The sequence below is a fragment of the Silene latifolia genome, chromosome X (genome assembly GCF_048544455.1).
Source record: "Silene latifolia isolate original U9 population chromosome X, ASM4854445v1, whole genome shotgun sequence".
NCBI classification, from domain to species: Eukaryota; Viridiplantae; Streptophyta; class Magnoliopsida; order Caryophyllales; family Caryophyllaceae; genus Silene; species Silene latifolia.
Window position 1 is genome coordinate 260,887,771 of NC_133537.1, and position 144,179 is coordinate 261,031,949.

The following is a 144,179-nucleotide window of genomic DNA, read 5'->3' on the forward strand; positions in this document are numbered from 1 at the left end:
AGGTGTCAAAAATGTGTAGATCCTAACTGAATTGGGGTATGGGGGTCCAAAATGACGGCGTGACGCCTTAGGACTTAACTTGAATTTGAAAAGACCTAAAGTGTAAAGGAAGACGGGTTCATGACTCGACAGAGTTCCGACTAGGACATAGTCGGTTTGAACTTTGACTCCAACTTAGCCCAATTGAATTTACATGTTCAATTTACACGGTTGGAAAATATTTTGGTTTAAAATATTTTTTTTTTGGACTTTTTTACTTTTTTTTCTTTTGGTTTTTGTTTTTTTTTTTTTTGAAATGTGTTTGAGGCCCGAAGTTTGACTTGACATTTGAACAGAGTTTCGGCTTATTTTGCGCTATTTCAGGCCATTTTCGAAAAGGATTTACATTCTTAAAAGGTTTTTATTTTGATTTTACAAAATTAGTTATGGTTTCGTTTAAAAGAAAATGGTGATCACATATGATACAAGCATTTATACAGGCATTATAACGGTATGCTGAGTGCATTTAGAAGGGTTTTGGCTTAAAAGGGTGGGTTGCCATACCGAGCAATCAAACCCGGGTCTATGGAGAGGTCTGTGCCAAACATGAGTAAGGTCGGTTCCTAGTCCATTTCCTCGAATAGTGAAAGCCCTTGATACAAACATGAGTAAGCATCATGGTATGGTTGACGTCAATCACTATCCATCCTTAGGCCCAGATAAGAATTTGGATCGTCCAGACGGAACGATTGGTCGAATGGGTTGGGTTGGGCCTAGGAAGACCGAATAAAACGATCTAAGAAGATCGAGTAATGAAAACCGACAATTGTCTCATATAAACTATTCCCTAACCTTGTTCAAGTTTCACCCTTGGCAACACGTAAGTGTATTACTCCCCAGCGGAGCCGCCAAACTGTGGACACGAGGGGCCCATGGGGCGCTTGGGAAATAAGCGTTTGCATTTGTGGAGTCGCCACCAATTTATTGTGGGAAATTGAAAACCGTTCGAATACTTCGCGTCATGTCAAGACACAAAGTAGTGACATAGACACTAAGAACTCGCTACCCTTAGCATTCTATGTCTAGAATGACTATCGTGGATGACAATCAAAACGGATGTTCACAGAGATTTGGAGTAAGGGGTGAGGGTACGTATTAGGAAGTCCTTTCAATGAACACCTAATCCCGCCCGCCTCGATAGCGGCCTCTACTAATGATTAGGGAAGTTATTCATACTTGATATATTATCGATTATATGCATGCAATGCAACAAACAATAGATTAATCCTAGCATGTGAATTAAACTAAGTCGGTTAACACGTATTTTAGCAATCAAATGAGTCGAATTAGGAAGTTAGATTAATTACATGTGAATACCATACAATTAAATCATACAAGATAATAATAAATATTACAAAGAAATAAATTACAATGGATATTTGAATTTGCATCATAGTCATGCCCAAAAGAGTATTAGAAATAAAATAAAATAAAAGAATAAATGAAATAAGGAAAATTGAAAAAATAGGGAAATTTAGTAAATAAGGAAAATTGGAAAATAAGGAAATTTGGAAAATAGGAAATTTGGAAAATAAGGAAAATAAAAATAGAGAAATAAAATAGAGAATATGGAAAATATGAATTATATGGAAAATATGTCGAACTATGGTGATAATAAGAATAATAGTTAATTAAAATCCTAATTAGAAACCCTACGTCAAAACGAGAAGAGTTCAGAGGCAGAAGCCAACTTAGAACAAAGCAAAGATCGCCGCATCCTCTGGAAGAGGCGCAGCACTTCCTGCGTCTGTTCTCCAGTTGGATTCTGACTGTGAAAGTCAAACTCGTGGGTTGTTTATGTTCGTTAGTAATTTTAAGGCCGATTACTGATATTAGACTCGAGTTGAAGTGATTAATAGATTACATACATGCTAATATTGTTATAAAACGATGAAAACGAATTAAAACGATTTATTAAAGGTTAGATATTATTTACAATGTCGGAAACGATTTTATATGCGAACTCGAAGTTAATGGTGGAAACAAAAGATTACGAATTGGTAAAGAAAACAGATTTAAAACATGTATCGAAGACGAATTCAAGAGACTTTATATGAATGAATCGAGCCTCTTAAATCCGAGTTTGAATAAGATGACGAAAATCCGCAAATATTGATTATAAGGGATTTACGTTGAATTAAACATTATAATTTGAAAAGGACTGATTAGAACACGATTACATACTGAAAATAACAAGAGAAACAAAAGAACAAGAAAATAGAAAAAGTTGCAGAAGATCGAGGAAGAAGAAGAAGAGCAGAAGCAGCGGCAGCCTCAGGAAGAGGCGCAGCTGCTGCTACGTTTCTTCTCGACGTCAAATCTCAACTGATTTGTAAATACGAATTTAAAAGAATGGTTTTTTAAGATGGTTTTGAGCGTGCTTATGACATAAACTCGTACATTAATTAATTACAATAAAATAAAAACAGAATTAAGATGGGATTTTACACCCTCAGACTTACATGTTAGCGTCGCGAGATTTAACTAAATCGGTTTTTAGTGGTAACTCGACTCGATCTATGCAAATATGAAAGTGCCCTTGAAAAAGGAATTAAAAAGACAAAATGATTAATTGATTGATTAATTATGGTGTAGTGGTCAAATTGGTCGGTCATGCAAACGTGACTGGTACTCATAATGATCTGAGCTTACGTGGTCGATTGGTCAAGCACGTAGACGTCAAAAGCTCTGAGCTTTTTATACCTTTTTATGTTGTGTCGGTAAGTTTGTTGTGGTTGAGTCGGGTTGAGTTTGGGTTAGTAACATGTTTTATGTTGAGTTTTGTTTGGTTGTTGAGTCGGGAGTGTTGTAGTGTGTGTCTTTGTTTTGTTGTGGTTTGAACTTCGGGGACGAAGTTCTTTTTAAGGAGGGAAGACTGTAATACTACGGTTTTATGAATCTCTGGGTACTCTATCGAGTGGGCCTTACTCTGTCGAGTAAGGGTGTGTTGCGTTTTAAAATAGTTTCTGACCTGTTGGGTACTCGATCGAGTAACCTGGATACTCGATCGAGTAGGAGGCACTCGATCGAGTATGTCAGATACTCGATCGAGTAACCGGTTTACGGGGGGATGATTTGTCGGGTTTTGTTAATAATGCGATTTAATATATAATTACTCCCGTCACTTTCTTTAAACACTTTTACAAACCTAATTACTTTCAAAAGAGAAAACAATCTACGTTCTTCGCATCAATCGCATTGTTGGCAAATCCCGGAGCTTGGAAGGTCGGAATTCGTGTTTCTTTATACCTTTGTAATCCTTGCATCGAGGGTAAGATCTACATACTGTTTTTATAGTATTTCGTTAAAGTTAGTTAAACCCTAATTTGGGGATTTGGGGGTTTTGTTGTGTTTCTTGATGGGTAGTAATTGTATGATTGTATGTTAGGAGGAGGATTCGTAGAAGAAGCCTTTTGATATCAACTGTTGAGATCGTCTGACTGTGTTGCTTTCCAGGTAGGGTTTCCCTACTCAGTATTAGTCCCATAATGTGTTGTTGGTGTTTTGTGATTGTTGAATATTATCTTACTCGTATTGTGACGATTGTTGGATTTGGTTGTTGATAGTAGTTGTGATTGATTATATCTGTCTGTGTTCTTCGGGGCGCGTCCCTGGCTGAGTGGAGTCACTTGCGGGAGTGGCTTCACGCCCATTATTCGCCTTCTGTGGAACCCGCCACAGAAGGGATGTGCACATTAAGGAATTTGGGTTTATCGCTCGACGGAGATGAGCGGGGATTTGGTGGATACGGTGCGGTCCCCACTGGCGGCGTGGAGTGACTGTTGCGATGGGCATGTAAGGTGGCTACACACTTTAGTGTGTAGTCGTGATTGTGGAGTTGGGAATGGAGTTCGCAGGATATCCGTGATGATTGAGTGTTTGTTTGTTTTCTGCGTTGTTGGATTATATAAATTGTGTGATTAATCGACCCCGTGTATTGTTTTAAAAACTGTGGTGATCCATTCGGGGATGGTGAGCAGTTGTTGAGCAGGTATGAGTCGAGTTACATGGGATAGCTGGGATGTGCTACCGTCAGATGATAGAGTCTTCCGCTGTAGCATGATTAGTTTATTAAACATTTCATTTAGTTTAGTAGACAGTTTGTTTTGAGAACATGTAACCGTATTTTGGTATTTGGTTTTGGATTGTATTTTATTCACTAAAGTTATACTATTTAAATGTTGTTTTGTTATTGTCTTATGATTATCATTGCCTCGGGCAACCGAGATGGTAGCATCTTTATACCTGAGTGGTCCTGGTAAGGCACTTGGAGTATGGGGGTGTTCAGTGGCGAATCTAGGATTTATGGAATGGGGGTGTTTAATGAAATTGGAAAATGAAGTTTATGCCACATTGGTAAAATCCTTATAGTGACTTACTACTAAACAATATACATAAACAAGTACCCAATCACTCAACATAACATAAGGAAATTAAAAATTCTGACTTTTCAGACCTTCAACATAATAAGCTTTAGTAGATCAGTAATTACTATGTGAGACGATATGACATTGTAAGGCGATTTATGTGTAAAAAAAATTACTGAAGTGATAGTAATAAATTAATGAAATTTTATAGAAAAGGATCGTCTCATGGTATAAAACGTCTTATTCTAGAATTTGGGTTAGTGTATAGTTGTTAAATACTCCGACACTCCCAGTGATATGTTTACACTTACTTTACACAAAATAAAGAAAGTGTAAATATATTACCGGGATAGAGGAAATAGTTTGTTATAAATACATAATATGAATCGAAATTGTAAGTATATCATATAAATTGAATATCAAAATCGATAATCGAATATTTACAAAGTTATCCGTTGACTAATGGACCAACAACATGTTCCTTATCCGGTTAAGAGCATAGACCGATAACAACAAGGAACAAATAGAATTAAAAAAGAAAAGAAAAAAAAGCACGAACATAAGAGACCTCTTCATCTTCTTTCCTAACTCCAGTCACCCGATTGCTCAGGAAATTACATCGATTGCTCGGAAAATCTAGCACTCATTCCATTCCATCACCGATCTAATCAATAGTAGTCCTTCTCATATCATTTCTCTATTATTCTACCAATCTAATCTACCAATCTAATCCGAATTGAATAGGATGTTGAAATACTACATGCCTTGATGAAGACATTTTGTCTAACGGCTGTTGCTCGCCGGAGATGATAAATTAGAAATTTGGGGAAGATGTAATAATGAAATAGGATTAAACTGGTTAAACAAGGAGGAAGCTGGAGAGATGGGGTTTGCAATTTGCTCCTCTGTTGTTAGTATGGATACTGGGTAACGATTTTAATTTTTTTTTTTCCAAATTAATGGGGGTGAGGGTTCACCCCCATCACCCCCTGTAGATCCGCCCATGGGGGTGTTACAAAATGGTATCAGAGAGACGATCTTGAAACCTGTAACCAATTAATCTAATGAACATAGGGAGTCAATTAAAATGAACCCGGGGTAAAGGTTGTAGGAGCTAATGCAAAGACTTGGGAGATGTTCTAAAGTCGCGAACTCACCCTACAATTTTGAACCGGTCACATGGGGGGTATATGTCAAGGTCGTATGTGATGTTTGTTAGCTTGTATGTGAATGTGACGATGTACGTTTTGAATTGTTGGATGTTGGGAGCAGAAGATTGATGTGGTGATTGAAAAGTTAGTGAAGTATATAAATATGTTGTTTGAATAAGAAGCATGTTGGATGTTTATTATGTGGCATTTGATAACATGAAATAGTTGTTTTGTTGATCATATGAAGAATTGCGTAGAATTGCATGTTTAGCTATAATAGAATGTTGAGTTTATAAAGTTGTACAGTATGTTGGGGTATGGGAGATAACATGCGGGTAGTATATACGAGTCAGCATGACTCGATCGAGTAGGGGGTACTCGATCGAGTAAGTGAGGTACTCGGTCGAGTGGGTCTGACTCGATCGAGTGGGTATTTGACGTTTTTACAACCAGAATTGTGTTTTTGGGTACTCGATCGAGTATATAGGGCACTCAATCGAGTAGGGGGTCACTCGATCGAGTGGATGTGCTACTCGATCGAGTATGTTAGAGATCAGAAGGTCTATTTTGGGTCTGATGTCGGGGCACTCGATCGAGTATAGTGGGCACTCGATCGAGTAGCCTCTAATCGATCGAGTAGGTTTAGGCACTCGATCGAGTGTGTTCTGGGCAGTCTGCTTTCGTGTTTTGAGGTTTTAGTGCGTATGTTTATATCTACCCTTTCTTATATAGTTTCAAGATGCCGCCCAAGAGAAACGCTTTGTATGCGAGAGCTGAGAGCATGAACATCGACGGTGTAGTTAAGATGTTGGAGCATCAAGATGCTCTTGCGGAGGCCCTAAAGAGAGTGGGAAAGGACAAGGAGGTTGATCACTCTAAGATCAGCCTTTATATAGCGAGGTTTAACCCAAAAGAGTACAAGGGGACCGGGGAACCAAACCTTCTTGACAACTGGCATCGTGAGATGGAGAACATACTTTGGACCGGTACACTTGTCCCGATGAGATGAGAGTAGAACAAGCTGCGTTCTACTTGAGGGAAGCAGCTGGTGAGTGGTGGGACAAGGTGAAGGTGAGTGCTAGGGAGATGTATACGAAGCAGGGCTTACCTGCTATACCTTGGGAGGAGTTTCGGAGGGCTATGAGGAAAGAGTTTGTACCTGAGCATGTGAGGAGTAAACTGAGGGAGGAGTTTGATGGGTTTAGGATGACATCTGATATGTCAGTGGCTGAGTACTACAAGCAGTTTAATGAGAAGTCTAGGTATGTTGAGGATATGGGTTTGAGTGAGGAGAACCTAGCGCTGAGGTTTGAGAGAGGGTTGACCCCTTAGATCATGGATAAGCTACCCGTGGGAATCCTTACTGATGTTAAGGAAGCTTATGAGAGGGCTGCGAGAGCTGAGAAGTTGGTGGAGATGGCTCAGGAGAGGGCAGTTGAGAAAAGAAAGGCTGAAAGTGAAGGTGGTGGCCAATATAGTCACAAGAGAGGCAACCACAACCAGGCTAGAGCATTTTCTTCTGGGTCAGGGTTCAGTGCTGGGGCTTCCTTTGGGCGTGGCCGTATGAGTGGTGGTGGTAGTTGGGGAATGACATGTTATGGCTGTGGCGGTGTAGGCCACAAGAGACATGAGTGCACGAGTGTACCTGGAGCTTTTTAGAGATCAGCTCAGGGGAGCTAGTCTCAGGGGCCGGCACAGAGTTATGCGAGCAATAGACCGTCTGGGTCATGGTCTAACCGGGGAAGTCAGAGCTATCAGGGTGGAGGTAACCGCAATGGCGGTAATTCCTATCAGAAACCAGCTACGAACAACAACAACAATCAGGGGTCGGGTGCTAAGCCGACCACATCAGCCAGTACGGTCCAGGGAGGTGGACAGAAGACCAGTGGAAAGTTGTTCATGATGGACAAGAAAAAGTGAGGATGATGCACATGTTATCACTGGTACTTTTCTTGTTAACGGTATTCATACCTTTGTTTTGTTTGATTCGGGGGCGTCTCAGTCGTTTGTATCTTCGAGTCATGTTAAACGGTTGGGTTTGAGGGTATATGAGTCTGTAAGTGAGAAAGTTTTTATACCTTCGGGTGAGTCTGTATCATGTGGGAGGCTGTATAGGGATGTATCTATGATAGTTGGGCAAGTTGATCTACCTGTAGACTTGGAGTTTCCTTTTGACGGTTTTGAGATGATAGTCGGGATGGATTGGTTGGGAAAGTATAACGCTAAGATAGACTGTCATCAAAAGAAAGTGTCTTTGAGAGGTCCTAAGGGAGTTAGTGTGTCTTATCGTGGGTTTGTGGTCAAACCCAAAGTTAAGTTGATTGCAGCTGTGACCTTGAAGTCTTATCTGAGGAAGGGATGCCCTTTGATCTTGTGCCATGTGAGAGATGACCGGATAGAGAGTCCGAAAGTTGATGGGATACGGTGGTGGGTGAGTTTGCGAGATGTCTTTCGAGAGGAGGAGATTCAGGGTTGCCACCGAAGAGGGAGATAGATTTCACGGTTGAGTTGAAACCGGGGACGGGGCCAATTCTAAGGCACCGTACCGGATGGGTCCTAAGGAGATGGAAGAGCTAGGGAAGCAGTTAGATGATCTAATAGAGAAGGGATACATTAGACCTAGTGTATCGCCGTGGGGAGCACCAGTTCTTTTTGTGAAGAAGAAAGATGGGAGTTTGAGGTTGTGCATAGACTACAGGGAGCTGAACCGAGTGACGGTGAAGAACAAGTATCCTTTGCCAAGGATAGATGACCTGTTTGATCAGTTGAGTGGTGCATCAGTCTTTTCCAAGATTGATTTGAGGTCGGGGTACCATCAGGTGAAGATTAGAGAGGTGGACATACCAAAGACAGCTTTCACGTCGAGGTATGGCCATTATGAGTATGTGGTGATGCCGTTTGGGTTATCTAATGCACCGGCTGTTGGAATATGTGTCCTCCGACAATAATGCGATCACAACTGTCGATCATGATAATCACATGTTTAAGTCTCATTTTAAAGAATACAATTGGGAAGTAATATTTTACTGTCAACTGGTCCACACATATCGGTAATGATTGGCTGACTAGAGTTTGACATTTACCGTCGATGCGGACGGTGGTGATCGATTGATCCCCTTAGGTCATACCTAAAGGGTAACACTCTTAATTGATCATTTAATTGATCGTATTATGATACGGGTTAATTAAAATTACTTAAAATTGACGGACGATTTTGGAAGTAATATTTACGTATCTCATTATAATCTGATTAAATAAGATACGGTCTAAGTGATCGAATTGTTTTATTACTTAGATGAAATTATTGTTTAAGGAAATAATTGCATTTGAATGAATAATTTATTATAAAAACAAGATGTTGTGATTTATAATTGGTAAAATATTTTGGTACAAGTAATTATGAATTACTAAGTCAATTCTGTATATGACGTGTTTTTATTAATGCGTTGATTTTTAATATGTTAAAAATACATAACAATTTTACATGACATGTGACATGTGACAAATTGACAAATTGACAAAGATAAAATGGAGTCCATTTTATCTAATATAACCGAAATATTGGGGAGTATTGGGGAAAATATTATGTTGATTATGTGAGTGGTAAACATAATCATTTCTTCCTAAACCTAGCCATGCAGACCTAGTGGTTATTGTGAAGAGTACCTTGCTCATGCATTGGGCATCAATACTCCACCCCCCCCCCCCCCCTACCCGGTTTTGGTGAAGGAAAACCATGGGTTTTTCTTCTATTTTTACCTAATATACACTACTAATAACATTAATGGATTCATTCATTAGTGGATTCATTCATTCTACATATCATCTAAAATAAGAGTTTTAGTGAGATAAAAATCTTCCTCTTTCTCCTCTTCTCTTAGCCGAAAATTAAGAGAACAGAATAATATTTTGGTCAATTTTATTTAAATTAATATTGTTCTAGTAATAATAATATTAATTTTATTAAGTAGTTACCTTGGGTATTATTCCTTGGGAGGGATTCTCTACTTGAATCTTTGTTCATCCATTTTAGGAAGCTCAAGAACAAGTGAGTAGGAGAACTCACTTGTGCCCAAATAATCCGAAATCTTCAATGTAAGATGATGATTTCTTTCTTATCCTTTTATTGTTTGCATGCATAAGATCATCTTTTAATTTTATGACTAAATTAAAATTAAAACATATATGAATATGTTATGTAATGAGATATAGATTTCTAACAAGTGGTATCAGAGCCTTGGTTGTTTGCATGCAAATCGGTTATAGTTTTTCCGGGTTATACGATTAACATATAAAACTATAAATTTGTGTTATTATGATATATCACGAAATAAATTATGCATGTTAAATTTTCTGGTCCTAAAATGTATTTAGGATATTTTGGTTAATTTATGGATTTTTATTGTTCATCTTATACAATAATGGCATTAAAAATGTGATTTTATGATTAAAATGTCATTTTCGGACTACAATTAGTTAAACTTCGAATTTTCAAGTGGTTTTTGGATATGTTTTCACATATATTATTTTTAGATGACCTGTAAATTTTCAAAAATTTTCGAGTTCTTATGCTCGAAATATGGATTTTTCATGATAAAAATCAAATTTAAATGAAAAATAGGTTAATATGAGAAATATTTCGAACCTGGTCATATAATTTTAGTATGTTGTCACATGCAATTTTACAAGATGTGTGCAAAATAATAGGCTATATTGAAGTCTTTATGCATGATTTATGAATTTTTGATGAAAAATAGCATAAATAGTGACTTAATTAGTGAATAATTGCTAACACATACTTCATGACTAAAGAAAAACGTCACATGTTGCATTTTATTATCTTTTTCAGATCTAAAATTGAAAAGTTGATAAATATATTTTTTCTCATGTTTTTATGATTATATTTGATAAATCCGATAAACCGCAACATTGTTTTTCCCAATAAAATTCAAAATTTTTAACCTAATTTTTTGAACATTATGAGTGTCATGGTATTTTTTCAGAATGTTCATGAGTTTAAATTTTGAATTTTGAATTTATTTGAAATTTTTGTGATTTATTTGAAGTTTATAGCATTTTATTGTAATTTTGGGTCCATTAATGAACAATTTTAAGAAATATGTTAATTATAGTCAAATATGTTAGTGGAGACTAATTTTGAGTCCTAAGTTGGTTAGGGTAATTAACTTATGCATAAATATGATTTTATGTAATTTATTGTGATTTTAAAAGGTTGAATCACGCAAATCCGTAAAAACCGTTTAATATACGATATTGGCTCCTTAAAGGCGATTTAGTATAAAATTGGGCATGTTCATACATATTATAATGCTGCATTTTATTTATAATTGTCATAATTTTATTTTATGTAATTTTGAATTATGTAATTTTTTACTTAGTATGGCCTTAGTTTTTAATTGGTATTACCCGAAATGTATGAGAATATCGATTTGGTTGTAATTTATTGTGATCTCGATCACCGTTTTTTAATTTAATAGATTTATTTTATTTTAATTACAAATGTATAATAGGAAATTATGTAATTTGTTATGTAATTTATTTATTTCGGAGTTCCTTGAACACGGTGTCACTCAAGAAGGCGATACATAAAGACGGTGTTACCTCGAGATGCGTGCAAAACCGAAGTTCAAGGGACCGATGGAGTTGGTTTCCGAATCTGTAATAGTTAATTAGATTTTCTATTTTAGGAAGGCCATACTAGGATTTAATTTATGCTTTGCATTTTATTTATATGTTGCATGCATCACTAAATCGTCATAACAAAAACATTCATTGTCATTCTAATCGAGTTTATCGACCGTGTCAATTAAAATTATCGTAGTTCACCGCTTTAGTTCACTTAAAACGTGATAGATAATAAATTGACATGACCTCTCGCTAAAATAATCAATTGAGACATAGCCTTACCAAATAGTAGAAACCATGGAAACCTATTTCGCGAGGGAGTGCACTCGGCCACCCCGGGGTACAAACCTTGTTACGTAGGGGAAGTGGGTGATAAATGTCTATCCACCGAATTCATGTTGATGAGGGTTTCATCGGCTACCCCGTGCCCAAGTTAATGTGAATTTGGATCATGGACACATTTATTCGAAATTTAGATTGACCTCAACGGAAGTATTCGTGACCGTAGTCGCATGTGTTCCGGGCTATAGATAAACATTAGAGTAATTTTATCGACCAAGAGTTCTAAAAGTAGAATCGATTAAAAAGTTAATCCACCAAGTTATATTGATAAGGGTTTCATCGGCTACCCCGTGCCTAAGTTGATATGAATTTGGGTCTTGGAATCATTTATCTAGTTGGGTAGAGGTCACTAGATAAATGTAATAAAACTTGTTTAAATTAAAAATTTTACGAGTATTATTATTATGAAAACGACATATGTTTTATTCCTTCTATTTTGTTTTGTAGACCGCTTCTATTTCTCATAACAAATGGTCACTCCAAACCCAAACGCCACACCTCTCACTAATACTTCATGGCTCCGATCCTTCATGGATCGTTGTAAACTTGAAAAGAATGGGTCAAATTTCTCCGATTGGGATGCCCAACTCAAATTAGCCGCCCAAGGTGACGACAAGCTTCGTTACCTCACCGAGGCCTCTTCACCCGAACCTAATGCTAGGTCGAGTGCCGCTACTAGGGAAGCATATGAGGCTTACCACAAGGAGTCCGCCGCAATGAAAAATGTGTTGATCTTTGCGATGGAGGCGGATCTCCAAAGGAGATCCTTTAAGATGGGCACCGCTAATGAAATCTATTCCAAGCTTGTGACAATGTTTTCACAAACTCCGCGGATCGTCCAATATGAGGCGGCCGCGGCATTCTTTGATCTCGACTTCAAAGAGGGCCAAAAGGTTAGCCCTCACGTGCTCAAATTGATAGAGCTAGTCGAGACCTTGAAGATTCAAAAGGTTAAAATCCCCAAAGAACTCATTGTAGATAGGATTCTACACTCCTTATCCAAAGTCAAAGCGTATGTTCAATTCCGGGTGAATTTTATCATGCAAGACAAGGACGTGTCTCTTGAAGAGTTGCACAAGTTACTTGTGCAAGCCAAAAGAGACATGGGGTTAAATGTTGACCCACCTAAGGATGTGCTTAACATTAGCACCAAAAGCAAGGGAAAAAAAAGCAAGCTTGAGAAACCATCGAGAAGCTAGGAGTAGCTTCCATGAAGCTTGGCTTTTATTGTCTTATTTTAATTTATGTTTCGGATTTTAGAACCTTTTGATTTCCGTGTTCAACATGGAAATTTATTTTGGATAATGATTGTATTTTGGATAATGGTGGCTTGGTTTGCAACCCAAGTCACCCGTTTTATCGTATTTTATCCTTGTTCTAAAATTCGTCTTTATCCGCTTGCTCATAGAAACATATGATCATTCACTTAAAGTGATCTAATAGACAACTATAATGATGGGATTCATTATATGTCCACAAGCTTAAGGCTTGTGTATGATCAATTATAAAGTGATGATTGATTTGATGAACTCTCCTAAAGGAATGTCAATCACCAAGTACACTTATCAAATTTAAAACAATTAGTCAACCTATGAGATAGTCCTCCTTCTACTTCAAAATAATTATTTGTGTCTCATAAGCTATCTTTGAATCTCTAGTGTATTCATTCTAAAGATAGAGTGGGAGAAAATGAAGACACAACGAACACCAAGCAAAATTTGTGTACTTGTGTAAATGAGATCTACACAAGAAAGAATGATTTGTATACCTATACAGATAGTGTACTTGAATAGATGAGATCTATGGTCTCGAATAGATGATATCTACATGAAAAAAGAGACCAAGTGAAGTAATCAAAAGAATATGTTCTCAAGATAACTACACGAGTAGACCAAAAGAAGGTTTTGGAATAAGAATGACTAATGTAAAGTCTCAACAAGAGTTTTGACTAGTTTATGAACAACATTTGACCAATAGTTTCAATATTGATATTTACTTAAGAGCCTAAATGAATCAAAGTTGCAAAGATTGATATGCCGATATCCACAAGAGCTAAGATTAAAAGTTAACCACGCTAATGTCATTACTTAACCTCATTATGAAAATGAAATGGTTAAACCTCCTTCCGAAAAGGGTATTTTGAAGGACGTGTATTAGATATAATTCACATTTGAATAATGACATTGCTACGCATCATCACAATATGAATGAGTTAGAGATTAGAATCTCTTTCCATAAGGTTAAGATGAAACCTCTTCAAAATAGGTATTTTGAAAGGATATGATGGGAACATATATGGTTTTATCTTAATAACTTAGCAAAGCAATATATATTTCAATTCTTAAAATGTTTCGATTGAGTAGTCAATTGTGAAACATGTGTAATTAAGTGGGAGTTGGAAATTATCATGTGAAGACATGGAATTTAGTGGGAGCAATCATCTTGTAAAATTTATAACTCACTACTCATTGAGAATGACGAGCTAATACTTTCCTTCACAAAGAAGTATTTGAGTTTTCAATTCTGGATGAAAATGGACTATGATGAATCCAATTACATCATGAGATGTTGGATAAGTATTGAGATATACACATCGAATCAACGAGAAACGTAGGTTATTCATGTAAATGAAAATGGAATTGCCATTAGCAGTCATGGTCGTTCATTGAACCTAAGAATGGTTGATCACATGATTATTAGTTACTAATGTTTCCGCCATTAGAATAATCATGCACATGTCCAATAATCAATCATATGCATAAGATCATGATGAATCATTGGCAAGCCATAGAAGAATCGTCATGAATTCTCGAGGAGAATCCGATGAGCGATTTCAGTGTTGGACAGAACACTCTGTTATGTGTCAGAGGTTGCACATATTAAAGTTCGAACAACGCGTAAGGATTTATGAAAATCCTAAGTCTTTCAAGCTAAAAGGAGAAATAAGAAGTTTGGAAAAGTACTTAGTTGAAGCAAGAAGTTACTCAAAACTAATATTTTCTAATATGCTAAGACTTGTGAGAAGTGCTAGGCTAATCATCTTGACAATTGTTGCAAGACTCTGCAAAACATTTACCTAGTGCATTGTGAGTGGGTGGAGTACTTGATCAGTGCAAGTTATATCATTCACCACAAACTCATTGGTTATGTGATAATCGACAAGGAAGTTCTTTCAAGACAAAGAACCCAAACCGAGGTTGGGAACCTATATGTGTACTTGGTGAGGTTCATGCTATGAGAGATAACATGAATGTAAAGGAAAATGCGATTAAAAGAAGTTTGAACACATGGACACATGGTATGTTAAACTTCCATCGCAATCGTCTGGTGTTTACACACTTACGATATGCATCACAAGGTTGTAATATGGTATTGACTACCCGAATGTGATGTCGACATTCGTCATTTGAGTTATTATTAACTCACCTTATACTTTGTTACATCCAAACGGGTTGTAGAGACAATTGAACCCTGTTAAAGTGAACACGGATTAGCATTGTATTCGCCCATAGTTACTTACATGAGGTGACGTCTCGAAGTGACTAGAGTGTGATGCGATTGATGGCAAGTTCAAGTGTCATGGAGTCATATGAGAATGACTAGTCGATCACATAGGCAGACTGTTAGGAACACTTTGTCGGGCCTTATGACCGCTTATAGAGTTCTGGCAAATTTATATAGCCTAGTCATGGCGAGAGCTACTATAGTATTCTAATGAGTCGATTCTTTTGACTAAAGACTATTCGCCTAAGATGGCACAGTTTCAGATTAACTTTGATTTGTGTTACTACGACCTTCGTAAATGAGGTCAAATGGGCATATTTTGGGTTATGATGGTTGTGGCTAGTCGAAGGGAATGAGTGCGATATGAATTGTCCACCCCTAGTCAGGGTTATAACAATATCTCAGGGCCACTCGAGGAGCAATGAACTGGAAATGCGTGGCCACGCTCGGAAGATATCTATGGTAGATAAATCCGGTCAATCAGTTATTCTCCAGATAGTGGAAACCACTCTCGATATGATCACTTGCAAGTACGACCTGAAAGACACCTTGCATTGAGTGGGAGATAGTAATAGGACAAGAGAATTGGTGACGCACACTTGTCGAGGACAAGTGAGAGATTGTTGGAATATGTGTCCTCCGACAATAATGCGATCACAACTGTCGATCATGATGATCACATGTTTAAGTCTCATTTTAAAGAATACAATTGGGAAGTAATATTTTACTGTCAACTGGTCCACACATATCGGTAATGATTGGCTGACTAGAGTTTGACATTACTGTCGTGCGACGGTGGTGATCAGTTGATCCCCTTAGGTCATACCTAAAAGGTAACACTCTTAATTGATCATTTAATTGATCGTATGATGATACGGGTTAATTAAAATTACTTAAAATTGACGGACGATTTTGGAAGTAATATTTACGTATCTCATTATAATCTGATTAAATAAGATACGGTCTAAGTGATCGAATTGTTTTATTACTTAGATGAAATTATTGTTTAAGAATACAATTGCATTTGAATGAATAATTTATTATAAACACAAGATGTTGTGATTTATAATTGGTAAAATATTTTGGTACAAGTAATTATGAATTACTAAGTCAATTTTGTATATGACGTGTTTTTATTAATGCGTTGATTTTTAATATGTTAAAAATACATAACAATTTTACATGACATGTGACATGTGACAAATTGACAAATTGACAAAGATAAAATGGAGTCCGTTTTATCTAATATAACCGAAATAATGGGGAGTATTGGGGAAAATATTATGTTGATTATGTGAGTGGTAAACATAATCATTTCTTCCTAAACCTAGCCATGCAAACCTAGTGGTTATTGTGAAGAGCACCTTGCTCATGCATTGGGCATCAATACTCCCCCCCCCCCCCCCTCTACCCGGTTTTGGTGAAGGAAAACCATGGGTTTTTCTTCTATTTTTACCTAATATACACTACTAATAACATTAGTGGATTCATTCATTCTACATATCATCTAAAATAAGAGTTTTAGTGAGATAAAAATCTTCCTCTTTCTCCTCTTCTCTTAGCCGAAAATTAAGAGAACAAAATAATATTTTGGTCAATTTTATTTAAATTAATATTGTTCTAGTAATAATAATATTAATTTTATTAAGTAGTTACCTTGGGTATTATTCCTTGGGAGGGATTCTCTACTTGAATCCTTGTTCATACATTTTCGGAAGCTCAAGAACAAGTGAGTAGGAGAACTCACTTGTGCCCAAATAATCCGAAATCTTCAATGTAAGATGATGATTTCTTTCTTATCCTTTTATTGTTTGCATGCATAAGATTATCTTTTAATTTTATGACTAAATTAAAATTAAAACATATATGAATATGTTATGTAATGAGATATAGATTTCTAACACCGGCTGTGTTTATGGATTTGATGAACAGAATCTTTAGACAGTTTCTGGACAAGTTTGTAGTGGTGTTTATCGATGACATCTTAGTCTAATCCAAGACTAAGGAGGAGCATGAGGAGCATCTGAGAATTGTGTTGCAGACTTTAAGGGAGCATGAGTTATATGCTAAGCTGTCTAAGTGTGAGTTCTGGTTAGAGAAAGTTACTTTTCTGGGGCATGTGATCTCTAAGGATGGGGTAGCTGTGGATCCGGCAAAGATTGAGGCAGTGACAAAGTGGGAAGCACCAAAGAACGTTGCTGAGATCAGGAGTTTCTTGGGTTTAGCTGGATACTACAGACGGTTCGTGAAAGATTTCTCCAAGATTGCTAGACCTATGACAGCTTTGATGAGGAAAGAGAATTGGTTTCGTTGGGATGAGAGTTGTGAAACGGCGTTCCAAATATTAAAGGAGCGTTTGACCACAGCTCCTATCTTAGCATTGCCTGAAGGGATCGCGAACCTTGAGGTGTATACATATGCCTCAAAGAACGGGTTGGGATGTGTGTTGATGCAGAACGGTAAAGTGGTTGCCTATGCTTCTAGGCAATTGAAGCCTTATGAGGAGAACTATCCTACGCAAGATATGGAGTTGGGTGCAGTGGTGTTTGCTCTCAAGATTTGGGGACATTACCTTTATAGGGCGACCTGTAAGGTATTTTCGGATCACAAGAGTCTCAAGTACATCTTCACTCAAAAGGAGTTGAACATGAGACAGAGGAGGTGGATGGAGCTGATTGGCGATTATGACATGAATATTATCTACCATGAAGGGAAAGCCAATGTTGTTGCAGATGCTTTGAGTAGGAAGAGTGTACATTCTTTGTGTACAGCTCTATCTTTGATGAGTTTGAGAGATGAGGTGGGGAGGTTTGGGATACATATGATGCAGAGAGGGGATTCCATGGGAGATTTGACAGTGCAGCCTGATCTTTATGATGATATTCGAGGTAAACAGGCTTTGGATCCTAAGATGGTTGGGTGGAGAGTTGGAGTAGAGAAAGGGACAGTGTCTCGGTTCTCTATTCATACAGATGGTAGTTTGAGATTTGATGGGAGGTGGTGTGTCCATAATGATGAGGAGCTGAAAAAGACAATCATGTTAGAGGCACATTGTACACCGTATTCAGTACATCCAGGTGGTGACAAGCTGTACAAGGATTTAAAGAACACGTTCTGGTGGCCTGGGATGAAGAAAGAAACAGCTGAGTTTGTGACCCGTTGTTTGACATGCCAGAGAGTTAAAGGGGAACAGCGACGACCACAAGGTAAGATTCAGTTTTTAGAGGTACCTGAATGGAAGTAGGAATCCATTTCTATGGATTTTATCGTGGGTTTGCCAAAGAGTCAACAGGGTAACAACATAATATGGGTAATAGTGGATCGACTGACCAAGTCAGCTCACTTTGTGCCAATGAAAGATACATGGACTAAGGCACAATTAGCTATGGCTTATCGGAAGAATGTGCTAAAGTTACATGGAGTCCCTAAGGACATAGTATCTGACATAGAGGCGAGATTTATCTCAAGGTTTTGGAAAGAGTTGCAGGAATCTTTGGGAACAACTTTGAAGATGAGTACAGCATTTCATCCTGCGACAGACGGTCAGACTGAGAGAACGATCAAGACTCTTGAGGATATATTGCGAGCTTGTGTGATGGACTTTGGTGGTAGCTGGGAACAGAGGTTGGATTTGATAGAGTTTTCTTACAACAACAGCTATCACACTAGTATTGGTATGGCACTGTTTGAGGCCTTATATGGGAGGAGATGTAGAAGTCCGATTTGTTGGGACGACAGTACTGAGGCATTGGTTCTAGGACCAGAGATGGTGCATGAGATGGTTGAGCAGATTAAGATGATCAGGGAACGGATGAGAGCAGCTCAGGATAGGCAAAAGAGTTATGCAGATCTACATCGCCGGGATATAGAGTTTCAGGTTGGGGATAAGGTTCTTCTGAAAGTGTCTCCTATGCGTGGGGTTATGAGATTTGGGAAGAAAGGAAAGCTTAGTCAGAAGTTCATAGGGCCTTATGAGATCTTAGAGCGGGTTGGAGAGGTTGCATATCGTCTGGCTTTACCAGCTGCGTTAGAGAGAGTGCATAATATGTTTCATGTATCTCAACTGCGGAAGTATGTGAGTGATCCGTCACATGTGTTAGAGGCAGAGAGCTTAGAGCTAGATGAGTCTTTGTCATATCTTGAGGTGCCTAAGCAGATTCTTGACCGGATGGTTAGGAAGACTAGGAGTGGTGAGACAGTTTTGCTTAAGATCCTTTGGTCTAACCACGAGTCTGAGGAAGCTACATGGGAGGCAGAGGAGGCTATGAGAGAGCGTTACCCTTTCCTTTTTGATCAGGTATGTATGGTTACGGGGATGTAACCTTGTTTCTTTTAGGGGGGTAGGAGATGATCGCGAAGAGTTTTTAAGAGCTTTTTATACCTTTTTATGTTGTGTCGGTATGTTTGTTGTGGTTGAGTCGGGTTGAGTTTGGGTTAGTAACATGTTTTATGTTGAGTTTTGTTTGGTTGTTGAGTCGGGAGTGTTGTAGTGTGTGTCTTTGTCTTGTTGTGGTTTGAACTTCGGGGACGAAGTTCTTTTTAAGGAGGGAAGACTATAATACTACGGTTTTATGAGTCTCTGGGTACTCTATCGAGTGGGCCTTACTCTGTCGAGTAAGGGTGTGTTGCGTTTTAAAATAGTTTCTGACCTGTTGGGTACTCGATCGAGTAACCTGGATACTCGATCGAGTAGGAGGCACTCGAACGAGTATGTCAGCTACTCGATCGAGTAGCCGGTTTACGGGGGGATGATTTGTCGGGTTTTGTTAATAATGCGATTTAATATATAATTACTCCCGTCACTTTCTTTAAACACTTTTACAAACCTAATCACTTTCAAAAGAGAAAACAATCTACGTTCTTCGCATCAATCGCATTGTTGGCAAATCCCGGAGCTTGGAAGGTCGGAATTCTTGTTTCTTTATACCTTTGTAATCCTTGCATCGAGGGTAAGATCTACATACTGTTTTTATAGTATTTCGTTAAAGTTAGTTAAACCCTAATTTGGGGATTTGGGGGTTTTGTTGTGTTTCTTGATGGGTAGTAATTGTATGATTGTATGTTAGGAGGAGGATTCGTAGAAGAAGCCTTTTGATATCAGCTGTTGAGATCGTCTGACTGTGTTGCTTTCCAGGTAGGGTTTCCCTACTCAATATTAGTCCCATAATGTGTTGTTGGTGTTTTGTGATTGTTGAATATTATCTTACTCGTATTGTGACGATTGTTGGATTTGGTTGTTGATAGTAGTTGTGATTGATTGTATCTGTCTGTGTTCTTCGGGGCGCGTCCCTGGCTGAGTGGAGTCACTTGCGGGAGTGGTTTCACGCCCATTATTCGCCTTCTGTGGAACCCGCCACAAAAGGGATGTGCACATTAAGGAATTTGGATTTATCGCTCGACGGAGATGAGCGGGGATTTGGTGGGTACGGCTGCGGTCCCCCACTGGCGGCGTGGAGTGACCTGTTGCGATGGGCACTCGCGGTGGCTACACACTTTAGTGTGTAGTCAGTATTGTGGAGTTGGGAATGGAGTTTGGAGGATATCTGTGATGATTGAGCTGTTTGTTTACTGTGTTGTTGGATTATATAAATTGTGTGATTAGTACTGACCCCGTGTATTGTTTTAAAAACTGTGGTGATCCATTCGGGGATGGTGAGCAGTTGTTGAGTAGGTATGAGTCGAGTTACATGGGATAGCTGGGATGTGCCGCCGTCAGATGATAGAGTCTTCCGCTGTAGCATGATTAGTTTATTAAACATTTCATTTAGTTGAGTAGACAGTTGGTTTTGAGAACATGTAACCGTATTTTGGTATTTGGTTTTGGATTGTATTTTATTCACTAAAGTTATACTATTTAAATGTTGTTTCGTTATTGTCTTATGATTATCATTGCCTCGGGCAACCGAGATGGTAGCATCTTTATAACTGAGTGGTCCTGGTAAGGCACTTGGAGTATGGGGGTGTTGCAAATATCGTGAGGTGGGTGTCTCTAAGCCTAAGCAACGATTCATCAACTCCTATGTTCAATTTAAGCATTTTCATAATTTGCATGTGTGACCCGACTTCCCTAGATTCCTTTTATCATATAGTTTACATCTTAATATTTGTTAATCATCAAACCAACCAACAAACCAATTCAAACGTAATCGACCTTGATAAAATTCACCTCATAACAACTAATTTATAACTACCGTCTCTCTGTGGATTCGACCCCTATGTACTACATTAATTTGTGTCTGGGGTATTTATTTTTGCATAGGTGTGCGATAGCCTATCACCGTCTCCTCCCGGGACTGCGCCAGCTCGCACTCCAGGTCACGCTCTCTCTACGAAAAATGGAGAAATGTCTCATTTCAATAAAATGAAGTAACATTTCGTTGCAACAACATTCGAAATGTCAAAAAATAAATAAGGAGGGGAAATGGAGGTTCATGCTTGTCGTCTCGGGCCACCTACGAGTGCCTCGATGGTCGTAGCTCGCAGCCGGTTGGCCATCCTCCACAGCTCTACGTTCCTGGACGGTGTCACCTGCATTCAAATACAAAGAAGGTTCAAAAAGGAGGAAATACATTCCTATGCAATAAAAATAATAAAGACAGGCAAAGCTGGGGGCTTACCCTCCTCATGATCCAGCAAAAAACATTCCTAAAGAGCTTTATTTCCTAGCCTTTATCTTGTACTTTCACTAGAATATTCCTTAAAGAATCATAGTGCATACTTGGTGGGATTCCGACTCCCCCCGCGGTTGTTCCCACATTGGGTTTTCTTTCGTCACTAATCTCGTGTCTATATTTTTTACTTCATCTTCGTCGTTATTTACATCTTACCGTCACTTAGTTTTCATTTTTCACCATAAATCACATATACATTAACTCGTGTTTCAAGGCTAAATAGAGTAGATCGCTTTGACCCACCATAAAAGATTTAATAATATTTGATCAATTTTTGGCTAAAACAATGCCCCATACACCTTTAAAATAATAAATTTAATAGCTTAATTAAATTAAGCGCTAACACCTATATAGGAAAACTGTATTCCCACGGCAAGAACGACATCTTTTTTAGTTCATCATCAAAAGAGAATATGGACTCAGTATCAGCATCATCATTATTAGCAGCACAAGCGTGAGCCGACATTCTAATATGCTGTCTTAGGGGCTAATTTTGATATGTAAGGGTAATAAGATGAACACCTAGACCTAATAAAGATGTAATACTCCGTATTACTACCTTCGCCCCAATCATTTGTTTGCTTTTGATTAAAATACTCCCACAAAGGATATAAAAAACAAACAAATGATTGAACAGAAGTAGTTAAACGCTGAGAAGAAGGATGATGTACGATACCTTTTGAATTGGTTGTATTAATGAAATTCTTGCCGTTCCAAAAAAACAATAATACGTAGTATCATCCAAAATGTTTAATATAATCCCCTCTATACTAAATGAATAGGTGAAACTCTCATTTTTCCCGCCTAAACCATATTTTCTAAAATGAAGCTTAGTATTTTTAGCATATATTATAGGTATGGTAAGTGATTAATGACACAATCTTCTAAATTTAATATTTTCCATATTTTACATTCTGCATAAATTTAACTCCATTCTATACGATAAAAAAACGGTATACTTTTTTTTTTTAAATAATTGTACATGAAAATTCATTGACTTTTGATAAGATGCACAAAAAAATGTTAATAGTAAAAAGAATTCTAAAAATAACATCATTAATTTCTCGGTAATTTTTTTTTTTTATTAAAATACTCATTTCGTAACTTTTTACCATTTTAATTTTTATTGCTCAAATCAAAATATAGTGATGAGAAACATAAAAATTAATTGAACTGTCAACTTAAAATCCATAAATAATATGGAGTACACTAAAAAATAAAATTTTATAAATACCGTTCATATATTGTACGGGATCTAAACTAGTTCAATAATGTACAAAATACACGTCCATTTCTGGGCTAATGTACGTCAAGGCATGTTCAGGACCACCATGACCTTTCACTAGACACAATTTATCCGACTGCGACTTACATTCTATGCCAATACTAACCCTCAATGTAAAAGCTTTAGCTCTCGGTGTCCCATAAAATGGTGGGCTGAACTTAACTTGCCTCATCTCCTGAAGATCATCAATCTCTTCTATATCCAAGAAAACAAACTCAGTATTATCGTCACCGAATGTCAATTTTAACCATAATACATGATCACTAGTAACATTATACAAAGTCATTTCTAAAGGTACACCAACAGGCAACCCGGGGATAAATCTCAAAGGAGTAACCGAGTCGGACCCAATTATGACCAGCTCTGCCTTGACCTGCTTGATTCTCTGACTAAGGGTGAAGTCCCTGAGAACAAATGAATCGCGTAATTTCTTCAGAGTAGAGGAGTCAGAAAAAGAATTATCATCTTTAAAGGAGTCTGATATTTGATTCAAGAAGTCGGAGAAGACTGTTGATTTGGTAGTTCTTAGGTCCTCTAGGAGAGTGATTGTGGTACTTAATTTGAGTAAGATTGTGCAGTGCATATGGAAGCTTGAAAGTACCATGACATAGCTGAGAAGTATCAATTCCAATATGTAAAGCTCATCTTCTTTCTCCAATCCAATGAATCTGAATTTGAAACCAAGGAGTGACCCCTCGAGTTTAGCAAATAGGATGTCCAATTGCCCGATTTGATAAAAGTTGCACTTTCTGGAAGTGACAAAGTTCTCCCATATTTTGGTGATAAGCTTCACTATATGTATATACTGAAGTACAAAGGCTACTGCACCCGTGAATTCATTCGGTTCAAAGCTTATAGTTCTCAGGGATCCCTTGCAGCACCTGGAAATATAAATGAAGCAAAGTTACATAAAGTTGAAAAAATTTCCACCAAGTGGCCTAAGTTCAAGTTATTAACCACACTTTGATCCCCTCGGGTTTCACGAATTCAATTCTGGTGACCTGAGGTTGGACCTATTTTACGCTTTGATGCCCAAAAGTTTGCTTACCATTCACCAAATTGCATCTTAAATAGCAAATATTCTTTCTTAAGCTTAATTTGTATGCTTTTACAAAATTATATGAAACTCACCTTAATATCCACTTTAGTGTTTGCTTTTTCCCACTTTATGCTTAAAGCATCACTAGGTTAGATGGAATTTGACTATGTTATCCCACAGGCTACCAGAACAAGGAAATTGTCAAACCTCAGGCCCTCAAGCAAAATGAAGTTATCCTAAATCTCAAGCACCGAAATGAAAGTTGAAATCTTTCTTTAAAAGTTTGATACAAAAAAATTAAAACAGAAGGCAACGGAAGTTTTGTTTGGAAAAGATGCTTGTATAGGAAAAAGGTGTCACTGTGGTGGTACTATGGTAGTATGCCAGCATTGCCACAAGCTCAAAAACAATTGACTCCACGGATACCAAGTAGACGAGATGATCTAGAAGACGAACAATGACCACGCAAGTTACTGGTCACCTTATGATGGAACAGTAACAACCATGAATTAATTTGCATCGTAGAGCAACAGAGGAAAGAAAAAAAAAACGAGGAATCCCAAAAACTTGATTAGGCTGGTCATATTATATGTTGATGGTTTGAGTCTTTAAGAGGCTATAACATTCTTATGAAAAAATTAAACATGAAAGGATGAGTTTGAAAATAAAACCCGATAAAATTTTCAGCCTCGTTTCTTTTTTAAACCTCATAAAAAAACTTAAAACCTCCGGTTCCTCAACAATAAAAACAACATCAAAGCTATAATCCCAAACTGATTTGGGGTTTGGTACATCATCATTACCTAAGTACCTCAATGGGTCGGATGTACGCAGCCTTACCCTTGTGTTAGCAACACAAAGAGGCTGTTTCTGAATGACCCGGATAAAAATTGTGTCAATAACTACATCGAAGGACCGCTACTTCACAAGAGAAAGAAGCGCAGCCACTTGAGTGGACCACTTTTATTTATTCCATCATAATCCCAAACTGATTTGGGGTTTGGTAAAAAGAAAAAAAATCTTAAAACCTCCGGGGTCAATGGTAACCCTATAATGAGACGATCCACGAGAAACCCTATCCATAACCTAATAATTAGAATACAAAATACAAATGACTAAAAAAAAATGAAACTGACTCAAAGAGCATTCACAATTGTTGAAGATACAAAACTTTAGTGAAAGTGAAGACGTGTGTGTTAAGTGATGATCTCTTATATGACATTTTTCCTTCCCACATATATCTCTCAGCTTCTACCTTGTTTGAGTATAAAACATTTCTCAGCTTCTATCTTGATTGAGTACAACACAAACATGCATTTCGATAATTCTGACCATTTCTTTTAGTGATAAGCTAACAATATGTTAGAACTCGCATGCACAAGATGCTTTGAAAAAAGCATTCATCTCGTAGGAGACCATTCATATTAATATAATGTGTGCTAAACCCATTAAACTCAGAAACTACCAATATACCCACTAACTCGCAAAAGATGACGAAAAAGAAATAACTACCCCGTATATGAGTTTGATAATCTTATCAAGAGAAAATCTCATTAGAATTTGTGTTAATATATAAGGCGCAAAATGGCAACAACAGAGACAACTGTAAACCCTTAAACAAACAATTTTGTCACCTTAATGCCCTCAAAACTTCACTTGTGCATCCGGATTTTACCAGTCCCCAAAGACTTGTGACAGATGCAGAAATAAAATTTACAGCATCCAAGATGAGCACAGGTGTTTGAAGCTGATCTTTAGAAGCTGAACCTACGACTGGTTGGCATACAGGTTCAGACTGTGCCTCAGAACACAAATCACCTGTATGTCACAAGAACTGTTAACATGAAAACATGTAGAATCTAACTACACAATGGTCATCATGCAAGTCAAAAAGACAGTTATACCACAGTGAGATAAGTATTGCAAAAGGGAATCGGCATCAATAATATCAGCAAAAGCATGAGAGATCCGTCCAAAGAATGCAGCTGCATAAGAAAATATGTTTTGTGGAATTCGACAACGGAAATTTTCATGTTTAAGGGAAGCGGAGACGGCCAAAACTATCAATCCAGCTACTCTATGATTATTACAACCAAATTTCCCATCACCACAAGGCTCAACCTGAAAAGGAAAACAAGCCTAGTAAGAGCAATTTTGGTTTAAAATAATTATCAACGGAATTTTACAGAACATGTTTGTCACATAACAGCATCTTAAAGATAATTAAACTAATTGCAAGATCACCTGAAAAATCTGGAAACACGAAAGACATATAAGATGGCAAATGTGTAACAACAACAACAACATCAGAGCCTTAATCCCAAAATGATTTGGGGTCGGCTGACATGAATCATCCTTTAGAACCATCCATGGGTGAACGCACACCTCAAAATGCGAAAAAAATAGCAAAGGAAAAGTGAAAAACAAAAGGGGAGTGAAACATAATACAAAAGTCAAGGTAAACTTATAGGTTTTAAAATCGAAGTCCGGATTTCTTTTATAAGAACTTAAAATTTAAATCGAGAATAAAGATTAAAACGATTTTGAAAACCGAAGTAAAATTTAAGGGTCCGGAATACCTTAAAAGTGAACCAGGTAAAATATATAAGAAAGTTGCTGGTAAAAAGGGTGTAATAAATCGGAGAAGAACAAATACTTTTTTTTAAAATTAAATAAAAACACTAAATATGTCAAATAAGATGGCAAATGTGTAAACAGCGACAAATATGTGCCGGTGCATAATTGCTTCGTCTATACAGCTATCATCATGTGTTAATGGATTACCTGTAAAGTGGCCCCACATGAAAATACATTCTGGAAGCTTACAAATAAAAAAAATACAGAATAGGTTTACTATTTAGTTAGAAACTGGAAATATCTTCCACGATATTCAGAAGAGACGAGGCAGAATGGAGCTAGTTGATAAAAGAGCTTAACTAGAGGCAACTACAGCTAATTAAGAAAGTCCAGGGGGGAAAGGCATCAATACCAACATTGAGTTAGGAGTTATTTGACAGACAAGGCATCTATGACAAGTTATCTCCATTTGGCAAAATAAGAACTTAATAACTTTTACAAAAAGCTTAACCATGTTCCCTAACACATAACGGATAAAGTACACATCATGGATAATCAATTACCACGCAACTATTATGAGTCAAATCACCAACAGATTACGAACTGATAATCATACAAGATACTCATAGCAAATAAATGTTTCATAATAAAACGAATTAATATAATTAACAAAGCATGTACAAAGTAAAATTTACCAGATTTTATCTAAGTATACTAGCTTAGGGGGTGTTTGATGTAAAATAACCACGAGTTGTAAAACTACTCGACTTTTTATGTTAGTTTTAATTTAAAGAAATACGCAACAGAATTAATTGTTTTTGGTGTTTTTTTGTATGAAATATGCACGAAAAATAAAGGATATGAATTAGTTGCGACAATCTCGCAAGACCCCTCAACTAAAACTAGGATATGACGTGAACAACTCTCCTCCCTCGCAAGGAACTCGAAACTGAACACGAATGTCACTCAACCTCACAAGGATGAATGTGTATTATCTCACCCTCGCAAGAACGAAATAATAAATCTAATAACTCGCAAGCAATTAGAACACACAAAGTATAAAACTTGAATTAACTCTCAAACTTCAATTAATAAAACTGAATACAAAGCCCTCTATTTATAGTAGAGTAGGACGACTAAGAGGACTCCTAAAACTGCCTAAAAACAACTTTCCTAAACTCGACCCTTAGAGAATTGGCAAAATTGCCTTATCACAACTTGCTAAAATTAGGAAAGAAACAATAAGAAAATAAACAACACTACCTTAAACTTATTAGGCAAAATAAAATAAGAAAACTAATAATATGACTCGATTTAGGGAAGTAAACTTGAGTGAGTACGTCACCCGCGTAGAAGTTGGACAGCTCAACTTAAAACAATCATATCTCCTTCGTTACTTCACCAAATAAGGCGTATGACCATTCGTTGGAAAGCTAACATCATGTAGTTTCATCTCCAACACACATCACACCAAAAATAGCCATATTTTCGGAGATATTGAGCTTTTAAATCAAGTGAACGAATCTGAATGACAAGAGTGACTTGAACTTTCGTTTTGAACTTATGCTCATGTCCCTCATGTATCAGTGTTTGTTCGTGAAGGAGTAAGGGAATGGAAACAACAAATGGGAAATAAGGAATAAACCTTCATTCCTTCGCGTGTTTTTGGTATTGAATAGGTAAGACAATGACAAAATATTTCTCTAACCCACTAACCACCCCAACTCCACTGCCACTACCATGAAACCACCCCCACCGCTATCACCGTTAGTGACAGTGACGGCACCCCCTCCGTCCCATTCGTCGGCGTTTCCTTCCCCATCACACTCACTCCAGCCAGAATTTACATCCCTACCTACTGAACCGCTCACACAACCCTAGATATCCCTTCCCCACCCCAATAAACCACCTAATGTGGTTTTTAGGCTTGAGTTTGGGAAACTCTTGGGGGCATGGGGGAATCAGTCTAAGGGAATGGGTGGTATAACTAATCTGAAAAAGGGGTAAAGCGTATGGAAATAGGTATCAAACAAACATCAACAAAGAGAATGGTAATGGTCCATTTCCTTTCCCTTTCTTGAATACCTCTTATCAAACACCCCCTTAGTCTTTGTGGTTTCGCACCCAATGCAATAACACCACCTCTAGAACACAGATCATTTTTTGCACACTTTCAAAAATCCAACAATATGTTTGAATGAATTAGGGCTGCGAAAGCTTAGGTTCAAACCGGTAAAATAGACCGGATAAGATCCAAACCCAGACCAAATTCATTTAGGTCCGGTCCTCGGTCCTCATCTTTTGTAGTTTCAGTCTTCGGACCAAGTTGTCAATTGAGTTCAAACTGAATGGACCGAATTTGCTCTTATATTAGACTAATCCTTATAACTTTTACCAGACAATTGAGTAAGTTAGCTTCCAAAGACATTATAAGCTTAATATGTGTTACTCAAACACACCGACAAGTGTCGGTGTGCAACAGCCGTCGAAATATCGGACACGTAATTCCTGAAATTTTAGGATATGTGAACACGGTAAACAGAGTGTCTTGACCTACAAAGTGGACACGACACGACTGTGAGAAGCATGTCAAAACTCAAATGTCAAAATAAAATTGGTGAGGGGCATTAGAGTCCACTACCCATCATTACCCCACTTGCCATTCTCTCGTCAATGTGGACCTAGAATTAAACATAGAAATATGCCACATCATTAAAAGGGTGAGGCGGTTAGATAAAGCTCATAAACCAAAGGCCACTTATTAAAACAACTATACCAAAGCATAAGACAACGCAAACCCTAACGATGAGACACTCGCTTGCCACCTCACTCACTGCACTTGTCCACCACGCCGCCTTGCAATGTTTGTAAGCCTCGAACAAACCATCGCCGCAATCTAAAGGTAAGATTTCATCGCTATTTCGTGCCTAATTGTCAAAGCCGTGTCAATGTTATAATCGTTGGGGTGCGTGTCAACTGTCACGACACCTTACCGTGCAAACGTAACACAACTTAATATTAAAGGTTATCTAATTTAAACAATGGTAGATCATTCATTGGAGAGAAATTGATCATTGGTGGAGAGGTAAGAGGTTGTAGAACGAGTCCCTATTGGAGAGAAATTGATCATTGGTGGCGACCTCAATGGGCATGTGGGTACTAGTCGAGTTGGCTTCGAGAGCATTCATGGGGGTTTTGGGTTCGGGGAGAGAAATAAAGCAGGAAGTAACATATTAGACTTTGCTTTGGCATATGACTTGGGTATAATGAACACTTGGTACGAGAAAAGGCATTCCCATTTGGTGACTTATATGTGTGGAGGAAAGAGTACACCGATTGCAAGGTCATACCTGGGGAAAGTGCCGCGACACAACATAGACTAGTGGTGCTTGATTTTCGGGGTAAGAGAGACTTGAGGAAGAGAAAGATAATCGGTAAGGCACGAATCAGGTGGTGGAAGCTATAAGGGGAAAACCAACAAGCGTTTTTGGATAAGGTCGGAAGTAGCGATATTTGGTCGGATTGTAAGGAGAAAGATATTGATGCAACGTGGGATAAATTGGAGCATGTTGTAAAGGATTTGGCGAGGGAGGTGTTAGGGGAATCTAAAGGGAATAGACCATGAAGTAAGGACACATCTTGGTGGAACGAAGAGGTGAGACAAGCGATAAAGACAACGTGAATGCTATAAGGTTTTGGGGAAATGCATGAGTGATGAGAACTTTGAAAAGTACAAGGAGGCAAGACGAGCCCAAGAAGTGTATGACATCTTGGACACGAGAGAAGGAGAGAAAGATATCTATAAACCGGTTCGCATAAGAGACCGAAAAACGAGGGATATTGGGAGAGTTAGGTGTGTGAAAGATATGGACGACAAGGTTCTGGTTCAGGATAACGAAATAAAGGCTAGATGAAGTTCTTACTTGATACTTAGACCGAAAGATGAGGGATATTGGGAGAGTTAGGTGTGTGAAAGATATGGACGACAAGGTTCTCGTTCAGGATAACGAAATAAAGGCTAGATGGAGTTCTTACTTTGATACTTTATTCAATGGACATCAGGAGCAAGGTTTTGGGGATGTAGAAGTAACACCAAGCATGGTTAATCGGGAATTTGTGCGTAGAATACAAAAGAGTGAAGTTAGAAAGGTGTTAAGGAAGATGGGGTCAAAGAAAGAAGGGAGACCGGATGGTATACCCATAGAAGTTTGGAGGTGCTTCGGGGAGAAAGGAATCGAATGGGTAACCATGCTTTTCAACAAGATTTGGAAGAGCAACAAGATGCCATCAGCTTGGAGGAGAAGTACTCTTGTCCTTTTGTACAAGAACAAAGGTGATGTTCAAGAGTGTTCCAATTATCGGGAAATTAAACTTATGAGTCATACGATGAAGTTATGGGAGCGGATAATCGAGCAAAGGCTTAGGAGATGTGTAGACATCTCGGATAACCAATTTGGATTTATGCCCGGGAGATCGGCTATGGATGCGATTTTTATCATGAGACAGTTGATGGAACACCATCGGGACAAGAAGGACTTGTATATGGTTTTTATTGACTTGGAAAAGGCATATGATAGGGTACCAAGAGAAGTGCTTTGGTGGGCTTTAGCGAGAAAGGGTGTGTCTCGAAAATATATTGACCTCATAGACCTCATAAAGGACATGTATGAGGGGGCTAGTGCAAGTGTTCGCACTAATGTTGGGAGAACGGAAGAATTTCCCATTACCGTCGGGGTGCATCAAAGTTCCGCACTTAATCCTTTTCTCTTTACTATAGTTATGGATGAGTTGACAAGGGATATTCAGGACGACATCCCTTGGTGTATGATGTTTGCCGATGATATTGTGCTGATTGATGAGACGAAAGAGGGGGTGGAGAGAAAATTGGAATTGTGGAGGCATACTTTAGAGACTCGTGGGTTTAGGCTAAGCAGGAGTAAGACCGAGTATTTGAGGTGTCAGTTCACTAAAGTGAAGTGGCAGGTCGAGATCGAGAGAGGCGGGGAGTATTATTTTCGATGGGGATGTTCAGGGGTCAGATTTCTTCAGATACCTAGGATCTATTATTCAAAAGAATGGGGAGTTAGACGGAGATGTGGCTCATAGAAAAGAGTGCTTCAGGGTTTTTATGCGATAAAGAAATGCCCCAAAGATTAAAGGGAAAATTTTATCGCAAGGCAATTAGACCTGCCTTACTTTACGGTTCCGAGTGTTCCGAGTGTTGGGCCGTGAAACATTGTCACATTCAAAAGATGAGTGTGGCGGAGATGCGTATGTTAGAGGTGGATGTTCAGACATACAATGAAAGATCGATTAAGGAATGAGGTGATTATGGAAAAGGTAAAAGTGGCGACAATAGAGGACAAGATGATGGAAAATCGACTAAGATGGTTTGGCCATGTGAGAAGGAGAGCTATGGACGCACCAGTTAGGAGGCTGAAGGCTTGGAGGGCAGAAAAGGTCCCTAGAGGTAGAGGGAGACGGAGACAGACATGGTTGAGAGTGATCGAGCACGATATGAGATTTCTGGAGCTTGAGGAGAGTATGGTGACGAAGAGGGCACAATGGAGGGAAATGATACACGTGGATTTTTAGTATTTGATGTTTTTTTACATATTCAGTGTTTTTATTTAATTTTAAAAAAAAAAACTAGTTTTGTTACCAGTGAAAATCACGGGTTATCTCTAGGAAAATTAAAAATTTAGATAATTGATTTTTCTTGTGAATATCAAATGAAATCGGAATTTATTTCATCTACGTATTCTTATTCTTTAATTTTGATCATTATCTAATAAAAATTCATAAATTTTAGAATTTGATTATGTACGAATTAGAAAACTTTAAAACCAAATTGAAATATTGAAGCTGTTAATTGTATAAAAAGTGAATTTACATGTAGAGTGGGCATGGCATCAAGAATTAACCGCTAACCATACGACTTCACCACAAGATCTTCCTTTCGTACCGCCTACAAAACAAAAGTACAACAAAAAATAATACACAAATTAGTAATTCGTCATTCCAAATTCAAGTTAAAGAAAATACTGCAAATTTTAAACACCCCAAATGATTGTTTTGGAGGAAAACAAATGAGGCGATCTTAAATAGAAGAGCCTAAATAATGCTAATTTGGAAGTTAAATGATGTACACTAAAATTAGTGTTCACAAACTTAAATGACATAAATATTAATTAGAAAAAAAAAAAAAAAAAAAAAAAAAAAAAAAAAAAAAAAGCATTCAAAAGGTTGTATATAATAGGTTGTTTTATATAATCTTTATTGTGGTAGGAATTATTGCAAAATTAGTATGAGAGTTAAATGGAGTAACGGTTAGGCTAAGGCAGGGAATTAGAAAAGAGTTGTGAGAAAATTCGACGATGTCATACCTTTACTTTTAAGAATATTACTCCCTCTGACACGACACGAAAACACGACACGAACCCGACACGAAATTAACGGGTTTGGGTTGAGGCTTAATGACCCATTTATGTAAGTGGGTCGACACGAACACGACACGATATTTAATTGGGTTGGGTTTGGGTTGAGCTCTCTAAACACGAACCCGACACGAAAGATCTGCTTACTAAATTAATCCTAATTTTTCTTGAAATTTCATCGCATAAATATACTTAAACTTTCCAAATATGGACAAGACACGAAAACACGATCCGAACCCGACATGAAATTAATGGGTTAGGGTTGAGGCTTAATGATCCATTTATGTAAGTGGGTCGACACGAACACGACACGAAATTTAATTGGGTCGGGTTTGGGTTGGAGGGTCTGTGACCCATTCACATGTGACACGAACACGAACCCGACACGACCCGATCTGTTTGCCAGGTCTACCTCTGTCACGGTCATTTGTGTCCTTTTCTATTTTAAGGTGTCTCAGTCAATTGTTGTCTTTTCTATTTTAAGAAAGAACTTGATGAGCAATTTGATCATTCACACTCAATTTGTTCCACTTGTCATCTAGTAATTCGCCCCTCCTCTTTCCTTGGTCTTTGTGCCAAAACCAAAGGACAACAATTGACCGGGACGGAGGGAGTATTAAACTTCACAATTTTTTTTTTAATTAAAAGGGTTTGTATAACGATCTTAAATAAATATATGTAGGTGTAAATTTTAAGTGGTACAGTTTCAGGAAAGTTAAGTTTAACTTTTTACCAAAAAAAAAAAAAATAATACAATATTTTCAACCAATATTTCATCATATGAAACTAAATTAAAAAAAAATTATGAAAAACTTTAATCAATTCATTAACATGTTTTATTACAAAACATTCAATTAAAATGTTAATTTTATAAGTTAATGTTACGTTGTCAAATGTCATTAATCAAGTAAGCAATATAAATTAAAATTAATTAAAACATGTAGAATAAAATTAAATGGTATAATTAGCCTTTTAACTATATAGTATAGATGTCTGCGTGGAGAATAGTTGGATAGGCGTGTGTCAATCTTAACCAAGGTGGCAATGTGAATGTCTACGTGACTTTGTCTAGTTGACATTTTTTAGGATGGCTTTTAATAGTATTTTATAGATTATTTGTTCTTCTCTCCTTTATTACACCTTTTTTACCAACCATTTTCTTATATATTTTATTTGGTTTACTTTTAAGGCATTCCGGATCCTTAATTCTATTTCGGTTTTCAAAATCGTTTTAACTTTTCTCTCGATTTAAATTTTAAGTTTTTATAAAAGAAATCTGGAATTCGATTTTAAAACTTGTAAGTTTACCTTGACTTTGTATTACATTTTCGATCTCCCTTTTGTTTTTCATTTTTCCCTTCTCTATTCGCATTTTGAGGTGTGCGTTCACCGTGGGACGGTTCTAAAGGATGATTCATGTCAACCGACCCCAAATCATTTTGGGATTAATGCTCGAATGTTGTTGTTGTTGTTGTAGATCATTCATTATATTTGATTAAGTGAAATATAAATTTAATTATTGTGTACATAATAGAGGGAAATCATGGTTTTCTGTCCAAGACAGTCACATTTTGGATTCGGTCTGGTCCGAAACCAAAATCTGTAGGTCCGTTCTTCGGTCCACCAATTTTAAATTTTCGGTCTTTGATCCGCTCTTGGAATGATGTTCACCTCACTTATTTTAGTTTATAAAATCTTATGGCCTTACCCTATCGAGGCTATCGTTACATAGCTTTTACTAGGCAGCACAAGAATAGGTTACCAATCTGATTTAAAAACAAACAAAAACAAGTACACGCACTTGTGCACACACATAAATTGAGGACAGAGAAAGAAGAATTAACCTCATGGTCGAAATTGTCAACAATTCCAACTGAATGATCTCCATTATTCTGACCCACACCAAACAAGGCGCGGAAAATATTGGCTTCACTCTGAAATTGCACATACAATGATTGGCAGAATCAGAGCATGGACGACAATGAGAAGCAAGACAGATGAAGGACTTTGAATATTATCTGGAATGAGATGTATAAATCATGATTTTGGTGGAAAATAAGTCACTCTCAAAGCTAATTGACAGAGAACACATCTATGTTACTCCGACACTTCATGTAACTGCCGTGTCGCATGTCAGACACGCGTTGATGTCCGACACGACACGACACCTCGACACTTCAAGTTCGACCACAAAATAGGAAAATTCACACAGAATAGCCATGTCCGACACTCCGACACGTGTCAGACACGCACCGTGTCGGAGAGTTGGAGCAACACGGGAACACATAGTAAAGTGCTTGAGTATATGGAACAACCTTTGGATACATGTCCAAACATTCTAAGAGGCTTTCAACAGTCATTTTAGATGGCTTCAGCGACGGCAACTTCACAGACCCAATTATACGTATTGCTTCGGATCTTATGTGCAGACAGTTATCCACCAGAGTACCAAGTAACTGCAATAGGAGAAAATGAAAATTATTTTGGCTCTTTCCCTCACAGGCTGTCGCCAAAGAAAATAGAAATATGAAATCACATCATAAGTGGAATATCAAAAACTCCCTCCATTCATTTGGATTCACTATGCGATCCTATATTATACATTCAAATTAATTCACTACATCTCTATTTTGGGTATGAATAACACACAAACACTCCCATGTAAGTGTGACCGCCTTTCTTTTCTCGCATATTTTTCATCTAAAATTTAGGTCCAATAGCAGATGTAGTGAATCCAAGTGAATGAAGCAAGCAGCTGATATGTCATAGTAATGGCTCAAGCACCAACGAGGTGATCTCTGCAAGCTTGAGGAAATATTTGGCCTCCTGAAACGCAAGTTTCAAGCTGCTCACTTGCATGTGACTTTCAGGCAAATATTCACAAGGGAAATAGTCCTGTTTGCCTCCATGACATCCCATGTTCCCAAGCATCAGAACCTTTCAAAACAATAAAATTTAGAATCACAGATATTACTTTATTGTCTAGCCTAAAGTCCTAAACCAATACTTCCCTCATCAGGTTATTCAACACACATGAACAGAGTCTGCAATTGAATTACATCAACAATAGCTTCTTGAAACAGATAAAATGCCGCTAGGACAAAACATATCAGGCTATCAAATTCAAAAACATAGCTTCATATATACTCATAGTACTTAGGACATACCATTTCAATGTGTTCCTCTTGCATCTTTAGACATCCGGAAACTGCCATATGGTGCAGTGTCTTTAAGGCCTCTAACCTGACAATAATTGAGTCGTCATTCAGAACATAGCTTACTATATTAAAAACTTCCCCAGCAAATTGACCAGAGACGACAGGGATCATGCGTAAGGTGACACAGGCAGCTTGTTGTACCTTCAAGGTAGTAAAATAAAGGGTTAACTTACCTTCAAGAGCAAGAATATCGGCAATTTTTTGTCAATAAACATTGTACTAGAATGGTCATAAACACGACAATTACTTCCAGATAAATATGCTATAGTGACCTTGGGTTTCTAATAGTTTCAAGGGGACCACGATTCTATATGCCATGGCACTGGAGTAGAAGATCAAGTTCTAAATAGTTAGCTACACGAGTTCTTTCCCTGTTGCAACTTCAATTTCACTGAAAATTTCACATTTTCCTTTTAGTGAAACTAAGGCCTGAGAAGGACATACATAACAATTGAATGACCAAAAACTAACGGAGTACGTAAATAAAAGCAGGAATGTCTTTCTACTAGCTAGTCCATTACCATTCTAGCTGTAAAATCTAAAACTAAATAAGTAAACAAGGTAATTTAGTGTGTGATTTTACCTCATTGAATTCATCTTCAAGGCCGTGAATGAAAGCACCAGCAGCATTGGCAACATGGATTTTACATTGCCTTGCACTGCACGGAGCTAGGTTTTGCTTATCCTTCACCTTTACTAGGACTTTTTTGGACGGGGCTTGCAACAAAATATCTTCCGAAACACATGTAAATTTTCCCAGGGCAGTAAACGCTTCCACTCGGACTTTGACATTCATGTCTCTTACTGTAGAGCAGATCTGAAAGGGTAAACAAATGCATTAGCAAATTCATATAAAAAAGAAAGCTGAAAAAATAATACTAGAGAAATATAGTAGCAAAATGATCATGAAGACTACAAGCATAGTCACAACTTTTGGTGTAATATACAAGTAAAGCTCAAGTTGAGATGATATATTCTTTTGTATTCCCACTCAATCAATCCCAAAGCAAAAAGCTGGATGATAAGTTACGTATCATAATCAGAATTAAAGAGCATGTAATCCTTGCCACAACACACATTCATAAAACAGTCATGTATAAAGTATCTACTATCCAGGACGATTACCTGCAGAAACACAAAATCAAACCAGTCTCTCTGATGTCCCTCTTGTTTCAATGTAGCAATCATTCGTCCCCATTCACCAGCCTGAAATTATAAAACACTTTTAACTACCCAGTTATATACAAGATAATCAACCTATAACTAACCCTTTTCCCCCAGGTGGGATTAATCAGTCAGTATACGAAACAGCTTTAATTTCTTTTGCAGATCACCTTGTCACGTAAAATTGATTGGCGCTGCAAATGTGCGAATAAAATTATAAGTCGCAAACCGAGTTTCAAAATCACCCGTTGGCACCGGCACCTATTCCAGCAATTAAACCACAAATAATTTAATTTTTGATACCAGAAACGATGCATCAACTTTAGCAATATTAAACCGATTACTCCTACTGTCAACGAATATCTGTTGTTTAGAAAGAAGAAATTTTAATGCAAGGAAATGATAAAAGCAATGAATGAAGATAAAAGTAAGAAGAAAACAAAAAAGAGAGGCTCACGCAGCGAACAGCAGCTTGACGAACATAATCCTGAGGATCAGAGAGGAGGTGAACAGCACGAAAATAGCACAAGTCAACAACATCAGAGTCCTGAATGACAATGGCAGGCTGGCAAAGACGGAGCAAGGCCATAAGTGCAGCTTCCCTGACATTGGGATAAGGATCCTTGGTAAAGCCTAGAAACACAGTGAGCAATAAATTAGGCTGAATGTTGAAGCTGGCTGCATTGTGAAGGAACCAAACCCGAACGGAGATACAAGGGCGGAAAGAAAGGGAGATAAGGAGGGTGTGGTCAACAGAATGAAAATCAAAGGCAGGAATTGATAGAAGGAGGGAAAGAGTAGCGGCGGTGAGGCGTGGGGAGGATGAAGAAAGGAGAGTGGTGAAGGGGAGGGAGTATGAGATATGAGGGCGGGTGAGGGAGAGTTGGGAAAGGAGAGATATAATGTGGAGGTGAGTTTGGTGGTGGAAAGAGCCGGAGAGTATGACGGTTAGGGTTTGGATTAGGACGGTGATAGTGGAGTCGGAGGTTGTGGAATTTGTAATAAGTGACCTGATAGATGATAGGGTTTGGAGAGAAAGAGCAATACTAGTGGTGGTGGTGTTTAACCTTTTCTCAATATCCCGCCATAGCCATTGCTCCATTTCTATTCAAGCTTCTGCCATTCAAATTGCATAAATAAATTGATTAAAACAACAAGAATACGAAGTATTAACTAACAGATTAATACTAACAAAATTCCTCTTTACTATTAATGTGTGTCTACTTCCAATGACGAAAGGAATTAGTTTGTACAAAGCAAATTCTAAATTGCCAATTGCCAAATCCAGACACGAGAAATTAAAAATGAAAAGCAACATACAGGCAATGAGTAAATGGGTTCACAAAGATTGGTAGGCGGGGGGAGTGAAGGTCTTGGGTCGACGGCACCCTTAGGAGATTTTTTGCGGCACCGCGGAGGGGGAGGGCCGGTGGGCACTGGGATTGTTGGGGTGGTAGGGGCGGGTGTTTGGTATTTTTCTTTCTTAATTTCTATTATTAAATACTAGTTGAAAGGCCAACTTTTTTTATTAGGTTCAAGATGAAGTTGATTAACACATCTTCTTATGCTATGATGTTATTTGTGTTTCGCATTTGACTACAATTAGTATAATAAAACTTACAATTCATTGTAAGTATCCTCCAACTCAAGAGAGAGAAAGAAAAATCCCCAAATCAAAACCCTAAAAACCCCGACTCAAACCGCCGCAACTCCTCCGCCCACCGTCCCTCTTGAGCCTCACCCTATCGCCGGAGATGGGGCCGTTTTCAATGCTCTATCTCCGGCGATCTCTCATCCTCCTCTAATTAAACTCGGCTACCCGTTCTCTTACACCCGATTCCATTTCGCTGCTCTCCAATGTCCTCTTCGTGGCTCGATCGTTTTTCGACATTCGATCGTGGTTCTTGTTTTTCGCGAGGATGATGCATTATCGTCAATGCAATTTCTTTTGTTTTTGTCAAGAAGTTGTCAAGGTTTTCGGCCTAATCAAGACGCTATGAATGTTGTTCTCAAAGCTTCTTCTTCTTTTATCCCTTGTGTTTCTCACACCGGTTTTGTTGTCTCTTTTAGTTCCTTTGATCTGTTTTAATTTTTCAATCTGTTTTGGTGTGGTTGAAGCTTAGCTATGTTTGTTACCTTCCTTTCAGAGGTGCTTTTCCACGAGTTTGTTCTTCCTAGCACTGGGATTTCTGCTTCTTCTTTACTGGGTTTGTTGTGTTGCTTTGTCTGTGACTTTGTTTTGCCATATTTCGTTTTCGTAGTCGGAAGTCGATGTTTGGTTTCGATGGTGGAATTTTTCTTTTCTCGACGGGTTCTTGTCCGTAGTTGGCGTTAAAGGTTTCTTTGGGCGGCTTTGTGGTTTGTTTGGGTGTGGGTTTCTGTTTTTGGTAGTTTGGTTTTTATTAGAGGAGTGGGAGTTGGGTGGGTTTGGGATGGGTTTAACGGTGGTGATGGTTCGGGTCAGGTGCGGTGGTTTTCCGAAAACACTTGTCCGGTTTATTTCTTGACGTTTTCTTGTCTGGTTTTTGTTTTAAGTTTTTCCTGGTTTTCTAATTTTAAAATAATCTACTCTTAGTAGAAGAGTATTTGTTTTTTAATCACCTCTTAAAGGTGTTCTATCTCAGCTTTCCGAATTTGGGATGTCTTGTGAAAAGCTATGGCTGCCATTTCTATTAATGCAATTTTCCTAAAACACTTTATTATTGCACATGGAAATGGTGAGTTCAAGGAGGATGACTGGTTACCTTTTAGTTCTTTCTTACCGATGGAAGGAACCCATTTAATTAAGGCTATTTTTCTTAAGGAGAGGGGTAACGACTTCTTTAAGCAAAATTTGTTTGACTCTACGGTAGAACGCTATGAAATGGCATGTCGTTTTTTTATGTTTGGTTTTGGAATCAATGGTGGACTATGACGTTGAATCTGTCTTGCAATTAGCAATCTCTCTAAATTTGAATCTAGCGGCTTGCGCTAATAAGCTCCATGAGTATGAGGCAGCCATAACCTTCAGCTCTTTGGTTTTATCGTCCTTCCCTAAGAACGCTAAAGCTCTTTTTCGTAGAGCTATAGCTTGTATGAAGACTAATATGCTCTTGGAAGCACAAACAGATCTAGAAACTACCCAAATGCTTGAACATAAGAATAAAGATATCCTAAGAGAACTAAATGTGGTCAAGAATCTACGGGTTATTAATCATAACGGTAAAAAAAGAAGTAATGATGACCCGTTGCCATGTGAGATGGCTAGAGAAAATAAAAGGGTTATCCCGGATTTTGCTAATCTTGGGATATCCACGGGTCTTCATGTGGCTCTTGTGTTACTCCTTTTTCTGACTCTGTTCTCAAGGATACCAGCATTTCTGTTGATGGCATTCCAATAAATACCAAGGAAAACTCTTCTCATACTATTGATTTGGAACAGAACTACAAAGACTCTCAAATGGGTGATAATGAGCTTTTTCTTAACAACCGGGTTCTTGAGTTCTCAAGAAAGGGTGCAGGAAAATCACGACTAAGGATCTCCGGACAAGATTATCAAAAAATTCTTCAAGGTAGTAAGGTGAGCTATTACCACAAAAGAGACTTGTCCATTATGACAGTTCGGATCCTTAATATTGAGACCACCAATGAGGGAGAAATTACAAGAGATCATTATAAGAGAAAGAAGAGGAGGAGACGTTCGACGAGGGTGGTGGATGAAGACAGGTTTTCTACTTCGGGCAGATCAAAAGTCATGGAATTAATTCGTGGAGTCCTCTCTAGGTGGCGTAAGCTCGAGGCTGTTCTCCTTTTGTGACAACTTATCTTCTTCTGGTATTCACATCTCCAAAGGAGACCCTACAGTTGTTGCTTCTAATACCAGCTTACCTCTCTCTTTGGTGAATGACATGGACAACATCTCTAATTGCCCTCAAGATCATAAGGATTCAAATGAACATGAGTTGTTTCTTTTTTCAGCTCGCCCTAAAGAGTGTAGGAGTTCTTCGGTTGGTAAACTGTCACGTGCCTCGACTACACGTAGGCTCTACAGGTACCCTTCAAATCGGCAAGTGAGTGAGAAAAGAAGAATTAATAACTTCAAGAAGAAGCATAGCCAAGGGAATGAATCTCCGAGACACAATGTAATGTACCTACTTCCTGTGTAAGTAGGTCTTTCTCCGGTAAATGTCTACGTCCTCGCGGCGTAAGTGTGTCTTGTTGTAGGTACTCCCCTGAAGCTCAATTGACAAAGAAGAGAAGAGAAGTTTCTGCTCAATTGCCAAGTTCGGATCGTCCTCTCAAGAAGTCTTTTCCTTTTGCTAACCTCATCCTTAGTTTGTTTTCCTTTGCAGATAATGTAAGAATAAAGTCCGATTCGGAGAATCGGATAGGCACTCTGTAAGGAAACTTTCTGTATTGTTGCCAAAAAAAAAGATGTTATTTGTGTTTCTTGATTTATTTTTTAATAATGTGAAAAAAAAAGCAAAGAAAATATTGGGGGTTGTAAAAGATCGTCCACGTTTTATAACGAATCGTCGAAGTTTTTAGAAAAAATACCAAGACAACCCTTGCACTCTCTCTCTCTATACTCTATTCTCTCCCAAATTCTCCCAAATAACAAATTAAAAAAAATACAACATTTTGTTAATCGAATTCAATGGCAAACAACGAATCATCGGCAAATTAACTAATTAATAATTTTTCAAACGAATCGTCGACGCTTTTCATGAGAATGCCTTATTAATAATCGTCATCTACATTAACGAAATCAAAACGTTAGATAAAACCCATAAATTTAATACAAAAATAAAAATAAGAATTACCCATTTAAATACAAAATTAACGGTGAAAATGAAATTAAAAAGCCCGAACCATTGACAGACGTTAAAATTCAAAGTCCGACCATGGGTCAGATGTTGAATTTCAACGTCCGTGGCCATATCAGACATTGAAACCCAACGTCATGTCCTTGACCAGACGATGAATTTCAATACTTGACGTTAAGATTCAACATCCAATATATGACAATTGACAATGTTGTTTAGTTTGTATTCGTCAAGCACACTAACAATATAGCTATTGAATGTACTTTGATATTCAATTACAATTGACGATGTTTTGTTTGTATTCATAGGGTACTTAGATATTCAATTGCAATTCGTCAATCATATTTCATAAGTAATGAATGTCTGCGATTTTTAATCAGATCCGTTCTCATAAGGTAATTCCGTGGCAGCGAGGCGGTGGTAGTTAGTGGTGCAGAGGCGGTGTGGTAGCAGTACCGTGGTAGCAGTGGGGCCAATGGTGGCAGTAGCGGCGGCGGTGGTTGGGTCGTGGACTCGTGGGGATTTAAATGGATGTTAGTGAATAAAGTGTAAGAGGGAAAAAGAGAAGAGTAAGAGAGATGTATGTCAAGGGTAAGTTGCATCTTTTTTATGAAAAACATCGACGATTCGTTATAAAACGTCGACGACGTTTCGCAACTGGGAAAATATTCAAACGTAATTGCTATTTTCTACACATTATTTTACTAAATCCTACACAAATTTCTCTATTCTTCCGATTTTGTCTCTCTCATTTTACACCTTGAAAAAGAAATTGAACCTAACTCCCTCTACCCCGACAACTCGTCCTCGACCTCAAACCCCATGCCCAACCAGCGATGAGCACCGTTGAATGGCCTCCGATGATGGGTCATCTTCTAATTCAGATGCACTTTTTCCGACTGCTTGCTTATCGTACTCTCCGACCTAACAACATCACTTTTCCCGACTGCTTGCTTCCGTTGAAATGGCGGCCAGGCTTGGACGACGGCGTAGTTTCCTGTGTTGTCTTCGGTTACTATTTGTTTTTTGTGTTTAATTGCTTGTTCTTTGAAGTTGTACGTACGTAATTGGGGTTTGATTTGGGTAATTAGGGTTAGGAAAAATTTGGGGATTGTGATGATGATGAAGATGAGCAGAAAGATTCAAAGGGTTTTGGGGTTAGTAGGGGAATAAATTAGTGGTAGTCGTCGTTGGTCGGTGTCGGCTAGACCACGGTGGGTTGGGGTATGGAGGGGTTGTCAGGGTAAGGAGCTAGATTTCGATTTGTTTTTTGGGGTGTGAAATAAGAGGGGCAAAATCGGTAAAATATGTATATTTGTGTAGGATTTAGTAAAATGATGTGTAGGAAATAGCACGTCCCTATTCAACATGGATGCAATCGAAACGTATTATTGAAAATGGATTCATATGGTATTAGTTTGATCTGAATTTTATGGGTAAGGTAAAAAGTTGTCGTACTCAATCACTTTGGATGAATTGTTAATAAATACTTCCTCCATTCGACTCCACTCTACCACTTTCAATTTTGTACACTATTCACAAATAAACATTCAATTTTAATTTTCTTTCAATACATAAATGAAAATATATTCATGTGGGATCTTGTTTGATTCGTCTTTACGAGTACATTAAAAATATCTAACTTTTATAATTTTTGCAAATACATAGCTAACGATATTTACCACATATTGGCTGCTAATGAGAGATGTTCCTCATTACCAAAAAGATATTTATCGCGTAAAATACACGTGACAAACGTGATAAAGTAAAGTGTTAGGGTGGCGTTGAATGAAGGAAGTATATAAATTAGAGTAACCAAGTTGACGAGTCATCCTACAACATGTCGATTTTATAAAAAAGATAAAAAAGTAATATGAGAAGCCTGCGTACAACGCATGCGGCGGTAAATGACTGAATTTTGTTCACAGTTCGATAAAACTATTGAAAGACGTTATATACTGTAAACGCATGCTTTATTCAAACACTCTTAGTAATATACGGAGTACAAATTGCACGCTTTGTACTTTTTAATTATACATATGCTTTTATTAAGCAACGCTTTTTAGTAAAGTACACTAAACGGTAAATTTGTCGCTCGAAGTAACTACTGCCTCGACTGTTTCATAGGCCATCTGGCGTTTCAGCTTGATTGTATTTTTGCTCTAACATATGATAATTATGTTTAACATATTGTAGATCATAGAAATTGAAATCAAGAACATCAATTTCATACATATCGCAAATAAATCTCATTGCTTTTCGAGTGCAATTTTTCTCTGACAGACCAATAGGCCAATAAATTTAGCACATTTAGGAGGATTTCCGATTTCATGTATCTAAACATAAGCTTTTATCTCGTCATGTGTGACAGCGTGTATTCCATATTCTGCAGGTGCTACTTTGGTCTGATTCAAAATAGCATTCAACACGGTTTTAAGATTAACTTCAACACAAACTCGAGATGTATCTATGAAAAAAAAGCAGACACATATGAAAAAAAATTAAAATATAATATTATAGATATACCCATCATGTACAGGTTGATTGTAATAAGTATTCGATGTGTGTGTGTGTGTATATATATATATATATATATATATATATATATAGAGTCAGGTTCAAATGAGTCCACAAATTTGGTTGAGTCCATAAGTCCTATTCTTAGCCAATCATTTTCTGACTGTAACTTTACTACTTGATAAGTGTAACTTTAGTCATTTATTACTTTATGAGGATATTTTTTACATTTTAAAGTCATTGTGTATATAAAATTTTGAATTTAGAAATTTGATTTATGTAATTTTAACAAAAGAATATGTAATTTTATTGTTTTACGAATGTAATTTTAGTCATTTAAATTGTAACTTTAGTTGTAGGGTGGTTTTATATATAAATTTGAATTTATATACTTTTATGAGGGTAACTTTACCCCTTTAAAGTGTAACTTTAGCCGCTGAAGGTGTAACTTTAGTTGTATGATGTTTCTAAGAAAAAATTTGAATTTATAATTTTTATGAGTGTAACTTTACCCCTTTTTAGTATAACTTAAGTCGTTGAAGGCGTAACTTTAATTCTATGATGTTTCTTAAGTAAATTTATATTTTTAATTTTTATGGGTGTAACTTTACCTTCTTTTTTAAGTGTAATTCTAGTTGTTGGAGTCGTAATTTTAGTCGTTAGAATCATAATTTTAGTCGTATGGTGGTTTATATATGTAAAAATTTGAATTAATATACATTAATATTGTAACTTTAGTCCTTTCAATTGTAACTTTTGTTTTTCAAGAATGTAACTTTAGCCATGAGTTGTTAGTTTAGCCAACAAAGCTGTAATTTTATTGTCCTACTAATGTAACTATAATCCTTGAATTTGTAACTTTAGTACTTAAATTTGTAACTTTAGTCCCAAAAATGTAAATTTATACTACTAACTTTCTTTCTCAACCACCACCAACATCATCCTATCACCTCCTGCCACAACCACCTCATCACCACCACCACCTCCAAACCGCAACAACCAACAACAACCCAAGCCACTTTTTATTTCAGATCTGAAAAAAAAAAAAAAAAAAAAAAAAAAAAAGATTGACGCGGCAGACCCACCACGCACCACAACTGCCACCACCCCCTTCTCCTTCCCCCACGCGGCAAAAAAAAAAAAAAAAAAAAAAAAAAAAAAAAAAATCGAAAAACCAACCACGACCCTAAACCCTAAAACCCACCACGACACAACCAACAATCACAACCGCCAAAAACCCACCACGACCCTAAACCCTAAAACCCACCACGACACAACCAACAATCACAACCGCCACCACCACCCCCTTCTCCTTCCCCCACGCGGCAAAAAAAAAAAAGAAAAAAAAAATCGAAAAACCCACCACGACCCTAAACCCTAAAACCCACCATCAACAACCAACAACCAATAACATTTATTTTTTTCAGATCTGAAAAAAAAAAAGAGAAAGGAGAAGGAGATGGGGCGGTGTGAGTGAACGAGAGAGAAAGAGAAAGGCGAGGTGGTGGTGGTGGTGTCGTGAAGGGCGGAGAAGAGGAAGGGAGTGACGTGGTGGGTGGCACGACGGACCGGTGGCGGCGTGGGACTGGTGGTGACGGTTGGTGTGGAGTCAGTTTTTTTTTTTTTTTTTTTTGGTCAGGATGAAGAGAGAGAGTGAGAGGAGTGATGTGAATGAAAGAGTGAGAAGTGATTAGGGTTTGTGTTCCTTTTATATCTAGCCCATTCATTTTGTTTTAATCTTGGCCCTTCATTTTGTTTGATCGATGGCTTGGATGAGGACTCGAGGACTCAACCAAAGAGTAGGACTTACATGATCCTATCTCTATATATAATATATATAGAGATAGGATCATGTAAGTCCTACTCTTTTGGTTGAGTCCTTGAGTCCTCATCCAAGCCATTGGATCAAACAAAATGAAGGGCCAAGATTAAAACAAAATGAATGGGCTAGATATAAAAGGAACAAAAACAATGTTCTACACACGATATACTTTGTTTTGAACAAAAACAATGTTCTACACACGATATTTAAACAAAAAACAAAGAAGAAAAAACCTACTGTTTATGATTATCAAAACAAAGTATATGAAAACAATGAGTATAGGTGGAGATTCAAAAGCAACAAAGTATATGAAAATTGGATTAAATTCAACGAATTTAAACCCCTTTTTTGTAGATCTGGAAAGAGAGGAGGAAGAAGAAAGGATGGTGCGTGGTGGTGTAGGTGGAGATTCGGTGGTGAAGTGAGACGGCGGTGGTGGAGATCGGAAGGTTAGGTCGTGAGTGAGGTCGTGGTGTGTGGTGCGGCGGTGAGGTCGTGAGTGAGGTGTTGGTGGTGGCGTGCGCGGCAGGCGGCTACACGGAGGGCGAAAGTGGCATTGGTGACGGTGGTTTGGTGCGGAGGTCGGATGGTGGACGGTAGTAGGAATGACGGTGGTTGTTGTGGTGGGTGATAAAGAGGAGAGGAAGGAAGGTGGTGGCCGGGTTGGGTGGTGGTCAGCCGGAGGTGTGGAAGAGGGAGTGGGTATTTTTTTGGGTATTTTTTTGTTGATTTGGTTTTTTTTTGTTTTGTGAGAATGAGAGGGAAATGAGAGAGAATGAGTGAATGAGAGAGAAGTGAGAGGGTGAATTATGAGGAAGTGAGAAGGGAGAATTAGAAGGAGGATGGAGTTATACAAATTAGGATGGAGTTGTACATGAATTAGGAAGGGAGATTAGGGAGGGAGATTTATGGCCATCCATTGAGATGTAATCTCATCCCTCCATCCCTTCCATCCAAAGGCCCTTATAAGGACTTAGGGACTCAATGGATGTAAGGGCCTTATAAGAACTGCTCTCTCTCTCTCTCTCTCTATATATATATATATATATATATATAGAGTCAGGTTCAAATGAGTCCACAAATTTGGTTGAGTCCATAAGTCCTATTCTTAGCCAATCATTTTTTCGATCAGTAACTTTACTACTTGATAAGTGTAACTTTAGTCATTTATTACTTTATGAGGATATTTTTTACATTTTAAAGTCATTGTGTATATAAAATTTTGAATTTAGAAATTTGATTTATGTAATTTTAACAAAAGAATATGTAATTTTATTGTTTTACGAATGTAATTTTAGTCATTTAAATTGTAACTTTAGTTGTAGGGTGGTTTTATATATAAATTTGAATTTATATACTTTTATGAGGGTAACTTTACCCCTTTAAAGTGTAACTTTAGTCATTTGAAGGTGTAACTTTAGTTGTATGATGTTTCTAAGAAAAATTTGAATTTATAATTTTTATGAGTGTAACTTTACCCCTTTTTAGTATAACTTAAGTCGTTGAAGGCGTAACTTTAATTCTATGATGTTTCTTAAGTAAATTTATATTTTTAATTTTTATGGGTGTAACTTTACCTACTTTTTTAAGTGTAATTCTAGTTGTTGGAGTCGTAATTTTAGTCGTTAGAATCATAATTTTAGTCGTATGGTGGTTTATATATGTAAAAATTTGAATTAATATACATTAATATTGTAACTTTAGTCCTTTCAATTGTAACTTTTGTTTTTCAAGAATGTAACTTTAGCCATGAGTTGTTAGTTTAGCCAACAAAGCTGTAATTTTATTGACCTACTAATGTAACTATAATCCTTGAATTTGTAACTTTAGTACTTAAATTTGTAACTTTAGTCCCAAAAATGTAAATTTATACTACTAACTTTCTTTCTCAACCACCACCAACATCATCCTATCACCTCCTGCCACAACCACCTCATCACCACCACCACCTCCAAACCGCAACAACCAACAACAACCCAAGCCACTTTTTATTTCAGATCTGAAAAAAAAAAAAAAAAAAAAAAAAGATTGACGCGGCAGACCCACCACGCACCACAACTGCCACCACCCCCTTCTCCTTCCCCCACGCGGCAAAAAAAAAAAAAAAAAAAATCGAAAAACCAACCACGACCCTAAACCCTAAAACCCACCACGACACAACCAACAATCACAACCGCCAAAAACCCACCACGACCCTAAACCCTAAAACCCACCACGACACAACCAACAATCACAACCGCCACCACCACCCCCTTCTCCTTCCCCCACGCGGCAAAAAAAAAAAAGAAAAAAAAAATCGAAAAACCCACCACGACCCTAAACCCTAAAACCCACCATCAACAACCAACAACCAATAACATTTATTTTTTTCAGATCTGAAAAAAAAAAAAAAAAAGGAGAAGGAGATGGGGCGGTGCCGTGAACGAGAGAGAAAGAGAAAGGCGAGGTGACTGGTGGTGGTGTCGTGAAGGGCGGAGAAGAGGAAGGGGAGTGACGTGGTGGCAAAGCACGGATGGTGGCGGCGTGGGACCGGTGGTGACGGTTGGTGTGGAGTTTTTTTTTTTTTTTTTTTTTTTTTTTTTGGTCAGGATGAAGAGAGAGAGTGAGAGGAGTGATGTGAATGAAAGAGTGAGAAGTGATTAGGGTTTGTGTTCCTTTTATATCTAGCCCATTCATTTTGTTTTAATCTTGGCCCTTCATTTTGTTTGATCCAATGGCTTGGATGAGGACTCAAGGACTCAACCAAAAGAGTAGGACTTACATGATCCTATCTCTATATATATATATATATATATATATATAGAGAGAGAGAGAGAGAGAGAGAGCAGTTCTTATAAGGCCCTTACATCCATTGAGTCCCTAAGTCCTTATAAGGGCCTTTGGATGGAAGGGATGGAGGGATGAGATTACATCTCAATGGATGGCCATAAATCTCCCTCCCTAATCTCCCTTCCTAATTCATGTACAACTCCATCCTAATTTGTATAACTCCATCCTCCTTCTAATTCTCCCTTCTCACTTCCTCATAATTCACCCTCTCACTTCTCTCTCATTCACTCATTCTCTCTCATTTCCCTCTCATTCTCACAAAACAAAAAAAAACCAAATCAACAAAAAAATACCCAAAAAAATACCCACTCCCTCTTCCACACCTCCGGCTGACCACCACCCAACCCGGCCACCACCTTCCTTCCTCTCCTCTTTATCACCCACCACAACAACCACCGTCATTCCTACTACCGTCCACCATCCGACCTCCGCACCAAACCACCGTCACCAATGCCACTTTCGCCCTCCGTGTAGCCGCCTGCCGCGCACGCCACCACCAACACCTCACTCACGACCTCACCGCCGCACCACACACCACGACCTCACTCACGACCTAACCTTCCGATCTCCACCACCGCCGTCTCACTTCACCACCGAATCTCCACCTACACCACCACGCACCATCCTTTCTTCTTCCTCCTCTCTTTCCAGATCTACAAAAAAGGGGTTTAAATTCGTTGAATTTAATCCAATTTTCATATACTTTGTTGCTTTTGAATCTCCACCTATACTCATTGTTTTCATATACTTTGTTTTGATAATCATAAACAGTAGGTTTTTTCTTCTTTGTTTTTTGTTTAAATATCGTGTGTAGAACATTGTTTTTGTTCAAAACAAAGTATATCGTGTGTAGAACATTGTTTTTGTTCTTTGTTTTGTTTTTGTTTTTTGTTTTGGTTTTTTGTTTTTATTTTTTATTTTTTATTTGGTTGTTATTGTTATTTGATTTTTTGGACTAAAGTTATACATCTTGTCCATTAAAGTTATACACTGCGTGCATTAGAGTTATACACACGATATTTAAATTTGGTTTTGTTATTTGGTTTTTTTTTAGATTTTAGATTTGGTTTTTTGTGATTGTTATTTGGTTTTTTGTTTTGTTATTGTTATTATTGTTATTTGGTTTTTATTATTGTTATTCAAGTTTTTTTATTTGTTTGATTTTATGATTTGTGTTATGTTTTGATTTGATTTTTTTTATTGTTTGATTTTTTTACTATTTACGACTAAAGTTATACATTTTATGACTAAAGTTATACATTTTATGACTGAAGTTATACTCTTATGGAATAAAGTTATACAATTTTGGACTAAAATTACACAAATTTGGACTGAAGTTATACAAATAAGGACTAAAGTTATACAAATAAGGACTAAAGTTATACAATTTTGGACTAAAGTTATACAAATTTGGACTACAATTATACAAAAAATGATTGAAGTTATACAAATAAGGACAAAAGTTATTCAAATAAGGACTAAAGTTATACAAAAATGGACTGAAGTTATACAAAAAAGGACTGAAGTTATACAAAAAAGGACTGAAGTTATACAAAAATAGACCAAAGTTATACAAAAAAGGACTAAAGTTATACAAAAATGAACCAAAGTTATACAAAAATGAACCAAAGTTATACAAAAAAATGGACTAAAGTTATACAAAAATGAACCAAAGTTATACAAAAAATGGACCAAAGTTATACAAAAATTGGACTAAAGTTATACAAAAAATGGACCAAAGTTATACAAAAAAGGACCAGAGTTATACAAAAATGGACCAGAGTTATACAAAAATGCACCAGAGTTATACAAAAATGCACCAGAGTTATACAAAAATGCACCAAAGTTATACAAAAATGAACCAAAGTTATACAAAAAAAGACCAAAGTTATACAAAAAAAGACTAAAGTTATACAAAAAATTGGACTAAAGTTATACAAAAAATGAACCAAAGTTATACAAAAATGAACCAAAGTTATACAAAAATGAACCAAAGTTATATAAAAATGAACCAAAGTTATACAAAAATCGACCAGAGTTATACAAAAATGCACCAAAGTTATACAAAAAATGGGCTAAAGTTATACAAAAATGAACCAAAGTTATACAAATATGGACTAACTTTAGTCCATTTTTGTATAACTTTGGTTCATTTTTGTATAACTTTGGTTCATTTTTGTATAACTTTAGTCCATTTTTTGTATAACTTTGGTCCATTTTTTGTATAACTCTGGTCGATTTTTGTATAACTCTGGTCGATTTTTTGTATAACTTTGGTTCATTTTTATATAACTTTGGTTCATTTTTGTATAACTTTGGTTCATTTTTGTATAACTTTGGTTCATTTTTTGTATAACTTTAGTCCAATTTTTTGTATAACTTTAGTCTTTTTTTGTATAACTTTGGTCTTTTTTTGTATAACTTTGGTGCATTTTTGTATAACTCTGGTGCATTTTTGTATAACTCTGGTGCATTTTTGTATAACTCTGGTCCATTTTTGTATAACTTTGGTCCATTTTTTGTATAACTTTAGTCCAGTTTTTTGTATAACTTTAGTCCAATTTTTGTATAACTTTAGTCTTTTTTTGTATAACTTTGGTCTATTTTTGTATAACTTTGGTTCATTTTTGTATAACTTTAGTCCATTATTGTCTTAGATGAAAAAAAAAGTATCTCACAAAAAAAAACGAGATTTAAAACACGAAATCTTAAAAAAAACGTATACCAAAAAGAGATTTAAGAAAATGAATAATAAATGAGAACTAACAAAATAAAAGACAACTAAAATAAAATAAAAGACAAAAAAAATAATGAATGGAAAAAACAACTCAAAACATACAAATTAACACAAAAAAAAAAACGTGTTGGAAAAAAAAAAAAAAAAAAAAAAAAAAAAAAACGCAACGGCGGTGGGGTGGCGGCGGCGGGGGTGGTGGGTGGTTAGTTGGTGTCGGGTGGGGTGGTGGTGGGTGGTGGTGAATGAGGAAGAGAGGAATGAATGATTTATTTGAGTTTTTTGATTTATTTGGATTTTTTGGGTTTTTTATTTATTTGGATTTTTGGGTTTTTTTTTTAGAGTTTGAGAGAAGAGAGAAATGAAATGTGTAAGATGAAAGAGAAATGGATGAGTGGAAAACAAATATATAGTAAATTAGTGATTAATTAGAGTGGATTAGTGAAGGAGGAGAGAGATGGTGAGATTAGCTTATAAACACACTTTTTTGGGGTTGATCTCATCCCTCCATCTCCCTCCATCCAATGGCTCATAATAGAACTTATGAACTCAATATATCTTTTGGCCTTAGTTGATCTCTTCTCTATATATATATATATATATATATATATATATATATATATATATATATATAGAGGCAAGTTCTAATGAGTCCATCTAAAATGGTGAGTCCACTAAGTCCTAATCTTAGCCATTGATCTTCTAGGATTAAAGGTTGAGATTTTAAAATTTTAAGATGAAAACTTTAATGTTTTATAAATGTAACTTTAATTTATGAGTGTAACTTCAATTCTTTATAATTATAACTTTAACATTTAAGGTCATTTTATAAATAAAAATTTAAATTTATGTTATAAAATTTTATTTTAAATATATAAAATTGATTTTTAAATGTAATTTTAGTGTTTTACGAGTGAAACTTTAATGCGAAAAATTGAAACTTTAATTTTTTTAGGCAATTTTTAATAAAAAAATTTTAATTTTTTTAATTTTACTCATTTTTTAAATGTAACTTTAATGTTTTACGAGTAAAACTTTAATACTAAAAATTAAAACTTTAATTTTTTTGACAATTTTTAATATAAAAATTTAAATTTATTTAATTTTACATATTTATAAATATAACTTTAATGTTTTACGAGTAAAACTTTAATCAAAAAAATTGAAACTTTAATTTTTTTTAGGTGAATTTATTTAATTTTAACGATTTATAAATTTTATGTAAATATTATAATTTTATAACTTTAATGTTTTACGAGTAAAACTTTAATCCAAAAAATTGAAACTTTAATTTTTTAGGTGAATTTATTTAATTTACCATTTTATAAATTTTATGTAAATATTGTAATTTTATAAATATAACTTTAATATTTTACGATTGTAACTTTAGTCATATTTTTTAAAACTTTATGTTTTTTAGGATTGAAATTATGTAATTTAAGTCTTTTAGTCCATATAAGCATAACCACCACCAACCACCGTGGTAACCACCACCAACCACCGTGACGTCCCCACGCCACCACGCACCAATCTGAAAAAAAAGAAGCCGCACACCACCACATCACCACCATCACCACAACTAACCCACCGATCACCCTACCTTTACTACCACCACCAACCACCATATAGATCTGAAAAAAAAAAAAAAAAAAAAAAAAAAAAAGAGAAAGAGACAGGCGGCAGCCTCACCAACAACCACCAGACCCACCACCAACACTCGACATAGATCTGAAAAAAAGAGAGAAGGGAGATAGGAGGCACAACCTAACAACCACCACGACACACATCAAAAAAAAAAAAAAAAAAAAGGCGGCAACAACCACGCCGAAAACACCAAAAAAAAAAAAAAAAAAAAAAAAAAACTACCACCACCGAGTCACGCCCACTACCGACAAAACCACCACAAGAAAACAACCACCACTACCCCCTAACTACCACCGTGACAACAACCAACAAAAAAAAAAAAAAGAGAAGAGGAGGCAGCGGCAGCAGGTGAGGCAGGCGCGGAGGGGATGTCGTGGTGGGCCGGTGATGCGAGAAAAGGGCGTGGAGGCAGTGAGGTAGTGTTGGCTTAGTGTTGGCGTGGTGGCGGTGGAGGAACGGCCGAACGGAGGTCTTTGTGGCATGTGGGAGGTAGAGAGAGAAAGGGAGGAAGAAAGATAAGTGGGAGATGTAAAATGAATAGAATTAGGGTTTGTTGTGTTTTATATAGGTCATTTATTTTCAGAATTAATCTTAGCCATTGATTTTGTTATAATCTAATGGCTAAGATTAGGACTCATGGACTCACCTAAGGAAGGTGGACTCATTTGAACCTAATTCTATATATATATATATATATATATATATATATATATATAGAAATTGAATCATCTGAGCCACCCTCCTTAAGGTAAGGCGGCTGAACCCTTTCTAAACCATTGGATCTTATTATTACAGATGCACCAGATGTTAACACGTTTCCCCTCTATATACTCCCCAACTAACGCTTCACCCTCATTTACTCGTTCATTTTTTTTCGCTTGTTTTCTTTGTCTTCAAACTTTTCTTCAGCTCACTCATCTTTTCCGCCATTACTACCGAGCTTTCAACGAGCTTCAAACCGCCATTACTACTGCGCTTCCGACCGCCATTATCCTCCTCAGTTTAGGTACTTTCGATTCAATAGTATTCATTTCAATTCATCCTTAATTTCATTCCGTTTCTGTGATTCATCTTCTTTCGCCATTATCAGTGTACTAGCGAGATTTCTGTGATTCATCTTCTACCTATTTACTTCGCTAATTTCAAGCTCAACTATTTCCATTACTTATTAATGGCGGTTGGATGCAGGTTTTATAGGAGCGCATAAAATCAATTGCAGACGATTTCTCCTCTTTTTCGCCAGGTCCTTCCCCTTGCTTACCTTAATTTTTTTAAAATTAAATAAAAACACTAAATATGTCAAATAAAATGGCAAATGTGTAAACAGCGACAAATATGTGCCGGTGCATAATTGCTTCGTCTATACAGCTATCATCATGTGTTAATGGATTACCTGTAAAGTGGCCCCACATGAAAATACATTCGAAGCTTACAAATAAAAAAAAAATACGAGAATAGGTTTACTATTTAGTTAGAAACTGGAAATATCTTCCACGATATTCGGAAGAGACGAGCGAGAATGGAGCTAGTTGATAAAAGAGCTTAACTAGAGGCAACTACTGACTAATTAAGAAAGTCCAGGGGGAAAGGCATCAATACCAACATTGAGTTAGGAGTTATTTGACAGACAAGGCATCTATGACAAGTTATCTCCATTTGGCAAAATAAGAACTTCATAACTTTTACAAAAAGCTTAACCATGTTCCCTAACACATAACGGATAAAGTACACATCATGGATAATCAATTACCACGCAACTATTATGAGTCAAATCACCAATGATTACGAATCGATAATCATACAAGATACTCATAGCAAATAAATGTTTCATAATAAAACGAATTAATATAATTAACAAAGCATGTACAAAGTAAAATTTACCAGATTTTATCTAAGTATACTAGCTTAGGGGGTGTTTGATGTAAAATAACCACGAGTTGTAAAACTACTCGACTTTTTATGTTAGTTTTAATTTAAAGAAATACGCAACAGAATTAATTGTTTTTGGTGTTTTTTTGTATGAAATATGCACGAAAAATAAAGGATATGAATTAGTTGCGACAATCTCGTAAGACCCCTCAACTAAAACTAGGATATGACGTGAACAACTCTCCTCCCTCGCAAGGAACTCGAAACTGAACACGAATGTCACGCAACCTCACAAGGATGAATGTGTATTATCTCACCCTCGCAAGAACGAAATAATAAATCTAATAACTCGCAAGCAATTAGAACACACAAAGTATAAAACTTGAATTAACTCTCAAACTTCAATTAATAAAACTGAATACAAAGCCCTCTATTTATAGTAGAGTAGGACGACTAAGAGGACTCCTAAAACTGCCTAAAAACAACTTTCCTAAACTCGACCCTTAGAGAATTGGCAAAATTGCCTTATCACAACTTGCTAAAATTAGGAAAGAAACAATAAGAAAATAAACACTACCTTAAACTTATTAGGCAAAATAAAATAAGAAAACTAATAATATGACTCGATTTAGGGAAGTAAACTTGAGTGAGTACGTCACCCGCGTAGAAGTTGGACAGCTCAACTTAAAACAATCATATCTCCTTCGTTACTTCACCAAATAAGGCGTATGACCATTCGTTGGAAAGCTAACATCATGTAGTTTCATCTCCAACACACATCACACCAAAAATAGCCATATTTTCGGAGATATTGAGCTTTTAAATCAAGTGAACGAATCTGAATGACAAGAGTGACTTGAACTTTCGTTTTGAACTTATGCTCATGTCCCTCATGTATCAGTGTTTGTTCGTGAAGGAGTAAGGGAATGGAAACAACAAATGGGAAATAAGGAATAAACCTTCATTCCTTCGCGTGTTTTTGGTATTGAATAGGTAAGACAATGACAAAATATTTCTCTAACCCACTAACCACCCCAACTCCACTGCCACTACCATGAAACCACCCCCACCGCTATCACCGTTAGTGACAGTGACGGCACCCCCTCCGTCCCATTCGTCGGCGTTTCCTTCCCCATCACACTCACTCCAGCCAGAATTTACATCCCTACCTACTGAACCGCTCACACAACCCTAGATATCCCTTCCCCACCCCAATAAACCACCTAATGCGGTTTTTAGGCTTGAGTTTGGGAAACTCTTGGGGGCATGGGGGAATCAGTCTAAGGGAATGGGTGGTATAACTAATCTGAAAAAGGGGTAAAGCGTATGGAAACAGGTATCAAACAAACATCAACAAAGAGAATGGTAATGGTCCATTTCCTTTCCCTTTCTTGAATACCTCTTATCAAACACCCCCTTAGTCTTTGTGGTTTCGCACCCAATGCAATAACACCACCTCTAGAACACAGATCATTTTTTGCACACTTTCAAAAATCCAACAATATGTTTGAATGAATTAGGGCTGCGAAAGCTTAGGTTCAAACCGGTAAAATAGACCGGATAAGATCCAAACCCAGACCAAATTCATTTAGGTCCGGTCCTCGGTCCTCATCTTTTGTAGTTTCAGTCTTCGGACCAAGTTGTCAATTGAGTTCAAACTGAATGGACCGAATTTGCTCTTATATTAGACTAATCCTTATAACTTTTACCAGACAATTGAGTAAGTTAGCTTCCAAAGACATTATAAGCTTAATATGTGTTACTCAAACACACCGACAAGTGTCGGTGTGCAACAGCCGTCGAAATATCGGACACGTAATTCCTGAAATTTTAGGATATGTGAACACGGTAAACAGAGTGTCTTGACCTACAAAGTGGACACGACACGACTGTGAGAAGCATGTCAAAACTCAAATGTCAAAATAAAATTGGTGAGGGGCATTAGAGTCCACTACCCATCATTACCCCACTTGCCATTCTCTCGTCAATGTGGACCTAGAATTAAACATAGAAATATGCCACATCATTAAAAGGGTGAGGCGGTTAGATAAAGCTCATAAACCAAAGGCCACTTATTAAAACAACTATACCAAAGCATAAGACAACGCAAACCCTAACGATGAGACACTCGCTTGCCACCTCACTCACTGCACTTGTCCACCACGCCGCCTTGCAATGTTTGTAAGCCTCGAACAAACCATCGCCGCAATCTAAAGGTAAGATTTCATCGCTATTTCGTGCCTAATTGTCAAAGCCGTGTCAATGTTATAATCGTTGGGGTGCGTGTCACGACACCTTACCGTGCCAACGTAACACAACTTAATATTAAAGGTTATCTAATTTAAACAATGGTAGATCATTCATTGGAGAGAAATTGATCATTGGTGGAGAGGTAAGAGGTTGTAGAACGAGTCCCTATTGGAGAGAAATTGATCATTGGTGGCGACCTCAATGGGCATGTGGGTACTAGTCGAGTTGGCTTCGAGAGCATTCATGGGGGTTTTGGGTTCGGGGAGAGAAATAAAGCAGGAAGTAACATATTAGACTTTGCTTTGGCATATGACTTGGGTATAATGAACACTTGGTACGAGAAAAGGCATTCCCATTTGGTGACTTATATGTGTGGAGGAAAGAGTACACCGATTGCAAGGTCATACCTGGGGAAAGTGCCGCGACACAACATAGACTAGTGGTGCTTGATTTTCGGGGTAAGAGAGACTTGAGGAAGAGAAAGATAATCGGTAAGGCACGAATCAGGTGGTGGAAGCTATAAGGGGAAAACCAACAAGCGTTTTTGGATAAGGTCGGAAGTAGCGATATTTGGTCGGATTATAAGGAGAAAGATATTGATGCAACGTGGGATAAATTGGAGCATGTTGTAAAGGATTTGGCGAGGGAGGTGTTAGGGGAATCTAAAGGGAATAGACCATGAAGTAAGGACACATCTTGGTGGAACGAGGAGGTGAGACAAGCGATAAAGACAACGTGAATGCTATAAGGTTTTGGGGAAATGCATGAGTGATGAGAACTTTGAAAAGTACAAGGAGGCAAGACGAGCCCAAGAAGTGTATGCCAGCTTGGACACGAGAGAAGGAGAGAAAGATATCTATAAACCGGTTCGCATAAGAGACCGAAAAACGAGGGATATTGGGAGAGTTAGGTGTGTGAAAGATATGGACGACAAGGTTCTGGTTCAGGATAACGAAATAAAGGCTAGATGAAGTTCTTACTTGATACTTAGACCGAAAGATGAGGGATATTGGGAGAGTTAGGTGTGTGAAAGATATGAACGACAAGGTTCTCGTTCAGGATAACGAAATAAAGGCTAGATGGAGTTCTTACTTTGATACTTTATTCAATGGACATCAGGAGCAAGGTTTTGGGGATGTAGAAGTAACACCAAGCATGGTTAATCGGGAATTTGTGCGTAGAATACAAAAGAGTGAAGTTAGAAAGGTGTTAAGGAAGATGGGGTCAAAGAAAGAAGGGGGACCGGATGGTATACCCATAGAAGTTTGGAGGTGCTTCGGGGAGAAAGGAATCGAATGGGTAACCATGCTCTTCAACAAGATTTGGAAGAGCAACAAGATGCCATCAGCTTGGAGGAGAAGTACTCTTGTCCTTTTGTACAAGAACAAAGGTGATGTTCAAGAGTGTTCCAATTATCGGGAAATTAAACTTATGAGTCATACGATGAAGTTATGGGAGCGGATAATCGAGCAAAGGCTTAGGAGATGTGTAGACATCTCGGATAACCAATTTGGATTTATGCCCGGGAGATCGGCTATGGATGCGATTTTTATCATGAGACAGTTGATGGAACACCATCGGGACAAGAAGGACTTGTATATGGTTTTTATTGACTTGGAAAAGGCATATGATAGGGTACCAAGAGAAGTGCTTTGGTGGGCTTTAGCGAGAAAGGGTGTGTCTCGAAAATATATTGACCTCATAGACCTCATAAAGGACATGTATGAGGGGGCTAGTGCAAGTGTTCGCACTAATGTTGGGAGAACGGAAGAATTTCCCATTACCGTCGGGGTGCATCAAAGTTCCGCACTTAATCCTTTTCTCTTTACTATAGTTATGGATGAGTTGACAAGGGATATTCAGGACGACATCCCTTGGTGTATGATGTTTGCCGATGATATTGTGCTGATTGATGAGACGAAAGAGGGGTGGAGAGAAAGTTGGAATTGTGGAGGCAGACTTTAGAGAGACTCGTGGGTTTAGGCTAGCAGAGTAAGACCGAGTATTTGAGGTGTCGGTTCACTAAAGTGAAGTGGCAGGTCGAGATCGAGAGAGGCGGGGAGTATTATTTTCGATGGGGATGTTCAGGGGTCAGATTTCTTCGGATACCTAGGATCTATTATTCAAAAGAATGGGGAGTTAGACGGAGATGTGGCTCATAGAAAAGAGTGCTTCAGGGTTTTTATGCGATAAAGAAATGCCCCAAAGATTAAAGGGAAAATTTTATCGCAAGGCAATTAGACCTGCCTTACTTTACGGTCCCGAGTGTTCCGAGTGTTGGGCCGTGAAACATTGTCACATTCAAAAGATGAGTGTGGCGGAGATGCGTATGTTAGAGGTGGATGTTCAGACATACAATGAAAGATCGATTAAGGAATGAGGTGATTATGGAAAAGGTAAAAGTGGCGACAATAGAGGACAAGATGATGGAAAATCGACTAAGATGGTTTGGCCATGTGAGAAGGAGAGCTATGGACGCACCAGTTAGGAGGCTGAAGGCTTGGAGGGCAGAAAAGGTCCCTAGAGGTAGAGGGAGACGGAGACAGACATGGTTGAGAGTGATCGAGCACGATATGAGATTTCTGGAGCTTGAGGAGAGTATGGTGACGGAGAGGGCACAATGGAGGGAAATGATTGTTTTGGAGGAAAACAAATGAGGCGATCTTAAATAGAAGAGGCTAAATAATGCTAATTTGGAAGTTAAATGATGTACACTAAAATTAGTGTTCACAAACTTAAATGACATAAATATTAATTAGAAAAAAAAAAAAAAAAAAAAAAAAAAAAAAAAGCATTCAAAAGGTTGTATATAATAGGTTGCTTTATATAATCTTTATTGTGGTAGGAATTATTGCAAAATTAGTATGAGAGTTAAATGGAGTAACGGTTAGGCTAAGGCAGGGAATTAGAAGAGAGTTGTGAGAAAATTCGACGATGCCTTTAAGAAAACCATTGGACTTATGTGAAAATTATCGTGGGTTGAACTTAAATAATGGTTGAATATAAAATGCCATAATTTTACGTTTAAGAATATTATTAAGCTACTCATTTGTTTTTCTTTTCAACTTTGTATAATTTTAAATAAATACATAAATGTATAACTTTTATGAGCTATATTACTATGAAAAATGTTAATCGATTCACGAACATTTTTTTATTGTAAAATGGGAATTTTAATTGTAAATTAAGAAATTTTGTTGTGAATTTTGGTAAGTTACATCTTTTTTTTTTGGAATTTTTTAATTCAACCATGAAATATAGTTTGTAATTTGGAAGTTCATGAGTAATAGTTATTAAATGGAGGATTAGTGAATGGAAACTATTGTAGGTTTAATAGCCACTATAAACTATTGATTCCCATCTTTTAATTTGCATTTTCATTTATTTTTGAGTTATAAGTATTATTAAATAAGATAAATCATTAGTGAGGAGCTCAAGAGATAAAACAAATAGGAAAAAATGTTAATGAATTATTATTATTATTATTGATCTTAAACAGTGGTTGAAATAAAATGTCATACCTTTACTTTTAAGAATATTACTCCCTCTGACACGACACGAAAACACGACACGAACCCGACACGAAATTAACGGGTTTGGGTTGAGGCTTAATGACCCATTTATGTAAGTGGGTCGACACGAACACGACACGATATTTAATTGGGTTGGGTTTGGGTTGAGCTCTCTAAACACGAACCCGACACGAAAGATCTGCTTACTAAATTAATCCTAATTTTTCTTGATATTTCATCGCATAAATATACTTAAACTTTCCAAATATGGACAAGACACGAAAACACGATCCGAACCCGACACGAAATTAATGGGTTAGGATTGAGACTTAATGATCCATTTATGTAAGTGGGTCGACACGAACACGACACGAAATTTAATTGGGTCGGGTTTGGGTTTGGGTTGGAGGGTCTGTGACCCATTTACATGTGACACGAACACGAACCCGACACGACCCGATCTGTTTGCCAGGTCTACCTCTGTCCCGGTCATTTGTGTCCTTTTCTATTTTAAGGTGTCTCAGTCAATTGTTGTCTTTTCTATTTTAAAAATGAACTTGATGAGCAATTTGATCATTCACACTCAATTTGTTCCACTTGTCATCTAGTAATTCGCCCCTCCTCTTTCCTTGGTCTTTGTGCCAAAATCAAAGGACAACAATTGACCGGGACGGAGGGAGTATTAAACTTCACAATTTTTTTTTTAATTAAAAGAGTTTGTATAACGATCTTAAATAAATAGATGTAGGTGTAAATTTTAAGTGGTACAATTTCAGGAAAGTTAAGTTTAACTTTTTACCAAAAAAAAAAAAATAATACAATATTTTCAACTAATATTTCATCATATGAAACTAAATTAAAAAAAAAAAAACTATGAAAAACTTTAATCAATTCATTAACATGTTTTATTACAAAACATTCAATTAAAATGTTAATTTTATAAGTTAATGTTACGTTGTCAAATGTCATTAATCAAGTAAGCAATATAAATTAAAATTAATTAAAACATGTAGAATAAAATTAAATGGTATAATTAGCCTTTTAACTATATAGTATAGATGTCTGCGTGGAGAATGGTTGGATAGGCGTGTGTCAATCTTAACCAAGGTGACAATGTGAATGTCTATGTGGCTTTTCCACATCCTACGTGACTTTGTCTAGTTGGCATTTTTTAGGATGACTTTTAATAGTATTTTATAGATTATTTGTTCTTCTCTCCTTTATTACACCTTTTTTAACAACCATTTTCTTATATATTTTACTTGGTTTACTTTTAAGGCATTCCGGATCCTTAATTCTATTTCGGTTTTCAAAATCGTTTTAACTTTTCTCTCGATTTAAATTTTAAGTTTTTATAAAAGAAATCTGGAATTCGATTTTAAAACTTGTAAGTTTACCTTGACTTTGTATTACATTTTCGATCTCCCTTTTGTTTTCATTTTTCCCTTCTCTATTCGCATTTTGAGGTGTGCGTTCACCCTGGGACGGTTCTAAAGGATGATTCATGTCAACCGACCCCAAATCATTTTGGGATTAAGGCTCGAATGTTGTTGTTGTTGTAGATCATTCATTATATTTGATTAAGTGAAATATAAATTTAATTATTGTGTACATAATAGAGGGAAATCATGGTTTTCGGTCCAAGACAGTCACATTTTGGATTCGGTCTGGTCCGAAACCAAAATCTGTAGGTCCGTTCTTCGGTCCACCAATTTTAAATTTTCGGTCTTTGATCCGCTCTTGGAATGATGTTCACCTCACTTATTTTAGTTTATAAAATCTTATGGCCTTACCCTATCGAGGCTATCGTTACATAGCTTTTACTAGGCAGCACAAGAATAGGTTACCAATCTGATTTAAAAACAAACAAAAACAAGTACACGCACTTGTGCACACACATAAATTGAGGACAGAGAAAGAAGAATTAACCTCATGGTCGAAATTGTCAACAATTCCAACTGAATGATCTCCATTATTCTGACCCACACCAAACAAGGCGCGGAAAATATTGGCTTCACTCTGAAATTGCACATACAATGATTGGCAGAATCAGAGCATGGACGACAATGAGAAGCAAGACAGATGAAGGACTTTGAATATTATCTGGAATGAGATGTATAAATCATGATTTTGGTGGAAAATAAGTCACTCTCAAAGCTAATTGACAGAGAACACATCTATGTTACTCCGACACTTCATGTAACTGCCGTGTCGCATGTCAGACACGCGTTGATGTCCGACACGACACGACACCTCGACACTTCAAGTTCGACCACAAAATAGGAAAATTCACACAGAATAGCCATGTCCGACACTCCGACACGTGTCAGACACGCACCGTGTCGGAGAGTTGGAGCAACACGGGAACACATAGTAAAGTGCTTGAGTATATGGAACAACCTTTGGATACATGTCCAAACATTCTAAGAGGCTTTCAACAGTCATTTTAGATGGCTTCAGCGACGGCAACTTCACAGACCCAATTATACGTATTGCTTCGGATCTTATGTGCAGACAGTTATCCACCAGAGTACCAAGTAACTGCAATAGGAGAAAATGAAAATTATTTTGGCTCTTTCCCTCACAGGCTGTCGCCAAAGAAAATAGAAATATGAAATCACATCATAAGTGGAATATCAAAAACTCCCTCCATTCATTTGGATTCACTATGCGATCCTATATTATACATTCAAATTAATTCACTACATCTCTATTTTGGGTATGAATAACACACAAACACTCCCATGTAAGTGTGACCGCCTTTCTTTTCTCGCATATTTTTCATCTAAAATTTAGGTCCAATAGCAGATGTAGTGAATCCAAGTGAATGAAGCAAGCAGCTGATATGTCATAGTAATGGCTCAAGCACCAACGAGGTGATCTCTGCAAGCTTGAGGAAATATTTGGCCTCCTGAAACGCAAGTTTCAAGCTGCTCACTTGCATGTGACTTTCAGGCAAATATTCACAAGGGAAATAGTCCTGTTTGCCTCAATGACATCCCATGTTCCCAAGCATCAGAACCTTTCAAAACAATAAAATTTAGAATCACAGATATTACTTTATTGTCTAGCCTAAAGTCCTAAACCAATACTTCCCTCATCAGGTTATTCAACACACATGAACAGAGTCTGCAATTGAATTACATCAACAATAGCTTCTTGAAACAGATAAAATGCCGCTAGGACAAAACATATCAGGCTATCAAATTCAAAAACATAGCTTCATATATACTCATAGTACTTAGGACATACCATTTCAATGTGTTCCTCTTGCATCTTTAGACATCCGGAAACTGCCATATGGTGCAGTGTCTTTAAGGCCTCTAACCTGACAATAATTGAGTCGTCATTCAGAACATAGCTTACTATATTAAAAACTTCCCCAGCAAATTGACCAGAGACGACAGGGATCATGCGTAAGGTGACACAGGCAGCTTGTTGTACCTTCAAGGTAGTAAAATAAAGGGTTAACTTACCTTCAAGAGCAAGAATATCGGCAATTTTTTGTCAATAAACATTGTACTAGAATGGTCATAAACACGACAATTACTTCCAGATAAATATGCTATAGTGACCTTGGGTTTCTAATAGTTTCAAGGGGACCACGATTCTATATGCCATGGCACTGGAGTAGAAGATCAAGTTCTAAATAGTTAGCTACACGAGTTCTTTCCCTGTTGCAACTTCAATTTCACTGAAAATTTCACATTTTCCTTTTAGTGAAACTAAGGCCTGAGAAGGACATACATAACAATTGAATGACCAAAAACTAACGGAGTACGTAAATAAAAGCAGGAATGTCTTTCTACTAGCTAGTCCATTACCATTCTAGCTGTAAAATCTAAAACTAAATAAGTAAACAAGGTAATTTAGTGTGTGATTTTACCTCATTGAATTCATCTTCAAGGCCGTGAATGAAAGCACCAGCAGCATTGGCAACATGGATTTTACATTGCCTTGCACTGAACGGAGCTAGGTTTTGCTTATCCTTCACCTTTACTAGGACTTTTTTGGACAGGGCTTGCAACAAAATATCTTCCGAAACACATGTAAATTTTCCCAGGGCAGTAAACGCTTCCACTCGGACTTTGACATTCATGTCTCTTACTGTAGAGCAGATCTGAAAGGGTAAACAAATGCATTAGCAAATTCATATAAAAAAGAAAGCTGAAAAAATAATACTAGAGAAATATAGTAGCAAAATGATAATGAAGACTACAAGCATAGTCACAACTTTTGGTGTAATATACAAGTAAAGCTCAAGTTGAGATGATATATTCTTTTGTATTCCCACTCAATCAATCCCAAAGCAAAAAGCTGGATGATAAGTTACGTATCATAATCAGAATTAAAGAGCATGTAATCCTTGCCACAACACACATTCATAAAACAGTCATGTATAAAGTATCTACTATCCAGGACGATTACCTGCAGAAACACAAAATCAAACCAGTCTCTCTGATGTCCCTCTTGTTTCAATGTAGCAATCATTCGTCCCCATTCACCAGCCTGAAATTATAAAACACTTTTAACTACCCAGTTATATACAAGATAATCAACCTATAACTAACCCTTTTCCCCCAGGTGGGATTAATCAGTCAGTATACGAAACAGCTTTAATTTCTTTTGCAGATCACCTTGTCACGTAAAATTGATTGGCGCTGCAAATGTGCGAATAAAATTATAAGTCGCAAACCGAGTTTCAAAATCACCCGTTGGCACCGGCACCTATTCCAGCAATTAAACCACAAATAATTTAATTTTTGATACCAGAAACGATGCATCAACTTTAGCAATATTAAACCGATTACTCCTACTGTCAACGAATATCTGTTGTTTAGAAAGAAGAAATTTTAATGCAAGGAAATGATAAAAGCAATGAATGAAGATAAAAGTAAGAAGAAAACAAAAAAGAGAGGCTCACGCAGCGAACAGCAGCTTGACGAACATAATCCTGAGGATCAGAGAGGAGGTGAACAGCACGAAAATAGCACAAGTCAACAACATCAGAGTCCTGAATGACAATGGCAGGCTGGCAAAGACGGAGCAAGGCCATAAGTGCAGCTTCCCTGACATTGGGATAAGGATCCTTGGTAAAGCCTAGAAACACAGTGAGCAATAAATTAGGCTGAATGTTGAAGCTGGCTGCATTGTGAAGGAACCAAACCCGAACGGAGATACAAGGGCGGAAAGAAAGGGAGATAAGGAGGGTGTGGTCAACAGAATGAAAATCAAAGGCAGGAATTGATAGAAGGAGGGAAAGAGTAGCGGCGGTGAGGCGTGGGGAGGATGAAGAAAGGAGAGTGGTGAAGGGGAGGGAGTATGAGATATGAGGGCGGGTGAGGGAGAGTTGGGAAAGGAGAGATATAATGTGGAGGTGAGTTTGGTGGTGGAAAGAGCCGGAGAGTATGACGGTTAGGGTTTGGATTAGGACGGTGATACTGGAGTCGGAGGTTGTGGAATTTGTAATAAGTGACCTGATAGATGATAGGGTTTGGAGAGAAAGAGCAATACTAGTGGTGGTGGTGTTTAACCTTTTCTCAATATCCCGCCATAGCCATTGCTCCATTTCTATTCAAGCTTCTGCCATTCAAATTGCATAAATAAATTGATTAAAACAACAGTAATACGAAGTATTAACTAACAGTTAATACTAGCAAAATTCCTCTTTACTATTAATGTGTGTCTACTTCCAATGACGAAAGGAATTAGTTTGTACAAAGCAAATTCTAAATTGCCAATTGCCAAATCCAGACACGAGAAATTAAAAATGAAAAGCAACATACAGGCAATGAGTACATGGGTTCACAGCATTGGTAGGCGGCTGGGGAGTGAAGATCTTGGGTCGACGGCACCCTTCCGGAGATTTGTCGGCACTGCGGAGGGGGGAGGGGTCGGTGGGCACTGGGATTGTTGGGGGGCTGGTAGGGGCGGGTGTTTGGTATTTTTCTTTCTTAATTTCTATTATTAAATACTAGTTGAAAGGCCAACTTTTTTTATTAGGTTCAAGATGAAGTTGATTAACACATCTTCTTATGCTATGATGTTATTTGTGTTTTGCAATTTGACTACAATGAGTATAATAAAACTTACAATTCATTGTAAGTATCCTCCAACTTGAAGAGAGAGAAAGAAAAAATCCCCAAATCAAAACCCTAAAAACCCCGACTCTGAAACTGCCGCAACTCCCCTCCGCCCACCGTCCCTCTTGAGCCTCACCCTATCGCCGGAGATGGGGCCGTTTTCAATGCTCTATCTCCGGCGATCTCTCATCCTCCTCTAATTAAACTCGGCTACCCGTTCTCTTACACCCGATTCCATTTCGCTGCTCTCCAATGTCCTCTTCGTGGCTCGATCGTTTTTTCGACATTGACTGTGGTTGCTGTTTTCGCAGGATGATGCATTATTGGATTGGGCTGTTTCTTTTGTTTTTGTCAAGAAGTTGTCAAGGTTTTCTCGGTCTAATCGAAGACGCTATGAATGTTGTTCTCAAAGCTTCTTCTTCTTTTATCCCTTGTGTTTCTCACACCGGTTTTGTTGTCTCTTTTAGTTCCTTTGATCTGTTTTAATTTTTCAATCTGTTTTGGTGTGGTTGAAGCTTAGCTATGTTTGTTACCTTCCTTTCAGAGGTGCTTTTCCACGAGTTTGTTCTTCCTAGCACTGGGATTTCTGCTTCTTCTTTACTGGGTTTGTTGTGTTGCTTTGTCTGTGACTTTGTTTTGCCATATTTCGTTTTCGTAGTCGGAAGTCGATGTTTGGTTTCGATGGTGGAATTTTTCTTTTCTCGACGGGTTCTTGTCCGTAGTTGGCGTTAAAGGTTTCTTTGGGCGGCTTTGTGGTTTGTTTGGGTGTGGGTTTCTGTTTTTGGTAGTTTGGTTTTTATTAGAGGAGTGGGAGTTGGGTGGGTTTGGGATGGGTTTAACGGTGGTGATGGTTCGGGTCAGGTGCGGTGGTTTTCCGAAAACACTTGTCCGGTTTATTTCTTGACGTTTTCTTGTCTGGTTTTTGTTTTAAGTTTTTCCTGGTTTTCTAATTTTAAAATAATCTACTCTTAGTAGAAGAGTATTTGTTTTTTAATCACCTCTTAAAGGTGTTCTATCTCAGCTTTCCGAATTTGGGATGTCTTGTGAAAAGCTATGGCTGCCATTTCTATTAATGCAATTTTCCTAAAACACTTTATTATTGCACATGGAAATGGTGAGTTCAAGGAGGATGACTGGTTACCTTTTAGTTCTTTCTTACCGATGGAAGGAACCCATTTAATTAAGGCTATTTTTCTTAAGGAGAGGGGTAACGACTTCTTTAAGCAAAATTTGTTTGACTCTGCCGGCGGCTGCTATGAAATGGCATGTCGTTTTTTTATGTTTGGTTTTGGAATCAATGGTGGACTATGACGTTGAATCTGTCTTGCAATTAGCAATCTCTCTAAATTTGAATCTAGCGGCTTGCGCTAATAAGCTCCATGAGTATGAGGCAGCCATAACCTTCAGCTCTTTGGTTTTATCGTCCTTCCCTAAGAACGCTAAAGCTCTTTTTCGTAGAGCTATAGCTTGTATGAAGACTAATATGCTCTTGGAAGCACAAACAGATCTAGAAACTACCCAAATGCTTGAACATAAGAATAAAGATATCCTAAGAGAACTAAATGTGGTCAAGAATCTACGGGTTATTAATCATAACGGTAAAAGAAGTAATGATGACCCGTTGCCATGTGAGATGGCTAGAGAAAGTAAAAGGGTTATCCCGGATTTTGCTAATCTTGGGGATATCCCTGATGGGTCTTCATGTGGCTCTTGTGTTACTCCTTTTTCTGACTCTGTTCTCAAGGATACCAGCATTTCTGTTGATGGCATTCCTATAAATACCAAGGAAAACTCTTCTCATACTATTGATTTGGAACAGAACTACAAAGACTCTCAAATGGGTGATAATGAGCTTTTTCTTAACAATCGGGTTCTTGAGTTCTCAAGAAAGGGTGGAGGAAAATCACGACTAAGGATCTCCGGACAAGATTATCAAAAAATTCTTCAAGGTAGTAAGGTGAGCTATTACCACAAAAGAGACTTGTCCATTATGACAGTTCGGATCCTTAATATTGAGGCCACCAATGAGGGAGAAATTACAAGAGATCATTATAAGAGAAAGAAGAGGAGGAGACGTTCGACGAGGGTGGTGGATGAAGACAGGTTTTCTACTTCGGGCGGTATCAAAAGTCATGGAATTAATTCCAGGGAGTCCTCTCTAGGTGGCGTAAGCTCGAGGCTGTTCTCCTTTTGTGACAACTTATCTTCTTCTGGTATTCACATCTCCAAAGGAGACCCTACAGTTGTTGCTTCTAATACCAGCTTACCTCTCTCTTTGGTGAATGACATGGACAACATCTCTAATTGCCCTCAAGATCATAAGGATTCAAATGAACATGAGTTGTTTCTTTTTTCAGCTCGCCCTAAAGAGTGTAGGAGTTCTTCGGTTGGTAAACTATCACGTGCCTCGACTACACGTAGGCTCTACAGGTACCCTTCAAATCGGCAAGTGAGTGAGAAAAGAAGAATTAATAACTTCAAGAAGAAGCATAGCCAGGTCTTTCTCCGGTAAATGTCTACGTCCTCGCGGCGTAAGTGTGTCTTGTTGTAGGTACTCCCCTGAAGCTCAATTGACAAAGAAGAGAAAAGAAGTTTCTGCTCAATTGCCAAGTTCGGATCGTCCTCTCAAGAAGTCTTTTCCTTTTGCTAACCCCATCCTTAGTTTGTTTTCCTTTGCAGATAATGTAAGAATAAAGTCCGATTCGGAGAATCGGATAGGCACTCTGTAAGGAAACTTTTTGTATTGTTGCCAAAAAAAAAAAGATGTTATTTGTGTTTCTTGATTTATTTTTTAATAATGTGAAAAAAAAAAGCAAAGAAAATATTGGGGGTTGTAAAAGATCGTCCACGTTTTATAACGAATCGTCGAAGTTTTTAGAAAAAATACCAAGACTACCCTTGCACTCTCTCTCTCTATACTCTATTCTCTCCCAAATTCTCCCAAATAACAAATTAAAAAAAATACAACATTTTGTTAATCGAATTCAATGGCAAACAACGAATCATCGGCAAATTAACTAATTAATAATTTTTCAAACGAATCGTCGACGCTTTTCATGAGAATGCCTTATTATTAATAATCGTCATCTACATTAACGAAATCAAAACGTTAGATAAAACCCATAAATTTAATACAAAAATAAAAATAAGAATTACCCATTTAAATACAAAATTAACGGTGAAAATGAAATTAAAAAGCCCGAACCATTGACAGACGTTAAAATTCAAAGTCCGACCATGGGTCAGATGTTGAATTTCAACGTCCGTGCCCATATCAGACATTGAAACCCAACGTCATGTCCTTGACCAGACGATGAATTTCAATACTTGACGTTAAGATTCAACGTCCAATATATGACAATTGACAATGCTGTTTTGTTTGTATTCGTCAAGCACACTAACAATATAGCTATTGAATGTACTTTGATATTCAATTACAATTGACGATGTTTTGTTTGTATTCATAGGGTACTTAGATATTCAATTGCAATTCGTCAATCATATTTCATAAGTAATGAATGTCTGCGATTTTTAATCAGATCCGTTCTCATAAGGTAATTCCGTGGCAGCGAGGCGGTGGTAGTTAGTGGTGCAGAGGCGGTGTGGTAGCAGTACCGTGGTGGCAGTGGGGCCAATGGTGGCAGTAGCGGCGGCGGTGGTTGGGTCGTGGACTCGTGGGGATTTAAATGGATGTTAGTGAATAAAGTGTAAGAGGGAAAAAGAGAAGAGTAAGAGAGATGTATGTCAAGGGTAAGTTGCATCTTTTTTATGAAAAACATCGACGATTCGTTATAAAACGTCGACGACGTTTCGCAACTGGGAAAATATTCAAACGTAATTGCTATTTTCTACATATTATTTTACTAAATCCTACACAAATTTCTCTATTCTTCCGATTTTGTCTCTCTCATTTTACACTTTGAAAAAGAAATTGAACCTAACTCCCTCTACCCCGACAACTCGTCCTCGACCTCAAACCCCATGCCCAACCAGCGATGAGCACCGTTGAATGGCCTCCGATGATGGGTCATCTTCTAATTCAGATGCACTTTTTCCGACTGCTTACTTATCGTACTCTCCGACCTAACAACATCACTTTTCCCGACTGCTTGCTTCCGTTGAAATGGCGGCCAGGCTTGGACGACGGCGTAGTTTCCTGTGTTGTCTTCGGTTACTATTTGTTTTTTGTGTTTAATTGCTTGTTCTTTGAAGTTGTACGTACGTAATTGGGGTTTGATTTGGGTAATTAGGGTTAGGAAAAATTTGGGGATTGTGATGATGATGAAGATGAGCAGAAAGATTCAAAGGGTTTTGGGGTTAGTGGGGGAATAAATTAGTGGTAGTCGTCGTTGGTCGGTGCCGGCTAGACCACGGTGGGTTGGGATATGGAGGGGTTGTCAGGGTAAGGAGCTAGATTTCGATTTGTTTTTTGGGGTGTGAAATAAGAGGGGCAAAATCGGTAAAATATGTATATTTGTGTAGGATTTAGTAAAATGATGTGTAGGAAATAGCACGTCCCTATTCAACATGGATGCAATCGAAACGTATTATTGAAAATGGATTCATATGGTATTAGTTTGATCTGAATTTTATGGGTAAGGTAAAAAGTTGTCGTACTCAATCACTTTGGATGAATTGTTAATAAATACTTCCTCCATTCGACTCCACTCTACCACTTTCAATTTTGTACACTATTCACAAATAAACATTCAATTTTAATTTTCTTTCAATACATAAATGAAAATATATTCATGTGGGATCTTGTTTGATTCGTCTTTACGAGTACATTAAAAATATCTAACTTTTATAATTTTTGCAAATACATAGCTAACGATATTTACCACATATTGGCTGCTAATGAGAGATGTTCCTCATTACCAAAAAGATATTTATCGCGTAAAATACGCGTTGTGATGTGAACATTATTTGCGCACATTTAGTCCCCTAATTGAGCCTATTTTGCATACTATTATAACATTCTTTGGACATTTTATCCGTCAAAACCTTCCTATTTGATTTTCTATCACATTTCATATGTTTTGTAGAAAAGGAGATAATAAGGCGGAAATTCCCGTCTTTCGTGCATACTTGGAAGCTTATTGATGATACTAGATGGGCTAGTATGAAGAGGAAGCAAGGACTAAAGATCAATCCCACAAGAATGAAATGGAAGTGAACAAAAGGGAAGAAAAGAAGAAGAATCATTGCTGAAGAACAATCCGAGCGGATTGTCTCCAATCCGCCCGTCTCCTCACAACACAATCCGAGCGGATTTCCTTCAAAGACGCTCGGATTGCCCCGCCAGAATCCGCCCGGATTTCATCGAATCCGCTCGTCTTCCATCAGCAGAATCCGCCCGTCCCGACTCCAATACGCACGGATTCCAGTACAGCGAAATTTCGTCTTCTCCAAGCTACAAAGAAAGAAGCCCTTCCTTCGAAAAATACCGGCTCCTCCCTGCTCCATTTAAAAAGTGTAATTACTAGTTTAGCCCTTAGTTAACCCTAATGCATCCACCTAATTTCCACTATAAATACCCCATTTGTAATAATCCTTTTTATCAAGTTTTATGAGAGATAACATATCTTTTTTAGCTAGAAAAATCCTTCCTTAGATTAGATTAGGAGTAGATTAGAATAGATTACTCTTTAATCTTTCCACAAATTACACATTAATCTTTCCAAAATTATTGTTCAAGTTTATTATTCAAGTTTATTATTGGGTAATTGAAGATTATTGGGTTATTATTGGGAGATTGACAACCTTCCATCAATCAATCAAGTTTCTTCTATTATTCTTGCTTTATTATTTGGATCATCTTAAGTTGGTATAATTCCTTTACTCTTTAATCTTTATTGTTTATTTCTTCATTCTATTATCATGTTTATACTTGTTGTGATGATTGACACCATTAATGACATGTTTTCCATGATAATGAGTGAGTAGTCTCTTTAGCTAGGATTAATGGGTAATTAGGGGAAACCAACATGGGGATTGATTCATGCTTAATCTAATATGTTCACATGATTAAATTGCTTGCTTGTTGTGATGTCAACTTTATGCACATGTTATGTTTGATGAAATGCTAAGCCTATGAATCCTTGCATTTTTACCATCTCTTATCTACTCAACTTGACTCGTAAGATATAAACCAACTCGAGTCTTGTTAGACCATGCATAGAAGTTGATTAGGAGGAAAGTAAGTCGACTTGTAGGTGTTGTACAATCTAATCGATTCGGCTCCGGGACCCAACTCTTCCTAAGAACCGTAAGATATAACCCAACTCGGTTCCTCCATAACATTAATTGCTTGCAACCTTGTAAACATGTTTGTATGATCAACACCATGAATCCCCCATGACCCCATGATATCCTAGCACTTTTAATCAATTGTTTACATCTTTCCTTTTATTGCTCGTTCTACTTTATTGCTTGCATTAGTCTAGACACAACTACAAACCCCATCAATTGTGACACTAGCATAAATTGAGATAGATAGACTTAGAACCCAAAGCACACCGTCCCATGGATCGACCTCGACTTACCACTAACTAGTTGTTTGTTGAGTATTATAAATGTGTTTTGATTGGATGAGTGACGACATCGTTCACATCACGTTGACAAACGTGATAAAGTAAAGTGTTAGGGTGGCGTTGAATGAAGGAAGTATATAAATTAGAGTAACCAAGTTGACGAGTCATCCTACAACATGTCGATTTTATAAAAAAGATAAAAAAGTAATATGAGAAGCCTGCGTACAACGCATGCGGCGGTAAATGACTGAATTTTGTTCACAGTTCGATAAAACTATTGAAAGACGTTATATACTGTAAACGCATGCTTTATTCAAACACTCTTAGTAATATACGGAGTACAAATTGCACGCTTTGTACTTTTTAATTATACATATGCTTTTATTAAGCAACGCTTTTTAGTAAAGTACACTAAACGGTAAATTTGTCGCTCGAAGTAACTACTGCCTCGACTGTTTCATAGGCCATCTGGCGTTTCAGCTGATTGTATTTTTGCTCTAACATATGATAATTATGTTTAACATATTGTAGATCATAGAAATTGAAATCAAGAACATCAATTTCATACATATCGCAAATAAATCTCATTGCTTTTCGAGTGCAATTTTTCTCTGACAGACCAATAGGCCAATAAATTTAGCACATTTAGGAGGATTTTCGATTCCATGTATCTAAACATAAGCTTTTATCTCGTCATGTGTGACAGCGTGTATTCCATATTCTGCAGGTGCTACTTTGGTCTGATTCAAAATAGCATTCAACACGGTTTTAAGATTAACTTCAACACAAACTCGAGATGTATCTATCGATTCTAGAAAAAAAAAAAGCAATTCAGTCGTTAGTTAATTAAAGTGTTACATGTTTAAAAAAACAGACACATATGAAAAAAAATTAAAATATAATATTATAGATATACCCATCATGTACAGGTTGATTGTAATAAGTATTCGATGTGTGTGTGTGTGTGTGTGTGTGTGTGTGTATATATATATATATATATATATAGAAATTGAATCATGTGAGGCACCCTCCTTAAGGTAAGGCGGCTGAACCCTTTCTAAACCATTGGATCTTATTATTACAGATGCACCAGATGTTAACACGTTTCCCCTCTATATACTCCCCAACTAACGCTTCACCCTCATTTACTCGTTCATTTTTTTCGCTTGTTTTCTCTGTCTTCAAACTTTTCTTCAGCTCACTCATCTTTTCCGCCATTACTACCGAGCTTTCAACGAGCTTCAAACCGCCATTACTACTGCGCTTCCGACCGCCATTATCCTCCTCAGTTTAGGTACTTTCGATTCAATAGTATTCATTTCAATTCATCCTTAATTTCATTCTGTTTCTGTGATTCATCTTCTTTCGCCATTATCAGTGTACTAGCGAGATTTCTGTGATTCATCTTCTACCTATTTACTTCGCTAATTTCAAGCTCAACTATTTCCATTACTTATTAATGGCGGTTGGATGCAGGTTTTAATCGTTTTTTGAGCATCATCGACCACAATAGGAGCGCATAAAATCAATTGCAGACGATTTCTCCTCTTTTTCGCCAGGTCCTTCCCCTTGCTTACCTTACTACCACGATTTCAATTTTGGTTGGTTACTTTGTTACGTTCCTGTTTTTCCTGCGTTTATGAATCCTATATCTCAGTTCGTGAAACTAGGAGGTCAATTTGTGAAACAACAATCTCACATTGTGAAACCTGGACTGAATTCTGCAGGTCTTAATCATTTATTGAGCATCACCGACCACAATAGGAGCGCATAAAATCAATTGCAGACGATTTTTAAGCTTTTTCGTATGTCCCTTTCCCTTTTCTGCTCTATTATGCTTTTAATTGAAGTTTCATTGTTATTGTTTATTATTAGTTATGAGTCTTATGACTGATTTCATGTAACCTAGGTTTGTGATGAACCTCATGTGTACCAAATGTTGCTCATTATACCTTTGTTTCTGTGGATACACCTTTTAGTCTGCCTTTTGCTGTTGTTACTTCATAGTTAATTTTAGAAGTTTCGCTTCTATTTTGCGAGTTTTAGGATCCTTGCATTCTTCCGCTTGCTTGTATTTTGTCATTTGCTTGTCACTCTTTTGCTACGTGTTTTGTTTTCGAAGGTTTTAATCAATTTCAGTAGCTACTTTGTCTTTTAAAATGTGTTGTTGCTTGATTGTTCCATTGCTTCTGTTTATACTTCGAATGCGCTTGCATTTTCTTCCGCCTAGCATTTTACTGCTGCTGTATATACTTTGAATGCGCTTGCAAGCTTTTAGTTGTTCTTTGCTTTCGACTGCTTGCGTATTTGGGTTTGTGTGTCCCTGGTTTTCTTCTCTTCTTATAGCCGTGTTTGTGTTCTCTTCTTATATTGTCCGTGACCATTTCACTCCAAGTTTCACAAAATTACCAGGGGTGTCTTAAAACAAATGAAGGCCCGGTGCACCGAGAAAAAATAAGGCCCCAAATATGAACACATAAGTGTACTATACTTCGATTTTTGTATTGAATTTCATCGATAAAACTTATAAATTCGGTGTCCAAAATCAGAGGTCCGGTTCCTCCGCCCATGATTGCACGGGATGTTAGACACCCCTGAAAATTACCTTCTAGTTTCACTAACTAAGGTCTCTGATTCACACAAAAAAAATAAACAACTTTCATACGTAACCTTCTATTCCTGGACACAATGTTTGAGCATGTTGCATATAAATAATTTGACTATAAAATAACGCGGGAATTTTATACTCGTTAGGGTAGTTACTTCATTTATATGCACCCGCAATTTGTCAGCTTCTTCACCTAACCATTATATGCACCCTCTGAATCCATTTCTCTCAGTTGAACCCATTCCCCTTGTTTGCTTACTTGCACCGAATTCAGCAGAATGATTGTGTCAAACTAAACATCTGATGTTTTTAATACTTTGAGTCTACAATTATAATTTTTTCTTAGGTGTTTTGAGTTTTATTGTGTCTAACTAAACGTCTTTTACTAACTTGCTGAAATGTAGGTCCATTCCATTTACGTGTCAATTCTGTTTCTCTAAACAAACATCTATGGAAAATTGGTGCAAGGGGTGGGTTCTGGTTATTATAACAGAAGATAAAGCAGACTTTGTTAAAAATTATGTAACTGAAAAGCAAACGGCTATGGGTTTTTCATTTGCTCCCTTAAAGGAAGTCAAAGTCAATGGGAGACGCTATCAAGCACAATATGCTGTTTTCAATCAAGATCTAATGAATGAAATCTTCACACGCCTTGATTTTGACGAAGATAAGGCAAACATGGCCATCGTTTGTAGAAATTGGTCTCAACTATTTCTTGTCCACCCAACTGCTATTCGTGTTGACATGACATACTTGCGTTCTCTAGTCATAAATGATTCCATTGGTGTAAGGACTATTCGTAGGGGTCCTAGAATAGTTTATAAAAGATGCAAATGTTTTATGACGGTGAATCAGACAGTCAAATTAATCCTCCATAATCACCAAGCAAAAAATCAAAATCGGAGCCCCAATCTTAATGATCTTGATGATATTGCAATGGGCCAACTTAAAGAGTTCTTGCGTGTTTTGGCTACGCCATCTGAGGCACGAGACAGAGCAATTGGCATTGCTACAGAATTGCTACTACCTCATGAAAATTTCTCTTTTCTTGATTTCCCTTTTGAGCTCGTCATATAGGCCAAGTTTGCCACACTTTTAGCCAACGTACTCTCTGTGTACTTAGGGCTTCATACCGTTAATGTGACACCCTCATTTATCGCGGAAAAGTAAACACGTAATTCTACAGAAAAACTGACAGGATATGTTTGTAATTGGTTCAACTAATTAAAACCTGTCATTTTTTAAAACTTTTCTAAACCATTCACAAACATTTCCAGGAGGAGGATGCCATAACCTGCAATTGCAAACAATCTAATACTTAACACCGCTAACGATAAGAAAATATATAATGATACAACCCAAAATAGAAGAGGGAGACATATGTCCCTAAAATGTATGTGACATAAAAAGGTTTAAGGGTCACAATGAAATAAAACCAGTCTAGGTCCCAAGGTTACTTTGCTCGCTAGCTCGTCCATGTACCCCATATATGCATCACCTACCTGTCAATCGCATTTTATACAAATACGAAAGCCACAGTCAGTGGGGAGTAACTCCGAGTTCTCCCAGCCACGAAATGTCATAATTAATATAACATGTAAACATAAGAATATGAATATGAATCACACACTGCCTTAGCATATAGATGCTAGACAATCGTGCTTATCATGTGAACAACAATATAACAACACATAGTCCTAGCATGTGAAAACTAGACCGACTCATACTACACTATCATGTGAATCACATAACATTCAGGAATCCAAACTCTATCAACCATAGCCGGCTTGCATCTCACCTTCTATGATTCATAGAATCATCAAACAAGAAAGGGCAATATATCAAAGACAGGCATAAGTTCTTAGTACGGTCAATAGTCACTTTGTAACTCAAGTCTATACCACGAGGTAGGGAAGGTAATCGAACCGGTATCTTGGCTCGTTGTTACTATTAAGAAAACATGGCCAAGAGACAACACAACCCTAGCCTAAAATCTGCGCAGACCTAGACATGCGGATACACACCACCGCACCCAAGACTCACAACTTTTTTTAAAACAAAGTGAAGTGAGTACCCTAAGGACACCACCGAAGGGTCGGCTAGTACTTAAGCTGACCCCATACTATCAAAATTAGTACCTGAGGTCATGCCCCAACTTGGATAAACATCCACTAGTCAGGAACACAAAGGCTATCAAGCAGTGAACATATACTCGTCAGAGACTATAAAGACCTATCTACGATGAAGGCCGAAATACTCACCTAGGACCTAGTCACGCCTAGTCCCGGCTTGAATACTTTAGCCCACACCACACAAGACTCACCACACAAGTCAAGTAAGACACCCACTTAACCTTAAGAGGGCAAAAAGTCCTACTTACCAACCTAAATGCTAACATTCTATCATGTGAAAGGCTATATAAATGTCTATTTACAGCATACAATCCAACAGTTCCTCAATAAGAATTCAATACTAATTTCTAATTCTAACAATAGTAACCATATTAAAGGCTTCAGGGGAAACTAGGGCCATTTCTACAATATAAGATACTATTAAATACAATCAACTATACATGTGAACCTAAGATATAATAAATGGCCTAAAACAAGAAAAAGGTCGATTATCTAATTCATTCAACCGAATTTTTACCCGCAACCTGACCTGCGACAGTGCACGGGTCAAATTTGCGGTGACCAATCACTCAATTAATCGACATCGCATCGGTCAAAGGGACTAAGGCTCGGTTTTAAGACAATCAACAAAACATTACAATTATCACCATAAAATTCATTTGAGCCTATTAATTACAATTTCATTTTGTAAACGATCCTAACATTATTCATTCACCTAAACACTTATCAAACAACATGCACACATTAACTACTAATGTGACATTAATTCGTCGAGTAACTCGGAATAGTTACCTTACGCTAGCAAAGAGACAAGTAAAAACTTGAGAAAGCTTCTAAAACCCCAAAATTACTCTTCATCTTCAACCCCATATGAGCCACCTAAAATAATTATGTGAAAGGACGATATTAACGAATTATCTTTATATAAAATATGAGACGTAAATTAATTTAATTATATTTTAAATAAACCAAACTAGCGTCTTAGCCAAAGCCATCGCCTAGGCCACGGCCAAAGCCATCGCTGTGCCACGGCCCACGGCTAGCTATCGCTAGGTCTTTGCCCAGGCTACTGAAAGGCCACGGGACAGTGCAGAGGCCACGGCCAAAGCTACACCCTCATCGTCCCGGCCGTCTTAGGACGGCTTCCTAGGCCAAACCACGACGGATACTACCCAAACAAAAGGCCCAAACCCAACATGTACATGTACTTGAGACGTTAGCAAAGAGGTTGGTTCAAATTAACATAAAGAAACCCGTCAAAACAGCCCGCTAAAATCGCTTTCGACAAAACCCATTTTCACTATTAAAGAAGCTCATTTGTGACCGTCTTAAGACGAAATTTTAAGCATTAAAATGATAGTATTCACCCAATTAAATTACCCAACATAATCACCCACTTCACCATGAATCCAAAGGTACCAACTTTTCTCAAAATGGATAAATAAAACTTGTATAAAACCGTCTCAAACCAACACCACATGAACATTCAATTATGAAAATTTCCCCAAATTATGACCATACGAGTCTACGTGTAATTACCAACTAGCATGACCATAAAGTCAAGATCAATCAGTTACCAAACTTTTCTTTCACATAAACCAATAATCCTCGATCCATTAGCCGCTAATTGCAAACAACTGTATTACTTTCCAATCCATCATTAATCAAGATTAATCAATGCTACACCAATACCAAACTTATCTCACCTCAGGCTTATCAACAAAAGCTTAACAACTGAAAAGAAGAAAGTTCAATCCTCAATATTACTTACCACAATAATAACGTGCAGCTGACTAATTTTTCTTAGCATAATGCATAAGCTGATACATTCAAATGCTTTGGTCCTCATTATAATCCTCCATTCTTAATGACCAAGTTTCTCGCTTAAAGTGCCATTACCAACAGCAGCTATTCCGTACCAACACAAACTTAGTTCCAATATACATATCTCGTACTACTATTCAATTACCAAAATTTGTCAAACCTCATAATCCATGAGTTACTGAGTCAAAACCCACCCTAAAGCAACAACATTGACACATAGCTCCTCATCTTTACATTTAATGCACAATCATTCACATAAACCGAATTAATACACCGATTTCATCATAAAGATTAAAGCTTTCCTTGTTTATGCTTAAAGTTCATCTAACGACATGATAATGCTAGATCAACATCAAATTTGGTGCCATGTAACCATCATACCATTAAAATTACTTAATATGACAATAATTATGGAGTAAGACGACACTTTTATAAGACGGCGAAAGACGAAACCACTACAAAAAGGAGACTTTCTTACCTTAAAAGGACGAGGAAAGGACGAGGAAGCTAATGGTACAAAAATTATCGAATTTGGTTGAGAATGGAGACGGGATCTGGGGTTTGAATGATCGGAAAATGACGGACTGATGTTGCTGCTGTTGATTTGTTTTTGGTTTGTTGTCCGCGAAAGGAAGAAAGGAAATGAAGGGGGTGTGGGGACGTGGGATAATAATAATAATAATAATAATAATAATAAATGACGAGCTTGCTTGCCTGCTATTAATTATACGTACGTTACTTCATCGTTAAGTAATTTCGTTCGTTTTTAAAACCGTCTCGAGTTAATAAAAATCGGTTTTTAGTAAAAGTTTCAGTAATAAAACGGAATTAATAATAAATAAATTTAATGAGTGAAAATAAAATAAACTCGGCTAGTTAACGGAAATAATACGATATCAGCTTGAATCGGAATTATTAGCGATTTTTTTTTTACAAAACTAACGGATATTAATAAAAATTGCTAATTTAGTGAAATAAGCTCAAAATAGCTAATTGGACGGTTTTGTTCCCAAAATCCATCTCGGGTTTACTTAAAACAACTTTCATAAGGACTCGTAAAGAAACGGAAATTATTAAATAAATAAACCCGAACTAACTTTAATAAATTCGAACTAACTTTAAATAAACTTATTAATGATTATTAAATTTAACGTAACGAATTATAATGAAATTAATTAATTAGCTGAGAAAATAAATATATAAATTGTTAACCAACGAAATTAAATATAAAGTAGCAATTAAAAGAATTTTATCCAACTTATTAAAATACGGGGTGTTACAGTTAAGGTTAAGGTTTTACAGTTGCTCTTTTATTAGCCTTTTAGTAGTTATTATGTATAATTATGCACTTCTTTAGTCAACCTTTTGTATAATTATGCAACTCTTTTGTGTAATTAACCTTTTGTATAATTATGTAACTCTTTTGTATAAGTATGCAACTCTTGTGGGAACCTTTTGTATAATAATGTATTTCCTTATTTACCATTTTAGGTAACAACATTTATCATGTAACCTTCAAATTTGTTTTCAATATTAGCATCAATCACTTTTCTATGAAATTTTTTACGCGCCCTTGGAAACGGTTCTGTCAAAATAAGGGAAAGATTTTAGGGTTGGATTAGGAGGATCCGCGACCGCGGATCGCGGATCCGCCTAATCCAACCCTAAACCCTTTCCCGTCCCGTTTTAGGATACCCAACCCCCTACTTTAAATCCCATCCCACAAAAAAGGGTTCCCCCGTCCCCTCTAGGGTGTCTTTTTGTCTTCCTACTATGAGAATGAGTAGCAAGGGAAAGGGTTTAGGGTTGGATTAGGCGGATCCGCGGTAGCGGTCCACCTAATCCAACCCTAAACCCTTTCCCGTCCCGTTTTAGGACACCCGACCCCTACTTTAAATCCCGTCCCCCAAAAAAGGGTTCACCTGTCCCCTCTAGGCTATCTTTTTGTCTTCCTGCCGCTCGAATGAGTAGCAAGGGAAAGGGTTTAGGGTTGGATTAGGCGGATCCGCGGTAGCGGTCCGCCTAATCCAACCTTAAACCCTTTTCCGTCCCGTTTTAGGACACCCGGCCCCCTACTTTAAATCCCGTCCCCCAAAAAAGGGTTCATCCGTCCCCTCTAGGGTGTCTTTTTGTCTTCCTGCCGCTCGAATGAGTAGAAAGGGAAAGGGTTTAGGGTTGGATTAGGCGGATCCGCGGTAGCGGTCCGCCTAATCCAACCCTAAACTCTTTCCCATCCTATTTTAGGACACCCGGCCCCTACTTTAAATCCCGTCCCTCAAAAAAGGGTTCACTCGTCCTCTCTAGGGTGTCTTTTTGTCTTCCTGCCGCTCGAGTGAGTAGCAAGGGAAAGGGTTTAGGATTGGATTAGGCGGATCCGCGGTAGCGGTCCGCCTAATCCAACCCTAAACCTTTTCCCGTCCCGTTTTAGGACACCCGACCCCCTATTTTAAATCCCGTCCCCTCTAGGGTGTCTTTTGGTCTTCCTGCCGCTCGCTGAGTAGCAAGGGAAAGGGTTTAGGGTTAGATTAGGCGGATACGCGGTAGCGGTCCGCCTAATCCAACCCTAAACCCTTTCCCGTCCCGTTTTAGGGCACCCGGCCCCCTACTTTAAATACTTTACTTTTGTTTTGTTATTACTTGGTCATGAATAGTTGATCCTCACTTATGATGTTTATTTTACTTATTTGTGAATCTTGGAACTTATTTTGTGAATCCTGGAACTTATTTTGTGAATCCTGGTACTTATTTTGTGAATCGTGGAACTTATTTTGTGAATCCTGGTACTTATTTTGTGAACCCTGAAACTTATTTTGTGAATCTTGACCATAACATTGTGAAACTTGTAACTGAATTGTTCTATACTTTTGCTTAGTTTGCATTTCCTTATTATAGCATTAATCTCTTGAAGTGTCTTATCAATGAAGTTTATTTTTCTTTATTTTGTGAACTTATTTCCCTTGCTTTGTGAATAATAGGCTTCACTGAGCAGTAGGAAGCAAGCCAAGCCAGGATGAAGCGACGTGTTGAACCACCTACTGATTCTACTGAAGCACCTACTGAATCACTCTCTGAGCCAGCTACAAAAAAGAAAAGAATTTACAAAGACAGACTGCCTGTGTTGAGGACTAGGATGCCTCCTTCTGGTTTTTACAATTTTATCAACCATGAGACGAGTCCACCTTCTGAAAACCAGATAGAAGCCATCAAACAAATGGGCTTTGGCGGCCTCTTACACCTTAAAACCGATCTTGTTCCAGGAAACTTAGCTTATTGGCTAGTTTCAAATTATGACCCCTTAAAAGGATCGTTGTTTGATGAGAAACTTCCTGTTTTAGAGGAAGATATACATCTTTGCACGGGAATACCAGTGGGTCCACAAGTTGTTGTTGAAGCAAAAGTGGGAGATAAGTGCCCTGAATATCTGTCTCTTTTGGAAAAATTCAAAAGTCAATATGCAAAAGATGCAACTGATCAAGCTGCAATCACAAAGAGATGGTGGTGATGATTTCAAGCGAAACTTAATCATCTATATATTCTCTGCTCTTCTAGGTGGTGTCGTAGGCAATAGGGCAAGCCTAAGACTTCTTAAAAGTTTGTCAAACCCTGATTGCATCTCCGAATTTAACTGGTGCACTTTCATCAAAAGGAAATTGGCTGACAGTGTTCAGTCTTGGCAGAAGGAGGAGTTCAAGACCAAGAAGCTGAACGAAAATTGGTTTGGTGGACCAATTATCGTCTTGGTTTTTAGATCGATGTGTATTTAAATCACAACTAGTGAGTCGACAGTTCCCAACACTGTCGACTTGGACAAAAGAAGCAATATCCATGCGCATAAAGGAGGAGTTGAATGTCAGGCATGGTGATGAAAAATCTTTCGGTCGGGGTTCTATTGAGCCTCCAATGGTGATCAATCACCATATTCCACATCATTCACATTTGTGTCCTCCAAAGATTGAGCTTGGCCAGTCTTCCAAGTCAACAATTCAAGATACTGTTCAAGATAAAGTATCTGAAGCTGTCATTTTACCTTTACCTCTACCCGGGAATGAAAATACAGGCACTAGTGAGTTTATCCATAAACTTGTGCATTATGCAAAGGCAATGGCTCAAGCTTTTATGGACTACAAATCACTTGCTAGTCAAGCTCCCTGCAAACTACCTTCCACAACAACAGTGAAGAAACTAGTTGCAGCTGTAGACGCTATGGCAGAAGGTTTTAAGTCATCTCAACAAGAGGATGATGCGGAAAATGTGGAGGATGTGAATAACGAGGAAAAGGTCTCGGACATTGTGGAGGAGAATATCGTTGAGAAAGTGGTTGAAAATATTCATGACAATATGGAGAAAGATGGGGAGAATGTGGATAGTTTTTGGGGTTGGTCTGAGGCTGATTTGTTAGAGGCATTGGATGCGATGGGTGAACCTTTACAACCAATAGCGCCACATCATTCACCACCAAATGCAGAGTACCCATCCTTTAGGTTCCTACCAGTTGATGACCATTTGTTGTCTCAACCTGAACCTGCAACATCTTCTCAACCTGAACCTGCCACATCTTCTCAACAACCTGATTTATCACAGACACATGCTGTTGTGGATGTCATCCCTCCTTTCACCGAGCCCAGTCATGTGGTAGGGAACACATCCTCTCACGCTATGGATGATGTTCCTCCTGTCAAGGACGTCACTGAGCCCACAATTATTGTTCTAGCAGCTACTCCTGCTCCTCCTACTACTGTGGTACGGAACACAACTCTAGATCATCACAATGTTATTGTCCTACCAAATACTCCACTTGTTTCAACACTCGATAAACCATCTATCAAACGATCTATCAGTAATGTCTATATTCGTCGATCGCCACGTCATTTGGCAAAGTCGATTGCCAGTGTTCCTTGCAAAACCCCAACTACTACTGCAATCCCATTTCCCTTATCTCCATTACCAATTGAAGATGATGTTCCATTTCATTGTAATAGGAGGGTTGTAGTTCCAGCAGAAGTTTTCCGATCGCCCTATCTGCAAAGAAATCTTAATATTATTAGGGATTTGAATCAAGCTGAGAAACAAGTATTAGATTTCATACTTGGTGAAGCATATGATGAAACGGAGATTTTTTTCCAAACTCAATGTCAGACTTTGACAAGGAGCCAGTTGAAGAGTGTGGTTGAAGGCGATCGGATATCTTCTCATGTCGTAGATGTTTATTGTGAGATCTTAAATAGTAATAAGATATTCAGATCCCGGACTTCCTCTTCTCGTTTATTTGTGTCGTATAGAAATGAAAGTGTTAGTCTTATTACTCTCTACTTTATCCAATTCTTCAAGTCTATTTTACATGTTGTTGCCTTATAATCGTTACTCACACTGATCTTATTTTTTTTCCCAGTGTCTCGACAATGTTGATGTTTCTGGAGTGCAACTAGTAAGTCTTTGATTTTGGTCTGCTGCTATTTCAACTTAAGTTCATTTTTGTCTTTTTTATTCACTGGATTTTTATCTTTTTAATTCAGTGACTTTTTGTCCTTTTTTCAGGTTTGTGCTTCAATAGTCTCCGCCTCATGCACACCGTTCTTGATTTGTATCGACATAAGAACTAAAATTAGCAAAATGCAAATCATCTATCCTATGAAAGGCACATCTGTTGATTATTCTTGTTTTATTCAACCTGTGGTACGTCTATTGTTTCCATTTTGCTTAGGAAAATGTGTGTTATTGTGATTCTACCAGGAATTGACTTTGTGAATGTAGGACTTTATTTTGTGAATTCTACACTTAAGGTTTGTGAATCTTAAGTTACAAGAAAGCACTCTTATCACTTTGTGAAAGTAGGCCTTTATTTTGTGAATCCTAGATCTTATTTTGTGAACCTATGGTGTCAATTCTTGCACTTGTATCCTAGATCTTATTTTGTGAACCCGTGGTGTCAATTCTTGCTCTTGTAGCTTATTGTCCTTTACCATTTTCACTCCAAGTTTTACAAACTAAGATGTATGGTTCACACGATTCCTAGCTAGTGTCTGTGTTGAGAGTCTTGTATCTTACATGATTCCTAGCTAGTGTCTTGTACCTCACAAAATAAGTTTTGTTCATACCTGTGCTAAGAAAGACTAATTTCTCTTTTGTTCATACAGAAAGAAAGGCTCATCCGGCTTTTTAAACCAAAGTTGCCAGCAGTGACAAGTATTTTGTGGACGATGCCCGAAGTGTTTATCCCAAAATCAAACATAAATTCTGATGAAATTGATAATGGCCTCTATTTATTGAACATATTGGAGAATTACAAAGGAAACAAAAGTGATTGTCCAATAACCATATATACTGTAAGATTACTTTTTCAACTTTTACTCTCTATTTATACATTGATAAATAGAAATTTTTATAAGTTTGTAACACATTATTATTCCCCTTTTTCCATTTATAGGAAACTCAGCTCAAGCGTTTTGCATTGAGAGTGTGCCATCACATTATTACATGTGATAAGAACCTATTAAGAGATAGAGTGAAAAAAGATGCACTAGAATGGAGTCGTGTACCGCTGTAAGAACCTTCTTCTTTTAATATTATCAAGTTTTTCTTGCAAAACCTTTACATTCTTCAGTACTTTAGTTGATTAAATAATCTTATATTTTTGTATTATGGCAGTGGCTCTCGACCACTACCTTACAGTGACCAGCAATTGTTGGATTATGTTTGCAGATCCAAATCGGCGAAAACTAAATTGTAATGATTTTGCTTTGATTTTTTAAATTGTTTTTACAATATAAAAGTTATATTGTGAGAGATATATTGACTAATTGCATTTCTCAATATTTAAGTGACGCTATAGTGTCCACTCCGTAGATCGAAGTCATAAGACATGCTTTGTAGACCCTTGGACCGCGTGGCTTTGTTATGGATCAGGTAAGTATCGTTTTCCTTTCCTTTTTCTTCTCATGTTTCATTTTGTTCACTCAATGTCTCTTTTTCTTAACAAATTTGATTTTGTAGGTGATTGTTATGTTTGGAGTTAAGTCCACACTGGGTATATCAGATGTCCTCTACTTGCCAACGACAGTATATGTCAGCTTTAAATCCTTTAGATGTTGATATTCAAGGATCTGCTTTCTTAATGTTGCTCTGGTTTATTAAATTAGTCCTACTTTTGTCACATGCAGACTGTTCATCATGAGCACAACCCAGCTATTTGGGATCAATACCTGAAGTCTGATTACATTCCATTTGATTGTAGCAATATCCAAAAGGTGAAAGATCCCTCTTCTGCTATTTATTTTCTTCTTTATTTATTTTCATTCATGTGTATTGTTGATTGGTTTGTCTATTGCAGGTTTTTATCCCTATGCGTACCGATAAGTGTCATCATTGGTGGGCTTGCGTTTGCGATTTAAAGCAAAAAGTAAATTTCATCCTCGACTCGAGCACCGATTTACATGCGGATCCTGACAACCATACAACCACAGAGATTGTATGATTTTTTCCCAAAATATTTTAAGAGTATTTATCTTTAGTCTCTTAAAAATATAACCCTGTCATATTTTTATGTTTTATTGGCTTTTCATGTTCTAGTTGTACCATGTTTCATCTATTTTGGGTGGTGATTCATCTGGATTTGAATCTTTGCGGTTGATGCACATGAACGAACTTGTCAACCTTAAAGTCCCTCAATAAACAACATGGTAAGTAACCATGTATCTTCGTTTTTTAGGCTATATTTGTGTTTTTATCATACAAGGTTGAATGGTTGAAACTGGACCTGAATGGTTGAAACTTGGACTTGAATAGTCTCTCTCTGACCAAAACCAAGTACCCAATCCCATAATGCTTTTGTGTCTCATGCGTTCATCAAATCTCAAATGGTTTCGTTTCATTTGGTTAGACGTTTGGTTTTTACGTTGGTCAGTTGGGTTTGTTTAGCAAATGAGTATTCTTTTACTTGGTCAGTTGGGGTTGTATTTTTTTGCTTCAACGACGATGTTTGGACCCATTGGCAATCCCAGGCACAGATGTACATGAATGGTTGATATTTAAATTTAATAAATTTCTTTATCATAATTTGTGAATCCTGGAACTTATTATATGAAACTGGAACATTAAATTGTGAAACTTAGTCATGAATAGTTGATCTTCACTTGGGATGTTTCTTTTACTCATAAATGTTTTTTTTTTGTAGTTTTGATTGTGGAGTATATGTGCTGAAATGGTTGGATGCGTTGGACAATGAAAGTTTATGGACCAACAGTGAATATTTTGAGGTAAGTTAATGATTTTTTTTTTTGTTTTTGCTGGTATAAATTTACTGGTTTTGCCTCCTAGCTTGTCATTGCTAAATGTTAAATATATCAAGCACACGTCTATGAAAGCAAGTACCCAATCTCATAATTCTTTTTTGTCTCATGCGTTCATCAAATCTCAAATGGTTTAGTTTCATTAATATACTTACTTGGACTCTATGAAAATCTCTTTTGCAGAAATTGCCGTACTATCGAAAGAAGATAATATTGGAACTTCTTAAATGGGATAAAAATACAAAAACGGCACACTTCCTTGACTTAAAATTGATGTAAAGTCCATTTGGTCATAACTTGGGTGAACATTTTGTAAATAAGTTGGGTGAAAATCTCTTTATTGTTACTTGTTTTTGATGGTATAGGTATTTCATTGATGACGTGAAAGTCTTTTTGTAAGCAAATGATCTTTCTCCAATGGATATGTGTACAATGGCGGACATCCGTTGCTTCAGCAGGCCTGCTATATCTATCTTGTGTCGATGTATTCAGTATTCCAAATGGTGAAATTCGGCCATATGACCTTGTTTGTTTGTAATGGTACCATAAATTGATTAGTCTTTAGTCTTGTATTTGAGTAGTTGAGAATGTAATGAGTAGCCGAGAATGTAATGCTACAAGAAATTGTGAAACTTGGACCTGAACATAAGATGAGACGGTTGTACTTCGTATGTCGATCTTTTATTGAGAGACAAAGATGTTTAATGCAAGCCTTCTCATTTCATTCGCATGTTTTTGTGTATTATGTACATTACATAATTAATGGATTCAGGTCTGGATATACCTTTGGCACAATGACATCGACTAAAGGCTTTACTTCATTGGGAAACAATAAAAATACTTAATGCTGGATTCAGGTCCAAGTTTCACAATTTTATGTTCCAGTTTCACAAGATAAGTTCCAGGATTCACAACATTGAGTAAAAGAAACATCTTAAGTGAAGATCAACTATTCATGACCAAGTTTCACAATTTTATGCTCCAGTTTCACATCATAAGTTCAAGGATTCACAAAATTAGAAATACAAACTTCTTAAGTGAAGATCAACTATTCATGATAAAGTTTCACAATTTCATGTTCCAGCTTCACATAATAAGTTCTAGGATTCACAAATTAATTTGTTGAGTCCGCCCATTTTATATCAGTCCGACTCATATTCACTAACTCTTTCCCTCTCTTTAACTTCCATATTCAGTGCTCCAATTTCACTTCTGTCTTCGCCATTATCCAGCCTTCACTGAGTTTTTCGTCCGCCATTATCATTGAGCTTTTCGTCCACCATTAGCATTAGCGTTTCTATTGTCGCTATCATCCGCAAATTAGGTATTTTCGATCTACTTTGTCAAGTTTTGATTCATCCTCCTTTTGTTTCGTATTTTTCACCATAATTTTCAATCAACTTCTTTAATTCGTCAAATTATTGTTTTTATTATGCAGGTTTTTGGTATTGAGGGTTTAGGGTTTTGCGAGCATAATTGAACACAATAGGAGCGTATAAAATCAATTGAAGTCGATTTCTCCTCTTTTTTGTATGTTCCTTTCCATTTTTTTAGTAGATTTCGATTATCTTGCTGATTTCGTTCAATTTTAGTAGTTTCGTCTCTATATTGCCAGTTTTTGTAAGCTTGCTTGCGTATGGTTTTGTGATTACCTTATCGTTCTTTGGATGCATGTTTCATTTTCGGAGGTTTTACAAAATTTCGTATGTTCCTTTCCATTTTTTGTGATTATCTCATCTGCATTTCATGAATCTAGGACCTAATTGTGTGAATGTAAGAGTTGGTTGATTGACTCTTAAAGACGATTTTGTGATGATGCTACCGATTTGTTCTTTTCCTTATTATTTGAATCTCAGACCTTGTTTTGTGAAACTAGAAGATAATATTGTTAAACTTGTTAATAAGTGATCGGAACCAGCTACCTCTACTAGTGAATCTCAGACATTTTGGATTTTAGTTCTGATGTTTTTTTTGCCTTACTTGGTGCATAATAGGAAGCAAGCTAATATGAAGCGATTGGAACCAGCTACCTCTACTAGTGAAGTATGTGAACCATTAAAAAAAAAAAGAAAAGAACCTATAAAAGAGCGATTTAGGTGTTGAGGACTCGGATGTCTCCTGCTGGGCTTTACAACTTTCTCAACAATGAGGATAATCCACCATCAGATAACCAGATTCAAGCTATACAACAAATGGGATTTGGTTATCTCTTGCTTCTTAAAACAGATGTTATTCCGAGAAACTTAGCGTATTGGCTAGTTTCGAATTACGACCCCTTAAAAGGATCGTTGTTTGATGGAAAACTTCCTGTTTTAAAGAAAGATATACATCTGTGCCTGGGATTGCCAATGGGTCCAAACATCGTCGTTGAAGAAAAAAATGGAGATAAGTGCCCTTTTTATTTGTCTGTTTTAGAGAAGTTCAAAAGTCAATACGAAGGTAGTTCCATTGAGGTCAAAGACATTATGCGCAAGCTCTCTACACAAAGAGATGGTGGAGATGATTTCAAGCACAATTTCATCATTTATATCTTCTCTGCTCTTTTAGGCGGCGTTGTAGGGAATCGGGCAAGTTTGAAACTTCTTAAAAGTTTGGTAAACACTGACTTGATCTCCGAATTCAACTGGTGCAATTTCATCAAACGGAAATTGGCTGCCCAAGTTGAGTCTTGGCAAAAGGAGGAGTTCAAGACCAAAAAGCTGAAAGAAAATTGGTTTGGTGGACCTATTATGGTATTGGTTTTCATTTATCTAGACCGGTGTGTCTTCAAATCACGCCTTGTTAATCGACAGTTTCCAACACTCTCAACTTGGACAAAAGAAGCTATTTCCAAGAGAGTTAAGGAGGAAGTGAATGATAAAAATTCTAACAAGAAAACTTTCGGTAGGGGTTCTGTTGAGCCTCCAATGGTCATCACTCATCATATGCCACATTCACCTTTACTTATTCCTACTATTGAGTTTAGGCAGTCTTCCAAGCCAGCGAGTGAACAACAACAATCTGAACAACAACAATCTGAACATGAAGAAACTACTGATCCTCCTCTACCTAACAATTCAGGTAGTACTACTGAGTTTATTAATAAACTTGCGCTTTCCGCAAAGGTCAATCCTCCTCTACCTAACAATTCAGGTAGTACTATTGAGTTTATTAATAAACTTGCGCTTTCCGCAAAGGTCATGGCTTAAGCTTTCGTGGAGTACAAATGTCTTGCTAGTCAAGCTCTCAACAAACTACCTTCCTTAGCTACAGTTTCTAAACTAGTTGCAGATGTAGATGGTATGGCAGATGGTTTTAGGTTATCTCAACAAGACAATAATGAAGAGAATGGGGAGAATGTGAAGAATGAGGAGAATGCGGAGAATTTGAAAAATGAGGAGAATGTCCATGTCCAGGAGATTGTGGAGGGTAATGTGGAGAATAGTGGGGATAATATGGAGAGAATGTGTGGGTGGTCTGGCGCTGAATTGTTGGAGGCATTGGACGTGATGGGTGAAGCTTTGCAACCAATACAGTCACGTCGTTCACCACCAAAACCAGAATGCCCATCCTTTAGGCTCATACCACTTGATTACCATTTTTTTTATCTCAAACTGAACCTTCAACGTCTTGTATTCAACCTGAAGAACCTGACCATTCTGAGCGAACTCCTATGTTGCATGGTTTATCCCTCTTTCATAATACTGCTATTGATGATGTCCCTTAAGTCAATGAGCCCACAGTGGTAGCGGATGATCATCATAATCTTATTATTGAGCCCACTCACCCCACTGTTATTGTTCTAGCTACTCCTGCGACTTCAACGTCTTGTATTCAACCTGATGAACCTGACCATTCTGAGCGAACTCCTATGTTGCATGGTTTATCTCACTCTCATAATACTTGTGACACCCCCATATACCAAGGAGCCTTAACAAGACCCTCCCTAGCATATAAGGGCGTCACCATCTCGGCTGCCCGAGGACAGTAATAATCAAATGTCGATAAAAGAACAATTAAGTTACATTATAGCGATTAACAAAACTAAAGGTACATGTATATAATAAAGGTACAACTCAAACTACTGTCAGCTATGTGGACTACTTCTATTGTAACTCGTGAAAGACTCATCCCGCCAAGCACCCAGCTAACATCCAGATCACAACCTACTAAGACTGACTGCTCACCATAACGGATCACGACAGACACAACAGAAACAAACAACAAGACAAAACCACACAAGGTCAGTAACTGAAGAAACACACCGACAACCACAGACACAACACATGCACAACAGAACATACACACATCACATCTCCTCCAACCAATCACCGTCACCGACTGTCCACTGGACCAGCCCTGCCAGTGGGGGACCGCAGCCGTACCCACCAAATCCCCGCTCATCATACCGAGCGATAAACCCATGTCCATTAATGTGCACATCCCCTCCCGTGGCGGGTTCCACGGAGGGCGAACAATGGGCGTGAAGCCACTCCCGCAAGTGACTCCACTCAGCCGAGGACGCACCTCGAGAACCATTGTAACACCCCGTAAATTTGAAGACCTTTATTATATTTTAAAAGTAATATTTTAATCCATTTTAATTTAATATTAATTTATTTGAAATAATAATAATTTGATAAAATATAATTTTATTTTAGTTTGAAGTAATGTAATCACTTTTGATAGTTTAGAAATGTTTAAAAGTAATTTAAACTATATTTAAACCTTTTACTTTGATAAAATAGATTTCTGATAAAAATCGTAATATTGGGATTTTCCCATTTCTTACGGTCGTTGGGTAAACGAGTTTGGATATTGGGCATATGAGTACTTAATCTTTTAGTAAAATCGTGTTTAAGAACTTTAATATTCTCGGAAATCGCGTTCGACGAATATTTCTAATTACCGTCGAAGCAAACCCAAAACGTAAACAATTGACCAACCTCCCCATGCCATTTGGACCGGCCACCCCCCCCCTCCACTTGTCTCCTCTTTCAATTTTCATTTCCTCCATTCTCAATCTATCTCCTCCTTCTCTCAAACACCAAAAACCTACCAAAAATCCTCCTCACAAACCCTAAATCCTTCATAATTACTCCATTTCTCCACCAAATTTCATAAAAATTATATGCTTGGAATCCTCTTTTCATTCCTCATCTCATAGTAAGCTTTATTTTCATTTCCCCCAATTTTTGTTTTAAGGCTCATCTTTTAGGGTTTCGAATTTAAGCTTAATAATTGTGTTTTTGTTGTTTTTATAGGTGAAGAATTTGAAGATGAGTTAGGTGACTCATATGTGGTTGAAGATGATGAGTAATTTTGGGTTTTAGAAGTTTTCTCAAGTTATTACTTGTCTCTTTGCTAGCTTAAGGTAACTATTCCGAGTTACTCGACGATTTAATGTCACATAGATGTTGTGTTTGTTGTTTGTTAAGTGTTTAGGTGATTGATAATGTGTTAGTTTCGTTTTTCACATGACTTGTGTTGTTAAAGTTTACTAATTTGTGGTTATTTCATATACTTGAGTATTGAAACGAAATGGGTATTGTTGATTGTTGCTTGAGACGGTATTAAATTGAGCTTGAAACGGATTTTGGTAGGAAAAAGGGAAAAGGGCGGAAAAACCGCCCAAAAATGACCCACAAAGGGGCGCGGCGGACAGCGAGGCCGGTGGGTCCGGCCCGGATTTTGACCCGTCACTTTGGGTCGGGTCTTGGGTCTATTATTTGATTTTTTGGGCCTATGGTTCATGTTTTGAAGTATGTTGGTATTTTGGCATGTAGGTAATTGTTTAAGCTAATATTTCCGTTGAATTGGTTATTTTATAAGTTGGCATATTTTCTCTATGTCAATAGTTTTCACATGATAGAAATTAAAAATGGCAAGAGTATGACATTGTGGTAAATTCCGTGATGTGGGCCAAAATGGGCCAAGACTCTGAGCTGGGCCAATTTGACCAAATGAGTTTTGTCAAGCTAGGTTTAAACCGGTCAGCCTCGATTTGACCGATGACCCGTCGCGGGACTAGGGTCGAGGATTTGTCTTTGAGTATGATTGTCTTTTCATATGTTGGTTGTTGGATGAATTGGTTGCCTAATACTTGAGTCTTTTTGCCTTGTTGCCATTTTAGCTTGTCCTCATGAATTATGAGATTAACGGTTCGCTGAGTTTTGGATTACTAATGAGATTGTGGATATTGTTGGATTGTCAGCTGAATTTACATTTCTGTAGTCTTTCACAAGGAAGGATGTTATCCTAGAGTCCTTGATTTGTGTATAAGTATTTATGTTGCCAGTTTGGACTCTTTGCCCCTCTTATGGTTAAGTGGGTGTCCTACTTGTCTTGTGTGGTGTTGGTATCTTAGACCATCGTCATAGATAGGCCCTTATAGTCTTTGACGAGTGTATGTTCACCGCTTAATAGCCTTTGTGTCTTAGCTTGGTGGGTTTATATCCAAGTTAGGGTATGACTTCCTGATGTACTCGTAGAAGTATGTAGTCAGCTTAAGTACTAGCCAACCCTTTGGTGGACTCCTTAGGGGTACTCATGTGTTATTATCATGGGTCTTGGATGCAGTAGTTTTCCGCATGTCGCTAGGTCTGCGCAGGTTTAGGACTAGGGTTTTTACCTTACCTCGTGGTATAGACTCGAGTTACAGAGTGACTATTGACTGTACTAGGAACTTATGCTTGTCTCTAGATATATTGTCCTTTCTTGTTTGATGATTCTATGAATCATAGAAGGTGAGATGCAAGCCGGCTATGGTTGATAGAGTTTGGATTCCTGGATGTTATGTGATTCACATGATAGTGTAGTATGAGTCGGTCTAGTATTCACATGCTAGGACAATGTGTTGTTATATTGTTGTTCACATGATAAGCACGATTGTCTAACATCTATATGCTAAGGCTATATGTTATTCATATTCATATTCTTATGTTTACATGTTATATTAATTATGACATTTCGTGGCTGGGAGAACTCGGAGTTACTCCCACCGACCGTGGCTTTCGTATTTGTATAAAATGCGATCGACAGGTATGGTGATGCTTATATGGGGTTCATGGACGAGCTAGCGAGCAAAGTAACCTTGGGACTTACTTAGATTTGGTTTTATTTGTAGAGACTCTTATACGAGTTTTTATGTCACATACATTTTAGGGACATATGTCTCCCTCTTTACATTTGGTTGTATAACTTTGCTATTCGCGACTTTAGCGATGGTTATGTTATGAAACTTCTATTTAGACCTTGTATGTTTTGACACCTTTCAATTTGGATATCTTTATAACAGGTTCAGGTTTTAAAAATTACAGGTTTTTACCCAAATGAACCTATTACAAACATATCCATGCAGTTTTATTCTAGAATTACGTGTTTACTTTTCCGCAATGAATGAGGGTGTCACAGTTGGTATCAGATCATATTTGCTCCCGATGCACGTTTGTGCACCCCCAATATAAATAACTTGACCTTAAAATAATAAACTTGAGAGATGGGTAGGATGGGTAGACTTAGGACCTTATGTTGTAGTCTCTTTGTGATTGCTATTTGTTAGGTGCTAACCAATGTTCTCTTTTACAAGATGGCTCCTCCAAGATCCGTAGATAATGCAATCTTGCAAGCTCTTACTCAGATTCTTCAGAATCAGCAAAACCAACCAGCTCCTCCTCCCCCTCCTCAGTTTCCAGAAGGTGATAGACCCGGTTCTTACACTTGGGTGGCAAGTCAATTGACTCGAAACAAGACTCAGACTTATGGTGGTGAAGTAGACCCGGTGGCACTCACCGAATGGTTTTAGGAATTGGAGAAGAGCTTTGTCTTGTATGATGTTCGTGAAGAGGACAAGGTGAAATTGGCTTCTCACTTCCTTGTGAAAGAAGCTAATAGATGGTGGACCATGACTAGTCCTACTTCCACTCTTGAGCCTGGTTTTGGTTGGGATCGCTTTAAGGATCTAGTTGAGACTAGGTTCTATCCAAAATAGCTGAAACAACAAAGGCTTAAAGAGTTTATGAATTTGAAGCAAGGAAGTCTTTCTGTCCAAGCCTTTACCGACAAGTTCAATGAACTTGCTCACTATGCTTCTAGACTTGTCAAAAATGAAGAAGAAAAGGCTTTCTTTTACCTTGACAAGCTTACTCCAAAGCTTAAGAGCTTGATCCGTAGGGATTCTACTTCCTTTATCTCAATCTATGATGATGCATTATGGGCTGAGAGCTCTATTCGGGCTATTGATGAAGAGGCTCGTGCTTCTCGTACTTCCCTTGGCAAGAGGCCACTCTACTCCACTTCTAGGCCTTATGTTGCTCCTTCTAGACCCTTTGTGCCTACTTCTTCCCCCTCTTATCCTAATAAGAAGAGGTTTGTTCCGAGTGGACAAGCAAATCAAGGTGCTCGTGTTCTATCTCCTAGCAACGACAAAAATCCTAAGGGTCGTATGTGCTATCATTGTAAGAAGCCTTTGCATCCCGAAATTGGTTGCTTTGATAAGAAATTTGTGTGTTTCTCTTGCAACAAGCCTGGACACAAGGCTAATGAGTGTCCTGAGAGGAAGACTACTACTACTCCTGCTGTTCCTGAGAGGCCGAGAGGTCGCATCTTTGTGATGAGCCGTCGAGGCCGAGGCACACCAGCACATAGTCACCGGTACGTTCTTAATATTTGATGTCCCTTGTTTGGTTTTATTTGATACCGGTGCTTCTTTGTCATTTATATCGATGAAATTCTCCGACAAGTTACCTCTTGAACCTTCACTTGGAGATAGTACATCAATATCTTTACTCTCCGGCGACATCTTCTCTTGTTCTTATTTTTATTCGGATGGCCCTATATTGATAGCGGAATCTATTTTCCCGGCTAATCTCCTTCGATTTCCACTTGAGGAGTTTGATGTTGTTTTGGGCATGGATTGGTTATCTACTTATCATGCTCGATTTAAATGTCGAGATCAAAAGATTGTTCTTAAAAGCCCTTTGGGTACTCGCGTATCTTATCAAGGGGTTAGAAAGCAAACAGGTGTGAAGTTGATCTCAGCTATGAAGATGGTGAATGCTTTGAAGAAGGGTCATCAAGCATTCCTATGCGTAGTGACTACTTCTAATTCTCCTTCTCTTCCTCCCTTGAAGGATGTTCCCATTGTTTGTGAATTTCCGGATGAATTACCCGGGATTCCTCCTGAAAGAGATGTTGAATTTTCTATTGACCTAGTTCCCGGAACCGGTCCTATTGCTAAAGCTCCTTATCGTATGACACCTTCCGAATTGAAGGATTTGAGAGTTCAACTTGATGACTTGATTGAGAAAGGCTTTATTAGGCCTAGTGCTTCTCCTTGGGGTTCCCCCGTCCTCTTTGTGAAGAAAAAGGATGGATCTATGCGACTTTGCATTGATTATCGTGAACTCAATCGTGTGACAATCAAGAACAAGTATCCTCTTCCACGAATTGATGATCTCTTTGACAAATTACGTGGTGCTTCTACTTTTTCCAAGATTGACCTCCGATCGGGTTATCATCAAATTCCGGTGCGTGAGTCCGATATTCCTAAGACTGCTTTCAGCACGAGATATGGTCATTTCGAATTTAAAGTGACGCCTTTCGGATTGACTAATGCTCCGGCTATCTTCATGGATCAAATGAATCGTACCTTTAGTGAGTATCTCGATAAGTGTGTGGCGGTGTTCATTGATGATATCTTGATTTTCTCAAAGAATGATGAAGAACATGCCCTACACCTCCGTATCATCTTAGACATTCTACATCGTCAAAAGTGGTATGCTAAGTTCTCGAAATGTGAATTTTGGTTGCATCAAGTAACTTTTCTTGGACATGTCATATCCAAAGATGGTGTTATGGTAGATCCTTCTAAGATTGAGGCCGTTGTTGATTGGAAGAGTCCGAAAAATGTGACTGAGATTCGAAGCTTTCTCGGTTTGGCGGGTTATTACCGTCGATTCGTGAAAGATTTCTCTAAGTTAGCTAGACCGATGACTCAATTGTTGAAGAAGGAGTCTAAGTATGTGTGGACCGATGAGTGTGAGAATGCCTTCTTAGAGTTAAAGACTAGGTTGACTACCGCTCCGGTGTTGACCTTACCCGAGGATGGTGTGGACTACGATGTTTATTGTGATGCTTCAAAGCATGGCCTAGGTTGTGTCTTGATGCAAAACCGAAGGGTTATTGCTTATGCTTCTCGACAACTGAGGGTTCACGAGGTGAACTATCCGACTCATGATCTTGAGTTAGCCGCCGTGGTACATGCCTTGAAGATATGGAGGCATTACCTTATTGGAGTTCATTACCGCATTTATACCGATCATAAGAGTTTGAGGTGTATCTTTACCCAGAAAGAATTGAATATGAGGCAAAGAAGATGGCTAGAGTTGGTGAATGATTATGATGCCGAGTTGATTTATCATGAAGGGAAAGCAAATGTGGTGGCCGATGCTTTGAGTAGGAAGACTAGTCACTCTTTGAGCACTATCCGTGTGTTACCTCATGAACTTACCACGGAATTTCAAAAGTTAGGGATAAGCCTTGTTGGGAAGGGCTTTGACTATCTTAGTGCCTTGAGTGCAGAACCCGACTTTTACCGTGAGATCCGTACGTGCCTACCTGAGGATGCTACTTTCAAGTCCATTCAAGCAAAAATCCAACTTGGGCAAGCTAAGGATTGTGTGATGGATACCTTCGTTACCAAGGTAGGATGTATGTTCCGAGAGTAGCCGAGTTGAGGAAGAAGATCCTTGATGAAGCTCACCTTTCTCCTTACTCTATTCATCCTGGTGGTGACAAGATGTATAAAGACTTGAGATTACAGTTTTGGTGGCCTAGGATGAAGATTGATGTCCTAGAGTATGTTAGCAAGTGTCTTACCTGTCAGAAAGTGAAGATAGAGCATCAGAAACCCGGGGGTTTGCTACAACCTTTGGATGTTCCCCTTTAGAAATGGGAGTCCATCTCCATGGACTTTGTGATGGCTTTACCTAAGACTGCTAGCGGAAAGGATGTGGTTTGGGTGGTTGTAGATCGATTGACCAAATGTGCTAGGTTTATACCTATCAAGGAGACATGGAGATTAGATGTCCTAGCTGGTGCCTACGTGAAGGAGATAGTACGCTACCATGGAGTGCCTACGGATATAGTTTCAGATCGTGACCCGAGATTCTGTTCCCGTTTCTGAACTGCTTTGCAAGAAGCCATGGGTAGTAAGGTACTGATGAGTACCGCTTTTCATGCCGCTCGGATGGACATGACCGAGAGGACTATCCGGACTTTAGAGGACCTCCTCCGTGCTTGTGCTTTAGACTTCCACACTTCTTGGGAGAAGTGCTTACCTCTTGTTGAATTCTCCTACAACAATAGCTATCATACTTCTATCAAGATGTCACCTTATGAAGCTTTGTATGGTAGGAAGTGCCGTAGTCTGGTCTGTTGGGATCAAGTCCAGGATGCTCATGTGTTGGGACCCGATTTGGCGACTGAGACCATCAATCAGGTTCAGATCATTCGAGAGCGTATGAAAGCCGCTCAAGACCGACAGAAATCGTATCTTTGATGCCCGTCGTCGACCACTTGCCTTTGAGGTTGATGATCGAGTATTCCTTAAGGTGTCACCTATGAAAGGGGTGAAACGTTTTGGTGTGAAAGGAAAGCTGAGTCCCAAATACATTGGACCTTTTCGTGTGCTTGAGAAGATTGGTCCCGTTGCTTACCATTTAGAGTTGCCCCCGAATTTGAGCAAGGTTCATAATGACTTCCATGTATCTCAGTTGAGGAAGTACATTAGTGATCCGAGCCATGTTATTCAAGAAGAAATCCCAGATTTGGAACCTAACTTGGCTTTGGAAGAAAGGCCGATCCGAATCGTCGAAAGGGCAAACAAGCAACTTAGAAACAAAGTGGTGCCCCTAGTTCGTATCCTTTGGCGTTGTGGAAATGTCGAAGAAGAAACTTGGGATCCTGAATCTTCTATGTTAGCTAAATATCCCGAACTCTTCTCGTGAGGCACTTTCCGTTCCTTTATCTAATCCTTGTGAGTTTTAGCTATCCTTTCGAGTGTTCCTCTCCTTCCCTGGAATATTCTCCGCGTTAGTAGTCATTGCTTAGTTGTATAAGAGCCGTAGTTAGAGTTTAGTCATGATTAGTGGAGTCATTATCCTTATTGAAGAGTTTCGAACTAAAGGTTTTTGAAAATGTTTTAATGTTCTCCCATTGGTTTTAATGTCAATGAGTGTTAAGGCTCGTTATTGGAGACGTCCGATAATTAGTTTTCTCAGTTGTTGGCGTAAAAATGTATCTTTGTTCTGATTTGGAATGTTGGTGTTCTCGGGCGACCGACGAGGATATTTCCTTCCATTGAAAGGACACGTATATTTTCATAAGTTCATGTTTTGAAGATGTTGATTAATTGATTTAAAGAGAAAGACCTACATATATACAATGTTCCTTCTTCTAAGTTTCGGGGACGAAACTTCTTAAAAGGAGGGATGATTGTAACACCCCGTAAATTTGAAGACCTTTGTTATATTTTAAAAGTAATATTTTAATCCATTTTAATTTAATATTAATTTATTTGAAATAATAATAATTTGATAAAATAAACTTTTATTTTAGTTTGAAGTAATGTAATCACTTTTGATAGTTTAGAAATGTTTAAAAGTAATTTAAACTATATTTAAACCTTTTACTTTGATAAAATAGATTTCTGATAAAAGTCGTAATATTGGGATTTTCCCATTTCTTACGGTCGTTGGGTAAACGAGTTTGGATATTGGGCATATGAGTACTAAATCTTTTAGTAAAATCGTGTTTAAGAACTTTAATATTCTCGGAAATCACGTTCGGCGAATATTTCTAATTACCGTCGAAGCAAACCCAAAACGTTAACAATTGACCAACCTCCCCATGCCATTTGGACCGGCCACCCCCCCTCCATTTGTCTCCTCTTTCAATTTTCATTTCCTCCATTCTCAATCTATCTCCTCCTTCTCTCAAACACTAAAAACCACCAAAAATCCACCTTACAAACCCTAAATCCTTCATAATTACTCCATTTCTCCACCAAATTTCATGAAAATTATATGCTTGGAATCCTCTTTTCATTCCTCATCTCCTAGTAAGCTTTATTTTCATTTCCCCCAATTTTTGTTTTAAGGCTCATCTTTTAGGGCTTCGAATTTAAGCTTAATAATTGTATTTTTGTTGTTTTTATAGGTGAAGAATTTGAAGATGAGTTAGATGACTCATATGTGGTTGAAGATGAAGAGTAATTTTGGGTTTTAGAAGCTTTCTCAAGTTATTACTTATCTCTTTGCTAGCTTAAGGTAACTATTCCGAGTTACTCGACGATTTAATGTCACATAGATGTTGTGTTTGTTGTTTGTTAAGTGTTTAGGTGATTGATAATGTGTTAGTTTCGTTTTTCACATGACTTGTGTTGTTAAAGTTTACTAATTTGTGGTTATTTCATATACTTGAGTATTGAAACGAAATGGGTATTGTTGATTGTTGCTTGAGACGGTATTAAATTGAGCTTAAAACGGATTTTGGTAGGAAAAAGGGAAAAGGGCGGAAAAACCGCCCAAAACAGCCCACAAAGGGGCGCGGCAGACCCGGTGGGCCCGACCCGGATTTTGACCCGTCACTTTGGGTCGGGTCTTGGGTCTATTGTTTGATGTTTTGGGCCTATGGTTCATGTTTTGAAGTATGTTGGTATTTTGGCATGTAGGAAATTGTTTAAGCTAATATTTCCGTTGAATTGGTTATTTTATAAGTTGGCATATTTTCTCTATGTCAATAGTTTTCACATGATAGAAATTAAAAATGGCAAGAGTATGACATTGTGGTAAATTCCGTGATGTGGGCCAAAATGGGCCAAGACTCTGAGATGGGCCAATTTGACCAAATGAGTTTGGTCAAGCTAGGTTTAAACCGGTCAGCCTCGATTTGACCGATGACCCGTCGCGGGACTAGGGTCGAGGATTTGTCTTTGAGTATGATTGTCTTTTCATATGTTGGTTGTTGGATGATTTGGTTGCCTTATACTTGAGTCTTCTTGCCTTGTTGCCATTTTAGCTTGTCCTCATGAATTATGAGATTAACGGTTCGCTGAGTTTTGGATTACTAATGAGATTGTGGATATTGTTGGATTGTCAGCTGAACTTACATTTTTGTAGTCTTTCACAAGGAAGGATGTTATCCTAGAGTCCTTGATTTGAGTATAAGTATTTATGTTGCCAGTTTGGACTCTTTGCCCCTCTTATGGTTAAGTGGGTGTCCTACTTGTCTTGTGTGGTGTTGGTATCTTAGACCATCATCATAGATAGGCCCTTATAGTCTTTGACGAGTGTATGTTCACCGCTTAATAGCCTTTGTGTCTTAGCTTGGTGGGTTTATATCCAAGTTAGGGTATGACTTCCTGACGTACTCTTAGAAGTATGTAGTCAGCTTAAGTACTAGCCAACCCTTTGGTGGACTCCTTAGGGGTACTCATGTGTTGTTATCATGGGTCTTGGATGCGGTAGTTTTCCGCATGTCGCTAGGTCGGCGCAGATTTAGGACTAGGGTGTTTACCTTACCTCGTGGTATAGACTCGAGTTACAGAGTGACTATTGACTGTACTAGGAACTTATGCCTGTCTCTAGATATATTGTCCTTTCTTGTTTGATGATTCTATGAATCATAGAAGGTGAGATGCAAGCCGGCTATGGTTGATAGAGTTTGGATTCCTGGATGTTATGTGATTCACATGATAGTGTAGTATGAGTCGGTCTAGTATTCACATGCTAGGACAATGTGTTGCTATATTGTTGTTCACATGATAAGCACGATTGTCTAGCATCTATATGCTAAGGCTATATGTTATTCATATTCATATTCTTATGTTTACATGTTATATTAATTATGACATTTCGTGGCTGGGAGAACTCGGAGTTACTCCCCACTGACTGTGGCTTTCGTATTTGTATAAAATGCGATCGACAGGTATGGTGATGCTTATATGGGGTTCATGGACGAGCTAGCGAGCAAAGTAACCTTGGGACTTACTTAGATTTGGTTTTATTTGTAGAGACTCTTATACGAGTTTTTATGTCACATACATTTTAGGGACATATGTCTCCCTCTTTACATTTGGTTGTATAACTTTGCTATTCGCGACTTTAGCGATGGTTATGTTATGAAACTTCTATTTAGACCTTGTATGTTTTGACACCTTTCAATTTGGATATCTTTATAACAGGTTCAGGTTTTAAAAATTACAGGTTTTTACCCAAATGAACCTATTACAAACATATCCATACAGTACAAACATCTATCAATATTACTATAACCCTAATTGAAAACAACAGCGACAACGATGATGACGATGACATACCTACGCATAGCAAACCGGCGTTACGATAGCTACCCGACTCAAGCATCTCATCCCATAGTGTAGGCACCCTCAAGGACCTCAAGGCAAGGACTATGGTGATGTAGAAGGAAGAGTGGCGACATCTAGGTTTAGAAAATGAAGTGTGGAAATGATTTGTGGTTTCATGAAACACGGTTTATAACTCCCCGCTGCAAACCCGTTACTCGATTGAGTAACTGACTTACTCGATCGAGTGACTCCTACTCGATCGAGCTCCCAAGCTACTCGATCGAGTAGCCTCAGCTAAATCAAGTCTCACACAAACCCACGCTCATACCGTGACAAGACATCGCTCATAACGTATCCGAAGGTCAAAACATGCATCTAAAGTCGGTCAACGTCAGTCAACGGGTCCCTAAAAGGACGGGTATTACAGTCTTCTCCCCTTAAAAAGAACTTCATCCCCGAAGTTCGACTCATCCTCTCCCGAATCTCACGACAAAGAAACCAAGGTCATCACCACCGTTTTACCCAACACAGGTCGACACAGCTGTTTAGAATTACCGTCCCACTACGTATGTTCATCAACATCATCCTCATCCACCTTAGCACACAATACGTCACACGACTCTCAGCTAATCTCCAACTTCCTTTTGAATTACTAAACACATACCAAACACATAAACGACTAGCACAACTACTACTTGCACTTACTACATACTATTATTCAAACGTACATCGACACATCTATCAGACCATACACTTTCATTCATCACTTGACAACCATTGAGCATCAATTCACAACAACAAATGTTACTAATTCAGACCAAATAATTACTTGAAATAAAGTATACAACATGCCCTTTTATTCAAAGATTATAATTCTTACTCAATTACACAATAACCACTATAAAACCATTCAAACAAACGTAAACATACTTTAAAATACCACAAAATACTATAAAATTGTTATAACTACATCATTTTTCCTTTGCGACATTACTCTTCCTTTCTTAAAAGGAACTTCGTCCCCGAAATTCACCATCAAGCAACTTCCTTGTCCTTCAAACCGATACATATTATACCATCTTGACATTACTCATAAACCACAAAACAACCTTGATTCACATCGATATAACTTACTCTTTGACAGTACACAATTTAACTCGTATAAACTTAAAACCACTGAAAGTATGTAACACACCGCAAGATTTATTATTACAAACTTACAGCAAGGTCATCAACTATTTGTTGTATGATCATACCGAATATGCAACAACATTATAAACATTGTATCCAACCTACCCAATTCGACTTGATATAAACTACAAAGTTATACAAATACCACCGAGAATTGAGCAAGATGACCAGTATGCATATACGACTCATGACAGCAACGACACCTTCTTGACAGTACATAAGCATGACTCACATGATAAATATATATATATAACTAATAAGAAGGTGAACAACGCTGACGAACATTCAATCATCAACTACCAAACCCGTCACAAATTACTCCCTTATATGGTCATACCCATGTGCAACCATAGTGTCAACCGTTGAATATTATGTTACCTGAAGCAATTAATGTACCGTTCCAACTGATATTCATAGCATGACAATTATATATATATATAGCGCGACCACACGCAGTAATATAACCTTCGGTGAGGCTAAGCGGTGATACTAAACACCCGTAATAAAGATTAGTATACTAGCATACAAAGATATGATGATTCAACCAAGTCTCAATCCGAAAAGGTCCTGTAACAGTGACACTCGATCGAGTTGGTCCGACACTCGATCGAGCTGGCCTTACTCGATCGAGCTCGTCAGCTACTCGATCGAGTAAGCCGAGATCATAATACTCCCTCCCAAGTAACACCTGCAGTTACTCGATCGAGTGAGGGGCACTCGATCGAGTTGCCACAGGTCAAAAATCCCCTAAAAGTCAATCATAAGCCAGGCAATCATATATACACGAGTCGGGATGATCTCCCAACCCTAAAATCCTGCATAACAAGTCTAAGGATACTCAAAATACGGCCTTATGGCCAACTTACAAACCAAAGGTCCAAAAAGGTAGCAACCGAAAACAAATACTATATACTACAAACCATGAAATAAAACAAGAAGAAAAGGAGTATATCACTCTACATCCTGCTCGTCCATGACCTCTTCTCCGCCACCACCACCAGACGTGCCCGCTCCTGCTGCATCATGACCTATCGCCCTACCAACACCAGTATCTGCTCCCATACGGCAAGGGGCCAAGCAACCGTAGGGATATGACTGAGGCTCTCCCCAGGTAGACCTCTCCACGCCGAAAGAGTGAAAAACTCCACTATCGTCCCCAACACCCCTCCACCAGACAGGCTGCGCTACCTCAGTCCCAATGCCCTGCACACATGCCATCTCATGGAGGTTCCGGAGTGTCAAGGTCGCTGACACCCTCTCCGTGAGCTCGCTCACTCTCATCTCGGGGCTATAGAAAGGATGGTAACCGGGAAACCGGTACTGTGGTGGTACTGGTGTAACACCCCCATACTCCAAGTGCCTTACCAGGACTACTTAAGGTATGGAAGTGCTACCATCTCGGTTACCTGAGGCAATGATAATCATAAGACAATAAAGAAACGTACTTTAAAAGTAAATATAATTTAATTCATTACATGTCTCAAACAAAACTGTTAAATGAAATACAAAGTACTCAAACGATCCACTGATAAAACTATCAAAGCTACTAGACATCGACTGACACAGCGGAAGACTTCTAACTGCCACGTGATGACTCATCCCAGCTATCCCATGCGCATCAATCATACCGCTCAATAATCGCTCACCACCCCGAATGGATCACCACAGTTTTTAAAACATTTAAACGGGGTCAGTACTAATTACACAAAAACAATGCCACAATGAAACAAGTACACAAACAGTTCAATACAACCCCAGTCACCATCTCCAATCTCCACACAACTGACTACACACTAAAGTGTGTAGCCCTGCCAGAGTACCCATCGCAACAGGTTACTCCTCGCCGCCAGTGGGGGATCGCAGCCGTTCCCACCTAAGCCCCGCTCATCTCCATCGAGCGATAAACCCATGTTCATTAATGTGCACATCCCTCCTGTGGCGGGTTCCCCAGAAGGCGAATCAAGGGAGTGAAGCCACTCCCGCAAGTGACTCCACTCAGCCAAGGACGCACCCCGAAGATCATAAATAGTTAAACAGTAATCACAACACAACCTCAACAACCGTCTGAAGCATTCAACAACACAATATCACAACCGTCTGAAACAATCAACAACAATATCACAACCGTCTGAAACAATCAACAATTACTATCTACAACACAATCACCACACACATCATGAACTAATACTGAGTAGGGAAACCCTACATGAAATGCGACACAAACAACAGACGATCTAGCAGCTGTCTCAAAATCTTTCTTCTACGAATCCTCCTCCTATTCACATAATCATACAATCACTACTAACACAACAAATCATAAAAACCCCCAATTCCCAAAATTAGGGTTTAAACAAAGTCAACCAAATGCTATAAAAATGGTACGTGGATCTTACCCTTGACGCAAGGATCACTATGATGCAAAGAACAACGAAATCCGACCTATCTAGCTCCGGGATTTGCCAATAATGCGAATGGGGAGAACAACGTAGTTTGCAATCTCTTTTTGAGTGTATAAGGTTCATAAGTGTTTATGAAAGATAACGGCGTATTAAATATACTAATTCGCATTATTAACAAAACCCGTCAAAATATTACCCGATAACCAACTTACTCGATCGAGTAAGTAACATACTCGATCGAGTGCCGCTTACTCGATCGAGTGCCAAGGCTACTCGATCGAGTACCCTACAGACAGAACACTGTTTCGTATACCAAAACATGCTTACTCGACAGAGTAGGCCTCACTCGATAGAGTACCCAGAGACTCATAAAACCGTAGTATTACAGTCTTCCCTCCTTAAAAAGAACTTCATCCCCGAAGTTCAACCCATACATAAAAACAACATACTAACTCGGTCAAGACACAACAACATAGCTAAGAACTCAAAACAAAACCCCAACCTATAAAACATGAAACCATGAACTCTTAACACCAACTCCACCAACTATTCCTACCTCCACACTTTGCTCACGATATCGTATCAACTAAATCATATTCTCCCTCGACACCAACTCCCAACACCACCAACTATTATCCACAAACGCTGCTAGCTCCGTAACATATTATCCATTAGAAAATCCAATATCAAGAGATTCACAAACATCAAACGGAATGTTACAACTGGCTGCTCTGGCTGAGTCTCAGCCACCCTCTCCCTCACTCGCCGTGGTCCCCTCCCCATCCTCGGCTGGGCATCCTCAACCCCCACATTCTCCCCCTTCCTCGTCTCGGGCACCTCCAAGATATCTGGGTCGATGAGGTAGAGCTGCCTCTGGGGAGCCTCCTCCTTCTCCTCGTCAGAATCGGCAGCTACCACCGCCGGCGGTAAGGGCTCAATCGCAGGTAGGTGCTCAGGAGCTGGTATACGCATCCAACTCATACCCCACACTCTCCATGCCAAACTGCCATCCCCCAAGGTTCTCAACCATTTCTGGTCGAGGAAGTAATCTCTGTCCAGGGTAGGCACCATAGGGGTCAACGGGGTATAGGCTAAAGAGGCCTCAAAGGTAGTCAGCCTGTCTGCCAATCGAGTGGCAATGACACCACAACTCAGAGGCCATCAGGACCAAGCTGGCACACACTATATCAGGGGCGCTAAAGGTGACTTTCTGGGACCGGGTGGGGTTAAGATAGGCCACTAGCAACATCAACTCATGTGAGTTTAGCTTACTCACATCCCTCCTCTCATAGATCAAACATGTCAAAGCACGAAGGAAAATCTTCAAAGGGACATCGTTAATCAACATGTTACTTGAAGTAGGAGCTGGTTTACCAGTGAAGCAAGGCATGAGGCTACTAACCCCACACTCAGACGGAATGTTTCGAAGAGCTCCCTTGGCAGGTTTAGCCAAGCCAAGGTGTGTTGCAAACATATCCATGGTAAGAAGAAAACTTGTGTTCATAAGGCGGAACTCAACAGTTTGTTCCACCGCATCGTACTTAAAGGAACTCATAAACTCAAGGGTAAGAAAAGCGTATGAATGTTTCCTGAGACGGTACAACCCAGTCATCCCCAAGGTCTCGAAGATGTGCCTAACATCGGTCTCAATCCCCAAGTCAGTCAAGAGAGTTGTGTCTATACAACGGGTGGGTCTCATCTTGCGTCGTTGTAAAGCAACAAAATTACCCCTTTGTGTAAAGTCCACAAAGACGATAGACGGGTACTCGGGTACTGCTGGGACCGTAGGTCCACTCCCTTCTCCCACCTTGGGCTCATAAGCCCCCCCTCTTGCTCTGATGGGTTCCCACAGTAGGTCTCGGCATCTGTTTTCAACACATGACTTAAATATACAAACCACATATACTTGAAAACATGTGAAACATTTATGTACGATCATGGGAAAGAGCTACTAAGTACACACTTTCACCAACAATCCAAAAATTATAAGTATAAACTTTCAAATTTTACTATCAGACGGTCTTACAGCTGTAAAATTTTTGACAAGTATGGCGTCAATTAACATCACTACTACCACATCTGAAAATTACACCTTCAAAATAGCTTCCTAGGTAAACAAATTCCACAATAATGTAAGACGAATTTAAGTTTGGGGCACTTTTAAGACGGAGTTTTAAGGCAAAATTTTGAGTGAAATTCATCAAAATCAACTCTAAACATGATATATATAACTTACATTACCCAATTTTCTCCCTTTTACATACAAAAGATAACCAAAATTCAATTTTAAATTTCAAACCCTAGAAATTTCGAGTCACATAAACCCCCAATTTGATTCGATTTTTGCATAACTAACATTAATAATCAACAAATTGAAGTAATTAGATCATATTACAACAATTATAAACATGTTTTTGTCCATATAAATCGACTTTTCAGCAATTACTAACATCCTACATGCTTCTAATTAATGAAAAACATCAAAATAGGATAAACATTCATACCTTGATTGATTGGCAAGCAAAGAGAACGAATTTAGCAAATAAAACACCAAGATTCAAGCACAAAATCACAAAGTTTGAGAGCACAAGAGAGATATAGGATGTTAGGGTTTTGGTTGAATGAAGAATGAAGAAGAAAAGAATTAGAGAAAAGGGTATAAAGATCCCGTGTTTCAACGGTACTGTAGCTTACTCGATCGAGTTGGAGCTACTCGGTCGAGTTTTCCGCTGGCAGATCCAACTTTTCGACTTTATAACTCCTAAACTAGATCGAATGAGGTCTACTCGGTCTAGTAGGCACTCGTACTCGGTCAAGTAAGGCTAGGTACATGATCGGAAATCATGAGCTTAACTAAAGATTCCTACAAAACAGCAATGCGTGCCGGTTCCAAAATAAATTCGGAAATTGTCATAGATTATTATACTTATTCACAACGTATTACTACTACACAAGTACAGCGTATCAATTCTAACAAACATATTACCCCATTCAACTCTTTCGTTTCTTTCTATAACAACCATTTCGCAACCGAATGACTAAACTTTTTGCTTTCTCATGCATACTTTCAACACGTTTCTTTTACTTCTAATCATACAATTGGGACTACAACAAATTAACTTCTAATCATGCATTTGTAACTTCGACAATACAACTACTAATCATATCACTCTAAGCATTCATTTAACATTTAACCTTTCTTTATCATGCAGACTTACTAATAATTCAACCATGTCGCAACAGTTATCAGCTAGCTTACTCAACTTAATTATGCCATATCACGGAAGCATTCAACCATTCATCTATCACATTTACCAACTACTATGTTGAAAACCGTTACAACAAATTCAAAACTTATTAATTATCATTATTACCACATACAAGGCTCACAAGTTCATTATATCAACCATTAACACCAACTATTCGGAACAAACATTACCGTCACCACATCATATACACTGTCACGTACCATAAAGGTTTCACCACTTCCACTACTTTCATACACATTTCTATTCGACCACGGACTTTCACATTTCCTCATCACAACCATATATACTAGCATCAATAGAGACTTCACCACAAACATTTCTAACATAACCATTATACACACTAGGCACGTAATTGCCGACTCAACATTCCCATACCCGGTGACTGGCTTAAGCATAATGGGGCCATGATTTTGAAATGAGGGAGCCTACTCACCCAAAATCTAGCATCAGCTGGGGCTCCCAATACACATACACCAGGTTCATTTTATTAGACTCACTGTGTTCATTAGGCTCATTTGTTACAGGTTCTAAAATCGTCGCTCTGATACAACTTTGTGACACCCCCATATACCAAGGAGCCTTAACAAGACCCTCCCTAGTATATAAGGACCCTCCCTAGTATATAAGGGCGTCACCATCTCGGTTGCCTAAGGACAGTAATAATCAAATGTCGATAAAAGAACAATTAAGTTACATTATAGCGATTAACAAAACTAAAGGTACATGTATATAAAGGTACAACTCAAACTACTGTCAGCTATGTGGACTACTTCTGTTGTAACTCGTGAAAGACTCATCCCGCCAAGCACCCAACTAACATCTAGATCACAACCTACTAAGACTGACTGCTCACCATAACGGATCACGACAGACACAACAGAAACAAACAACAAGACAAAACCACACAAGGTCAGTAACTGAAGAAACACACCGACAACCACAGACACAATACAGGCACAAAAGAACATACACACATCACATATCCTCCAACCAATCACCATCACCGACTGTCCACTGGACCAGCCCTGCCAATGGGGGACCGCAGCCGTACCCACCAAATCCCCTCTCATCATACCGAGCGATAAACCCATGTCCATTATGTGCACATCCCCTCCCATGGTGGGTTCCACGGAGGGCGAACAACGGGCGTGAAACCACTCCCGCAAGTGACTTCACTCAGCCGAGGACGCACCTTGAGAACCATAGACAAACAACCACAATCAGCTGCACCACAACAACGATAAATGAAACAACGCAACAACAACCAGTTATCACAATCGATCAACCACACCGACACTACAACAACCAAACCACATCAAAAGACACTCTAGACGACCAACAGTACTAAGTAGGCGAACCTACCTTTAGCCAACCGCAGCGATTCCACGTCCGACCATAAGAGATCAATCAACCACGCAATACCCCTACGCAAACAGTACAAACATCTACCACTATTACTATAACCCTAACTGAAAACAACAGCAACAACGATGATGACGATGACATACCTACGCATAGAAAACCGGCGTTAAGACCGCTACCCGACTCAAGCATCTCATCCAATGGTGTAAGCACCCTCAAGGACCTCAAGGCAAGGACTATGGTGAGGGAGAAGGAAGAGTGACGACATCTAGGTTTAGAAAATGAAGTGTGGAAATGATTCGCGGTTTCACGAAACACGGTTTATAACTCCCTGCTGCTAACCCGTTACTCGATCGAGTAACTGACTTACTCGATCGAGTAACCCCTACTCGATCAAGCTCCCAAGCTACTCGATCGAGTAGCGTCAACTGGATCGAGTCTCACACAAACCCACGTTCATACCGTGACAAGGCATCGCTCATAAGGTATTCGAAGGTCAAAACATGTATCTAAGGTCGGTCAACGTCAGACAACGGGTCCCTAAAAGGACGGGTATTACAATACTGCTATTGATGATATCCCTCCCGTCAATGAGCCCACTGTCATTGAGCCCACTCACCCCACCGTTATTGTTCTAGTTACTCTTGCTACTTCTACTCCTCCTGTGGTAGGGAACAGTGATCATCATATGGCCATTGATACACCAATTGTTTCCAGCCTCGATAAACCATCTGCCAGTAAGGAGTTGAGGGTGTGCGATCAAATTACTACATGTTATGAGAACCTATCCAGAGAAAGAGTACAAAAAGATGCACAAGAGTGGCCTCGATACACTAACATGGAATTGGTGAATTGTGTTCGAAGAAGATCAAAGAAAGATCAACAGTAATGTCATATTTTTGCTTTGATTTTTTGATTTTTTTTATTGTAATAGATATATCTACTAATTGTATTTTATTAATAATGAAGAGAGGTTATGGTGTCCACTCCGTGGATGGAAGTCACAAGAGATGCTTTGCTGATCCTTGGAGCGCGTGGCCTTATTATGGATCAGGTAAGTAACTTGAGTATTATTTTCCTTTTCCTGCCCATGTTTCATTTTGTTCACGCCACTCAACCTGTTTTATTTTGTTCACGTTTCATAAAATCAGGTCACTCGATGTCTATGTTTCCTAACAATTTTAATTTTGTAGGTCATTGATATGTTTGGAATTAAGTGAACACTCAGTAGAAAAAATGTACTTTACTTGCCAACGACAGTATATGTCAGTTTCAAATCCTTTAGATGTTGATATTCAAATATTTTGCGTTCTTAAAGTTGCTTTGTTTCTAAAATTGTACAAATTGCCTTTTTGTGACATGTAGACTCTTCATCGAGAAAGCAACCCCATTATTTGGGGTCAATACATAAAGTTCCATTACACTCCAGTTGATGGTAGCCATATCGACAAGGTCAGATCCCTCAGTCTGCTATTTGGTCACCCGACCCCCTACATTAAATCCTTTACCTTTGTTTTGTCATGAATAGTTGATCCTCACTTCTGATGTTTATTTTACTTATTTGTGAATCCTGGAACTTATTTTGTGAATCCTGGAACTTATTTTGTGAATCTTGACCATAACATAGTGAAACTTGTAACTTATTTTGCGTTGTATACTTTTCCTTAGTTTGCATTTCCTTATTATAACATTAATCTCTTGGTTTATTTTACTTATTTGTGAATCCTGGAACTTATTTTGTGAATCCTGGAACTTATTTTGTGAATCTTGACCATAACATTGTGAAACTTGTAACTGAATTGTTGTATACTTTTCCTTAGTTTGCATTTCCTTATTATAGTATTAATCTCTTGGTTTGTCTTGTACATTTACTATCTCAGGTTTTTATCCCTTTGCATAGTGAAACGGGGAAGCATTGGTGGGGTTGTGTCTATGATTTAAAGCAAGGAAAAAATTTCATCCTTGACTCAAGCGTGGATATAGATGTGGATCCTAACAACAAGCATGCAAAAGAGATTGTATGATTTTTTTTCCAAAATTGTATAGTATTTGTTTGTAGTCTTTTAAAAGTATACTCCAAAATATATTTTGATCTGTTATTGCCTTTTCTTTTCAGTTGTAGCATGTTTCATCTGTTTTGGGACCGTCATATCAATCTTTGGAGTTCATGCATACGAACGAAATTGTCAATCAAGTCCCTCAACAAACAACATGGTATGTAAGCATGTATCTTTTTCCTTTTGTTAACAGATCAATAGTTATTATTTTTGAGGAGTTTTACGAATGAAGTTGCGCTCATAAATGTTTTTTTGTCTAGTTATGATTGTGGAGTTTTTGTGTTGAAGTGGTTGAGTGCCTTGGACGATGATAGTTTATGGACCAAAAGTGAATATTTTGAGGTAAGTTCATTAGTATACGAAAATAAAGCCTTATATCCCACAAAATTAGGTTGTCTATATACTTCATTAATATACGTCACTCTTTGCAGAAATTGGCACAATATCGAAAGTCGATCATGTTGGAACTTCTTAGATGGGATAAAAATACTAAAAAGGTACACTTCATTGTCTTAAAAATGATTTGAAGTCCATTTCTTCATAACTTTGGCGAATATTTCGTAAATAAGTCGATTGTACTTGTTTTTGGTTGTATAGGTGTGTCATTAATAAGACAATTGTTCGTGTTGATGGGATGATGTGAAGTCATAATATGCAAAAGTGGGTCTTGACTCCTCAAAAACTTGCACCATAGGTAGATTTGGTAGGTCATATAGAAACAAGTTTTTTAAGGAGGATTTTGATAAGATTGTTGCCTTCATCAACTCTTGTAAAGATATTTGATACTTGTTCTTTGGAAATAATTTTTCTGGGTCACTTATATGGCTAATTTGACATTGAGTTGAGTAATTTGAGCTTGGCTTGGAGTACTGTTGTTATACGATTTCCCACATTTGAGTTCATGTTTCACGAAATCACCTTCCAGTATCACAAATTAAGCTGTAGGATTCACAAACTTTGCAAGTAAACAATTGGACAAATTAAAGTCTAGCATTCACAACAATGAAAACAAATAAACGTCGTAAGTAAATGAACAAGCTCTGAGATTCACTGAACAAGGTTTGAGATTCACAAAACAAGGTCTGATATTCACCAAATAAAGAGCAAAATAGATGATTTTAAACCACTTATAATGACCAAGTTTCATAAAACAAGCCCTAAGATTCACTGAACAGTCTGAGATTCATAAAATAAGGTCTGAGATTCACAAAATAAAGAGCAAAATAGATGATTTTAAACCACTTATAATGACCAAGTTTCACAAAACAAGCCCTAAGATTCACTGAACAAGGTCTGAGATTCACAAAATAAGGTCTGAGATTCACAAAATAAGGTCTGAAATGATAAAAATACTTAATGCTGGATTCAGGTCCAAGTTTCACAATTTTATGTTCCAGTTTCACAAGATAAGTTCCAGGATTCACAACATTGACTAAAAGAAACATCTTAAGTGAAGATCAACTATTCATGACCAAGTTTCCCAATTTCATGTTCCAGTTTCACATAATAAGTTCTAGGATTCACAAAAAATAAATTTATGAAATCAAAATATCAACCATTCATGCCCAATTCACAAAATCACTTTCAAGGTTCACACAATAAGGTCTAGGAATCACAAAATCACCTAGTAAAAGAATATTCCTTTGCTAAACAAAACCAACTGACCAACGTAAAAACCAAATGTCTAACCAAATGCTCAAGTTCAAAACCAAAATAAAACGTTGTTAAAACTTGTCTTCTTCAATCGTCATCTCTATTCTCGTTGCTTAAGGATACTCCTTTACATCATTCTTTATTCTCGACTTCTTCCCCTTCTTCCTCTTCTTCCGATGTGTCTCCCTATGTAAAGAATCAAACCTTGATTAGATACTTTTTTTAAAAAAAATTAGTAGACAAGAGTAGTTGCGTTTTCAAGTAATAATAAAATGGAAAGATAAGAGTAGAATAATATATACTTGATTCTCAGGAAGATGCTCTGCAAACTCATTTGGACAATTTCTTTTATCATGGTGTGACATGCGTTTACAATTAGCACACAACCTTTTGGGTTTTTTTGCCTTCATAATTGCCGTAATTTTGCTGCTCACCAACCTTTTACCACTACCTTTGTTTTTAGAGACTTTAGGCGGTAAGACCTTGATTTCTTTTGGAGCCTTGCAGTTGAGAAGGACCTCTAATTCTTGTTCTTTGGTCAAAGGCTTTGGGTTTGGCTCCAACTTCTCTCCGAATTCTTTAATTAGCTTGGCAAACTCTCTCATATCCGACTCTTCTTTTCTTTTGAGCATACCAACAGTTGCGTAAATCTCAGACCACACCCGAGACATTCCAAATTTACTATTACCAGTAAGATCGTAGTTTTCCAGCAGATTTCCATTCAAATCATAAACCGGGTTTCTGAGTGCATTCTTACTCCACCTACGCAAAATGTATTTCTCACGTATTTCCTTAAACTTTCCCGAGCAAATACAAATGATGTGGTTGCATAAAATACCTTTCCTTTCAAACAATTTACATGTACAACGGACATCCACTGTTCTCCTATTGTACTCAACTGCATATCTCTTTCGCTTGTTTGCGTCCTTAACAATTGAAACTTCAAAGTTAGTTACTGGATCTTGTGGGGTGTATCCATAAACACTACATGCATTTACCGAAAACTTAACCTCCTCTTGGAAGTCGAAGAACACTTCATGTGTATAGACCTTCACTGCATGGGCCTCCCAGTTTGACCCGAATAGGGGTTCAGGCATTGAGTTGTGGCTCTGTGCTTCAAGAAGCTTTAGATTGTGCCTTTGTTGGTCCATGGCACTCTCAAATCTCATCCAAAATTCTACGAGAGTCCCATATTTATTTTCAATTCTCTTGAAGAAGCTATTCGAACTCTCTGATCTTTGTGTGGTTTTTAAAATGTTGCCCATGGGCACATTCTTGAAATAAGCGGGTATCCAATTCTCTCGTTCCGCAAACTTGCTAGTCAACCATTTATTTCCTTCTAACGAGAACTCACTAATGACCTTAGCCCAATTCTCTTCAAATTCCTCAGGCTCCAAGTCCTCGCTCCAGACAACATTGTTCAGACGACTTAAGAAATCAGTCTCTTTGCACATTGTGCTCCCAACCTTGTCTGTTACTTTCTTCATAATGTGCCACATGCAAAAGTGATGTCTTGCTTTTTTGAACACGGCTGCAAGTCACAAAATCCACATTATCTATTGTCAGAGTATTATCTTCTATGGTCACAAATCAAGCTTTAAGATTCACTAAACAAGGTCTCAGATTCACAAGATAAAAGAAATAACAAAATAGGCGATTTCAACAACTTATGACCAAGTTTAAGTATTTGCTTTGTGTTTCACAAATCAAGCTCTAAGTTTCACAAAAAAAGTTCTGTGATTCACAAAATAAGGAAAAGAGCAAAGTACACGATTTCAACCACTTATGATCAAGTTTCACAAAATTACCATATAAGTTCACAAAACACGCTCTATGATTCACAAAATAAACTTCAATGTTGACAATATTGAAACATATAATCCACATTATCTATTTTCAAGATCGTTTTTTAATAACTAAATTCACAAAACCAGTCCTTAAATTCACGAATAAAGTCCCTAGATTCACCAACAAAATAACTAAATGATTTCACAAATTTCAGGGCCACGTTTCACATAATGAGGTCCAGGTTTCACAATGCTACCTACCAGTTTCATATTATAACCTCTAGCATTCAAAAACTAAACCAAATTGAAGATGCCGCTTACAGAGTAGCAAATAAACAACAAGATTCACAAATAATATTCCTAGATTCACCAAATAAATAACCAGTTTCACAAAAGTAAGATATTCCAAACACACCTGGAACTGCATTTATTATTCCGGCATCTTGGTCACTGATGATGTAATTAAGTTCTTTGCCACCCATTACTTTCAGAAACTGCTGAAATGCACAAATAAATGAGTCATCGTCTTCATGCTCTAAAAGCACGCATCCAAATGTTATTGACTTTTTGTGATTGTCAATCCCAGTGAAAGACGCGAATTTCATGTTATATTTGTTCGTTCCATAGGTTGGATCAAATGAAATAGCATCACCAAACAATGCGTAACATCTGATGGATTCGATATTTGTCTAAAAAATTCTTGTCAAAGCATTGTTAGCATCTGTTTCATATGCAAATACCAACCCTTTTATTTCTCTAAGGGTTTCTAAACGAGAGATGAACATATGTCCATCCTTACCATTAAGTAGACACTTTACATTCCTTTGGAAATTCTTGAACTGCATAAGGGAAGCTCCCACATTTTCGAAATCCTCTGCTTGTTCCTTGCATAAGTTGTATGTTAAACTAGCCCCGACATTCAATCTCGAATTTTGGATAATCAATTGCTTATGATATTCGTTCAAATGACTTATATTGTCTGCAAGTTTCTCAAATTCCTTATTTTTGACCGGCGTCACTGGGTGATTGTGACCCTCACAGAATTGTTCAACCTTGTACATGTTTTCATGGAACATGAATTTGATCATCGCTTCACAACCCCACCTTTTAATTTTGGTTATTCTTGTACCTCTTTGCTTATTGGAACTCTCAGCCTCCTCATCACCTGCACCTCCACCTTTTTTCGTAACGGTTTTAGCAGCTGTTTTTCTATTTCCACTTATTGCACTAGCTTTTGTTTTGTCACCAGTTTCAACGGTTGTTGTTTTTGCATTAGCTTGGGGAGGACGTCTTTTCCTCTTATTAAAACCTTCACGATGGCAAACCATGCATTTTGTTCGAATAACACCATCTTTAAACCTCTTAGTTGAAGACTTCCTTGCTTCAAACCCACAAGCAATAACATAAATTTTATAGAACAACATCGCTGACTCTAAGTCCACAAATGTTTTGCCAACCACGGGTGTAAACTTCTCTTTAATCCTACCTATCTATTGCTCAGTGCCACCCGGTGTGTAAGTTACCAAAGTAGTAGGTGTGGAAATAGTTGGCATTGTAGGGGTTGTTAAGACAGCAGTAGAACCCTCACCATCCTGACCAGAACCAACATTAGAGCAAGGAACCTCACTACAACCAACACGAGGTGTCACACTACACTCTGAGTTGTTGTTGATATTTGAATCAACACCTAAGAAGATAAAAGGTTCACAAAGTCAAGCTGTAAAATAGGTGACTTTAACCACTTATGATGACCAAGTTTCACAAAACAAGCCCTAAGATTCACTGAACAAGATATGAGATTCACAAAATAAGGTCCGAGATTCACCAAATAAGGAAAAGAGTAAAAAATTTGATTTTAACCACTTATGATGACCAAGTTTCACAAAATAAGCCCTAAGATTCACTGAACAAGGTCTGAGATTCACAAAACAAGGTCTGAGATTCACCAAATAAGGAAAAGGGCAAAATAGGTGACTTTAACCACTTATGTTGACCAAGTTTCACAAAACAAGCCCTAAGATTCACTAAACAAGGTCTGAGATTCACAAAACAAGGTCTGAGATTCACCAAATAAGGAAAAGAGCTAAAAAGTAACAGCAAAAATTCTACTATAAAGTTCCTGAAATAGAAACTAAGCTGTAAAAAAATCAAACATAGAATGCCCTCATTCGCAAGCACATACAGAGTATTACCAAGGCGTTCGAAGTGAAATTATCAGCATCATCACAATATCATCTTCAAGAGTCAATCAACCAACTTTTACAGTCACACATTAGGTCACAAAATCGACTCAATTCATAAACTAGACCTTGCAAAAAAACTGAAATACAAAATCGAGCAGAAATTTTGACAAATGCAAATTGAATCAGAAAACACTAATTTTAACATGAGATTTTGCAATAATTACACAAAAAACGATATACCTGATTCAATAGCACTATTATCATCAATCATTGTGATATCTACAATCTCCATTGCAATTAGAGCTGCAAAATCATCAAAAACAATGTAATAAGTAGTACGAAATCGCGAGAAAAAGGAAATCGCTCAAAATATTGATCAAATTCGAACCTTATATCATCAATTTATGAGTGAATTGACAGAATTATATGAATATACTCAATTTTGATCAAAATCATGAAATTACCTGAAAATTAATCGAAATCTTCTTCCGAAATTACTTGAATCGATGTTGTTGTATGTTGTTTTGATAAAATCTACGAACAATCGCTGCAAATTGATGAGTTTATGTACCAGATTTGCCTTGAAATCAGTACGCACGAGCTTGTTACTGAAGATGATGTGGTTTGCTATATTTTAGAGAGATAAAGTGTATTTGGGCTTTTATATGTTTTATTATTTTAGAGAGAGAAAGTATTTTGGGCTAAATGAAAAGATTGGAATGACCCCTCAATTTTCAGCCCAATGAATAATAGGAATTAGTCCATAAATTTGCTTAGTGAAGGATTTGGTGAGGCCGGCCGCCTCGCCATAATTAATGGCATCCCGCCGTTAATTATGGAGAGGCGACCGACCTCACCAAATTACTTCATGGTTTTGTGAACCCTGAACTTAATTTCGTGAATCCTAGACCCGATTTTGTGAATCTAACACATAAACAAGTGACATTGGACATATATTAGCATTGATAAATATATTATAATCATATATTTATATTTGTTCATCTATGTGGGACTCGAACCCACACCTTGCGCAATAGCACAATGCTCTACCTTTTGAGCTAATAGATGATAAGTACAAACAGTAAATTGTACATGAACAAATAACAAACACATGAAGCATGATACATCAACCTGATATAATTATTTCACAAAATGAGAATTTGTACTCTGTACTAGTTAAAGCCATGTAGGGAAATCTGCAATCAAACTTTCCTGAGAAGTTTTTCCATTTGAATGAATGATTGTAAGCTATAACAAATTATTGACATGCTAGCTTACTTTCAGCACATGTTCCCTAGTTCAGAACATCATATTGAAGCCTTAATAATGCCACTGTCAGGCAAAAGACCTTGGGCGATGTTGCCAACATCAACATTTTTACAGGGATCCTATGAAGCATACTGCATACCAGCCAAACATATCATTTGGGCCGGGTCAGTTTGTATCCGAGTTCACAAAATACAACAAACTCATAAATTATACTCCTTGTTACCTCCATTGAACAGTTACCATGACTCTTTTGGTTTTGGATACCTCTATCCTCTATACAACAACAACAACAAACAACAATAGGAAAAACATTACCCAATATCTCCGAGACTCTCGCAAATACTCCTTTTCCGCATCCTTTTCTTAACACAGAGACGGTTCTCAACTTATTAGCTCCCCATCTTCATCAATTAGGCAACATGTTTAATACGAGTAAGATTAACCATAAACACATTTGCTTCTTTCCCTATTAAAATCAACATGTCTAATACGAGTAAAATCAAGTCTAGATTTCACAAAATCAAGCCTAAGTTTGACAAAATCAAGTTTCACAAAATCAGGTCTAGGGTTCACATAATCTAGTCCAAGCTTCACAAAATCAAGTCCAGGTTTCACAAATCACAAAATCATGTCTATGTTTGCCAAAATCAGGTTTCACAGAATCAGGTCTAGGGTTCACATAATATACTCCAAGCTTCACAAAATCAAGTCCAGGTTTCACAAAATCAGGTATATGTTTGAACCTTATTTTGTAAACCTTGGACCTAATTTTGTGAATCTCGGGCCTGATCTTGTGAACTCTGAACCCATTTTGTGAATCTTGGACCTAATCTTGTGAATCCTTGAGCTAATCTTGTGAATCCTGAACCTAATTTTGTGAACCCTAGACCTAATCTTGCGAATCTTGGACTTGATTTTGTGACTTAGGGATTATCTTGTGAATGCTGGACTTAATTTTGTGAATCTAGGACCCAATTTTGTGAAATTGTGTCTTTATTTTGTGTATTTAGGACATGATTTCACATAGTAACTATGTTTATTCCCAGTAATAAGCTATCAAGAACCATAAACCATAGCAAAACATCAAGTCAATAAGGTCATTCAAGAACGGCATAAAAGCTTTAAAACATATCATAGAGTAAATTATATTTCCTTTGTGGATTCTCTCATCAAATTTGTGATGGTGTGGAAGAATCCACTTATCGCCCAAAAAGTGTGTAGCGTTTAAGTGATGTATTGGCAGTTGAATTATGGCAAACATGTGTTCTATAAAGAGATTTTAGTATTCCCATCTAAAAGACATAAGTAATCACGAATCATATTAGACCCCGATGCTATGAGATAAAATCAGTAGATTCTTGTCCTTGCCTGATTTGTGTTAATGCTGCATGAGTTACCGCTTACAGCTTACCATACAGTATACTTTTCGTAAAATCCTTTTCAGAATGGAACATAGACGGCAGGAAAACAACATTATGCACAGATAAATACAACTGTCACGGAATGATATTTAATTTGAACATGATTTGTACTAATTAAGGGTTTATTCTAGCAAATAGAACAGACATACCTCATTATGTATTACGTTGGCTCCCGCATGAGTACCATTGCCACCCAGTATGAAAATCATGTCAATCTCTTTAGCTTGGAAGATTGAAAAAATTTCATATACCATTAAAAATATGGACATAACTACCAAGGAACTTCCACTAGATGCACCAGCAATAGAACTGATGTAGTAATTTTTTTCCCATTGTTCCATAATCCAATCCTGGTAAATCATAAAGTTACAGCCAAGAACATATAAATTCAAAGATAAAGTTTATAGTTTATGCCATGAGAAATATTTCATGCCAACCTTATGCAAGAAGATATCTGAGATTTCCCACACTTGAGCGGAGAAGCCTGTTCCAGCATCCATAATCAGGGCCCATAAGTTGGTTGCTGAGGCTACACAACTAACATATAGCCTGTCTTCATTACCCTTGTCAATATGTTGCTGAAGCCTTGAATCGGCAACATTATAGTGATATCTGGACGAGAAAATACAAATATTAAGTAGATAATAATAATAGGTAATCGTCATATGGTATTTTAAAAAAACAATGATAAGATGAAAACAACCAGATTCAATAGACCAAGTTTGACGAATAACAATGTACTTGGCATAAGCTGCTAGCTTTATCAAAAGTTTAAAACTACCTATATATAAATGTGACCTTCAATTTCCCGCTTCAAACTATAACCAGTTAACTCCTAATTGCTATCAAACGGAAACCATTCCTAGGTCTTGCACGTGACAAAACAAACCCAGGGACATTACAATCACAAGAAGTGGTTCCAGAAAATAATGTTGTGTAGAACTACAAAGTCAGCAGACAATTGACATCAATTTAATGAAACCTTCAATTGAAATTCAAGATCAGATTACTAGATCATTATTACCAATAACTTCTAGGCCATTATTTAGGTGTGCACTATGAACTCTGACGAGTAAAGCATGGCACATTATGAATTTATATGATTATAATAAAGTGTTCTGAAATAAAAGCTACATAAGCCACAAAATTAAACCTCCATAAACAATTAAACCTCCATAAAAACAAAATAATAAGGAATGTAAGCACAGTGATAGTGGTGGAGACGAGATTAATCGGAGAAGACGGAAGAAAAAGTACGGATAAATTGAAACCACAAACTATTCAATTGAAAGTACCTGAGTTAATGGCGGGCAGCGATTGACGAAGTGAAACTCACTATTAATGGCGATCGAAAGCTCAATAAACAATTAAACCTGCATAAAAAACAAAATAATAAGGAAGGTAAGCACAATGATAGTGGTGAAGACGAGATTAATCGAAGAAGACAGAAGGAAAAGTACGGATAAATTGAAACCACAAACTATTGAATTGAAAGTACCCGAGTTAATGACGGATGACAATTGACGAAGTGAAGCTCACTATTAATGGCGATCGAAAGCTCACCTTTAATGGCGATTAATCAAAGTGAAGATGAGTTAATTAAGGACGAGTTGAAGAGACATGAGGAGGAAGAAATAATTGGCGGATGGGAAGCTCACTAGTAATGGCGATCGATCGAAAGCTCACCTTTAATGGCGAAATGGCAAGATGAATATGGTTTGAAGAGAGAGAAAACGAAAAAGAGTAAATGAAGGTGATGTATAGAATGTGTCGTTAGTTAGGAATAATAAAGCGGACATGTGAATTTATAATAGTTAGATCCAATGGTTTAGAAAGGGTTTAGCTGTCTCACCCTAAGAAGGGTGCCTCACAAGATTCAATATATATATATATATATATATATATATATATATATATATATATATATATATATATATATATATATATATATATATATATATATATATATTAGATTTAGGATCCGGTGAGAACGATCATTCGGTGAGAACGAACTAATTAACCCCACATTAACTTTCTTTTCTTTCCCGATAAAACCATTTTACCATCCCCATTTGCTAACATCAGCAACAACTCATCAGGCCATCAACCTGACACGCCGTCAGGTGACCATCGAAGGTTCGCCTCCACCTCATCGGCGCCGGTGACCCACAATTAAGCGGTCACGATTAAAACTCCTTGCTTTAAAAATAATCATCCCTCATCTTCTTCATCGCCACACACCACCTGCTGTCGCCGCCGTCGACGACGACCAGTAATGCCGTCAAACCACTGACGACTGTCTTCTGATGTCGGCGCAACTCCGACGACCAATCAGCCAGTGATGATGGTTGGAAGGAGTGACGATAATGGAGATCTTCAGCTATGCTGGTGGTACGACCTCGTCTGACGCCACTAGGGTCCAACCTATCCATGTCGTCGACTAGTAGTGTCACCATAGAAAATGCCGGCAGAGGTCACCGTCGTTGATTCATCTCTGTTCATTGGCGCTAGTTTCAATTTTTTTCTATGATTTATAAGTGAAAAACTAGTGTATTTGGTTTCTTTATTAATGTATCTCAACCCAATTTTAATGTACCTAGTGACTAATTTTTTGTATTAATGTTGAGATACGTTAAATTAGTCTTTAGATACATTAAAAACTAGTGTAGATACATTGTAAATTTATAATAGATGTGAAACCAACAAATACGGCTGAGAACTGATTCCGGCGAAGGTACATGAAATGGGTAGTCGCCGGAGTTAATGTATCTTAAGGTAGATACATAAAATTAGTCACTAGGTACATCGAAATTGATTTGAGATACATCAATATTTAACCCAGATACACTAATTTTGTTACCTTCGATAATGATGAATTTGGTGATGGTGACCACGGAAAGAGCAAAGATAATGATGATGAGGAGAAGATTTCTTGTGTTTCAAATTAATGTAAGAGGAAAACGAAATGATGGGTCGGGGATGCTCGATGGTGTCGCCATATTTGCGGCGGCGTCTGGATGATTCTCAGGCGTTGTTGGCGGTGGTAACAAATCTGATATTGTTGACGGAGAAAGCAGAGGCCGGTGATGTTATTGCTTTCGATTTACCATTATTGGCGGTTTTTGGTGAGGCAGGTGACGTTGCCGGCGATATTAGGTGCTATTGGTGATGTCGTCGGTGTTAATCGTCGTGGGCCTGGTGGCTTGCCGGTGAGTGTCGGTGTGGTGACTGATGTTAGGCCCTGTTCTTTTGGACTTAAAGTTGCTGAACTTAACATAATTTTGCTGAACTTTTCTGAACTTAATTTTGCTGAACTTAATTTTGCTGAACTTTTCTGAACTTAATTTTGCTAAACTTAACTTATAATTGCTTAAATTTTCTAAATAAAAAGAATCTTACTTAAATTAACTTAATTTAATTTCACTTACTACTACTACTACTCCTCCTCCTCCTCCTCCTCCTCCTCCTACTACTACTACTACTACTACTACTACTACTACTACTACTACTACTACTACTACTACTACTACTACTACTACTACTACTACTACTAACTACTACTAACTACTACTACTACTAACTACTACTACTACTACTACTACTACTACTACTACTAATAATAATAATAATAATAATAATAATAAAGAAATAAAGAAATATAACTTAAAACACAAGTAAAGATAATAAAATACCTTCTTTATATAAATTAATATGTTTGTACACATTACCTAATACATAAATATAAAAAGTAAATCACATTTTACTTTTTTTTTTCTTCTAATCATCTAGTTCCATATTATCATCTTCCTCGTCACTTTCTTCATCTTCATTTGAGCTCACCCCGTCAAATCCATTGCCTCACCAAATGTTTTTGACTATGTTATTTCACACCTTGTATATAGCTTTTTTCCGCTTCTTATCAAACATGCCTGAATCTGTTGTCCCTAAAACGTTCTCATGTTGAATAACGGGTATCCCAAGAGTGTGTATCCGTAAAAAATTATGAAGTGTGAAAGTAGAAACAATAATGGACATTTGATACTTAGGTGACATTTGAGGCATAACTTTTAACACCTTCCACCTTTTTTTCAATTGACCAAATGCCATTTCAACTTTCATTCTCAATGACGAATGTTGGTAATTAAAATGCTCTAACATTCCTTTCGGGGGGGGGGGGGGGGGGGGGGGTGTATGTTTAAATTCGGGCATATGACATCTAAGATTTGCTTTTTTATCGTTAATAGGAGACAAATATCCTATTGTATTTGGGGTTGAAATAAATACCTTTTTTAAAAAAAAATATAGAATAATAATTAATCTCGGATTGTTTATACAATCGATTTGAACGAAAATTGTAGCTTTTTTTTAAACCTCGTTTATATTATGAAACTTAAAGTTTTGCTGAACTTTTCTGAACTTAATTTTGCTGAACTTAATTTTGCTGAACTTAACTTAACTTATAGGAGCTGAAGTTTTCTGAACTTAACTTAATTTTGCTGAACTTAACTTAAAGGGAGTGACTTTAAGTCCAAAAGAACAGGGCCTTAGGGGGAGGAATGACGTATTGACTGGGAATTTTCTTTGGGTTATTTTGACTTGTGAGATAAAGGGGAGGAGTGCCGTCGAGGAGGGCGAATGAGCGCCATTCTGGTGGTTATTAGGTGGCTAGAAGTTGAGATCAGTGGTGGTGGTCGTGGATTATGGCGAGGGAGTGAGAAATTATAAAGGATAAGGACGAGGGGAGTCAAAATGTAAGTGCTGGGTTTGATGTTGGGCATTTCAACGTGAGTTGTTTTATATGGTTAGTATGTTCTCACCGTTCTCACCGAGTGATCGTTCTCACCGGATCTTGACTATATATATATATATATATATATATATATATATATATATATAGAATTGGGTTCAAATGAGTCCCCTTAGATTAGATGAGTCCATAAGTCCTCATCCTATCCATTAGATTAAAAGATTGAATGGCTGAGATTAAAATAAAATCAATGGTGAAGATTAAAACTAAAAACATAAAACCCTAATCCCCCCCCCTCATTCATTTTATCTGCCTCCTTTCACTCTCACTTCTCTCTCTAGTTCTTCTCTCCTCCCCTCTTCTCCCTCCCTCGGCCAGCACCCCCACACCACTACTACCGCCACCCCCTCTCCTTTCCAGATTCACCCCCACCCACCATTACCCCCCATAACCACCATCATTCACCTCCCTCCCCAGTCAACTTCAAACAACGACCACACGCCGACAACAACCACCACAAGCCGATACTACCACGCCGCCCCTGCAACGTCGACTAACACGGTGGTCCGTGGGGGTGGTGTTTCGAGATTGGCGTCTGGTAGTGGCTCGTGGATGTGTTGTGGTAGACGGTGCTCGAATGTTGGTGGTAGTGTGGTGGTTGCCGCCTCCCTCCTCTCCTCCTCAGACACGCCGCCTCTTCACATTTTTCTATTTTTTTTGTTCCACGTGGGTGGGCGTGTTTGTTGTTGGGGCTGTCGAGGTGGTGGCGTCAGAAAATAAGGGTGGTTGAGTTGATTGGGATGGGAGAAAAACGTGTGTTTCCGCCAGATTTGGAACGTTTGATGAGGGGATGACGGCGGTAATGGACCAATTATACGCGCCCAAGGACTTAAATTACGTAAATTCAAATTAGTATAAAGTTTCAAATATTATGACTAAAGTTTCACTCGTAAAATATTAAAGTTACAAATTGTCTACAAAAATTAAAGTTTCAATTTTTTCCATTAAAGTTTCACTCGTAAAACATTAAAGTTATATTTATAAATTAGTAGAATTAAATAAATTCAATTTTTTATATTAGGAATTGTCTAAAAAAATTAAAGTTTTAAGTTTTAGCATTAAAGTTTTACTCGTAAAACATTAAAGTTACATTAATAAATCAGTAAAATTAAATAAATTCAAATTTTTATAGTAGAAATTGTCTAAAAAAATTAAAGTTTCCATTTTTACAATTAAAGTTTTACTCGTAAAACATTAAAGTTACATTAATAAATCAGTAAAATTAAATAAATTCAAATTTTTATAGTAGAAATTGTCTAAAAAAATTAAAGTTTCAATTTCTAGCATTAAAGTTTCACTCGTAAATCATTAAAGTTACATTTATAAATCAGTAAAATTAAATAAATTCAAATTTTTATATTAGAAATTGTCTGTAAAAATTAAAGTTTTATTTTTTAGCATTAAAGTTTCACTCGTAAAACAATAAAGTTACATTTATAAATTAGTAAAATTAAATAAATTTAACTTTTTATATTAAAAATTGTCTAAAAAAATTAAAGTTTCAATTTTTACCATTAAAGTTTCACTCAAAAATCAATTTTGTATATTTAAAATAAAATTTTATAACATAAATTTAAATTTTTATTTATAAAATGACCTTAAATATTAAAGTTCTAATTGTAAAGATTTGCAGTTACATTCATAAATTAAAGTTACATTTATAAAACACTAAAGTTTTCATCTTAAAATTTTAAAATCTCAACCATCAATCTTAGAAGATCAATGGCTACGATTAGGACTTAGTGGACTCACCAATTTAAGTGGACTCATTGGAACTTGCCTATATATATATATATATATATATATATATATATATATATATATATATATATATATATATATATATATATATATATATATATATCACAAAAGGCTTTCTATTTAACACACGTAGGCAGTACGTATTAAACAGTAGTGTTTCAGGAATTTTCTGTCGAATGACTCATAAACTATTTTAATACCCGTACCTTTTGGGCCCCACAGATGTACCTTGGATTGCGTGAGAGGACCATCGGACGAGATAAGATATACTCGAGAGTGAAAATATGACAGTACACGGGAGTAAGGCATTTACTCGACCGAGTGGTCTGACACTCGATCGTGTGGACTCGCACTCGGTCGAGTGGCGCTGGATCAGAAATTGGGATAAGAAATCTCAAACCTCATCTTTATTGATTCTATCTTATCCATTCTCACTCCAAATCATCTCCCTTCTCTCAAAAACCCCATAAACACATTCTTCCATGGATCCAAGCTTGCTTTAAGGAATATCTCACCTTGTTCTTCATCATCCACACTTGTAAGTCGAATTCCACTCATCCCTGTTTAAGTCTTAACCCTAATTTTTTGGGGTTTTCACTTGGGTTAATTAGTAATTAGTGTATGTAATATGGATAATTAGTGGGTAATAATAAGGGGTCTGTATTGCATATTAGTGTAGGATGGATTGGTGATGGTATTACATGATTTATTTAGGAATAAGACGGTCTTGCGAGATGGAATCTTATGGGATTCGAGTAGATTATGAAGAATGCTAAAAGGTAGGTTTATCCTACTTGGTTTCAATATTTTGTGTACATACTTGTGTGTCTTTCATCATCATTTCATGCATGAGTTAATTTGGATATCATGTTGGTATTTGAGGAAATTTTATCCATGATATGTTGGGATTGAGTTCCTGGGGAGTCATATAATTGGTGTTGTATTGCATTTTCCATGTGTGGTTATTATTGTGTTGTATTGGAGATAATTGGTGATGTTACTTGGTTGCTGAGGAGACGTGAGACGGCTGGGAAACCGTCTTACCCTTGACCTTGGAGCTTCCCACTCTAAGAGGGATGTGCACATTAATGGCTTGAGTTAGGAGGGACTCGTGTGGGTGAGACACGACGTCTGGCTGGGGATTCCGGTGGCTTCCGGACCCGATACGTCTGGAATTATCCCGGTACCTTATGGTGAGATGTGGTGTCGTTGGTGTGTCCCTGGCACCGATGGTTATGGGTATGTTTGGGCGTGTCCCGGTACCGACATGGTATTTGTATTTCATTTACATTTTGGCATATTGCATATTCATTTACTACGTTGTGTCTCATATTAAATTATTGGAACTCACGTGTTTGTGTGTCTGTGTAATTGTCACCTATTTCCGGGGTGACATGTGTCGATCCATATGATATTTCCGATCATATTAGGAGCAGGTTGAGTACAAGTTGAGTTGGTGTCACGTGGGAGACGGGACGAGCTTTGAACTTGGAGCCGAGTGTCGTCTCATTAGAGTAGGATAATAGTCATGAGTTGTATCATTTATTCCATTTATTCATTTATGGCTATGTAATCCACTAAATACTTTACTTATATTAATTGTTTCTCAATTGCAACTCCGCTTTTACCGCCTCGGGAAACCGAGATGGTAACATCTCCCAATTACCTTGGGCGGGTAAGAAGGGGGTGTTACAAAGTGGTATCAGAGCTACGATTTTGGAATCTAAACCAATGAACCAAAATGAACCTAGGTGTGTCTAATAAAATGAACCTGACATGAGTACAATAAGAGATCGATTTTGAATAAGTAGGCGCCCTCATCTCAAAATTAGTGCCTATTGTTTCGGTTGGTCACTACGTGGGTGGTTACGATTATGGGTGAACGCTATGTAAACAGTTGTGTGATTGCGTGAATGTATGATTAGTATTAAGTTTCTTGTATGGTGTAGTTGTTTACAATGATGTGTGAATGAGTATGAAAATTGAATGCGTAGATTGATGTGGAGTAACATGTTTGAGGATGGTTAGCATGTGTTGGTATACAAAAGATGATTTTGCTCTCTAAATTGTTGCGCCATGTGTTAATTAAATGCATGCTAGTGTATATGTGACATATAATTAGTTAAGTATGTTGGTAGGGTAGCTACTAGTGCTTCGGTAGCGTACCAAAGATGGTAATTAAGGTGACGTATGGACTAACTCGGGTGAGTCACCGATGGCCGGTGGACTCCCGAACCTTTTCTTTGTGTTGTAAGGACTTCATCATTTTAATTTAACCCGAAACTCTAAGCCGTAAGCAATCACTCTATCGATTACGAGTCCACACTTGGCCGATTAAAGTGCACTCGATCGAGTGGACCCTGGCACTCGATCGAGTGAACTAGTTTCCAGAGAATGGAAACATTCCGAAAGTAGGGCACTCGACCGACTGGAATCATCATTTGACCGAGTGTGTGCATGGCTGGGATTTACACGGGTTTAATATAATACCCGCCCTATTTAAGGACTCGTTGACTAACCTTTTGACCATAGGAGCCCCGTAGCAAAGGATATGGGAGAGGTTAGGAGACCAACATTACTGGTTGCTCGACCTAGTTAAGGTCACTCGGCCGAGTAGTGTGAATACTCGACCGAGTAAGGCTTACTCGGCCGAGTATGTCTATACTCAACGAGTACCACGTCTGTTAACGCGTTATTACAAACGCAAGATCGTAAACCTCATTTCATTTCCGACGGTTCCTTTCTCTTTCTAACCCTAATCTCTCTTTCTCCCCCCCTCTCTCTCTCTCTCTCTCTCTCTCTCTCTCTCTTTCTCTCTCTCTCTCTCTCCCCCCCATTTATCCCCTATCACCCTACACTTTCACATGGCCTTGACACTACCCCAAGAAGGGAGATGGTTCATGCTTGAAGTTATCGAGTCAGGTTGTCGCCATTGCCGGCATCGGTATACGTGTCAAGGTGAGTTTGTGTTTCGTCGTCATCTTTCAATAGGTCTTGAATAGTCTAGTAATAGGATGGGGTTGCTACTTGTAGGATTCATCTCGGAGTCTTGCTTGGCTTGTTTGTTGGATGCACCTTCATGGCATAGCGCAAAGGTAGGGTTTCCCTACTCAGTTGATTGCATAATTAATTTAAGATGCAATGATTGTGATTTAATTGGCATGATTGGTATTGTTGTTAAATTTTATTCTTAATTGTTGGAGTTGTGGTGGATTGATTATGTTGGGGAGGTGCAACCTCGGCTGAATGGAGTCACTTGCGGGAGTGGCTTCACGCCCTTGATTTACCACTTGTGGCACCTGCCACAAGAGGGGATGTGCACATTAAGGAACATGGGTTGTTACTCGTTGCGATGAGCGGGGCTTAGGTGGGCAAGGCCGCGGTCCCGCACTGGCGGTGTGGATTATCTGTCAAGGCAGTATTCTGGCAGGACTACACATTTAAGTGTGTAGTCAGTTATGGGACATGATTGGAAATGGGAAATGCTGTGAAGTTGTTGTCATCGTTATCTTGTATAATTGCTTATCTTTATTACTCATTGAACAAACCCCGTGTTGTGTTTTCAAAACTGTGGTGATCCATTCGGGGATGATGAGCAGTTGGTTTAGCAGGTATAGCTAGTCTTGATGCTTGGTGGACAAGGAAGGGAATCGAGTCATCACGCTACCGAAATAGATGTCGCTGTCACTCTTGTCTAGTGGTTCTTCTAGTTGTTTATGTTGTATCTTTCTCACGATGGTTTATGATGTAAAGTATAAAGTTATTTATAAATGTTCCGTTATTGTTTATTTGATCTACTTACCTCGAGTAACCGAGATGGTAGCACCTTCGTATACTAGGGTGGTCCTTGGTAAGGCACTTTGGTATATGGGGGTGTTAAAAAGTGGTATCAGAGCGACGATTTTGGAACCTGAACCAATGAACCAAATGAATGTAGGGTGTCAAATTAAAATGAATCTGGTGTATGTGTGTTGGGAGCCCCATATGTCGGTTTTGGGTGATAAGGGGCCCTCATCTCAGAATTTCGGCCCCATCATGCTTAAGCCAACCACCATGGAGAGGTAGACGTATAAGAGTGTATCTATGCAAGTGTGTGTGTCGAGTATGCATGTATGTAGATATCTATGTGATAGTGTTTTGGGTGTGGAACATGTGGATTCCTGAATGCGTGTAAACGGTTGTCATAGATGAACTGCTAGTATAAGTATGTGTGCGTACATGTATGGATGAGTCGAGTAATGAGTCTAAAGTCTTATGCATAGTGGTGCATGACAGAAGAGGTAATGAACGATGGTAGTGTTATAACATGACAAGGAAGGACGGGAATGTGAATGCGTGCTTTGATGATATATATATATATATATATATATATATATATATATATATATATATATATATATATATATATATATATATATATATATATATATATATATATATACATACTTGTGTCGTTGGTGTGTATTTATGTCCGTCAATAGAATTGGAAATATATGCCATGTCCTACTGGTAATATAGTCAAGTTGAGTGTAATATATGTGCTTGTGGCATGAATTGTCCTACTAACAGGTTATGTGAAGTATAACATGCATTGCGTAAGTGAATTGTAATGAATGTTTATAACTCAAAGTTGCCTTGTGTGTATTAGAAAAAAAAAGGTCTACATGTGACGAGTCCCAATTAAGTGGAACTCCGAACGATGTTTATTGTTTTGCTGGGAAATACCCTTTGTATCTTCAAATTCCGTCACTGTTCTGTTGAACTCGGCCGAGTAAAGTAAATACTCGACCGAGTAGGCCATATTCTGCTGAGTAAAGGCACTCGGCCGAGCACTCAGAATGACAGATTAAGCTTGCTACTGATCTTTGAGTACTCGACCAAGTAGACCAAATACTCGACCGAGTAGAGACTACTCGGCCGAGTAATCCCAACACTCGGCCGAGTACCCCAAAATTGCGGTCCAACTCGGTTATTTCCAGAAAACCCTATAACCTCTTAAAACTCTTATTTCTGCCTCATACCTTCATTTTATACCACAAGCTCTTCAAAATTTTCTCTCTCAAAACACACTTGGGCGATTTTTGGTTGAATTTGCTATTGGATTTAACTCTTGTTTTGTTTAATATACTCAATCTTCAACTAAGGTAATGTCAGTAATCAATCTTTCTTTCTTGTTTTTAATTCAATCAATGGAAACTTGCCCCAAAATCTAAAATTTTACTCTTGTAATCCAAGGAATTTTACTTTTATGGTGATATTTTAGTTGTAATTGTTCTTAAACATCGACTTATTTATGCAAAATACAGTTTTTATGCTCAAATTCATCGATTTGATGTCGAAATTTTCTAGGGTTTGCCTCAAAGTTTCGATTTTTGGTTGATAAGGTTATTTTCAGTCGTTTGCGTTAGTCAAAATAAATCCTATACTACTACTAACAAAATAGCTAGCGGTAAGTCAGGGTCGAATCCACAGGGAGGCGAGGTAATATTCAGTTTGTTTATATTTAGATCGTCTTAAATTAACCAATTTTGGGGGTTTTGATTGTTTGTATGCTAACAACTAATTGCAACTAAATAAAGATGAATAATAATAATATTAAAGAGTCTAGGGATCAGGTTCACTAGGTAGTCATCAAAGGGTAGGATTTAATTCATTGATTGAGCAATTTGTATTATTGAAAGTCATATGATCGGCCGATTCTAATATGTCTTTTTAGATCTAACTTAACATGCAATCGCTATTATTAAGTCGGTCTAACTCAATTATCGTGGCCTATAGTAGTCTTAACCCTATCGGTGATAATCCTAGTTTATGCGATACTAATTAATCAATTCTGATCAGTAATCAACTAATTAGAAGTAAAACAATAATTGAACAACAATAGAAAACAATTTAATAATCAATTCATAATAACCGTTGTTCTAACAACCTAGATCCCCTTTCACCCTAGATGATAAGATTAGCTACTCATACTAATAACAATAACAACAATAACAATATAAGAAAACATGATTAAAAGCATGAATGAAAAACAAGTAATTGAAATAATTCTTATTGAATAAAAATTAGAACAATACCGTAAAGTAGCAATGTTTAGATCCGGAAGGAAGAACAATAAATATAAACTAAACTAAGTATTCTAAGAGAGTTTTTAGAGTAGCTATCCTAAGCCTACGGAAAATAAAGCGTAAATAACCTAGGGTACGAGTTTAGGTATTTATAATAATACATAACCGACTTATGGAAAATTGCGGAAATTATAGAACATATTGGTTCCTCGATCGAGCCTGGGCTTACTCGATCGAGTCACCAACATCCTCGATCGAGCCTTGTGCTAGTTGATTGAGGCACCACTCTTTTCAGCTCTTTTCTTCATGTTTTCTTCTTTAACTTCTCTTCCTTCATTCTTATGGATTTCCGTGCCGTGCTTCGTGTGTTCCTTCTTGCTTACTCCGTGATGCCCATTTTATTTTTTGCTCCTCAAATGCATCATTCCTGCATTAATCATAAAAAAGCGGAAGTATCGACATTCTAACATAAAAGGCATGTAAATAATATAAACTAGCACGAAATCGTATCAAAAGTAATTAAGGGGAGGCATAAATATGTATATAATTATGACTCATCAAACTCCCCCAAACCATCTCTTTGCTTGTCCTCAAGCAAAGCAACACACAATACAAAAGGCAATCATACAAATGGCGAATAAACAACTCAGAGCTAATGTTGATGCACATACAAATTCCAAGCTATCCATATCTGTAACAAAGCAATGACCAAAGTGTACCAATAAAAAAAATTCAAAGGTACGGGAAATAGAAAAAGTAACTCAAGTCTCAAGTCATCATACTATAGACAAATGCCAAATACCTTTCGATCTTGCAAGACAAATTAGTCGGATTCTCACGGATTCACTCATGCACTCATAAGTATGTAAGGGTGAGTTATATGTGAAGATAGAAAGAAGTAGAAACACTCACTCGACTTATGAAACATGCATGCAATCTAATGTGATAGAGATTTCCCCAACTAATATGCAATCACCATATGTAGACAAAAGTACATGTATCAAGGACAATAAGGGTGGCAAATGGGTTAAAGGGATATAAATGGTTTGTGCCAAAGCACATTATGGATATGTGGAGCTAAGACGGTAGTCGCGGCGCTAAACCAAAACCAGAACCAAATCTTAAAATAACAAATGAACCCATCCTAGAGAAATGATCTCAACTTTATAACACATGAGAGTGAATGAAGTACTCTCCAAATATGCATTAGACTCTAACGACCATCCTTTTGATCCTTGACAAAATCAAATGAAGCAATCAATTTCTCTTTTCTTTTTCTCTTTTTCTTTCTTTCAATCTTTTTCGATTTTTTCTTTTCTTTTTCTTTTACTTCATATTTTTCTTTTTCCAACACAAGGATACAACACAATTGCTAAATAATTCTACTAGACCCACAATTGACAATAATAGTCCCAATCCCAACCATAGTAGTAAAATAGACATGATAAACAAGCAACCGCGTCTGTCCCGATAAGGTAGGCAAATTTTTGGATTGTAGCTCATATGATGTAAATTAAGATTGACTACAAGGGTTCAAACGGGCTAAACAAAAGGTAATGTAGGGCTTGTTTGAATGGTAAGAACCACCTATCCACATGTACTTAGTCAAATGAAAGCAATAAAAGTATCAAGAAATCAATGTCACACTTATGCAGTTTGATATTACATATTCCACAAGGAGAAACTACACGCAAGCCTAATTGACAATGAGACTAGTTTATTGATGTTCCTGGCCTAGGAAGCTATATAGACCTCAGAATTTAAGTAGTATACCAACATAATTGTGTCAAATCTAATCAATATAAGGCATGTCAATACGGTTAAGACTTGAATTATGAGCTTTGTTTCCATGAATAATGGGTCAAAACAATGTACATGGACAACTAAACGGGATTCAAATGCAAAAAAAATGCAATTTAACATCATTGTTATTAAATTCACCAATACTACCTAAAACAAAAGAAAAACATGTTTTTGTATTTTGAAATTTTTTAATTTTTATGGATTTTTGATATAGAAGCACACAACATAAAATAAAGGCACACAACATAATTAAAGACTCCTCCCCCAAACCTAAATGTCACAGTGTCCTCATTGGGATGCCTACAATATAGCAATCATACACAAATCCAGCAACCTAGAGGACACAACTAATAAGAGGAATGGAAAAGAAATAGACAATACAATAAAAGAAGGTACAAGGGAAAAGAATACCGGGTAAGAGCATAGAAATTCCCCCAAACCAGCTGCAAAACAGGGGAAAATAATCAACCGCACAATCCTATCATCGTCAGGCTACATTTCTGAACCAAAAGACGAGGTGACTCGATCGAGCCTGCCAGCACTCGATCGAGGAACCATCTGGCGAGCACAATTTCCTGCATTTAAACAAATGTGGACATAAATCACAATCAATACAGCTTAAAGCTCGTAATAGTAAATTAAAAAGTAGCGCGTGTGCTACACACAAGCATAAGTAGCACCAATAAATAGTCCATGAGAAAATAAATGACAAATAAAGTTTTTACTCATCAAACTCAAAAAGCTAATGTAAAATATGAGCAATATTCATTGTTCTTCAATTCATCATCACTTGGTAGGAGATAGGGTGCTTCATCCGTCATATGAGCTTCATCAAAAACTTTGACTCGCTCCTCTTTGAAAATCTCAGCTTCCAAAGCATCCAACTCGGCTTCTATGTCAACGCTCTCATCACAGCTGTAAACCATCTCAGGAGGAGGCTCATCTCCATATATCAATCTCTCTATTTCATCCACTTCCTTGCTCCATGGATATGACGCAGCAGGGGCGTCATGCGGATTCCTGTCAAAATGTAAAACAAGATAATCATCAAAAGTAGGATCAAGAGAATGAATCATATGACAAGAAACTTTTAAATCAGGAGGACGTTTTAAAGCATTATCAAGAACAAATCTAATAGTGTCATCCCCAAATCTCAGTGTCAGACTACCATCCCGAACATCTATGAGTGCTCTTGCAGTGTGAAGGAATGGTCTACCAAGAATGATGGGTACTTGAGAGTCCTCAGCCATATCTATAACAATAAAGTCAACTGGAATGAAATACTTCCCTAATCTAACTGACACATCCTCTAAGACACCTAAAGGCTACTTTAAAGATATATCGTCCATTTGTAAGGTCATATTAGTGATACGGAGTTGACCCATATTTAACTTTTTTCCAAATTGAATATGGCATGACACTAACACTAGCCTCTAAATCACAAAGGGCTTTATCAATAGCTATATTACCAATATGACAAGGAATAGAAAAATTCCCTGGATCCTTAAGCTTAGGTGGTGAGTTAGCTTGCAATGCGGTTGCACACTCTTGAGAGAATGCTATTGTCTCAACCTCATCAAAAGATCGCTTCTTGGACAAAATCTCCTTCAAAAATTTAGCATACACCGGCACTTGAGTTACTAATTCAGTAAATGGCACTGTAACTTGAAGATTCTTTACTACCTTCATGCACCTTCCAAACTGTTGTTCAAGTTTGGACTTCTGCAATCATTGAGGAAAAGGTAGTTGAATTTTGATTGGCTCAACTTCGTTTGCATTAGGAGATGGTTTGGAAGTATTAACGTCAGTTCCAAAGGTGACTCGATCGAGTCCAGGAGTCACTCGATCGAGTAACCTATTTTTGTCCAATGCCGTAGTTGAAACAAGCAAAAAATCACCGTCGGAGGGGGTTCCTCGATCGAGCTCGAGGTGAACTCGATCGAGTGGCTTGGTTCCTCGATCGAGCCTCGTCTTACTCGATCGAGTCACCACGTGAGATCCGTCTTTTTTGCTTTTCTCGATTATCTTCAAATCCCGTGTTTCACTTTCGTCAATTTGTTTTTCATCGTCACTTAGCTCTAAATTTCTCAATCCCTTAAGATACATGTAGGGAACTTCATCATCATCAATGGGCATGTCTGGACCTTGTTAAGAAGTACCGCTCCTCAAAAAAATAGAATTGACTTGCTCATGCGCTTGTTTACCTTGAGGAGGAAGACCAGATTGTTTTGATCGATTTTGAGCCGCCATTTGAGCAACTTGAGTATCCAACATTTTGTTGTGAGCCATGAGTTCGGATATTTGAGCCATTTGCTTTTGTTGCATTGACAAAGTTTTATGTAAGAGGGCTCTCAACTCGGCCATCTCATTATTAGGACCTTGAGGAGGAGGTTGCATTTGAAAACCTCCTTGATTTTGCCGAACAAAGCTTCCTTGTGGTTGGTTAACACGATTCGGAGGAATAACATAAGTATTTTGCGGTGGGGCTTGAGCATAAGCATTCTGACTCCTTTTAGGGTAGAAGTTAGAATATGGAGTACCTTGCTTGAAAGATGGGAAAGCGTGGACTTGCTCAATGGTACTCATACACTTGGCCACAGCGTGGCCATCTATCCCACATCTCTCGTAGGACACTTCTTGTTGAACCATGTGAACCGTATCCTGCTTACCCAAAGACTGAGTAGTCTTTAATTCGGCTATTTGAGCAAGTATAGTCTCCAATTGTGCCGCAACCGCACTATCTGAACCACTTCCTCTCTTACTTCCTATGGGGTTACCATACTCAGCTGTGTGAGTAGCTATCTGATCAATCAACTTTCAAGCATTACCGTCATTTGTGTTATCTTGGAATCTCCTATTAACAGCTAAATGATCATCATACAACCCGTTGTAAAACTAGTTGCAAAGGAACCAAATCTCAAATCCATGGTGAAGGACGGACCGCACTAGTCTTCTGAACCATATCCAAGCTTCATTAAAATCCTCAGTGGGACCTTGCTTAAAACTTGTAATCTGACTTCTCAATGCATTAGTTTTCTGTGGTGGAAAATACCTCTTGTAGAATGCAAGAGCTAAAGAAGTCCAATTAGTAATTGCGTCGGTCTCCATGAATAAGTCCCTTAACCACTCAGCTGCATCATCTCTCAAAGAGAAAGGAAGGAGAGTTTGCTTCACCTGATCTTGAGTCACCCCAGCTGTTAAAGGAATAGAACATCAATAAGTAACAAACTTCTCCATATGCTTTGCGGGGTCCTCTCCAGCTTTTCCTCCAAACATATTCCTCTCTACCAAGCTTATGTAAGAAGGCTTGATCTTAAAAGTCCCTTTGTCAGTAGTAGGGAGCTTTAAGCCTTTAGGAATAAAAGCGATCGTGGGTTCGGAGTGACTTGCTAATGTAGGGACCTTTGGTGTTGTAGAAGTCAAACGTGCAGAAATAAGAGTGTCCTCTTCTAAGGATGAATCTTCTGCAAAAGTATACCGCTCGTAGTCAAGTGTACGCAAGTCTTCCACCTGCCTTACTTCTCTTTGAAATTTTCGTCTGTAGCGAAAAGTCTTTTATGGCTCGGGATCAAAAGGTATAATCTCTAACCTGTTAGACCTGGGCATACACGAAAACAACAAGAAAAGATAAAACTGTCTCAAGGAACTGAAGTTCCTTAAAACAAAAGACAAACTAAGTTAAAAACAAACAGATAATTGTTGCCTCCCCGGCAACGACGCCAAATTTGATAAGGTTATTTTCAGTCGTTTTTCTTAGTCAAAATAAATCCTATACTACTACTAACAAAATAGTTAGCAGTAAGTCAGGGTCGAATCCACAGAGAGGCAAGGTAATATTCAGTTTATTTATATTTAGATCGTTTTAAAGTAACCAATTTTGGGGGTTTTGATTGTTTGTATGCTAACAACTAATTGCAAGTAAATAAAGATGAATAACAATAATATTAAAGAGTCTAGGGATCGGGTTCACTAGGTAGTCATCAAAGGGTAAGATTTAATTCATTGATTGAGCAATTTGTATTATTGAAAGTCATATGATCGGCCGATTCTGTAATACTACGGTTTTATGTGTCTTAGGGTACTCTATCGAGCGGGACTTACTATGTCGAGTAAGTAACTTTTTACGCAAAACAGTAGTCTGCCTGTAGGGTACTCGATCGAGTAAGCTTGACACTCGATCGAGTAAGGGTCACTCGATCGAGTAAGTGACTTACTCGATCGAGTAAGTGAGTTTACGGGCCGAGTTTTGACGGGTTTTGTTAATGATGCGAGATTAATATATAATGATACCGTCACTTTTATTAAACCTTTTTAACTATTCTAAAAACCTAATTGAGAAGAAATGAGTTACATAAGTTCATCTCATCGTATCATTAGCAAATCTCCAAGGCTACGTTCGTTGGATCATCTTGTTCTTTACGCCGTTGTGATCCTTGTGTTGAGGGTAAGCTTTTCATATAAATGTTATAATATTTTTTTAAAGTTGGTTAAACCCTAATTGAGTGATTTGGGGGTTTTGGGTGATTTATGTGAATATGGTTGTGATTGTATGTATGTATGATAGGAGGAGGATTCGTTGAAGAGAGATTCTGACTTAGCTGCTTGATCGTCTGTGGTGTTTGCTTTCCAGGTAGGGTTTTCCTACTCAGTATTGGCTACATAAGTTGTTGGTAATGTTGGGAAATGTGTCCTCGACACATTAATCGGTAATGATTGGCTGACTAGAGTTTGACATTACTGTCGTGTGACGGTGGTGGTCAGTTGATCCCTTAAGGTCACACCTAAAGGACAATTCCCTTAATGGATAAATTGATTAATTGTATGACGATACGAGGTAATCAATTCCTTAAAAGTGAACAATTCAATTGTGAGAGAGAATATTATTTCTTATTGTAATGAGATTAAATAAGATTAATTTTAGTAATAAAAATGCTTTATTACTAAAATTGTTTATTGTTTGAGAAACAGTAGAGATAAGAATGAATGATTAATTATAATTACATGATGTTGTGAATTATAATTTTATGACCCATTTTATTTATGTGTTCAAGTATCACTAGTCAATTTATTGTATGTAATTTAATTAATTTGTAAAATGATATTTATGGGATAAATATGCATTAAATTAATTAATAACATGTAAAATACTACATGTGACATATTGTGTGACAAATGACAAATTGACAAAATAAAATGCCAGTCCATTTTATGGTGTATGGACCGAAATGGAGGATGTGCAAATGGGTTGTGATTATTTTATATTATGTGATAAAATATAAACAATTGCACCTAGCCTTATGTAGCTTACAATACCTACATTTTGGTAAGTGAAAAAGCATAAAAGGAGATTCCTTTTTGGCTCTTTCTTTTGGCCTCCACCAGTGGCATGCTAGAAGTGGGAGAACCTTTTGTTCTCACTTCATTAGTTCATTCATTCACTAATTATCTCATGCAAAAACTCTCCTCCTTCTCTCTAGTTTTCTCCAACAAGTTTTGTGAGATTCACAATAAATTGTTCATCCATTCTAATATTAAAACAAGGTTACTAGTGTAGTAATAATAACAATATTAGAATACATTTTAAGGGTACTAGTATAATAATCTAGTTAATTAGTATACTAGTTTAAGGGTAAGTCTTGGGTGCAATCTAAGGAGGATTTCTATACTTGGGATCTTGGAAAATCATCCATCATATTAAGCTCAAGAACAAGTGAAGGAAGGTGACCTTACTTGTGCCCTATATTTCGAACCATATAGCAATGTAAGGGACATTGTTTTTCTTATAAATTTTTCATTTTGTTATGCATGCACTAGATCTAAAGAACAAATAATTAACAAGTTAATTAGTTCACTATTAGAGGAGTCTAATAATAGGTATATGAACCTAACAAGTGGTATCAGAGCATAAGGATGTTGCATGCATAATCGGTTATTGTTTTTCCGAGTTAAAAGGTTAACATATAAAACTTAAAAATTTGTGATTTATAAGTATAAGCCACGAAATCACCATGCATATTATATATTCTGGTCCTAAAATGCTTTTAGGTCATTTTTATGATTTATGGAAATTTATTGCTCATTTTAATGATTTTTAGTGATTTTATTACATTTTTATGACTAAAATGGGAATTAAAATGCTAAAAATAGTTAAACTAAGTTTCTGACCTTGGAAATTTTATATAACCTCACATGCATATTTTACAAGTTGTGTGTAAAAAGTCGAGTTAATTTGATTAATATTGCATGATTTATGATTTTTATGAGATAAAAATGGATTAAAAGAGGTAAAATGGTTAAAAATAGTTAAATTTCGAATTAAGGCATGATTTTATAATATGATGTCAGATTCATAATTTACAGAGAGTATGTAAATTTCGAGATTAAAATATTTTATTTAGCATGATTTATGGATTTTAGAGTAAAAATGTCATAAATAGTGACTATTTTAGCAAAAATTAGCTAAAACGTATTGCATGGCATGAGAAAATTATTTTAAGTTGAATTAATATCCCACTAATCATATCTAAGGTTGTAAAAATTATTGGAGTAATTTTTGGATACTTTACATATTTTATGAGATAAAACCGATAAAATGCAACTATATTTTCTCAAAAATGAATTCGAAAATTTTAACCATGATTTTTGCCATTATGAGTGTCATGGAATTATTCCAGAATGTTCAAAAATTTAAAATTCATTTACAATTTAATTTGGATTTATTTCATATATAATATGCTTTTAAGGTAAAAAATGAGCATAAAATTAAATCAAGTTGAATTATTGTCAAACATTGAGTGATGACTAATTTTTGAGTCCTAAAAGGTGTTAGGATAATTAACTTGAGCTTAGATGTGATTTAAGTATTAATTAGTGATTTTAAAAGGTTATTATCACACATTTCCATAAAACCGGGTTA

The 144,179-nt window shown here is 37.5% G+C and overlaps 1 protein-coding gene and 1 long non-coding RNA gene across 6 annotated transcripts; both read right to left on the reverse strand.

Moving 5' to 3' along the window:
* Positions 1-22,925: 22,925 nt before the first annotated feature.
* On the reverse strand, positions 22,926-67,389 carry LOC141623941 (protein SIEL-like). 5 transcript variants are annotated; one of them, XM_074440103.1, is made up of 19 exons: positions 67,209-67,388; positions 66,957-67,005; positions 66,347-66,522; positions 66,060-66,150; positions 65,851-65,931; positions 65,309-65,542; positions 64,675-64,866; positions 63,823-63,963; positions 63,352-63,441; positions 37,898-38,073; positions 37,611-37,701; positions 37,402-37,482; positions 36,860-37,093; positions 36,226-36,417; positions 35,374-35,514; positions 34,903-34,992; positions 25,949-26,165; positions 25,679-25,862; positions 22,926-23,886 (listed from the first exon to the last, which is right to left on the reverse strand). In XM_074440103.1, exons 3-19 carry the CDS (start codon positions 66,496-66,498, stop codon positions 22,986-22,988), a joined length of 3,288 nt encoding a protein of 1,095 aa, XP_074296204.1. In that variant the 5' UTR covers positions 66,499-66,522; positions 66,957-67,005; positions 67,209-67,388; the 3' UTR covers positions 22,926-22,985. The 5 variants fall into 5 exon arrangements, with proteins under 5 accessions (XP_074296204.1, XP_074296202.1, XP_074296201.1 ...); XM_074440101.1 differs by lacking the exon at positions 66,060-66,150 and having other exon boundaries at positions 66,347-67,002; positions 67,209-67,389; XM_074440100.1 differs by lacking the exon at positions 66,060-66,150 and having other exon boundaries at positions 66,347-67,005; positions 67,209-67,389.
* Positions 67,390-77,791: 10,402 nt separating this feature from the next.
* Positions 77,792-81,238, reverse strand: LOC141621784 (uncharacterized). The gene is made up of 3 exons (XR_012532671.1): positions 81,081-81,238; positions 79,571-79,657; positions 77,792-78,148 (listed from the first exon to the last, which is right to left on the reverse strand). It is a non-coding gene; the product is annotated as an uncharacterized LOC141621784 (long non-coding RNA).
* Between the last annotated feature and the right edge of the window lie 62,941 nt (positions 81,239-144,179).

Excerpts from the sequence above, each read along its gene's own strand:
- LOC141623941 (XM_074440101.1), bottom strand. The coding sequence starts at position 66,991 with ATGGAGCAATGGCTATGGCGGGATATTGAGAAAAGGTTAAACACCACC. Across the intron at positions 65,543-65,850 it reads TTGATTTTGTGTTTCTGCAG|ATCTGCTCTACAGTAAGAGA; the intron begins GTAATCGTCCTG and ends TTACCCTTTCAG. Across the intron at positions 38,074-63,351 it reads TTGACAATTTCGACCATGAG|GCTTTACCAAGGATCCTTAT; the intron begins GTTAATTCTTCT and ends CTGTGTTTCTAG.